General features: G+C 37.1%; 5 protein-coding genes and 5 long non-coding RNA genes across 14 annotated transcripts; 7 read left to right on the top strand and 3 right to left on the bottom strand.

Moving 5' to 3' along the window:
• Positions 1-16403: 16403 nt before the first annotated feature.
• Positions 16404-16982, top strand: LOC121052055. Its single transcript, XR_005807861.1, has 3 exons — positions 16404-16514; positions 16679-16744; positions 16879-16982. It is a non-coding gene; the product is annotated as an uncharacterized LOC121052055 (long non-coding RNA).
• A 218-nt stretch (positions 16983-17200) lies between these two features.
• Positions 17201-18690, top strand: LOC112191329. The gene is made up of 6 exons (XR_005807859.1): positions 17201-17312; positions 17650-17692; positions 17867-17920; positions 18168-18219; positions 18384-18420; positions 18576-18690. It is a non-coding gene; the product is annotated as an uncharacterized LOC112191329 (long non-coding RNA).
• A 641-nt stretch (positions 18691-19331) lies between these two features.
• LOC121052054 lies at positions 19332-20566 on the top strand. Its single transcript, XR_005807860.1, has 3 exons — positions 19332-19449; positions 20155-20302; positions 20451-20566. It is a non-coding gene; the product is annotated as an uncharacterized LOC121052054 (long non-coding RNA).
• A 12722-nt stretch (positions 20567-33288) lies between these two features.
• LOC112193567 (eukaryotic translation initiation factor NCBP) lies at positions 33289-35815 on the top strand. Its single transcript, XM_024333757.2, has 6 exons — positions 33289-33525; positions 33599-33694; positions 33772-33876; positions 33977-34054; positions 35255-35374; positions 35463-35815. Exons 1-6 carry the CDS (start codon positions 33364-33366, stop codon positions 35592-35594), a joined length of 693 nt encoding a protein of 230 aa, XP_024189525.1. The 5' UTR covers positions 33289-33363; the 3' UTR covers positions 35595-35815.
• Positions 35816-54496: 18681 nt separating this feature from the next.
• On the bottom strand, positions 54497-57547 carry LOC112193086 (superoxide dismutase [Cu-Zn] 2). Of its 2 annotated transcripts, XR_005807743.1 has the most exons (8): positions 57423-57547; positions 57240-57341; positions 57059-57154; positions 56949-56980; positions 56795-56870; positions 55593-55665; positions 54969-55022; positions 54497-54769 (listed from the first exon to the last, which is right to left on the bottom strand). XR_005807743.1 is itself a non-coding variant. In XM_024333115.2 (7 exons), exons 1-7 carry the CDS (start codon positions 57511-57513, stop codon positions 54741-54743), a joined length of 480 nt encoding a protein of 159 aa, XP_024188883.1. In that variant the 5' UTR covers positions 57514-57547; the 3' UTR covers positions 54497-54740. The 2 variants fall into 2 exon arrangements, 1 of the variants encoding a protein (XP_024188883.1); XM_024333115.2 differs by lacking the exon at positions 55593-55665.
• Positions 57548-57895: 348 nt separating this feature from the next.
• Positions 57896-61985, top strand: LOC112193085. Of its 2 annotated transcripts, XR_005807744.1 has the most exons (5): positions 57896-58406; positions 59066-59090; positions 59517-59577; positions 60453-60546; positions 61793-61985. It is a non-coding gene; the product is annotated as an uncharacterized LOC112193085 (long non-coding RNA). The 2 variants fall into 2 exon arrangements; XR_002933770.2 differs by having other exon boundaries at positions 58341-59090.
• Positions 61986-63685: 1700 nt separating this feature from the next.
• On the top strand, positions 63686-70128 carry LOC112194675 (ATPase family AAA domain-containing protein At1g05910). Its single transcript, XM_024334893.1, has 2 exons — positions 63686-63899; positions 67307-70128. The coding sequence occupies exons 1-2, from the start codon at positions 63686-63688 to the stop codon at positions 70126-70128; spliced, it is 3036 nt and encodes a 1011-aa protein (XP_024190661.1).
• Positions 70129-99568: 29440 nt separating this feature from the next.
• On the bottom strand, positions 99569-109570 carry LOC112192352 (importin-5). 2 transcript variants are annotated; one of them, XM_040516359.1, is made up of 20 exons: positions 108232-109570; positions 107745-107948; positions 106883-106987; positions 106010-106075; positions 105667-105831; positions 105376-105450; positions 105111-105262; positions 103862-103997; positions 103702-103771; positions 103478-103605; positions 103311-103367; positions 102697-102897; positions 102505-102597; positions 102226-102311; positions 102065-102131; positions 101917-101983; positions 101681-101817; positions 100454-100545; positions 100279-100345; positions 99569-100192 (listed from the first exon to the last, which is right to left on the bottom strand). In XM_040516359.1, exons 1-20 carry the CDS (start codon positions 109462-109464, stop codon positions 100028-100030), a joined length of 3366 nt encoding a protein of 1121 aa, XP_040372293.1. In that variant the 5' UTR covers positions 109465-109570; the 3' UTR covers positions 99569-100027. The 2 variants fall into 2 exon arrangements, with proteins under 2 accessions (XP_040372293.1, XP_024187802.1); XM_024332034.2 differs by having other exon boundaries at positions 102697-102882; positions 108232-109569.
• Positions 109571-126346: 16776 nt separating this feature from the next.
• On the bottom strand, positions 126347-127683 carry LOC121052028. Its single transcript, XR_005807802.1, has 3 exons — positions 127201-127683; positions 126515-126579; positions 126347-126420 (listed from the first exon to the last, which is right to left on the bottom strand). It is a non-coding gene; the product is annotated as an uncharacterized LOC121052028 (long non-coding RNA).
• A 9541-nt stretch (positions 127684-137224) lies between these two features.
• Positions 137225-140113, top strand: LOC112191527 (probable glycosyltransferase At5g03795). 2 transcript variants are annotated; one of them, XM_024330892.2, is made up of 4 exons: positions 137227-137569; positions 137742-138297; positions 139521-139689; positions 139775-139911. In XM_024330892.2, the coding sequence occupies exons 1-4, from the start codon at positions 137341-137343 to the stop codon at positions 139781-139783; spliced, it is 963 nt and encodes a 320-aa protein (XP_024186660.1). In that variant the 5' UTR covers positions 137227-137340; the 3' UTR covers positions 139784-139911. The 2 variants fall into 2 exon arrangements, with proteins under 2 accessions (XP_024186659.1, XP_024186660.1); XM_024330891.2 differs by having other exon boundaries at positions 137225-137569; positions 139521-140113.
• Positions 140114-144179: the final 4066 nt, after the last annotated feature.

Genomic DNA, 144179 nt, shown 5'->3' with positions numbered 1-144179 from the left:
CGCTTTACGACCACAGATAATTGTCGTTTAAAGTCAATTGGCACAACATTTAATTGTTGTTCTATGACAGATCTCAATGTTCCCAAAAATGCAAAACTCATCAGACAACACATGACTTTTATTTTTTTATGTCGTCTGAAAAATCAGACGACAGAACAGTTCTGTCGTCTGAAGGCCTTTTTGGCATAGTGGAGCTCTAATATGTCTGCCATATAGGTAATTCATGGGGTAACAGGAATTGGTTATTGATAACTCATGACATTACGCATTTTTAGGGAACAATGTGTGAGTTGCTTTCTATGGTACGTTTATGGTACAACTGATAGAATTCAAGGTGTGAGTTGTTTTCTATGTTTTATTGATAGAAATCAAGGTGTGAGTTGCTTTCTGTGGTACGCTTATGGTACATTTGATAGAATTCAAGGTGTGAGTTGTTTTCTATGTTTTACTGATAGAATTCAAGTGTGGGTTGTTTTCTATGGTACGATTTTGGTACAATTGATAGGAACCAAGGAGTGAGTTGTTTTCTATGTTTCGATTTGAAAGGAAATTAAAGTGTGAGTTATTCTCCTTTATTTCGTGTTTTAAGGAATCAAAGCGTGAGTTGTTTTCCTCATTTTGGCGTGAGTTGTGCATGTGTGTTTTGAGTTACTCATACGGGCTTGCAAAAGCTTACCGGGTTTGTTGTGTGGCAACCCGGTACACTATTCAAACGGTGTAGGGGTTAATCCTACAGGTTAGGATAATCGGGTTGAAGCTGAGGTAGCGCCTTTGCAGCTTTACGGTAGGAAGCCATTTTTATGACGTTACAGTTGATAAGGACTTCCGTTGTATAATTAACTCTGAGTAGCATTTATGTTTTATTTTGTTGTGACAATTTAATTCGTAAGCTTATATAATATATAACTCTATGGAGCAGGTCAATATTGACATAGTGGGTTCAGGGCATCAATATGTACTTGGGTTAAAAAAAGGAAAAAGTTTCTAGGTATTTTGTATTGATGGCTGAACGTTCACGCATATGTAATTATGGGATTATATATCGATTTTCATGTGTGTAAAATTAGGGGCGTGACAATCCAGAATTCATCTCTTTGAATGTTTCATCTTAAGTTGTCTTCTGAGAGTAAAATTATGTCTACCTAGGCAACAACTAACCGTCTTCCACCGTCGGCTGCACAAACTGTGCCTAACCCATAGTAGCCTTGAGATGACTAATGATGTCAATCGCCAACCACCCTACATCAGCAACGCCATTGTGCTTGGCTCCATCAATGCCGCCATCTCACATTCCTCAATATTCATACGAGAAAAGCACCAGATTGAGGTCAATCTAGGCGTCTATCTATATTGGCAACTAGGCCCTAGCTCGCCCACCACTCCACTTCCAACCCCTATTGAGATAGCAAAGCATGTTGAGGCAAAGCAGGTCCGTCTGACGATGATGTCATGATAACGTGCCACCGGATGTAGCATAAGAAAACTTAGAGTTTGACGGTTAAAAGAGTTTTGCTTTGGGTTACACACACACAAACACTCCTCTAACTACTTAATACACATCCCAACTATCTTTACATGATCAAATCAGATTTCATATGCTCATACAGACGTTAAAAGAATCTGCTATAAAATAGACCATTTCTTAGTTCAATGCTCATTTAGTGGTCTTAATTATCAATGATTAGTCAGTTTCTTAATTCAATAGATACATATGTGTAGAATGAGTTCTTTGATAGATAGTGACAGTTAACATATTAGGCAAAATGATCATGCTTTTTTAAAAAAAAATAAAAAATTAGTTTATCACCCTGTGGTTTACACTCAACATCATGTTAGTCCCTCCCCTTTTAATTTGATCAGCAACACCCCCCATGCTCTCAATTTCAATCAATCGTGCCCAAATTTTTCTGAGGCTCCCAAATCGGACGTTAAGTGATGACTTGGCAGCGACAAACTCAGCAAGTAGGCCAGAGAAAAGGTAAATTCAACATTTCACTTAATTTCCACATAGAAAAGAAAGGAAAAAAAAAAACCCAATTTTGGTACCCACCTCGCTGGTTAATGGGTTCTCTCCAAAACTAATGAAAACCACAATGGGAAGCAAGATGGGAAGTAACCAAGTTGCCGTCTCCTTCCTCACCAACCTTGCACGCGCCACTTTCAGTCTCGACCCCGGAGCCACCATCGTCAACTCCGCGCTCTAAGCATCAATGACGTCCACACGTATCGGCTCTAGCGCACAAGAGCTTGATTCGCCACCAAGTTTGAACTCCAAGCCGGAAGCCTCTCGAAAATCTCCATTGAAGTTGTGGGTTTATTGATTAGTTTCCTTATTTGAATGAGGTGGAAATCCAAGATGGGTTAGCAAAGATTGTGTCTCTAATTTCTCTATGGATCATTTGCTGACTCCGACTCCAATGAAGACGACGGCTCCGAGAAACTCAGGAAAGAGCGAAAAGTCTACTCACAAAGCCCGTCAGTTTCGTTCCTTTCAGAAACTCTCTTCATCTGCTCGTTTTCATTCTGTTCTAGTATTTTTCAATCCTCATTTTGATAATCTCAAAGTGCGATGGGCTCACCTACTTTCCAGCTAGCTTTAAATTTCGATGAGGCACTCTTGCTTTGGTATATTTGATTTTCACTTGGATCATGTTGTTTCTCGTTTTTCTCATTGCGGTAACTGCTTGATTTGGGTAATTGTTACTGGATTATTTTTGTTGGTCATGAATTGCTATTGAGTTCCAGGATTTCTCTCGATGTGTGTCGTTCAATCTAAAGGTAATTGAACACCTTTATGCTCTATGATGTTCATTTGGTCAAGAAAATTGATTTTTTTTCTTATTCATTCTATTTGAAATCTTTATTTTTCCAGCTTTCAAAGTTTATGGACTATGTCTATGACAGGCTTATCCTAAAGATTTGACAGAAAACTTTTGGATTTGGGTTATTTGAATTTTGTCAGATATAGCCATCTTCTACACCTAATATGGGTTCTTGACTGTGAGTGTTGGGCAATTTACTTGGAGCATATGCCTCTCACAGTACTTGAAATCTGGGTATGCTTCCTTTGAACACCTCTTTTTTTACCATCTGTTCTTCTGCATCTTCGTGGCTCTAAGTCTATCTTTCTGCCAAAGCCCATTTCATAGTTGATCTATGATTATAAGCTTTTTTGTTTGGTCTGAGATGACTAGCTTAAATTAATAGTTGTTAATTGTAATGTTTTATGGTTTGAATGGAAATTTCGGATGTTCTTAGTTTTGGGTGGAAATTAAGTGAAATGTCGAATTTTCCCCTTTGTCTGGGCCCACTCGCTGAGTTTGTCGCTTCCAGGTCAGCACTTAACTTCCAATTTGGATGCCTCAGAAAAATTTGGGCATGCCTGATTGAAATTTAGAGCATGGGCCTGTTGCTGATCAAATTGAAATGGGAGGGACTAACCTGACATGATGTTGAGTGTAAACCAAAGGGTAATAAACTAAATTTTTTTTTTTTTTTTCTCTATCGATATCACATGGTATTCCCAAAGGCTTTCTAAGCCCAAAAACTAATCCGTGCGAGAGGAATTATGTCAGAACTCTTCCTCCCCCAGGCACCAAGAATAGATTGAGATTTAACTCCAATCAGCGTCGATAGGATTCAAATGCGGGTGTGCGGGTACCTGACAAGACTCACCCCTAATTTCACCTTGAAATCCTGAGTGACACTGCAGGGCCCACCTTGAGATAATTCTACCAAAATTTGGCAGAACTTCCCCTAGAAATGAACTACCTAAACCTATAAAATAAACTCAGCACTCCTATTACTCAAATTCAACCACGCACCAACTCCTAGAGCCTACCTGCTTGCATAATAACAAACAATCCAACAAAATACATATGGTTCGCTGCCTTAAATCTGAATCATTAAATCTTAATACGAAACAAGTATTACTAATTAAAGTAATCTATTTTAAACAAGAAATAGATAATACAAAATAAGCATCTAACACTTAACCCATAACTCTCACCAAGTGGTTACCATCTGAGTTACCTCACTCGCAGCACTCATTAGACGGTCATTAGGATCATGTAACTAGCTGTACTCATCAGATGGCCACTAGGATCATGTCACCATTAGAACTCATCAGACGACCACTAGGATCATATCACCAATACCATTTATCAAATGATCACTAAGATCATGTCACCAGTAGTACTCACCCGGCGACTACTAAGATCAGTTTATCAGTATTACTCACAGGCAGCCACTAAAAGAAAGGTGCCAGAAGAACTGCTTACACTATACAACTACTCACTTTAACTGGAATGTCTGTAGTTTACTGCTGACCAGAATACTCTTCTCACTCTATCTGAAGTATCTGAATAACACATGATTAATCATCTCATGCCATCTGGAGGGTATTGCAAACCAGATGATGCATCGGAGGGTACTGTCGTCCTGAATATGACGGCTAGAGGGTACTGTCGACTAACCATCTCATTTCATCTAGAGGGTACTGTCGACCAGATGAAGCATCGAAGGGTGATGCGGTCTGGAATACGAGAAGGCGATGGTTAGAAGGTACTACCGACTAACCATCTCAGGTCATCTAAAGGGTACTACTGACCAGATGATGCATTGGAGGGTACTACCTACTGGATTATTAGCAGGCGATGGCTAGAAGGTACTGTTGTCATGCCAAATTTTCAATCACAATTAATAATACAATTAAATCAAACAAAAATACTCCGGGTGTGATGATTCGAACATCAACACTATATATCTATAAAATTTTTCCTTTAAACAAAGGCAACCAACGATGTCCCGAACCCACAATGTGAATACAGACTCGTTCTTTAGAGTCACATTTTACATTACACTAGGTTTACAAATTTAACTGAATAACAATTCAACAAGTAAACTCACCCACCACACTCACTATACAATGGAAGACTACCAAGTGTGAAACCGCATGATCAGATTCCCAACATTCAACAGTAATAACAAGGAGCTTGAACCACGTTCACCCTAACCTATAGAATAAACCCCTACACCATTGAATAGTGCATTGAGTTGCAACAACAAACCCGATAAGCTTTTGAAAGCTTGTATGAGTAAACTCAAAGCAACAAAACAGAAACGCATGCTTATGTCATCTCAACCTAAACAAGCGATAAACATATATCACAACTACAACCATCGGTTTCATGTCTTTTCATATCATGGTTACATAAGTCAACTCGTGACTAAAACCCACATGCTCTGATTGTCAACCCAACATTCAATTACACAAATTACAATCAAATGAAACTACATCGAGTAATATTTGAAAATCATTTTGACCCATAACGGCGAATTACAAAATCACACTTCATTTGTCTCAACAAATTTTTTTTGTCATCAACGTGACATCAAAGGTGAAACTCAATAAATCATTTTTCGAGACACTTCAGCTCATTTGAATCCTCAACAATAATTCCAAGAAGGGAGCAAGACAATCACAATTTAAAACAAGCTCATAGTAATCCCTGCGTATAATTTAGTTCAAGAGGTTACATTAAAAAAATTAATTCAAATAATAGTAATCCCTGCATGTAGCTGTAGACACGAGAAAATTAATAAAAATTAGAAAATTCCTGACACTACATGTGGACTCTATGTCGTCGAACTAGAGTAGTCCACGAAAGTGACGTACGTCAGAAAATGAAAACCTTTGGCGTAAGTACAAGAAAGAGAGCACTGATTATCGTTAATTGGTTCTGATTTAAATATTAAATTAGGCCAATTAAACGGGTTAATTAAATGTGATTATGGAGCAATTTAAATAAATTGCGACTAAGCCAATAAAGCTAAAATTAATTGGCTTTACTCCATAATCAATTATGATTAAATTACGTGGAAACGTTTGTTAATCCAAATAACGGTAAATTAAGGCCGAATGAATGCTCAGGAGTTACAAATAGGGTGAGTTGTTCACAAACCCTATAAATACCTCAGTTCAAGTTAGGAAAAGGGACTGTTGGACATTCCAGACAAAACGACTGATGTAGGACGAGATTTTAGCCAATTTCAACAAAAAATCTTTTAAAAAAAGAAGCGTCTTCACATTAAGAAGAATAATTTGAATATTGAAAATTGATATTCAAATAGGCTTCTTAATGATGGAATTAATCATAAATTACTCTTTTGGATATATTGGGATTCTGGAGCAAAATCTTGATTAGGATTCCAAGCGTAATATTCTTTAGTATCTAGGATTTTATTTCTGATTTTTATTTAATCAAGTTTAATTAGGTTTCCTAGTTTTAGTCTACAATAAATTGTTCTTTATGTTTTCTAATTGTATTAGGTTTATGCTATGTGCCCTATGTAAGATCAAATATGGACATAACACATATCATCATAAAGTAATTGATGATTAGCTTAATATCAATCCTAGTTTAACATGGATACAAACAGTAAATCAATACTAGTGACTTAATGAATAGTGTATCAATTCATTAAGGATAGTAATCTATTGCTTAGTCTACAAGGAAGGCTACAAGTTGTGATACATTAAGAATCTAACTAGGAAACCTAAACCGATATGGATAGCTTTAATGGGAAGCTTCTTGAGGTTTAAGTCACCTATATATACAGATGAATTGGTCCCTGATTACTACCGACGTTTTGCATATTGTTCTGTCCATTGAGAAGCAAGTTGGTAAGTAACAGAAGGCTATATTCAGTGTTCGTGTTTGCAGTTGCATAAGATGGAATCCATGCCAGTAATTGCTGAAGGTAAGCCTTAATCCCTTTTATGATTGTGTGCATATGTTGTGAGCATGTATATGGTTATTTTACAATTGGTATCAGAGCATAGGCTCACAAGTATCAAAATCGTTTTAGGGTTTTGCAAAACAAACAAAAAAAAAAAAAAACAAAAAAAAAAAGGGGTTTTTGCTTTACGGACCAAGTCACTGATCAGGTAACTGGTCATGTAACTGATCAAGGTAAGTTACTTAAGTCAATTGCTGCATCTGGTTAAATATCAAGTTCACGCTTCCGCTGTGATTTTTAGCAGCAAATTGGGGAAAAAGCAAAAACAGGTTTTTCTGTGAAATTGATTTCGATTCATAGCATGATAATTGTGTTTTTGATTGTGCTCAAGAACCTTAGTTGCATTCCCGGCGTGCGTTAGGTTAGAGTAGATGGTGACCGGATGAAATTTACAATTTCTTGATTGTTCCGTGGTTTCTTGGAATCAAATCAATTTTGGTTATGCTTGAATATGCATGTTGAATTGATTGATGATATGGTATTGTATCTGTGATTGTGTAAAATTGCATGAAGAACAAAACTCTCCCAGATTTTGTTTACACATTATTAAAATTGACAGATACGAGAGCTTAATTTTCTTACAAGGATGAATCTGGGTAGAATATAAAGTTAAAAGCTCATGGGTTTTGTGGTTTTCTGTTGGCATAAGTGATTATGATGCACAAAGCATTCTTCATTGATGTTGGCAGAAAACGATGATCAGGTAACTGACCAACTAGTCAGGTCACTGACCATGTAACTGGTCGGGTCACTGACCAAGTAACTGGTCAGGTCACTGACCATGTAACTGGTCAGGTCACTGACCATGTAACTGGCCAGGTCATTGACCATGTAACTGGCCAGGTCACTGACCAAGTAACTGGTCAGGTAACTAATCAAGTAACTGATCGAATAACAAAACTGAAATTGTGTTTTGTGTTTTAAAACTATGCTTCAGTTTTATCTTCCAAAGAAGTGGTCAAGTATGGTTTTAGAATACAAAACAGCAATATGCGTGCTTGATGAAAATAAATACGGATACTTAGAAATTTTTCTTCTGTCTAAAGATGTGGATAAATTTCTTTGGATAACTTGTTTTCATTGAACATGGTATATTGATAAAGAACTCCAGGATGTTATGCTTCTGCTCAAAAGTGTTGCTTAACATTATTTTTGGTTATGGACTGATATGAATGCAAGTATGGATTGTTTAGGTTTTCTGTATGTTCTTGTTTTGGTTGCTTAAAGCTAAATAAAACACAGAAAACTTAAAGTTATTTTCTTTACAAATTGAGAATTCACACGAATTTTTGTTTTGCTCCTTAGGTAACTCCTACATGAACTTGAACAGTGTCTTGATGTTAACTGGAACCAACTATAGAGCTTGGCTAGATTCTGTAGAAAACTATATGGGAATGCATGAGAACATAGACTATTGCTTCACTGAGGATAAACCTGAAGAGTTAACTGAAAAGAGCACTAAGAAGGAAACTGATCTTTACAAGAAGTGGCATAGATCCAATAGAATGGCTAAGAACCTCATTCGTACCTCTATGTCCAAGACTGTCAGAGGAAGTATAGAAGAACCTGAGCTAGCATCAGATTTTTTGGAACTCATAGGTGCTAAGTTTAAAGAAAGTGAAAAGGCAGAAGCTGCTAGGCTAACCAAGGAGTTTCATGATTTGAAGTACATGGGTTCAGGGGGAGTTAGAGAGCATATTATGAAGATGATCAATATAAATGGCAGACTCAGGGAGCTCTTGATGGGGGTTAGGGATGAGCAGGTAGTGCATTATGCACTACATTCCTTGCCTAACAGTTTTAGTCATCTTAGGACCAGTTACAACTCTCAAAAGGGAAACTGGACTCTAGATGAACTTATATCCATCTGTGTGGATGAAGAATCTAGGATCAAGGAAGAAAAGGAACCTGCTACAACCATTAACCTCATTGAGAAGCCTAAAAGGAAAAAGCCCCAAAATAAGCTCAAGCCTATCAAAGCCATAACTAAGAGTTCAACAGCTGCAGTGGCCAAGGAAAATAGGCCATTTAGGTTCAAGTGCTACTTTTGCAAAAGAGTAGGACACATGAAAAAGGACTGCACTGGCTATAAAAATTGGTTAGCCAAAAAGGGTAAGATTTTTTCTAATACAGTTTTTTCTTTAGAAATTAATCTTATAAATGTTGAACCACAGTCTTGGTGGATAGATTCAGGCTCACCTATTCATATTACTAATTCTTTGCAGGGATTCATAAGGAGGAGAATCCCAAAAAGTGATGAAGTGAACCTGTGTGTAGGCAATGGCATGAGAGTGGCAGTCAAGGCTATTGGAACCTTAAAGCTCGATTTAGGATTAGGAAAATTGTTAGTACAATGTTTTTTATGTACCTTCCATGAGAAGGAATTTGGTTTCAGTTTCTCTTTTAGTAAAATCTGGTTGTAGACTTGTTATTGATAGTAATGGAATTCTTATTTCTAAAAATTCTGTTCAAATTGGTTCTGGTGTTATCTCGAATGATTATTTACAGTTAAGTTGTTCAATGGCTCAACAAGAAATTTTACTTGTTGAAGATAACACAAACAGTACTAGCACTTTAACAGGTGTTAAAAGAACCAAACTAAATGAAAAGTCTGCATTTTTATGGCATAGAAGACTCGGCCATGTTTCAAAAGAGAGACTGAAAATTTTGGTGAAAAACAACATCCTAAATGAACTTGATTTTTCTGATCTAACAGACTGTGTTGAATGCTTTAAGGGAAAAATAACTAATACTAGAAAGAAGACTGCATATAGAAGCCAAAATTTATTAGAACTCATACACACTGATATATGTGGACCATTTAGGCATCAAACTATCTGTGGGAATGTGTATTTTATCACATTCATTGATGACTTTTCTAGATACAGTTATATTTATCTACTTTCAGAAAAGGCACAAGCATTGAAAGCCTTTCAAATCTTTAAGTCTGAGGTAGAAAATCAACTAGAAAAGAAAATCAAAACAGTAAGGTCAGATAGAGGGGGAGAGTTCTATGGAAAGTACACTGAATCCGGCCAACAAAAGGGTCCATTTGCCTTGTTTTTGCAAGACAATGGAATTAAAGCTCAATACACAACACCCTATAATCCACAACAGAATGGTGTTGCAGAGAGAAAGAATAGGACTCTTTTGAACATGGTTAGATGCATGATGTGTACAACTGGTTTGCCTAAATTTCTGTGGGGTGAGGCTTTAAAAACTGCAAATTATATTTGCAACAGAACACCTAGCAAAGCCATAGAAAATACTGCTTTTGAGCTTTGGTGTGGCAGGAAACCTAGTCTTCATCACTGTCATGTTTGGGGATGTCATGCAGAAGCTAGGATTTATAATCCAAGCTTGAATAAACTTGACCCCAAAACTGTTAGTTGCTATTTTGTAGGTTATCCAGATAAATCTAAAGGCTATAAGTTATATTCTGCTCATCATTCACCTAGAATTTTTGAAACACATCAAGTAAAGTTTCTAAGTGAAAAAGTTCACAATACAAACCTTGAGGATTTAACCTCAGTTTTTGAGGAAATTGTGTCAGATGAGAATTTAAGTGTAGCATTGCCTTTAGAACAAGATGTAACTGATCATGTCACTGGTCACGTAACTGACTATGTCACTGACCAAGTAACTGTCCCTGGTCGAGTAACTGGTCAAGTGACTGACCATGTCACTGACCAAGTAACTGTCCCTGGTCGAGTAACTGACCAAGTCACTGACCATGTAACTGTACCTGATCAAGTCACTGCCCATGTCACTGCCCATGTCACTGACCATGTAACTACCCAAGTAACTGTACCTGGTCAAGTCACTGCCCATGTCACTGACCAAGTAACTGACCACGTAACTGGTCAAGTAACTGAACCTCAAAATCCTCCAGTAGCTCAACCTAGAAGATCACAGAGAGCAAGAAAACCAACTTATGGGGGGGAAGAGAGTGACTACATTGTTTATCTACAAGAAGCAGAAATTGAAATGGACTGTGCAGAGGACAATGATCCAACTACATTTAATCAGGCCATTGAAAGTAGTGAATCTCATCAATGGCAGCTAGCAATGGAAGCAGAAATTAATTCCATGAGTCAAAATGCAGTTTGGGAATTAGTTGAACCTGACCCCAACCAGAAGCCTATAGGTTGTAAATGGGTTTTCAAAACCAAAAGAGATGCAAATGGCAATGTAGAGAGACATAAAGCAAGATTAGTTGCCAAGGGTTTTACACAGAAGGAGGGCATTGACTTTACTGAGACTTTTTCTCCAGTTTCTACAAAAGACTCGTTTAGGATAATCATGGCTTTAGTGGCTCATTTTGATATGGAGCTGCACCAGATGGATGTTAAAACAGCTTTCTTGAATGGCGAACTAGATGAAGTGATTTATATGAGGCAGCCAGAAGGGTTTGTACAAGCTGGAAGTGAAAACTTAGTGTGTAAGTTAAGAAAATCAATTTATGGCCTAAAACAAGCTTCTAGACAGTGGTACAAGAAATTTGATTCTGTGATTTCTACTTTTGGATTTACAGAAAATCTTGTTGATGAGTGTGTTTATTTGAAGACTGTTGGGAACAATTTTATTTTTCTGGTACTCTATGTGGATGATATACTTTTGGCTAGCAGTAACATTAAATTGCTTAAAGATACTAAGAGTTTTCTGTCAATGAATTTTGACATGAAAGACTTAGGAGAAGCATCCTATGTACTAGGTATTGAGATTAAAAGAGATAGGGCACAGAGACTACTTGGTTTGTCTCAACACAATTATATTACCAAAGTTTTAAAGAGGTTTGGTATGGAGAAGTGTGCAGCTGGAGAAGTTCCCATGTCCAAAGGAGATAAGTTAACCAAGAAGCAAAGTCCCAATAGTAATGTTGAAAAGGAAAATATGGAGTCAAAGCCTTATGCCAGACTTGTAGGAAGTCTCATGTATGCGCAAGTCTGCACTAGGCCAGACTTGTCTTTTGCAGTAGGGATTTTGTCAAGATTCCAATCTAATCCAGGCCATGAACATTGGGTAGCTGGGAAGAAAGTGTTGAGATACCTGCAGAGAACTAAAAGCCATATGCTAGTTTATAGGCAAGTGGAGGATCTGAAACTCATAGGATTCTCAGACTCGGATTTTGCAGGGAATTATCCAGACTCCAAGAAGTCGACTTGTGGATATGTGTTCATGCTTGCAGGAGGTGCTATTGCTTGGAAAACCATGAAACAAACACTTGTTTCAACTTCTACTATGCAAGCTGAATTTATTGCAGTATATGAAACTGTGTGTGAAGGACTTTGGATTAGGAATTTTCTCATGCAGACCAAAGTATTGAGTCACATTGTGGCTGGAACACTTGCGATTTATTGTGACAATGAGGCTGCAGTTTTCTTTAGCAAGAACAGTAAAAGGTCAAATAATTCCAAGCATATTGATCTAAAGTATTACAGTGTTAGAGAAAGAGTAAAGCATGGTGAAATAGCTGTTTTGAGTATTGACACAAATTCACAGCTAGCAGATCCTTTCACCAAGGCATTGTCAGTAGCAGCATTCCAGAAACATACAGCAAGCATTGGAATTTTAGCTAATTTAGATGCTTAGGTTCAGTAGAGAGTTAGTCCAATTGGAGCATTTAAAATTCTAAGGTTTTTTGAGTTCTTGTGTTTTAGTTGTAATCTTTTATTTTGTTTATCACAACTTGTTTGTAATGACAGATTTTATTATTAATAAATTTTGAGGTATTTTCAGATTTTGGTTATTACTGCAGTTTTTGTTGAATGTTCTGAAAATTATCGATTTTGTGTTTAAAGTTATACTTGCTATCAGATGGCTTAAATCATGTGAAGCATGATGTTAAGGTTCAAGCAATATCTTTAAGCCATCAGTGTTCAGTAAATTTGCTTGAGTTTTTGGTTTTAGAAACATAAAGTAGGACCTAATATATGTTTACTTGTTGATACACATTAACATATATTGTATCACTTCTGGTTTGACATATGTGGATTGCAGGAGCTTGTGTTTGTGGTTTTGAAACTCTGCATTTTTGTTAAAATGTATACTGTTTCTTGCTCTGCATAAGTAACTGTGATCTGACCATGTTGGAATGGATTTTCGATTTAAGTTTGTTATCTGGCGCGCACTTCAGTAAGTTAAGTAGGTTTTGATGTTCTCTTGTGCAAATCATCGAGCATGATATGTGTGAGTCCAAGGGGGAGATTGTAAGATCAAATATGGACATAACACATATCATCATAAAGTAATTGATGATTAGCTTAATATCAATCCTAGTTTAACATGGATACAAACAGTAAATCAATACTAGTGACTTAATGAATAGTGTATCAATTCATTAAGGATAGTAATCTATTGCTTAGTCTACAAGGAAGGCTACAAGTTGTGATACATTAAGAATCTAACTAGGAAACCTAAACCGATATGGATAGCTTTAATGGGAAGCTTCTTGAGGTTTAAGTCACCTATATATACAGATGAATTGGTCCCTGATTACTACCGACGTTTTGCATATTGTTCTGTCCATTGAGAAGCAAGTTGGTAAGTAACAGAAGGCTATATTCAGTGTTCGTGTTTGCAGTTGCATAAGATGGAATCCATGCCAGTAATTGCTGAAGGTAAGCCTTAATCCCTTTTATGATTGTGTGCATATGTTGTGAGCATGTATATGGTTATTTTACACCCTATATAAGGCACCTCTTAGATTGTAATTTGCATTCAAGTTATCAATACAAAAACCAAATATTAGAGAAGTTTCTCTATGTTTCTTACAGCTGTGCCCGTAATTGCTAGTGGATTCTAGCTCATCTCATATGGCTTTCGACGTTTGACGGAGCCTCTTGCTATCGTGTACACGCTTCCCGCATCAACGACAAGGAAAGCTCAGTAGTCTCTAAAATCCGTGAAGAATCATCAAGCTATCAAAAGAGCCGATTCATTCACCACCAAAATCAAGGAACACCAATCCATGTGGCAGCCCACGTGAACATCAACTGATTCAAGATCAAGTGGTCAACACCCTTGAATCAAGAACAAGTCTGGAGAAAGAATCAGAGGATCTACTTACAAAGATTGTAACCTGCATTTTTAATATTAATAAAAATTCATATTTTGTACACGCGTCTGTTTGTCATTGGTTTACAGATTTTTGTGTTTACAGTAGCTTAGTTCAGGAAATTATATAAAATCAGTCAATCATAATCAGAGATATAATCACCGACTCCATACTCTCGCATCTTGATAGGAGCATTTTAATGCAATGTTTTAATAGTTATTTCCTCATATTTTACTTAGTTATTTCTTTAAATAAATAAATTTTAATTTAGTTTTTATTTTCTAGGTACATTGGAATAAATGACAAGGAAATGAGCTGAAATGAAGAAATGGAGTTTTCCTGGTCCAACTAGGAATCCCAGTCAACGCAGGAATCCTGATGAGGCTAGGAAACCTGAAGGCACTAGGAAACCACATGGCTTGAAGATGACGTGGGAGATATTATGGGAGATTAAATCTGATTTTTACATGGGAAATGATGGAGATAATGTGAAAATCAAGGAGATTACTTTGAGAAAATCTTGGGAAAGTTTCGTGGGATTGTGCAACAAGAAAAGGCTCAAAACAAGTCCAGATTCGTTCCTTAATTCCCTCAAGATATGTTGGCTGAAATTAGAGAATAAAATCTGCAGTATTAATGTGAAAATCAAGAGAAAATCAAGGGGAGAATGTTAAGGATAAAGCCATGGAGAGATTTAAGGGAGAAAAGGTCCAAAATGAGTCCGGATACATTGTCTAGGTTCATGCCTAGATATTTGGCCGAAAATTAAGAGAAAAATCAGATAAAATCTTGGGAAATCAGTAATAATATATTTGGAAAGATTATGGAATTATTTTGGAGCTTTTTGATTGGTTGAGTGACATGGCAGAGCTGACGTGGCATTAATTAATTCGTTGGAGCTGTGTGGTGCAACCAGAAAATTCTTTGGAAATTAAACTCATGAAGCTTGCCTTCCCCTATATATATCCTCCTCTCTAGACATTTTAGACACCACAACACACCACCACCACAACCACCACACCACCAACAAAACCAAAGACACCACAACACACCTCTCTCCATTAGAAAATAAACATTAGAAAAATTCTCTCCATTCTCTAGTCTTCAGAAGCTCTGCGTCTCAACCAAGGAGGAGAAGAAGTCATGCAATACATCAAGATCCTATCCGCCATCCATCCTTGGGTCGTCCCTAGAAGGTTGCTTGCTTTCAAGAATCTTCAAGTTCTTCGTCTCAAGGCCATGTCATCCATCTTTCACGGTGTATTTCATACTTTCTTTTGTTTTCCTTTGTTTGATTTCGTAGAGCTATGAATTCTAGTTAACATGACGTTAAGGGCAAAGTTTAAAGCCCATTTATATGTTTTGAAATAAAGTTACGATTTCTTTATGTTGATTGATAAGTTGCTTATGTGAGATTGCTTGATTGATTTTGGATTACAGAAAACTTTTACATGTATGTGTTCTTTGGTGGCCAACTTAGGATATATGCATGTAATTGGAGCTAGATTTAAGTAGTAAAGGCTTTGGACAAAAGTCAAAATCAATTAAGGAGGATTGCAAATAGGTGAACTTATTCATAACTAGGTTGTGCACTTTGGTTGACATCCTTTCTTTGTTCTTCATGCATTGAATGTGTTCTTGATTAGCTAGCTTTCTAGATTATGATTGCATGTTCAATAGGATTGATTTAGGTGCTTTCACTTAGATTAATTATTCAAGGAAAGTAAAAAATGGGAAATTGTTTGCTTTCTAACGTTTCACATGGTCGACTTCTTTCTCATGACATAGAAAATCAACTATAGGAATTGTGATTGGATTTCATTCATATGATTGTGGTTTTGATCTTTGTTACTTGCGTTCCACCCGTGTATATATGTTTTTACATTTTATTTATTTAATTTATTTAATTTATTTAATTTATTTAATTTATTTAATTTTTGATTTAATAATCCTAAAACCCCCTTTTGTTTGTTTTATTTTTGTAAATAATACTTTATACTTATTTTAATTCTTTAGTTGTTTTTGCAATTACAGGTGTACCCTCAATCCCCGGTTAGAACGATCCCTATTTACCATATACTAACGATGACATTTTCAGGGTTAAATTATACGCTTCCTTTTTAGCGTTACCACATCTGTAGGTGGCTTTACTCTTCACAGGAACGAACTCAATCGTTGTTAACTTAATAAAAAACTTACCTCCTTCACGGAGCCACTACTAGAAAAACCACATATAAGGACACTCAATAAGAACACATTTTTATCAACGTGTCCTAATAAGCTTATGAGGACGACAAGAAAAAAACAGGAGCAAACTTCCGCTGCCCCGCCGAATTTTTTTGCCAAAAGTTAAATTTCCCACTTTTTTTTTTCCCACACCAATTCGCACTTTAGGTTGGCCGATAAAATTGGCCTCTATCATTTTAGTTGACCCCTCTCTCTCTCTCTCACCCCCCCCCCCCTCGCAGTCTGCATCTCTTCCTCGTCGAAGAAACCAAATTCACTCACCACGGATAGTTGTGGGTATTGGTTCATGATTTTTCGTCGGTTTCCTTTCACTAGGATGTACGAGCTCTCTCCGTTGCCTCTAACAAGGATCGATCTAAGAGCATTGACTGGCGGTGGCTTTGTTCTTTGTCTAGATCTGAATCAGATGGTATGCTGGAGGGTTCATTTAGAATCCTTAATTGTGTGCTTTTCTTGTGTCAATTTTTGAAAGTTGTGTATCTTGTTTATAAGACTTGATGAATTGATGATATTTGAGAGTAGAACAGTCGTTGACATGTTATTGATTTATTTATGCAATTTCAATCTTACAAGCTTTGAGGCTGCTGAGATTCATTTATGGTTCAAGCCCAGGCCATTGACAATGCATATGAAGGTAAGGTTAGTTTTCGCTCCATTTTTCATTGATTTCGCTGTTTAATAAACTGAAAATTCTGAAGCATAAGAAGTTCTCAAATACCATGCAGTTTCCTACCTAAATGATTTTTTCCTGTGGTTTTCTTTGAAATTTGCAGGTATTTGAGCAATTATGGTTCCAGGTAACCCCTCTGTTCTTCTCCATTTAACTAATTTGGTTTCCCAAATTGCACAGTTTTTTTCTTTTTCATGTCGACGGGCTAATGTATGTATAATCTCTTTTTTTAATACGTTGCCCATGGGCTATTGTAACTCCTTCATTGTAATACTTTGGTTCTGGTTTAGTGGTTGATGCTATTATAATTGTACTTTTTCTTTTTTCTGTGTGGTGATTAAGCATTTCTTCTTTCCTTTTTTTTTTTGGGGGGGGGGGGGGGGGGGAGGGGGTCCTGAACAGGGTAGTGGTAAACAATTCTGGTGAGGAAGAAAGCAAGGAAAAGACAATGGTTATCTAAAGCTTGACTTGTACGAGAATTATGTTATCTAAAGTTGGGTTACTGCATATTTACCTCACTAGCAATCTAATTTCATGGTATAATTTCTTCATTTTGTTTCTGTTTTTTCTAGCCTTTCTGTTTATACTTTTGACGTATGTCATTAGTTATAATATCAGTTGTTAGGGATTCTGCTTAGTGCTTATTTACTGGGGGTAGATGCCATGGATAATTGTTTATTTTTGGATTTCATAGTGGAATGGATGCTAAGGCCGGGTTACTACTTTTTCTTTTCATTTACAAATGCATTAGAGTTATCTGTTTTGTTCTTGTTTGTTATTGTCTTCGCTATTGTGATGTGAGATCAATATATTCTAAGCTGCAGCATAACATAATGTTTGCTATAGTCTCTACCTAATTTCATTTTTCCTGCAGCTTTGTTGTTGGTTGGGAATTGCGGGGATCAGCTGTGTATAAGGTAAGCTTATCTGTGGTGAATACTGTTTGAGTTTTTGATTCATGGTTTACTTGATTTAGTGTTGGATGTGTTGGATGAGGAATTTATATATGTTTGAGGTCCCGAATATATAAATTACTGATTATATCAAGTTATGAAATCAGTAATATCAACTAAATAGAAAACTATGCTCAGGATACTGCCGCGAATGCTGGTCTACCCGTTTGGAGATTCAAGTTTATACAAGCAGTATGTGAAATCTCCCTTTTGGCATTATGATTGTATGGCTATAGTAATATATTCTCTGATGGATAGTTTATATTTTCTTAAACCATTCAAAGCACAAGATATCACTTCTTTGAGAAAAAAGTTCATACTTTCTTTAAAAAGTGATATATTGTGCTTTGAACAGTTCAAGGCCTATTGGCAATGACGTAATTAGCATTTATTTGGGAACAACTAATTGCCTTTGTATTGTGTTCTGGAACTCAAGCAGGTATAGGCTCCGGCAGTTCTTGTAACTCTACTTGGTGCATTGAATATAATGGGTAAGTTTTAGATATGTTTGAGGTCATTTCTGTGCTAGTTTATGATGGAAGGTAGTTTGTTTAGTGACTTTTTAAAGTGTTTTGGCTCAGTATATCAGTTTGAGTTTCCTTGTTCATATTTATAAGTATTGTGAGCTATGGATGTGATTTGGTTTGCTGTGCAGGGATGACTATTCTTGTTATGGATAATCCTCTGGAAAGGTATAATTTTCTTGTGAGATAAGTTGTTATTTCAATTGTATGAGCATGTGTCACTTTCACGAAATTGGATATTATAGTTCAAATGAGAGAGAAATGATTTCTGACTTACATTTTTCATGGAATGTTTATAACCCATATTGTTGGGATTGCTATAGGTGCAGAACAAATTAGGGGGTTGGAAAAATAATTGAAAGAGTACCATCTGATGTTCCCAAGTTCATAAGGAGAGATATTTTCCACATTTGACTTACTTGAATCAAAGTTCATACTCTCTAGTGGCAATGTATGATCATCTTGTGGTCAGTTCAATATGCATTTTTCGTTTTTCATGTTACCATAATTTTGTATTGCTTTGGTACTATTGAGATATGTAATCTATGAGATTATAATGATAAGCTGTACCATGAGTTTAACATGTTGAAAACTAATCTCACTTCTTCAAACTATTTTCATGATCATTTCTCAACATAGTTTCCTTGGTCTGAAGTCTCAACATACCCTTCTTAACAATTCGATATTTAGTATATTAATATAGTAATGTACTAACATAGTTTCTAGTGTTTAGTTTTAGTTTTTATTTTATTTACCATTCCATTTGCGTTGTCCTGCTTCCTCACTTACAAGAGGGTTATCTTGTATATTTTTGGCAGTGTTTTGTATAGCTGCTTTGACTGTGAGACAAATTGTAGTTGTCAACTGTGATTAGAAGCTTGACTTTAGCTGCCAAATGATTGGCATATGACAAAGATATCATGTATTTCTTACCTTGCAGACTGATATAAATTTAGTGCTTTTAGATTAGCTTTGCAGAATGATATTAGTGTTTTTTTTTAGTAGGTTCAGAGTTAAATATATTTGTTAAATCTTTGTTTCTGAGATTGTCTTTCTGACTATGTATTATATGATTGCAGATATGATTACAAGGTGATGGGAGGTTCAAGTTCAATCTTCTTGCAAGGGAAGGAGAGGGCTGGAAATTCTGAGACATTGAGTCTAAAGCTAGGAAGTGACATTATTTTGACTGAAAGGGTTAGAAAGTTCTATCTCTCATATAAACATTGTTTTGTGAATTGAAGGCTTAAATTAGAAAGTTCTGTGCTCAATTTGTGGGTCAGTTTGGATTTGAAGTGATTTTAGGGTTTTCAATTGAGTAATTGGTGAGCAAACGATATGAGTTTGAGAATTTGACTTCATGAACTCTCATTTTTCTGAATTCAATTTTACTTGAAATTATAGAAACTGCAATCTGCTTCAGAAAAATTAGATAGGATTGGTTGAGTGGCACAATGAACATTTTATTGATAGACGATCTTGCTTTTATTTTGGTTATACCTAGTCTGGTTTATAATGAATTCTTGCATAATCTACACTAATATAGACTGCAAGAAAAGTTCAACTTAATTCAGGTTGAAACTTCACTTCATTTGGATTCTGACTCTTTTGTGGATGTATAAAATGAATAAGGAGAGAATATATGTAGCCTTTGCTGTAATTCACCACCTCTTTTGTGTTAGTATCAATGGATTTACTGCATAACGTGATGACTTTGGGGTTCTAGTTATTCATCTATATGCTGTAATTGTCATTCATACAGTTGTTAATGTCCTCATTGCATACTAATATGTTGTGTTCTTTTTATCTGGACTTGGGTTTATTTTGATGCTGATATTGATATTTATCAATTGTACTTGTACCTCTTCTATCTTAATTCGTTAAATTTATTGTTTTCTTAAGGTTCAATCCTGCGGTGGTATTTGGAGTGACAACAGCTCTTTGAAAATGGGAAGAAGACGCCCCTTCATACTTGCAGGATCTCTCATTATCTCTGTTGCCATAAGTCAATCATTGCAATTCTAGAGCTGCGTGCTAGGTGGGGGAACAGGTAAATATTCTTATTCACTTGTTCTTCTTAGTGTGTACTAGTGCATTGATTAAAGCATTATGGATTACTTATATGCCTCATGCTTGAATGATGTTATAAAAAAATTAGCAATGATGGAAAGTTGCTTGTTTCTTTTTCTTTTCTACAGGAACTCAGCTAGCTTTCATGAATTTTGTTTTTTGGGGAATTGCAGGTGATGTAAAAAACTAGTGTTAGTGTAGTCTATCTCAAATACTAAATATTTATTCATGGTTGATATCCAATCAAAAGATTAGTATTCATTAGTTATTTTTTCAAGTTCATTTTGTAGTCACTTCAAACTTATTTTGTATGTATATTAATGTATTTTGGTGAGTAATATAGTATTTTTGGTGGTTTTAAGATGCTTTGATATATTGTTTTTTTGGATACTTTTCATCTTTTAAGGACACGGTTTATGTGTCCTTATAAGCAAAGGATGACACTTCCATTTTGTTTTGAGGACACAAGAAATGTGTCCTAATAGGGAAAAGAGGACACATTTCTAAGATATGAGAAAACATTTTATGTATCCTCTAATGGATACAAGGACACTTATTTTGCATCTTTGAGGACATTGTTTAAGTGTCCTAGGAGGGAAATGAGGACACATTTATATTGATATGAGAACAAATTTTTTGTGTCCTCTAATAGATTCTAAGACGCTTATTTTTCACTTTTGAGGACACTGTTTATGTGTCCTAGAAGGGAAAAGAGAACACTATTTCGGTGTCCTTGTAAAAGATTTACAATGATTCCCGGATAGAGGACTCTTTAAAAAAAGAGTCCTTGTATGTATTTAAGGACACTGTTTCAATGTCCTTAAATAGTGTTTTTTTAGTAGTGAGCAATCATCACAGCATAGAGTAATCATCATAGCAACTCCCTCGATCGTTGTTAACTTAATAACAAATCAACCTCCTTTACAGATCTAGTGATCATCACACATATATTTTCACATCATTTACACAACAATCATCACAAAGATCATCACACTGATTTCACCAGTCATCACGCAGATATTCCCAATCATACTATCATATCTTAAATTACAAAATTAAGATGGTCATACTAGACCTATGGTATCTCAACAAATGAAATTCTACAATCACAACTCAATACACAATTTCACCATTCTTAAACAATAATGAACTCAATTTCAAAATATTGCTTCGCCTCTCACTTCTAGGGTCACTCTGGACCAAAACATTTAAAGAGGTCACTCAGGACATGAAAATGTTACACAATCTCAATACTTTTCAAAACAATAGAAATCATCATTTCCACAGTATCAATTTTCTAGAAAAGTCACATCTCAAAACTATAATATGAACACAATCACAAATATTTCTTGCATCACAATAATTCCACCAATACATATATATTTCACGTAACTATATATATATATATATATATATACGTAGTCATTTACTTAGAAATGTCACCAATACCAACTATAGTCATAGTTAAATAAATAACTCCAAGACGATAAGGTAACTTTGTTCGTAAATGAACATTGTGAGATTTATTCACATCTAAACCCACTGCGTCTTCATACACAAACCGAGATAAACATAATCAGCTCAAAACAACTCCGTCAAGAACCTAATCACATCAATGTCACAACTCAATACTGCGCAAGGTAACGAAGCGTCTAAGTTCTAGACACATGAGCTATAACCCGAAGACTATGTCAACAGGACCAAACTTCATCTGACCACCTAAAGGCTCCGGAACACTTCTGGGATCGATATGTCAAAATGACAAGTCGATCCAACAATCGGATCCTCACGGATCAAAAACCAAACAAATCGAAACTACAAAAAACCTTAACATGTCCAAACGATCTCCAAATGTTACAATCCAGATACCAAAATGCTCATAACGATGAGAGGATGATAATGGAGCAAGAGACTGCTCCAACCCCAGTTGGACACGACGCCACACGCCGCCACAAGCGGTTGCGCGTGAACCCCACGCATGCCATGTCAAACTCCAAACTAGGATGATCTAACTATCCAAAATGGAGAGGACACCATGAGGATCAACTTTCCGATTTAAGCATTCACGAGCTCGTATCAACGCGCTCTACTACTTTCATGAAAGAAGTTTTTGGAGAAACCCAATGAATAAAAAGTAAACTCTTGACCCCTCGAAAATAATATGTTTCGAGTCATTATTCATCTAAATGACTTTCCATCCACCCTAAAGCCAATGAAAAGCACCCAAAACTAACAATTGCACAAATCAACAACTTATTAATATCTGAAAATCATCTAAAATTAATAACAAAAATTTGAGGTTTTACAACTGCCAACCAGATGAAGCATCAAAGGGTACTGCCATCTAAATATATTCTAGAGGGTATTTCCGACCAGAATGTTGTCTAGAAGGTACTTTCAACCAAACTATTAACTTGAGGGTACTGCCAACTAGGTAAGGCATGCACGCACTTGATAATATAACTAACCTCCTTAAATTCATAACTTCAAACATCATTAACTCTCGTAAGATTTAACTCATCATCTTTCATAATATACCTTCTCAATTCATAATCTGTAGGTATAAGGTTTGTACTTAGTGTGTTTCATAACCCGTTTAACTCATCATTTTTTCCGAATAAATTCTCAAGCAACCCTTCTTGGGTATATATGTAGGTATAAGGTTTGTACTTAGTGTGTTGGCATTCCCATACAAAAGATTGAAGAAGCCTACAAAATGGTCTCGTAGAATATCAGGTAATTGCATCTCATGCATAATCACGGGATTGCAACACATGTTGCAATCCCCGAGTCAGTCCTAGTTGCAATCCCTGAGTCAGTCCTAGTCCCCTACGTTTTTGGGAGTCTGATTTTGGAAAGTATCTTTTTGTTTTTAGATGTTATATTATAAAGATATTTTCCAACTGATAAAATCGTGCTTTTGGAATCCTAGGTGATTTAGGATTTATTTATTTTAATTGGATATCTTTTATTAAAAGATTTTTCCTAGTAGAAGTCTTCTTAATTGTTGAGGATTTGTTTTCTCCTCAATATATTCAGAAAAGCAGCGTTGATTTTGGGGTGATTTTGATGCAAGAATTATTGTGTATCTTGCTTGCCTAGAAAGAGTTCCATAAGAGTCCATGAAACTTATAACATCTAAAAACACGGAACAAGTGTTTCATTGTTCATTGTTCATTCACCTACATGCATTGATTCTCTCAAGACCAGTAGAGAAGTTGTGGATGCAAGAAGAGTGATAATTGAAGATTATTCAAGTGAAGAAGGTGTTCAAGGTTGAAGACAAACATCTCATTAGTTATGTCTAGTGATTGTAGCCGAGGTAATGCTACTTGAGTTTGTAAAGAACATATCCTTTATCATAAGTTAATTGTTCTTATTTTGGGTTCTCAAGAGTAAGAGCTCCGCAGTGTTTTTAATCTTATATTTGAGGTTTTCACTGCGTAACCAAAAATCCTGTGTTATGTTTGAATTTTTTGTTTCTGCCCAGTAAGGAGTGAAACGTGCCTATCAATCCCTGTTTTCCAAAAAACACGTTATGTTCTTGTATTTTCAGTATAGTACTTAACTACTTAAGTCATACATTTCCCACTTAGATATCTAGTACACTACCCTAGGTCCATAAAGCTTGAAAATGAAGAAATTATGCAAACCAATTAACCATGCTTAGCTTTAAGTGATTGTAGTTCACAACCCTAACATGTACATGTGAAATACTATCATGCTTCAAACAACCAAGGTTAATCAAGCCTAATTGTTTCTCATGTCATGACAAATATTCATACCCAAATTGATTAAGTTTAAGCTTAAATATTCAACTCTTGAATTAGCATGTTAAGGTGCTAATGAAAAGTGCATCAAACATAATATTTACATCAATGTCATACAAGACTAGCTAGGGCTTTCAACCCTAGTCCCAACAAACTAACTACCCACTCATAATCAATTACATAAGCTTCAACATGTTTATGAACATCAAACTAAAGAGTAGGGATATAGAAGTGACTAGTGATGATCAAGTTGACGATGGTATAGATGACCTCATGGAGGCATGGACATGGTGGTGATGGTGATGATGATTCCTTGAGTGATACTAGACTCTTCTTCGCCTTGCTTAATGGTGGAGTATGAGATGTAGAAATGATTAAATGGTGAAGCTTTATGTTTATGAAATGGAATAAGTAGATGGAAAAGTTGATGAATTTAGTGGTGGCAGTGATGGTGGTGGTAATGGAGGTTATGGTTTAAAGGTGGTGGTGATGGAGGTTTGTGGAGGAGATGATAATGGATCGTGGGTGATGCCTTCTTCAAGGGGAGAAGGGGTGCTTAAATAGAGAAGAGAGAAGTGTAAAAAATGATATATGGAAAGCAAAGGAATTAGAAGCTAGGTTCTTGAATTGAGCAAAGAGGTGGAGTATGAGAGTCGTAATAAATCCCAAAACCAAGGGAAAAGAGTATGAGAGTGAAGGTGTAGGTTAGAGTAAGTAATGATGAGTGAAAGATGATGATTAAACGTAAAACATGGCAGATTTTTAAGTGATGATGATGGTGGAGTTTTGGTTAATAAAGAGAGTTGAGATGGTGTGGAAAAAAGGGAAAATGGATGAAGTTGATTTTGAACCAAAAGTTTTGGGATTTGGTTATGATAGAATGATGGTGAATGGATGTAAGTGGAATAAGTACAATGTTACTCCTCCTCCTTGCTTCTCCATGAGTATGGCCAACAAATACATGGCACCAAAGTGAATGGTGGTGCGGTGCCACTTGTGCCGCCAAAAGTAGTGTGTATGGAAATTTCGCCAGAAATTCATTTTTTTTTTTTCTCATGTCAAGATTAGGGATGGCAATGGGGAGGGTAGGGTAAGGGGATTAAATTACCGTCCCCATACCCAACTTCATTGCTCATCCCCTCACTTGCCCCAATCCCCGTTATAAGATACTGGGGATTCCCCGTCCCCATCCCCATTGGGGATTAGGTTCTTGTACCCGCCCCAATCCCCGTTAACAATATTACTAATTTATTATATAAAAATTCATACAAATAATTATGAATTATAAAATATGAAGTTAAAATCAAATATTAAAATAAAATAAATTTCTTATTTCAATCAAGGAAAATTGACATGTTGATAAAGATCTTTTATTAAAAGAATATTCCTTTTTTTAACATATTTATTAACAGAATTTAAATATTAAAAAAAGATGAAGTTTACATAAATATTTATTTATAAAAAATATCAAAAATATATTCAGATAATTCTTATTGGGTGGGTATGGGGATGAGGATCAAAATACCATCCCTGCCCGTACTCGATTTCAGAATTCGAATATTGGGGATCCCCATCCCCGTTAACCGATTTCACCCGAATTTCTCCCCATTAGGGTCGAATACCCGATGGGGATTTTTGCCATCCATAGTTAAGATTTTCTACAAAACAAGGAATTGGTTAGTCAACACTAAATTAGACTTTAGAACAAGTAATTTCCATGTTTTACGGCACAAATAAATATATGAATAATGATCCAACAATAGGCAATCTAGTGACCCACTAGATGCAACCACTATTTCAAATCGAATCCCTAACTCCATTAGTCAAATTCACCCATAAATTCAAATCAAATCCTTGACTTCACTAGTCAAATTCATCCAAATAGAATCCATGACTCCACCAGTTAAATTCGACCAATCCCAAACTGAATCATTAACTCCGATCTTATTCTTCCAACACAAAATTCAAGGGCTCTAAACCCTCACAAAGTTCCCAAACACAAATCCAAATTAAATGGATCATCTACCGATTTAAATCTCAAATGCCGAAACTGCATGTGGTTTGATTTTGCAAGGGTACGTAGGCAATCTAGAACCAAATTAATCTAGATGCAACTACATCCAAAACACTATTCCTATTCCAAAAGCAATTTCCTCCAATGAGTTATTCACTCATTGAAACTCTTCAACTACAAGTGGTTTGATCCCTCTCCAAAGGTATGTAGGCAACTCATTCAAATATCTAGGTGCAGCGGCAAAAACAAACAATCACACATCCCCTACATTGGTTTCTTTATAAATTGAATCAAAGAGTGATTCCATGTAATAAGGGATTGTAATTAAGAGACACATTCTGTCTTAAATAGGTCATTATGTCTTAAATAGGTCGAACCCAAAATAATTAAAACTCTATTCACTAAATGAATACGAATGAAATTATGTTGGGTGACATTTTCGCTCATTACGTGCAATGTTTTTACTCAACACAAAGAATCAAAAATTGTAAGACCCCGGAAATTTGTTATTAATTCTTAAATGTTTTCTGGGATTAATAAAGTGTTCGTTTGTACGAGTTCGTGGTTCGAGGATGGAGCGGAAGTGTTTCGGACAAATTTTTATTCGGAAAGTATGACTTTAGAGGGGGCCAAAGGTTGACTTTTTATACGTTGGGTTTCTCCGAAAACTTCCTTCACGAAAGTTGTAGAACGCGTCGGTACGAGTTCGTGGACATGCTGAACGCGGAAATCGGAGTTCATATGAAGAAGTTATGGTTATTGGAAAACGTTTCCATTTTGGTATATATGAGATTTTTCCGGAAAAATATCAGAAAAATCAGATTTTTCCCTTTTTGGAAAGTTTCTCTCTCTCCTCTCTCCTGAGTTTTCCCGAGCCGCCATCTTCACCGAGTTCGTTCTCCCTCCTCCGGCCACCAATCGACGAGATTCTTGTCCCTATCTCTTCGTCACACTCTCATCTACGACTCTGTGGAGTTTCACGACTTGGGTCGGCCTGTGCACGACGCAACAATTCTGGAAAGTTTGGCACCCGAGCTGCAAATCTCCTTGATCGGAGTCGGCTATTCCGGCCACCATAGCTGGTGGTTCTTGAGGGATTTTTTAGCCCAGAGGACGTAGATGCTTCTCCCAAGGTGGCTTGTATCGATTCAACTTGTGGAGATTGAATTTTGGAATTTGGGATTCTAGGGTTCATCGGTTTTCAAAACTTGCGAGGTAAATTCCAGCCAAATGGCTTTGATTTTGACTTTGTGCTAGTTATGAAAGTTGTAATTGGAGTTGAGATGAAGATCTTTTGTGTTGGAAGTTTTGTCAAATTTTGACTTTGGGTGGATGGCGGCGCCGCCACTGTGGTGGTGTTTTCCGGTGGCTTCCGGCCACCCCAGGGACAGTTTCTGTTCCTGATTTCGATCTACTCGTCGATACGAGCATTTTGATATATAGTTTATAATTTTTGGAAATCGTATGAGCAAGTTATGAATTTTCAAAGTTTAGGGTTTTCAGTTCGATCGATGTTCGATCCGTGAGGATTTGGCCATCCGATCGACTTGTAGTTTTGATTTATTGATCGTTGAAGTGTTCCGAAGACATTTGATGGTCTCGGATGAGGATCTGACTGTTGGATCGTCGTATAATTGTGTTTTGTGAATTGTGTGCTTTGTGTTGTATTGAGTGTGACCTTGATGTGATTAGGTGATTGACAAAATTGTGTGAGCGGAGTTTGGACGATTTGTGCTTGTCTTGGTTTGTGTGAAGACGTAGCAGGATTTGGAGGTGAGTAAATCTCACGTGGTTCATTTACAAACAGATGATTTATTACTTGGAATTACTTGTTTAATTGTTAAATCATTTTCGAAACAAATTATTTGTTTTAAAATATATAAACTTGATCGACAACGGTTCATGGGTAAGTTAAAACAATGTTTTGATATAAAATGATTTTCGAGAAGTATAATTTATAAAACTATAGTTGGTATTAGTCGCATCCCTGAGTGGATGACTATGTAAATATATATATATATATATATATATATATATATCTGGATGGTGTGGCATTGTGATATATAGACTTTTGATGATTTATATTGATAAAAGAGTGATTTGGAGTTGTGGTGTGACATTTGTGAGTCGTGTGGGATTTCTTTAAATGTCTTGTTCTGAGGGCCAAGTAGTCCGAAGTCCGAAGGTTACAGTGGTAAACCTGGGTGTAAAGATATCGTAAAGCTGAACCTCGGCCGAGGTGACAGGTTACGATTCAGTTAGAGCTCTAGTCTGCCTGCAGTTGTACTTCTTGGGGGATAACTTTGTGTTATGGCACTCAAGGGTACATGTTTTTAAAAGAGAGTTTCGAGTGTATGCTTTCTTTTGTTGTCCGAAGAGGGACTTGATGTTCATATTATGGTGTGAGTTGAGATAATCTGATTTATTGGGAGTTGATGGGTGATCTTCAACTTTAATTTGGAGTTGATGGGTGATCATCGATCTTAGTGTGAGTTGTTTGACTTCCTTATTGATTTTCCTTCTCATTCTATAGTTTGTTTTATTGTAATCTCTTGAACTAAGTTATATGCAGGGATTACTGCCTTTTGAATTGTTTGTTTTAATGTAATCCCCTGAACTAAACTATATGCAGGGATTATTATGAATTCTTTTTTTCATGTGATCTCCTTAACTAAGTTTCTATGCAGGGATTACTGATTTTGCTTAATTCTTATTGTGGGTACAGTTGTGGGTTGTGATCTGTAGTGATTGGAAAATGAGTTGGAATGACATGATTTTGGCAACCGCGTTATGTTGAGGGAAATGAGTATGAATTCCTGGTTGTGCCGTTGAGGCAAAGGAATGGTGATCTGATAGATTGTGGGGACGTAAAATGTTTAAACTATTGGGAGTTATTTGTATAATTGGAGATTGTGGGAAATAAGATAAAATGAATTGAGAGACAGAGCATGTGGGTTTTTAGTTGGGTTGAAATTATTGAGCATGTTATTGATTAATTTGAACTTGACGTTTTTGTTGTGATAATTGCATATTGTTTTTGTTAGGCTAAGATGGTGAAAGCATGTATTTTGTGGAATTAAATATTGTTGCTTTAATTCATCTCACGAGTTGAGAAATTATAAGCATGCGTGACGTGAGTCACTTTAATTGAGTTTACTCATACGGGCTTAAAAAGCTTACCGGGTTCGTTGTTTGCAATCCCGGTGCACTATTCTATGGTGTAGGGATTATTGTACAGGTGAAAATATCGAGTGATCGTTGTCAAAGCAGAGGTGTACGTTCGGTAGCGTGGGTGTAGAAGGGTGCTTATAATTGTAGTCTTCCGCTGTGTAGTGAGTTGTGGTGGGTGTGTTTACTTATTGAATTGTTAATCAGTTTAATTTGTAAACTATCTGTAATGTAATATGTGACTCTAAAGAACGAGTCGGTATTTACATTGTGAGCTCAGTTGTTTAGTTGCTTAATTTAAATGAAAATTTTTCTATGTGTTTTTCTTGTGCTTGTTAAGTTATCGCACTTCGGATTTGAATTTATTTATTCAAAATTAGGGGCGTGACAAAAATTATAATGGAATTCGAAATAAAAGTAGTTTACAAGACGAATCCAACTCTTATCTTCAACCATAGCTTAAAAATCTCAACCACATAACTAGACGATCAAAACCATATAATCGATTAACAAAATCAATACCTCAATTGCATGATTCCAACTCTTCTCTTACACGTGGTGCCTTCATAATTTCTAAATAAAAAACTTCAAAAATAAAAAGAAAGAAGATAGAAGAAAATGATCGAAACTAGGGAATTAAGAAAAGGGCGTTCTCCCTCTCTCTCTCTCTCTCTCTCTCTCTCTCTCTCTCTCTCTCTCTCTCTCTCTCTCTCTCTCTCTCTCTCTCTCTCTCTCTCTCTCTCTCTCTCTCTCTCTCTCTCTCTCTCTCTCTCTCCCTATCCCCAGTTTGCTTTTGTTAGAAAAGGGTAAAACGCATTTGTATTTGAATTTTGATTTAGTTGTAATTGAAAAAGGGTAAAACAGTAAAACAAAAAGAATAATAAAAAGGCTTGGGCTGTTATTTTTAAGGTTGGGCACGGGGCCTGAACTAGGACCAAAATTTTTAGGCCTGGGCCAAATATTGTGTTTAAACTTTTTGGACCAAATCAAGCCCTAACCTTTTTTTTGGGTTGGTTTTCAAGACTTTCGGGCCCATTTTGCCCTGTTTTAAGAAAAATAGAAGAAGAAGAAGAAAACCATTTCAACCCTCCAAATCCGAGCTTTCAAGATTTCAAGCTTTCAGCTCAAATCCAACTTCAAATTCACATGCGATATTATCTCTGCAAAACCTAGCAACACAAAATCAAAACCAATGGCTTTTTCCATGTAAACTTACAAAAAAAAACCAAAAACAAAAAACAAAAAGTCAAATGTGTTTGTGGACTCGAGAAAGAATACATACGAAGTAGATACACAAGAAATTATTGATTAAATTCTCTTAAAACCTCTATGATTCTTGGATGTTTCAGTAGTACTCATAATAGCCTCATGACCCTCATGAGCATTTCAACAAGATGATGAATTAACAAAAATAGGAGCAGCAAAAGCAATGTTGGATTCAATATGAGGAAGTATCTCCTCCTGAGCAAACTTGTGATAGTTCTTATTTAAGATGAAAGGGCTCTTCATAATAAAGCCCAAGAGCTTGGCTGGCTCCTTTCGGGGACCCTCTTATGTCAATACCAGGTCCAATTACCTATACTAGAGGTATCCTGATCATTGTTCTCAACAAAGTCTCCCTCCTCGATTGCAAGAGCATGGAGACCCTAGCAGAGCCAGACCTCTCTTCTTCCAGATCTTACGCCTTCTTTTAGTAGTTGGTGGTGGTAAAAAAGAGAGTGAAACATCAATAACTACAAAATGACACTATTATTTACCAATAGCAGACTCCAAAATCAATAGCCCATGCGACCAACAATTATAACGGGCTATTAGCCCATCATAAAGAAAGAACACTCAAATATTAAGAAAATTATGAAACATGCCAATGAGACTCATATAAGCCATTTCTCCCAAAATCAAAACGGTTCCAAAATCAAAACCATCCCAAAATCAAAATCCTCTCTAAATCGACATCTAGGGCCCCGACGAAGCAGCAGGCGAAGCAAGGGGTGAAGCTAGGGCACGATCCCGGCGGCGAGGCTCCTGCGAAGCTAGGGCTTGAAGGTCAGTAGAGAAATTTGTAGTTACTGAAGGTCAGTAGCTATAGTTTGATTTTTGTGCTATGCATTCAACACTGTCGAAATTTGATAATAGCTGAGAAATTTTGGTAGAGAAATTCTAAGAGTCAGTACCTTCAGCATTGTGTGTTGTTTATTTGTTTCACAATTTGGTGGAGCTGTACTAATCTTAGTTTGTTTGTTATTTCTGCAAGATTCAGCAACATTTCATTTGCAGGTTAGTTTCTAATTGCATATTAGCTATCTGTATTGTGATGTTTTAGATTGATTGGCGTTTCTCATTGATCAATACTTTTCGGTGAAGTGCTAGTTTCTTAGGACAGTAAAATAGTCTGGCAAATTTTCGTTGCATTAGTGTTCTTTATTAGTTTTCTATTGAGGGTCAGTAGCTTTAGTTTTGTGTTTATGTTATTTTCTTATGGGATTGGTGGTGTTGTGTAATGCAGAGGTGAAGTCAGTGGTCTGAACTTTGCATATTAGATTTGTGGACCCAACAAATTTGTGACTTTGTGAGCTGAAACTTGAAGCCATTCAGGGTTAGTTAGTATTTCCTTTGCTTTTTTTGGTTTACTAATGAAGTAAGCAATCTCTGGTTTTGATATGGGTAATTTCTGGGATTTGTTTGACGTTTTTGTTTTTAATCATAACTACAAAGGATTTTGCTATGTTGTTTTCTTCGAACTTGTTCCTTCTTTTTCGGCTTAATTTCTTGTTCTTGTCTGTCTATTAGACAAAAAATTTGTTCCTTTTTTTGGTTATGTGTTCTTGCAAGTTCATGGATTAGTTGCAAAATTTGCTGCTTGTATCTTCTACTTCCTTTTGTTTTTTTCTTTTCCAATTTTTATCTCGAAAAGAAATGGAAGAAACTATAGAGATTAATTAGGCTCCAAGTTTAGTGCCAGTTCTTGTCATTAATGAAATTCGGAATGCATTTGAGTGTTATGATTTTTGAAGAGAAAGGATTACAATTGTTTCAACATTCTGAAGATTATGAGGTGAATTTAGAATGCAAGCTTGACCAGTAAGCTATAATAGGGGTCAGTACTCATATTTACATTTATCATATACACAGATTAATCGCAATGGCAAAGAGGAAGACTGCTGCAATAGACAAAGAGAATGCACCGATTGAAGAACATGAGAAGAACCAGTGCAGAGATTTTTTCACCATGACGAGAACTGGTATTCGAAAGTGGGTGATAATTGAAGGCAAACAAAGACCATATTAGGTTGGATTGGATTAGGATTTGCATTTGCATTTGATCAATCTGAATCGTTTTGTTTTGTTAAGTGAGATTAATAGCGAAAGGTTGACCTTTTATGGATGTGGATTTGTGTTTATGAGTTGATAGGAATTTGACGAAAGTAAATTGACATAGATGCATGCTTTTTGAAGTCTTTTTATTGTTAATGTTAAATTTAATTACTAAGTTTCAAATCCAAAAAAAAGGTGCAAGGTCAAATAACTTTGGCTCTTCTATGTGTATACAAACAATCCAACATGTTAATAATTCAGAATTGCCTCTAAAAACTGGAAAGAACTGCAAGTCGTGTATATGTTAGAATGATACTGAAGCTCAGTACATTAAATCTGCAATCTCTCATAATGATACCGAAACCCAGTACATTAAGTTTGTAGAGGTTATTTTGATAATTTACTAGTTAACAAAATTAATTCAAAAAATGGCCTGGGCCTGGACCTTGCGCAAGGTTGAGCTACAATACCGCAAGAGATTTAGAAAAAAAAAAAAAAAGGTCTGATATTGGTAATAAATGAGCTGAGAATGTATCTATTGGTAATTTGCTTTTTTTTTTTTTTTTAAATGTTAATTAAGAGTCAGGCACATCGGGCTTTTTTATATTTCAAATCTTTGAACCGGATATGAGCTGATTCGAATCCGGGCCGGATCGTTTTGGTAAATTATTAGTTTTTTTTTTTGGGTTACAAAAGGAGCCCATTATCGTTTTATCACTGATTGAAGTATTGAAGGGTTGAAGCAGGACGAGGAATTAGGGCTCTGGTTTGAGGATGGATTTGATTGCTGCAGAGAAGAAGGAATCGGACAACAGCCACAGCGAGAATCATAATAGCTATGCAAGAGCACTTATAGATTCTACCGCTCCTACTACCGATAACACCAAGGAAGCCGACGACGAACGCGACCTCAGAGCTGGCCTCCATCCCCTCAAGGTTTGATCGATCCACCCCCTCAGATTTCGATCCCTCACTTGTCCCTAATATTCTTCCATTTTTTTTTTTTCAGAACAAATTCGTATTTTGGTACACTCGCCGAACACCAGGAATTCGAAGCCAGACGTCTTATGAAGACAACATAAAGAAAATTGTCGATTTCAGCACGGTAACATCTTCTTCTTCTTCTTTTTTTTTTTTTGAATCAGACAGTAATTGATTTGTTGCGTATTGTTATTATTACAGGTTGAAGGTTTTTGGGTGTGCTATTGCCACCTAGCCCGTCCTTCCTCACTGCCTAGCCCAACTGACTTGCATCTGTTCAAGGAGGGAATTCGCCCTCTTTGGGAGGTATACCCAACTCTCTCTCTCTTTCTCATTCTATTTTCTATTTTCTTTCTTCATACACAAGAAAGAGAGAGAGTGTGTGACAACTGTTTCTGGTTTTCAGGACTCTGCTAATTGCAATGGTGGGAAATGGATAATACGATTCAAAAAGGTTGTCTCAGGCCGCTTTTGGGAGGACCTCGTAAGCACTGTAACTCTTATTTGTTTTTCTTACTAATTATGCACTTTGCATGCTCATGCCACCCGAGTGTTTTGACAATCTTTGTTTTGAAGCAATTCTTTGTATCCTAAGCAAATGCTGAAACAGTAGCCGTTTGCAAATACATCTTATAAGTATTGAAATTTAGTGAAGATTACTGAATTATCTACTTAAGTATTCCAATTTAAATGAAAATTTAGGAAGTTCTATTCAACATTTGATGCATCAATTAAAATGTAAGCTTTCGACATCCATCATAATTGTATGACGTGTAGGATGAAAATAGAATGCCCAAGAAGCCTCTTGGTTTGCATATCATGTGTTCATTAAAGTTTGGTTCTTCGGCAACATGTCTGGAGAACTTCTTGGTTCGCTCGGTGTCAATGGATACTGATATTTGTTGATGATATCTCTCGGTAACATATTGCTGAGATGTCAATGATACCATGGAAGAGCATATGCCATCTCATAATGTAGTCAGCAAACTCAGAATTCAATGATTTGAAATTGCCTGCATAGAGGTGTGCTGACCGATATGCAGATATTATTGTTTGCTGGTCCACCACAAGGAAACCATATCTCTTGTTTGATGTACTTCCTCTTGGCCCTTGTATGTTGAATTTCACTACTTGACAAGAAAATGTTGTTGCAATTAATCCAAGTGGAGTTCACTGATACTCCACCTAATATTATTCTGACTCATATTTTAAGCTGGGAGTTTTGATTGAGCTTTGGAGCTCAATGTCAAGCTTTCAGAAGTGAAACTGAGTCAGTTCTCTGTCGACTTTGGTTTTGCTTTCCTCTGTATTGATCTTTTGGCTCAGTGTGGGCAAAAATTGATGGCCAAGTTGTAAAACTTTGTATGTAGTTTATGTGAACGATGAGGAAAGAAATTGTGTAAATAATTTGCTAGAAAGAACTTAAAATAGAGAGAAATGTGTACAGATATAAAGGATGGTGGAGGAATGGTAGAAGTAGTTTTGAATCTTTTGTCAACAAGCTTTTGAATTATGTTTTTCTTTTGCTTGTTTTAATTTTTTCCTTTTCAGATAATTTCTGTATGTAGATTCATTTGCTTTTTGATTATACTAGGCTATGTGTACTACCATGGCTGTATCCTAAAGTTGGAACTTGAAACTGAGAGTTCAGTACAGTGTTTCATACTACTGTATATGAATGCAGGTTCTTGCCTTGGTGGGTGACCAACTTGACTATGGAGAGAACATATGTGGTGCTGTACTAAGCATTAGATTCAATGAGGATATAGTGAGTATCTGGAATCGTAATGCTTCTGATCATCAGGTTGGTCATTTGAAATATAATTGCTACTTTCATGGCTAGTTACTGTCCTAGTATAATTGCTTTACATTGTTTCACATTGTTTAACCAGGCTGTAATGGCTTTAAGAGATGCAATTAAGCGGAACTTGAAGCTTCCACACAGCTATGTCATGGAATACAAGCCTCATGATGCTTCACTCCGTGACAATTCATCATATCGAAACACTTGGTTGAGGGGTTAGAAGCTTGCAAAATCTCTTTTGTTGCCACCTGGTAAGTAGCTGTTACAGAAAAAACAAGGAGTTATGACCAAAATCAGTCAAATGATAGAAAAGAGTTCTTGTGAGGTTGGTGGCAATCTGTTAAGTTGAACTGTAACAGACTTGTATTTGTACTAAAGTTACTTTGGATTATCAAACACATCTTATTTCATTTCTGATTATATGCTTCTCTTACTGGACAAGTCTTTCCAATTCTGTTCATGTATTGTTGAAGTTAGGTACTGGTACCAGCCTTTTCTGTTTAGCTCATAAAATGTGAGATCCCAGATTTTCCGTTTCCTATTTTAGAAAATGAAAAATAATTTTGATCTATATTAAAATTTGGATTAATTCCAGTTTACCTACCTGAACTTTCACCCATTCTTCATGTTAGTCCCTGAACTTCTAATTTCATCAAGACTATCCCTGAACTCCCAATTTCCATCAGCCGTGTCCAATTTTCAAAGCTCCATCCAATTTAAACGTTAAATCTGATGCCAGGGTCCACTGTAAGGGCTAGAATGGTCATTTCAAGACAAAAAAATATCAGAACAAAAAAATATATCATCTTCTTCCTTCAATCCCACTTCGACCTCTTCTCTCTCCTCTCTGACCCGATCTAACCTCGATTTCCATTTCACCTCCCTCCACCCCCTCACTGAAAGACTCTAAACCCAAAATGGCGATTCTGAAGGAAAAAGAAAAGAAAGTTGAATGGGTTCACGATTCTAACAATGAAGGCCTCGGTGAGAGAATGGATGGTGGGGATGGCGAGGCCGGCAATCTAGAAGGTTAGGATTCGGGAGGTGAGGAGATTGACGAAGGGGATGCGGGGGTTGGCGGAGGTCGATAGTGATCGGAGGGCAAGGATTGCTGACGCCCTGCCTTAGCCCTTGGAGTACACCGCCTGCAGCCACCACGCGAAGACATCACAGGTCCACCGTGGTACTCGGCGACCTTCGTCGATTTCCGGTCATCTCTTCAACACACCTTCATCAGCAACATTTTCAGATCAATTAGAACCTGAAAACCTAGAAGTTTGATCACGAACCGACACCGGAAAACCCAAGCATGCACTGTCGCCGGGCACTTTGGTATTCTTCAATCCCCGGTGAAAATCGAGCCACACCACAACCATATTTGGAGTAAGGATTGCACGAAGGACCAAAGCCCCAAAACCCCGACCATAGATCGGAACTCAGAGCTTTGCGCCGCTATCCCTGCAAAACGAGGCACACCTCCTTACTTCACCGCCATCACGCCAAAACCTCCGCTTGTCAACAACGATTTCAGACGTGCACGATTTGGTCAAGGATGCCCAACTCTCCTTGACGTCTCAGTCCAAAAAGGCAGAGTACTAGATCGATTTACTTTGGTCATTGCACCTTGATTCATCACTGTGATCAGAAGAACACTTACGCCGGGCTCGAGCACGAAATGGTTTCCAGAGTGGTGGAGAGCCTCGAGGTATACTAATTAAGCTACTCCGATATGGTATATTTCATACTGTGGATCAATCTGGTTTTACTTTTTACAATGGAGATTTTGGTTGTGGCTCAGATTCAATTCCAGCTTCATAAGGGATTGAATTTTCATCCGGGTTGTCTTCATTGTGATTGTTCTAGGAGTGGGTCGCTCTATTTTTATATCGTTTGGTTGCTTTGAATTGATTTTGCTAATGGAATTGTATAAAATCTGGGTTCTTGTTAGAATCTGGGATCATGTTGACATCTGAGTTCATGTTGGAATCTAAATTCATGTTGACGAAGTCAAAAGAAATTTATGTAGTCTTAGCAGCAAATTAAGTTCAAAGAACCCAACCGTGATTAACATGGCATGGGCATGAGAGGCAAAATAATCTAGAAATTGAAATCTTAAGCTTGTCTAGATCTGCCATGGTTTTCACCTTTGAGAAGATGTACAACAGTGTTAACCTTAAGGTTGTGCGGCTTAGGCATACCAAGAAAATTGAAGAGTTTTTTTTTTCGTTTTTTTCTTTGACAAGGGGTAGTATAGGAATTTAGCAATTCCATCTCTTGCCACGTCATCACTTAACGTTCAAATTGGACGGAGCTTTGAAAATTGGACACGGCTGATGGAAATTGGGAGTTCAGGGGTAGTCTTGATGAAATTGGAAGTTCAGGGACTAACTGTTACGTCCCGAACCTAGGAATTACGATTTACTTTCGTGTTGGACGGTAATTGTTAAATATTTTCAATTTTGAACCGTTATGGATATTTTAGTGGCCCTAAAAGTTGACTTTTTATTCGGGTCAAAATTTGAGAAAATGTTCTTCACGAAAGTTGTAGGGGACGTTAAACCGAGCGCGTGCATATGTGGTTCGTAAAAATCGGACTTCGTATGCAAGAGTTATGGCCGAAATAGTAAAATTACTGTTCACGGTAATTTTTGATTAAAATAGAAAGTTACCTAGGGTAGGTTTCCATTTCCGGAAACCCACCCTTCCCCTTTCTCTCTCCTCCCCCCCGAGCTCTCTCTTCCTCCGGTTCGGCGATTTTCCTTCCTCTTCCGATTGCCGGCGATTCCGGCCACCCCAAGGCGTGCCACCGGTCATCCCAAGATCGCCTCCTCCCTCTGAGCACCCCTGCATCCTTGGTTTTCCACGATTTGGCCGGAAAACCACGGATCGAAGCAAAACCTCCTCCGGCTGCAGTTTTGGACTTTTGCCGATTTCCGGCGATTCCGGCCACCTCCGGTCCCCATCTCTTCATCGAAGGTTTGGTTTTTGCCACTGATCATTTCCCCTATGGCCTTGTAACACGATTTGAAGTGTAGAGGCCGGATCGAATTAGGGTTCTTGATTTTTCTGGGTTTGTGTTCATTGATTGATTTCGACTGTTTCTAGTTGTTATTTAGAATTGTTGTAGTTATGAAGTGGAATCAGTGTGTTGAGTAGGTGTTGTACCTGGAATTTGGTGGCCGGAGGTGGAGGTTGGCCACCGGCACGTGAAACCCACGCACCGCCACTGTAGGTGGCGCGTGAGACAGGGTTTTGGCCGGGAATTTTGACTGTTGAACATGTATTGGGTCAATTTTACGCATAGTTAATTAATCGAAGCTTGGAAATGGATTTGGAGTTGAATTGAATATAAATTTTGATGGTTGATCAAGAAAATTGGTGAAATTGTAAATCGAATTACGAGGAATCCATCCATCGGATTTCCTCGGTTTGGCCTTTGAGCCTTTATATTAAGGAGATAATATTATTGAAGAAGATTGGGAGAAATTGGGCAATTAAAGTGATATTAGGGTTGATTTTAATTAATCCAATTTAGTTTTCCATCCCGAAATTAAAGTTACGAACGTTATATTGTACAGGACGTGAGGAGGATTTCCTCGAGGAGGGTTTGGATCGACGGCAAGCTTAGCCGTACTTTGTGAGTGGACGTTTGTTTTAAATAAGTGATGCATGCATTATTTATTAAAGCTTGATTTATTTTGTTAACGTATTTTTCCGAGCATATAAAGATAATTATGATTTATCTTATGGAATTACTTCTAAATATTATTTTCCATGAAGTGATTATGATTTATATCGGTTGAGAATTTGGTTATAAAGTATTTATGCTCGGATTCGAATTTTTATTTGAGACTTTATTTATAAATGGAGTTCGTTTGAAATAAATCTCTATGATTATTTATTGATTATGATTTTGGCATTGGGAATGCCTCATTGATGATTTATTTATTTCTTGAGCGTGTGGGACACGCTGTTAATTTATACGGCTTTTTACGAAAATCAGAGTACGGTTGGGAATCGTACCCGTATGTCCTTTATACGTGGGACTTGGGGAAGCTTTAAGGATTTAACGGTTTTTAAACCGCCATACCCAGGGTCGTTATATATATATTATATTACTGGCTAGCCTATTAGTACTCCTCCCTACTTACTATGTGTTCGTAGGCGAGTAGAGGAGAGCATGGGATGCTCTAGAGTGTGGGACACTCCGACCCGAGCCAATAAGGCTCCCTTCTTTCGTATGGTGAACGTCCTTCCCCATATTTTATTATGATTCGACTAGCGGGGCTAGTCTGGTTTATTTTATCCAGCGGGGCTGGAATGTTTTGCACGAGATGTGAACTTAAGGAAATACGTTTTATAAACGTTGCATGCATCGAGACTTTATATTGTAAACTTGTGGGAAAGTATAAATTTATCTTCATTTATACTTATTTATTTTGTCCACTCACTCTAACGTTTTTATGTACTTTCCCCCTGGGCCCTTTGGTTTAAATTGCCCAGATCACAGTGTTGCGGACCGGCATAGGAGCGGAGGCTAGTACCACATTTGTCATCCATTCTCAGTAGGTTATTGATTAACCTACTTATTGTTTTATATTCCGAGTCTGTTCCTTAGATTGCTCTGAATACTTGTTGAGAGTGGATTTATACATTTGTATAATTATGTGTGTAAGAGTGGTTTATTTTGGGAGATTGTTGAACGATTGAGTTGCTGGGTTGTATTTGTTTAAGATGTTAAGATTGTGGAGTTTGATGTTTATACTTGGAAAATTATGGAATGTTGCTAGGAAGCAGGGTGGCTTCAAGCATAGCATTTAGAGTATTTGAGGAGTGTTTTCAGCAGGTTTAGGGTTGCCTATTTTTAGGGGAGGTTCTGTCGAATTTTCTCGAAAAGTGGGTCCCGCAGGTCCACCTAGGAGTTAGGAGGGTAATTCCGGGGTGGGTCCTGACAGTTGGTATCAGAGCATTAGGTTTCCCGTTTCCTGTCATCTATACTACTTTATACAATTGAGGACATCTAGTATCTTCCGAGTGATGGCCCGACCGCGGCGGATCCCCATCGTATGCTCTTCGATACTAGTGTGTTCTTCAAGTGTATAAGGTAGTTATCCTAGTATCTTCGTTGTGAGTCATCTAATTCTCTCTTAATCTCAGGTGCTATGCCTCTTAGACGCCGGACTCGTGGGGAAACCCCTCCCATTCCAGGAGATGAGCATACTCCTGGAGGAATAGCGGAAGCGTTGGGACGTATTGTGCAGCAGTTGACTGCAGCGCTTCCAGGCTCCAGAACTGACTTTACCATGGAGCGAGCGAAGAGGCATGGAGCTTATAGCTTCTCTCATGCTCCTGAGGCTATGGATGCCCAGAATTGGTTGAACAAAATGGAGAGAGTCTTTACTCAAATCCATTGCCCAGAGGATCGAAAAGTGAGTTTAGCGGTGGATTTTCTGGATGGTGTGGCTTATGATTGGTGGTCTTATATGAGCAGGGATTTAGAGATCGATGGCCCAATCACTTGGGAACAGTTCAAAGAGCACTTTAGTGAGAGATATTTTGGCAACTCATCGGGCCAATATTGATTGCTTTCGTAAGATTGTGGTCTTTCAAAGTCCAGGGAAGCCAATGATTACCTTTCAGGGAGAACGTAATGTTCTAGCTTCCTGTATGATTTCCGCTTTGACCGCGGAGAGGTTGTTGAATAAGGGAAGTCAGGCTTATTTGGCACATGTGGTGGACACTAGCAGGGAAGAGTTGAGTATTAGAGAGATACCAGTGGTTAGGAAATTTGCAGATGTATTCCCTGACGAATTACCTGGTTTACCTCCTGCTAGGGAGATAGATTTCACTATTGATTTACTCCCTGGCACCACACCCATATCTTTGGCACCATACAGAATGGCCCCAGCTGAATTAAGAGAGTTGAAGATTCAGTTGCAAGAACTAGTGGATAAGGGGTTCATCCAATCTAGTGTGTCTCCTTGGGGTGCCCCGGTTTTATTTGTTAAGAAGAAGGATGGTTCTTTACGGTTGTGCATTGATTATCGAAAGTTGAATAGGGTTACTGTGAAGAATAAATACCCTTTGCCTCGTATTGACGACCTCTTTGATCAGTTGAGGGGAGCCAAGGTCTTTTCCAAAATCGATTTGAGGTCTGGTTACCATCAGTTGAGGATAAGGGAGTCTGATGTACCCAAGACTGCATTTCGATCACGTTATGGGCACTATGAATTCAGAGTGATGCCGTTTGGGTTGACTAATGCTCCTGCAGCTTTTATGGACCTCATGAATAGAGTGTTCTGTCCTTACCTTGATCGTTTTGTGATTGTGTTCATTGATGATATCTTGGTGTATTCAAAGGACAATAGTCAACATGCCAAACATCTAAGAATTGTATTGCGAACTTTGAGGGAGGCCCAGTTATATGCGAAATTCAATAAATGTGAATTTTGGCTGAATAGTATTGGATTCTTGGGTCATGTTGTATCTGCAGAAGGTATTAGTGTGGACCCTCAGAAGGTAGTAGCGGTGCTAAATTGGGAAAGACCTACCACAGTGACAGAGATACGTAGTTTCTTGGGATTGGCAGGTTATTACCGGAGATTCGTGCAAGATTTCTCAAAGATTGCAACTCCTCTTACTAGGTTGACTAGAAAGGGTGTGAAGTTTGTTTGGTCAGAAGAGTGTGAGCAAAGTTTTCAAGAACTCAAGGGGCGTTTAACTAGTGCTCCGGTCCTAGTTTTGCCAGATGATAGTGGGGAGTATGTGGTATATAGTGATGCCTCGAGGCAAGGCTTGGGTTGTGTTCTGATGCAACATGGAAATGTGATTGCCTACGCCTCTAGACAATTGAAGCCGCATGAGTTGAATTATCCGACACATGACCTTGAATTAGCTGCGGTAGTACTTGCACTTAAACTTTGGAGGCATTATTTATATGGAGCTCGGTGTCAAATCTTTACGGATCATAAGAGTCTCCAATATTTGCTCACACAAAAAGAGATTAATTTGAGGCAAAGAAGATGGTTGGAGTTGATTAAGGATTATGATTGCACGATTGAGTATCATCCAGGAAGGGCTAATGTAGTAGCTGACGCTCTTAGTAGGAAGACATATCCTTCCCTGTTGCCCTCCCCTTCCTTGTCGCATATGAGAACAGTTCGGGTTCCACTTCTTTATGAATTGCGAGCTACAGGAGTTAGTTTGGAAGGGACTGATGAATTTGCAGCCTTAATAGCCAGCTTCCATGTGAGGCCAATCCTTATTGATAAAGTACGAGAGGCACAGCTACATGATGAAGCTCTACAAGAAGTAAGAGAGGCAGTAGAGAATGGAGCTAGAGAAGACTTCATTGTTAGAGGGGATGGAGCTTTGATGTTTGGGAATAGAATTTGTGTACCCAAACAGGATGATCTTAAACAGGAGATACTAGAGGAGGCTCATAGTTCTCCTTATGCCATGCATCCTGGTGGAACCAAAATGTACCGAACTCTCAAGGAATACTACTGGTGGTCTAACATGAAGAGGGAAATTGCAGATTATGTACGAAGATGTCTAGTGTGTCAACAAGTGAAGGCAGAAAGACAAAAGCCCTCAGGTTTATTACAGCCCTTACCTATACCAGAGTGGAAGTGGGAACACATTACTATGGACTTTGTATCAGGACTACCACGTAGTCGGAATGGTCATGATAGCATTTGGGTAATTGTGGACCGACTTACTAAGTCCGCACATTTCCTACCTGTCAGCAAGACTTATAAAATGGATAAATATGCAGAGCTATACTTGAATGAGATAGTGAGACTTCATGGCACACCCGTTTCTATTACTTCCGATCGTGATCCTCGCTTCACTTCAAAGTTTTGGAGTGAGCTGATGGAGGCTTTGGGCACTCAGTCTCAATTTAGTACTGCATTTCATCCGCAAACAGATGGACAGACGGAAAGGACCATTCAAACACTGGAAGACATGTTGAGAGCTTGTGTTTTACAATTCAAAGGGAATTGGGACAATCATGTCGCATTGATAGAGTTTGCTTATAATAACAGTTATCACTCCAGTATTGGCATGGCTCCTTATGAAGCCCTTTATGGCAAACAGTGTCGTACCCCTTTATGTTGGAATGAAGCAGGAGAAAGGAAGCTCATTGGTCCAGAATTAGTACGAGTTACGACTGAAAAGGTCAACCTAATCAAGGAGAAACTTAAAACGGCTCAGAGTAGACAGAAGAGTTATGCTGATAACAGAAGAAAAGATTTGGAGTTTCAAGTGGGTGACTGGGTGTTCTTGAAGCTGTCTCCTTGGAAGGGCATTATAAGATTTGGGAAACGAGGGAAACTTAGCCCTCGATATATCGGACCATATGAGATCACGGAGCGGATTGGTGCTGTTGCTTATCGTTTGGCACTACCTCCGAGACTATCTAGAGTACATGATGTCTTCCATGTCTCTATGCTTCGCAAGTATATTGCTGATTCCTCTCATGTTCTTCAAGAACAACCTATCCGGTTGAGAGAAAATTTGACATATGAAGAACAACCGGTTCAAATACTTGATAGGAGGGAGCAGATACTCAGAAACAAAACAATACCCTTGGTCAAGGTGCTTTGGAGTAATCACATGGTGGAGGAAGCTACTTGGGAACCAGAGGAGCAAATGAGGAAGCAGTATCCTCACCTTTTTGGCTAGCAGGTATGTAATTTCGAGGTCGAAATTTATTTAAGGGGGGAAGATTGTTACGTCCCGAACCTAGGAATTACGATTTACTTTCGTGTTGGACGGTAATTGTTAAATATTTTCAATTTTGAACCGTTATGGATATTTTAGTGGCCCTAAAAGTTGACTTTTTATTCGGGTCAAAATTTGAGAAAATGTTCTTCACGAAAGTTGTAGGGGACGTTAAACCGAGCGCGTGCATATGTGGTTCGTAAAAATCGGACTTCGTATGCAAGAGTTATGGCCGAAATAGTAAAATTACTGTTCACGGTAATTTTTGATTAAAATAGAAAGTTACCTAGGGTAGGTTTCCATTTCCGGAAACCCACCCTTCCCCTTTCTCTCTCCTCCCCCCGAGCTCTCTCTTCCTCCGGTTCGGCGATTTTCCTTCCTCTTCCGATTGCCGGCGATTCCGGCCACCCCAAGGCGTGCCACCGGTCATCCCAAGATCGCCTCCTCCCTCTGAGCACCCCTGCATCCTTGGTTTTCCACGATTTGGCCGGAAAACCACGGATCGAAGCAAAACCTCCTCCGGCTGCAGTTTTGGACTTTTGCCGATTTCCGGCGATTCCGGCCACCTCCGGTCCCCATCTCTTCATCGAAGGTTTGGTTTTTGCCACTGATCATTTCCCCTATGGCCTTGTAACACGATTTGAAGTGTAGAGGCCGGATCGAATTAGGGTTCTTGATTTTTCTGGGTTTGTGTTCATTGATTGATTTCGACTGTTTCTAGTTGTTATTTAGAATTGTTGTAGTTATGAAGTGGAATCAGTGTGTTGAGTAGGTGTTGTACCTGGAATTTGGTGGCCGGAGGTGGAGGTTGGCCACCGGCACGTGAAACCCACGCACCGCCACTGTAGGTGGCGCGTGAGACAGGGTTTTGGCCGGGAATTTTGACTGTTGAACATGTATTGGGTCAATTTTACGCATAGTTAATTAATCGAAGCTTGGAAATGGATTTGGAGTTGAATTGAATATAAATTTTGATGGTTGATCAAGAAAATTGGTGAAATTGTAAATCGAATTACGAGGAATCCATCCATCGGATTTCCTCGGTTTGGCCTTTGAGCCTTTATATTAAGGAGATAATATTATTGAAGAAGATTGGGAGAAATTGGGCAATTAAAGTGATATTAGGGTTGATTTTAATTAATCCAATTTAGTTTTCCATCCCGAAATTAAAGTTACGAACGTTATATTGTACAGGACGTGAGGAGGATTTCCTCGAGGAGGGTTTGGATCGACGGCAAGCTTAGCCGTACTTTGTGAGTGGACGTTTGTTTTAAATAAGTGATGCATGCATTATTTATTAAAGCTTGATTTATTTTGTTAACGTATTTTTCCGAGCATATAAAGATAATTATGATTTATCTTATGGAATTACTTCTAAATATTATTTTCCATGAAGTGATTATGATTTATATCGGTTGAGAATTTGGTTATAAAGTATTTATGCTCGGATTCGAATTTTTATTTGAGACTTTATTTATAAATGGAGTTCGTTTGAAATAAATCTCTATGATTATTTATTGATTATGATTTTGGCATTGGGAATGCCTCATTGATGATTTATTTATTTCTTGAGCGTGTGGGACACGCTGTTAATTTATACGGCTTTTTACGAAAATCAGAGTACGGTTGGGAATCGTACCCGTATGTCCTTTATACGTGGGACTTGGGGAAGCTTTAAGGATTTAACGGTTTTTAAACCGCCATACCCAGGGTCGTTATATATATATTATATTACTGGCTAGCCTATTAGTACTCCTCCCTACTTACTATGTGTTCGTAGGCGAGTAGAGGAGAGCATGGGATGCTCTAGAGTGTGGGACACTCCGACCCGAGCCAATAAGGCTCCCTTCTTTCGTATGGTGAACGTCCTTCCCCATATTTTATTATGATTCGACTAGCGGGGCTAGTCTGGTTTATTTTATCCAGCGGGGCTGGAATGTTTTGCACGAGATGTGAACTTAAGGAAATACGTTTTATAAACGTTGCATGCATCGAGACTTTATATTGTAAACTTGTGGGAAAGTATAAATTTATCTTCATTTATACTTATTTATTTTGTCCACTCACTCTAACGTTTTTATGTACTTTCCCCCTGGGCCCTTTGGTTTAAATTGCCCAGATCACAGTGTTGCGGACCGGCATAGGAGCGGAGGCTAGTACCACATTTGTCATCCATTCTCAGTAGGTTATTGATTAACCTACTTATTGTTTTATATTCCGAGTCTGTTCCTTAGATTGCTCTGAATACTTGTTGAGAGTGGATTTATACATTTGTATAATTATGTGTGTAAGAGTGGTTTATTTTGGGAGATTGTTGAACGATTGAGTTGCTGGGTTGTATTTGTTTAAGATGTTAAGATTGTGGAGTTTGATGTTTATACTTGGAAAATTATGGAATGTTGCTAGGAAGCAGGGTGGCTTCAAGCATAGCATTTAGAGTATTTGAGGAGTGTTTTCAGCAGGTTTAGGGTTGCCCATTTTTAGGGGAGGTTCTGTCGAATTTTCTCGAAAAGTGGGTCCCGCAGGTCCACCTAGGAGTTAGGAGGGTAATTCCGGGGTGGGTCCTAACACTAACATGAAGAATGGGTGAAAGTTCAGGTAGGTAAACTGGAATTAATCCTTAAAATTTTCAATAATTCCTTTTTCGGGGAGTGAAATTTGCGCTCCAATTTTTACAAATCACACTCCCTTCTACTATTTTAATAGGGGTGCGGCTATGGCCACCCTGCTATTTTCTTAGTTCACCCTACAAAAATTTGAATTATTGAAAGATTATATTACCCAAGTGCAAAATGACTAATAAGTACATTAATTTTCTAAAATCTAAATATGTAAGAAAAAAATAAATATATAAGTAATTAATTAAATACAAAGACTACTTAATTTCTCACTGGATAACATAAACCTTTATATTCTCCACCCAAATTTGAATTTATTACTATTTTTTTGTTGCCTCCTCATCGTTAATTCGTTATTCAATTCACAAAACCATTACCTTTAACTTCATCAAAATCGTTGCAATATTTTTTGTGAATACTGAAAGTAAAAATTTAAAACACGATGTCAAAATCCTGCCAGATTTCGACAATTGCGTCGGCGATCAGGATGAGGAAGATGAACGTCTGTGTTGGATGAGGAGGCAGAGATCCGGTGCGGCATCGACGCCAGCGTGAACAAGGAAGAGAGAGAGAGGCAGTCGAATGAACGTCTGCATTGGATGAGGAGGCGGAGATCCGGTGAGGCATTGACGGAGAGAGAGAGTATGAGGGCAATATTGTCAAACATTGTTGGATTGGGTAAATGAGGTTAAAAAAACTCTTAGTGGAGTAAGTAGGCAATTTTTAGGCTAGAATTGGGTAAGTGGTCACGACCCCCTTTAATAATTTTGGTTTTCTGATGAATTTTTCTCTTCCAAAAATACCCTTGCTTAGTCTCTTTTCTCTTGGGCGAGGCTAGAATTGGGTAAGTGGTCACGACCCCCTTTAATAATTTTGGTTTTCTGATGAATTTTTCTCTTCCAAAAATACCCTTGCTTAGTCTCTTTTCTCTTGGGCGAGTCTTGGAGCGACAAAAAGCAAGCATTTTTGCATAGATTTCTGGGGAAGTTGGAAACTTTTGAGACGGGTCTTCATTTCTTGACCTGCAATTGGGTTTTGGGCGAAGGTTATTGTAGTTATGATTAGAACCTTAATAAGATGAAAAATGTTGGTTGCGCACGACGAGGCCAAAATTGGTTATGAACACAGATGTTCAAATCAATCAATTTCACAATATTGATTCACCTAATTCTTCTTCTGTCGCTTCTTCTAATGGTGGTCTTTGTTTGTGGCTTGGAAATATGGAAAATTTGGCTATTCAAGCTTCATGGGTGTTGGGTGCAAGATTGGACATTTAGACATGTTTCTCATGGGGAGTTACATATCAAGTTTTGAGATTTGCTTATAATGACAGGACCCGCCCCGAATTTCACCCTGAAATCTGAGGTGGCCCTGTGGGGCCCACCTTAGGAATAACTCTACCAAAAATTCAGCAGTGTCACCCCTAATGGACTACCCAAAACCTGTAGAATTACAATCACACTTCTAAAAAATCATCCATAATCTCTTGGAGCCACCCTGCTCCCCAAAACCCAACAACTCCACAATAAGTAACTGAAATCCGAAAATAACATATTCTTAATTACACCAAAGTAACTTCCAAACTTTAAGATACTTAACCCACAGATTATCAGAGCAATCTAAAAGAGGAAGAAGAAAATAAAAACACAGGTAGGTTCAATAGTTAACCTACAATGAAACAACAGTAGCAGATGCTATGCCCCGAATCCTACTATGCCGAACCAGCTACTCTGCAGACTGGGCATTTGAAACCGAAGGGCCCAGGGGAAAGTACATAAAAAAGTTAGCATGAGTGGACAAAAATAAGTAATTGCAAAATAAAAGGAGTTTATACTTTCCCACGTTTATTTCATTAAAAACCGATGCATGCAACAATTATAAAGTACTATTCTTTAAACTCGAAAACTCGTAAGAATGTACCAGCCCTGCTGGTGAAACAAAAATCAGACTAGCCCCGCTAGTCAAGTAGTAGTAAAGTATGGGGAAGAAGTCATCACCATACGCCTAAAAGGGAGCCTCCCAGGCTCGGGTCGGAGCGTCCCACATTCTTGAGCATCCCACACTCTTGAGCATCCCATGCTCTGCTCTACTCACCCACAAACACATAGTAAGCGGGGAGGAGTACTAATAGGCTAGCTAGCAATAAATATGACGACCTAGGTATGGTGGGTTAAAATAATATGAAAATCGAAAATCAGTAAGGCTTCCCCAATATCTCACAAGAAGAAAAATAATATTCCAATGACGTGGTCCTGCACGCCAAAATATTCTCAAAATAGAAATACAATATTTAATTCTGGAAATCACCTCGGAAAATAATTAGTCGAAGTTCAATATAAATCACAAATTCAAATTGAGCATAACAAACTTCAATTCGAATTTCCAATCGATATGGTAATGAATACTTAAATCCAAATAATATGCTCGATAATTTAAAACAATAATTTAAATCACTAATCCATTTCCCAAAACAAAATCAATAGATCAATATCAATTTCCCGAAAGTAAATTATAATAATATGATCTTAATTAAATAAATATTTATTTTGGGAAAAGCAATTGCATGCATCATTATTTAGAAACAAAAGTCCACTCACAGTATATGACTAACGTGGTATCCAAGTGTAAGGACCCTCGTCGAGTGATGAGTAAGTACCTCGTCCTGTACACAATCATTTGTACATAAATAATTACCGGACGGAAAACAATTTTACGATAATTAAAATTCGATCCCAAATCCCATAATCTCAACTCCTTCAATCCTCTTCAATATCCATCCAAACTTCACCAAAATTCACATATAAGTTCTACGACATTTATAGGATTTAACTAGCCAGAAATCGCAAGTAAAAAGCTGCCCTACATGCCGCCGCCGCCGCCCACAGTGGTGGTGCCGCGGCCACCGCCACAATCTCCAATGGCCACCAAATTTTGGCAGCAGTACCTACTCAACAAACCCAACAACTTTCTCAACTGTGACAAAGTCAGAAAATGAGTAGAAGTGCCTCAACAATTAAGGAGAAGTTTGAACCCGATTTGTGAATAGTGACTCCAAACTTCAAATCGTCGATTCTTCCTCCACGCTTCAAATCGCTGCAAAATACTTGGGGAGCATCATCTACGTCTCAAGGCGCTTCCAAAGGACTAAGGTTTGGAATCAATAGATCGCCAATTCTGTTTAAGTCTTTATTTTTCCAAGAGATGTAATAGGCAAACGCCATATATTTTTGTAGTAAATGCCAATGGTTTGGTCTTTCTTCAAAGTAGGCTCACCCAAAGTAAGTGTGATGTCTAGGAAGGTTCTGAGATTAGGAAGGTTCTGGCTCCACCGACATCTCTCTACTCACCTGGTCACATTTATTTTGGAATTACCGAAAGAAGTTAGACGACTACCATTGTTTTGCATTAGCTAGCATTTTGGATTAGATTTTCTTCGGTCAAAGAGATAATGATGTAACTCCGTTGGCTTATGAATAAAATTTTAAGTTATTTTCATTATGACTCCATTTTGATTCTAAGCATATTACTTTGTGACTACGATGGCTGGGCCATCATTATTTATTCAAGGACATGGAATAGCCCAAATTCTCCTTGCCAAAAGGCACCTTGATTACTGTCGCAAAAACTCTCTACGCTCCTAGGGCAAATCGCATCTATGAGTAGCCAACGAATTTCATGCGAAAACGCATGTAGAGAATGGAAATGGTTTGCAATACCTCTAATGATTGCGAACAAATGAGCATCTTAGAGAAGTTTATGTGTCTCTCTAGTTGACCCTATGTCACTATTCGAGCTATTAATCCAATAAAAGTTATGAGAGAAGATCTCTTGGATTTAGACACATATTGGCTTTGTCATGACAAGATAGATCATCCTAGCCATGATATGATGATCCGTCTACAAAAGACTTCACACGGACATCCATTCTCTCGAGCAAAATGAAGCATGAATCAAAGGTTGATTCTTGGACTAAGTGTGACCGCAGCTGCTGCCTCTAGCACCGCCTCCATCCACCACCAGCCTAGGGCTGGCACAGTCCCTATCCATGACACCATGGATGGCGTCCATCATGGTGATGGTGCCCCAGGTGATGTTGCAATCACCAACTTGCTTCAAATAGCGTTTCAGACGCTCAGGCCAACCAAAATTCTCATTGGTTGCTTCTAAAGCCTCTCGCTCGTTTTACAAAGGCCGTTCCTTAGTGAAATTAGGACTGAGACCGTCCTATGCAAAGAATATGAAAATACTCATTATGTTCTTACATAGAATCCGTGGGGATTCTATGGACTGATTCAACCAACTTGCGGACGTTTAAATATCTCATGATGTTGGTTAACACGCAAACACGCTGGTCACGTGTTGTGCCATTGTCCACTTGTAAATGTTGTTTATGCTACACTCCTAGCACCATACAGCAACGGGCTCACTCCCCAGATCATCTTATTCCGTCAATTGGACTTGACGATGCTAGAGAGTTTACATCGAAGACTTTCGATGGTTATTGCATTGGGATTGATTTTGGACATCATATTCCCATGTACACACCCAAATGGTCTCGCGGAAACGACTACGATGGTCGTAAGGTAATTGGTAATGCACGCCAACCTCCTTATATCCTCTTGGGGTGATGCAATATCGCATGCAGCTATGCTAATTCGTTTACTACCCACCACCACACAATCTACCTCTGCGTTACAGCTAGTGACTGGGTACAAGAATCGTACTTACGCATATTTGAGTGTGCCATTTACATGCTAACTGCGCCGCCACAGCGCTCTATGAAGGGTCCTTACAGAAGAATGGGCAACTACATTGGATTTGAGATTCCAACAATCGTCCGCCACTTAAATGCCCTTACTAGGCTATCTCCTTACCGCTAGATTTGCGGATGTCACTTTGATGAGACAGTCTTCCCGTCATTAGGAGGAGATAAGAACACAGATGTTTAGCAGGAACAATAGGAATTGTTGTGGTCTGTCCCTACTATGTCTCACTCGATCCCCGTTAAAGTGACTAGATCACACAAATATGCTGCAAACATGCCTGCAAGGAAGGACGTTCCTACAAGAGGACGTAGCACCTCCCTACACAGAGGTAGGCATGGCGCCAACGCTAGCGTTAGAGGCCATGGCCCCAGCTAGGATGCTTGGGAGGCCCATGAGTTCAAAGGATACTTTGGCACATTTCAATCATTTGATCATCAAGACTCAAAATCCGTCTCATGAGAATCTTCAAGATTATGGTTATCATTGGGGGACACCTCAACGTCAGAACCTGTTCCTAAGAATATAGAGCTCTATGAAAATTACACTAGTGTACATGAGACGTGGGATAGAAAATCCATCATAATTGATGATGTAATCACGCAGTTCGTTGCGCATGAGTTTGTTTGAGTCCGATGATATCGAACACACTCTGTTGATGAATGAATGCCAACGTAGAGAAATTTGGCCTAAATGGAAAGATGCGATCCAGGTTAAGATGGATTCTCTAATGAAGATGAAGGTTTTTTGAGCCAGTGATGCCAACACCTCCTAACATAAAACCTATTGTCTAATGGGTCTTTGTTAGAAAGCGTGATGAGAAAAAGAGATGACAATCTCGCCTTATGGAGCAAGGCTTCTCACAAAACACCCTAGAATCGACTACGATGAGACATATTCTCTCATAATGGATGTCATTGCACTCCACTACCCTATCAGTTTGGTAGTTTTTGAATAACTGATTATGCAGCTTACAAATGTGGTCACTACGCATCTCTATGGAGATCTAGATACGGAATGAACATGAAGGTTCATGGTGAGCTTCATTTACCAAAGTCAAGTGGCTCTAGACCACGGAGCGCGTTTACAAAGAGGTTGAAATGCTCCCTAAAGTGACTACTTGATTGGGAAGGGATATGCCCGCACGTTTCCATAACAAGTTTTGGATTCTATCGCGGTTCATGTTGGACATGATCTTTATTAGAAGCCCTTAAAGAGTTAAGGGAAACTGCTGAACACTTGAAATCCAAGTTTGAGATGAAGGATTTTGGGAGAACATGATTATGTCTCGGTTTGGAACTTAAGCATCGTGTTGCTAGATGCTTAGGCATTTTGACAAGGTCAAACCTTCAAGCACCCCCATGATCGTCCGTAGTTTTGATCCTGAAAAGGATCCTCTTCATCCAAAGGATGATGACGAAGATGTGCTAGAGGCAGAAGTGTCTTACTTAAGTACAATAGGCGCATTATTGTACTTAGCTCAATGCACAAGACCGAACATCTCATTTTCCATGAACTTGTTAGCTAGATATAGCTTTGCGCCAATGCGACGCCATTGGATTGGTGTAAAAGATATCTTTCAGTACTTAAGACGTACGATTGATATGGACTTGTTCTATCTCTACACAGAGAAGATGGATTCGGACCCATCACACACCAGGAACGCCGCCAACACTGGCATGCATCCACTATCCCCATCCCAAAACGACATGTGTTTTGGAAGGTTTTGCTAATGTTGGGTATCTCTCTGACCCACACAAAGGTCATTCCCAAACTCGTTAAGTGTTCACGATAGGTAAAGACCGTGATATCTTAGAGGTCTACAGAACAGACTCTAGTCGTGATATCTTCGAACAATGCAGAGATTATTGGTCTTCACGAAGTGATTCGTGAATGTATATAGATTGGATCCATAGTTACGCATGTTCGAACAATTGTGGTTTGAAGTCTACCACAGATGAGCCTACGAACATATAGGATAATGCTGCTTGTTTTGACGCAAGGCGACATCAAAAGTGACCACACCAAGTATAATCAGCAACAACAAACTCTCCTCAAGATCAAAGTGAACTAGGTTCGATCTGAGGACAATTTGGCAGACTTGCTCACTAAGTCATTGCCTAAATTCCACTTTTGAGAAACACGTTAGTAGCATCGTTTGCGGAAGTTATCCGAACTCCAATGACCGTAGTCGTCAGGGGGAGATGCAGACATCAGGGGGAGGTGTCTACATGTATGGTCTCGAAACGTGAAGGGTGTGTTGTGCTCTTTTTCCCCTTCGATCGAGGTTATTTTTGTCCCACTAGGTTTTTGTTACTTAGCAAGGTTTTTAATGAGGCAACGAGAGAAACACCACGTTTGGGCGACACAAGGGGGAGTGTTCAAGTAAATCCAGAATATGTATCTGGCCCAAACTCGAGGTTACTTGCTCTAGTTGAAATATGGTTTATATTAGAGATATTCTCGGAGAATCTTAGGTGATATCCAATCAATGTACGATTATGTTTCCATGTACAACTCTATCTCTATGCTTGTAATCCTCTATATAAAGAGTCCCCTATTATTAACAAAAACATGACTCAATTCTCTCCTAATTCAGTTTTCCTTAAACAATAAAAAAAATAAAAAAAAATAAATAAACTACAGCTCTGCTAGAAGCTTTCTGCTTTGCTGAAGCTCGAGGCTGTTTCTAAACTAGTTTCACAACTATAGCTCCACTCGAAACTTTCATGCAAGTCATCAACTGGTAAATTTAAGGGCAGATTGATAAATGAGGTCAAGGTTGAAGTTGGCGAAATTTTACTCATTCTGTGCTTCAAAGAGAATATTTTGAAGTCATTGATACCGCCATTACATAAACTGTTGACATGAGCTGTATTAAAATTTATTATGATTTATTTTGTGTATCAATTAGCATTAGTGCTAGAGTTGATTTAGAATAGGATTTATTACTTTTCCTTGTATGTACATGATTGTACTACTATATAAACCTCCTTGATGAATACAAGCAAGACATTATTCCATACAATTCAAGATAAACAAGATGTGGTAAACAAAAAGATTACCTTTCATAGTGTAATTTATCCTTGCAGCTGTCTATTTATTTTCTTTCTTTTTTCTTTTTTTAACCCCTTGTGGCATTATTGTACCAATACACATACTATTATTACACAAGATCAATTTACACAAATGAAAATACAAAAGAAGAGAAGCCACATTTATGAAGTCATCTACTATGTGCTTCCATTAACATCCCTCTTAAACAGACGACTGAAGGCCAATTATACCTGCTCAAGATCAATATGTATCAGGCCAAACATTAGGTGTATGAAAAGAGGGAAGGAAAAAAATAAAAATAAAACAAAACAAAACAAAAACAAAAACAAAAACAAAAAACTCGCCTAGCCCTGCTACAGGAAAATAAAAATAAAAAATAAAACAAATTTTGGCTGCAATAACCAAAGGGTACTATAGTGTAATATGTACCGCATCCAACTCTTGCTCCTGCATTCCCAGTAGATTTGCTGAGTTCATGTCCACCTATTGCATTGAAGATAAGATAGATATCAGAGAAGAACTTCAGAGTACTGACATTTCCAGTAGAAAACACATTTTTGAAATAATTGAATATGGAAGAGCAAGTCATCAACAGTTAAGGCAGAAGCTAGCCTCCCTTTGAATATTCAGTAACAAAGTGTTTGAAAAACCAAGTGAGAAGCACTGGATGTCACTGCAACCAGTAATTAAAATACTTTACAGTGGAAATTAAATGGATCATTATGCATCTTTCATACTATCATAGAATCACTCATACAGAAACACATGGGCATAAAGCATGTGAAACAGATATTAGCAATAAATGCGCACTCGCAGGTTTTACTAGGCAAAAGATATGATATTAAAAACAGTGAGAAGAACTACAAGACTGATAAAAGTGACAAACTCCTGTATTAGATATAGTGCCAAGACAAATTCAAGAGAAGTTGTTTCTCAAGTATGATATGAAGCAATGAGCTAAGAACTTTTTCTTTACTTGTTCAACTTTTTATCATTTTGAATCAATGAAGTGAATGACTGCTTTTCTTTGAGTACTGTGCGATTGACACAAACCTGGCCACAGTGAAAAAAAATTAGGGCATGAAGACCGACTGCGCTCAAGTCTTACTTGTGATGATATTGACATCTGAGTGGTAAGTGCAAGATGCATCACAAAGTACATTCAACAATTAGATACATCATGATTGAAACTTTTGAAACAGAAAACATTTCAAAAGTCAAACAACATCTGATTATTCAGCAATCAGTTGGTTCATACAATGATAAAATGGTCGGTATCAACTGATTATTCCTGATTCCGAGTTCTATAAAATGCAATCCTCCAGATTCTAATTTTGTTAGATTAAACTTTGACGGCTCTGTTCAACAGAATCATCTTGCTGAACTGGTTTTGTAATCAGGGATCAGCAAGGAAAATCAACTCAGGCCTTTGAAGCTTGGCTATTCTGATGTTTTGATCACTGAAGCACTAGCTCTCAGGGAGGAATTACAATAAGTGATTCAGCAAGGTTATCTATACATTCAAGTTGAGGGTGATTCTGAAGTTCTGATTGACAACATCATTTGGTACTCCCTGGAGAATCAAGTCCCTAGTCCAGGATAGCAATTTTCTAGCCCGTACATCATAATATTTCTTTCACTCATATGTATAGAGAGGCAAACTTCGTTGCAGATTGCTATATTAGTTCACTTCCTGGAAATCACCAGTTGGAACCAGTCTAATGCTTTTAACTTTTAACCTGTTTTTTTTTTTTTTGGCACAATTCTACTGCTTTTTACTAGACTAACTAGATGTGGGTTCAAGGGGATTTGCTTAGCAGCCTTATCATTGAAAAAAAAAAAAAAAACTGATACTTATTCCTCTGATTTGAACTCTAAGTTATTATCAAGCAAAAAGAGGAATGTCAAGAAATTTAAAATCAAGGGCCATATTTTTTTTTATATTTTTTTTTTGAAATAAACAGCCTTTAAATGGTTGAACTTCTGAAAATCAGAAGGTACCCTTTGTTCATATATCTGTAAGAATAAATAATCTTACATATGAAGAGAAAGTTAGTAAATTAAAAAAAGAAAAGATAAATATGCATTTGAACGTGTGGGAGAAGGTTCCCAACTGCAACTGCAGATGTAGAAATGTATGGGAAAAACAACCACAGAATAAAATAGAGAGATGCAGCTAAAAGGAAAAAGAAAAGCAACAAGGGCAAAAACTGGAAAGACAATAAAAAATTCAAGTATTGTATTATATATCATACCTTTGCCAAGATCATCAGGGTCAGCATGCACTACAACCGCCCTCCCAAGAATGGAATGAGGTCCGCTTAGTGGAATCTAAAATTTCTTAAAAATAATATCAGGAGTAAAGCTTAGTGATGAAAGAAAGGATTTGAATGGTCGAAATTGGGTTACCTGCCAGTCGTCAACAGAAACCTCAGCAACTCCTGCAGAGTGCAAAGCTTAGTCAACTCCTTGCTAGATAGTAGCTGCATAGTAATAGATAGAAAATGATTTTTGCATACCATCTGGGCCTGCAGTGACGTTACCCAAATCACCGGCGTGACGGTCCTTGTCTGAAGGAGCTCCATGGGCCTTGTTCAGTGGATTGAAGTGAGGTCCTAACAAAGCAGAATTCAAAATTGAATAAACGATCGAGTAAATAGAAAAAGAATTGAGAGAGAGAGAGAGAGAGATGGATGGAACCAGTGGAATTGCAGCCGTTGGAGGTATCACCAAGAGCGTGAATATGGAAGCCATGAAGGCCAGGAGAGAGGCCACTAATTTTTCCTCTAACATGGGTTGGCCCTGTTCATGTTCATGTTCATCTTTATTAGAAATTAACAAAAGTGTGAATTAATTGTTCAGGAACAGAGAGAGAGAGAGAACCTTGGGGGCCCTGCACGAATTGAAGAGCGCCTCTGAGCAGGGGGCACTTATCTCCCCCGCTGATGACAGCCACTGCTTTCACACTGCCCATTTCCTTCTCCCCATTCCATCCCCTTCACCCTCCCACTTTTATACCACCTACAAAAAATTCTTTGTTTTTTTTTTCTTTTTTCTTTAAGCGGAGGATAAAATAGTATTTCTGAAATTTACACAAATTTATAATCTTCTAATTCTCAGTTAACTGTTCATCGGCTTATGAACAGTATCGGCTCGAGCCGAGCTGACATTTTGAAATTATGGTTTTGCCCTCCATTCTTTGCTTAATTGCGGTTTGCTGTTTGGCCTGGGTATAAAAGACGCTGAGGTGATAGAAGCGATCCTTTTTCCCTTTCTTCGTTCTTGGCTGATCTCTGCGTTTCTGTTGTTGATAGAGTGAAAAGAGAGGGAGAGAATTGCAGTGGTGTTGTGATAGTGTTTGTTTTCCTTTTATGCTTTGTTTCAGTGGACGCGACCTTTTTTCTTTCTCTTCGTCTTTGCCTCAGCTCTGCGTTCTTGGGAGAGAGTTGCAGAGAATAGGTTCTGCATGTTGTGATCGTGTTTGTTTTCTTTCCATTTAGGGTTTGTTTGTTCCTTGCATGTGACTGATTTGGGTTTTCGGTGATGGAGGAGTTCATGTTAGTAACGAGAGGGAAGACGAAGATTGGAATTAGATCGAGGAAAGTAGGAGAGTACTTTCTTTGGCGATTTTGTTTTGTTGGCGATTTCGGGTTTGTTTGGTCGTATTAGGGCCTGTCGCTGTTAATTTGGATCAGAGGGTCGATTTTGAAGAGAGAGAGATAGAATGGTTGTCGTTCAGACCCAAAAAAAAAAAGAAAAAAAAAAGAACAAAGGTTTGTGGTGTTTGAAGAGAGAGAGAGAGAGAAGAGGATTTAGTTTCGACAGTACCGAATTTGTGGCTTTAGCGAGTTTGACAAGAGTTTGTGTGTAAGTTTTCTGCTTCTGCTGCTATTGCTTTTGTCAGTTTCTGTGTGATTCGGTTTTTGAGTGGGTCTTTTGTTGTTGGTGGTTTTGAATTGGTATGTGTTTCTGCGTTTTGGGGGTTTTGTTTGTCTGCGGGTCTGGGTTGTTGATTATTGATTGGAGAGGTTTCAAGTTATGATTTCACTATATGTTATATCGGTGGGGATGTTATTAGAATCTCTTAGATTGTTTTTTGTTCTGGAATTGAAGGCTTAATAATAGAATCTAACATGTAAATGCATATGCATGTAATTCTTTAAATTCCAAGTTCTGATATCCATATTGAGTTGATAAAACCGTTTCTATTATCTACATTAACCCAAAGCAGTCTCTTAACCCAAAACCCAATCCAATTTAAGATAAGAGGTTATTGAGTCGGCCTCTTGCTTCGTTTTGGTTTGTTTCTTATTTTCAGTCAGTTTTTTTTTTTTTCTTTTTTCCTATGTCATTGTACATTGTTTTTAACCAGCAAATTGATATATGTTTGTTGTCTTAGAAGTACGTCTCTTTCTGTTTTGAAATTGTGATTGTCCCAATATTTTGATAGCTTGGAGATTTATTTGTCTGGTATGAATGTGAAACAAGAATCATTGACAAAGTTCCAGTGGTGAACATGTGCTCAGAGAACATCCTCAGTTGAATCGATAGGTATGTTCTTGGACCAAGCATGATTGTTTGATAGGTATGTTTTTGTTTGATTAAAAAAAAAGATGATTATCTGTTGACATTTTAATTTTATAAACCTCCAGTCTGAGTTTTATGTTAAGAGAGGTTTGCATAATATGAGTTGATCAATGAATTTGATAAGATTTTTTTGATAATCATGGATTTGATCTAGATATGTACCTAATTGTTGTTAGGTTTCTTATGCGTCTAAAGCATACAGTGGCAATTTTTTAGTAGTGTGATCTGTGGTCAAGATGATCTGTGAGTTTTCCTTTTATGTTATGCTTTAGGTGAGATGGCTTATTATATCTTTGACATGCATCTAAGGAAGCAAAACATGAATTTGGGTATTTGGTTTTGATTGTAGTGGTTTGCTAGATAGCTTATTATATCTTTGATTTAATACAGAAAAGCAGCTTCCAAGAGCCGTACTTGAAATCAAGAGCCTGGATGTGTTCTGATCATCATTGTGAGTACCCTACTTTTGTCTACCTCCAAACTGTGCAAACTTTAATTATTATTCAATTTGCATGAATGAGTTCATAAACATTAGCTCTGTATCAAAATCAGGTAATGAATTTATGGTTTGTATCTGAGTAAAAGAAATTTGATTAGTAAGAGCTAACTGGGAGTGCCTGTTTTGAAGGATTAAAGTTAGAGATAAAAGCTAAAATGGATTTTGTGTTTATGCTTTTGTTTTGAGTTACCCTTTTAGGCTTTTGTTTTGATCTTTGAGTGAGATGTAAAATCAGACTGTGTGGAATTGATCATAGCTATAGCGTTTTCATAATTTGTTTATTCTTTACCTTTGATGTTTCAAAAATTTCTGGTTTTGCACATTTAAACCACTGGAATATTTGTATAAAAGAAGAAGTATCTGAGTAGGAACAAGTAAGAATATGCTTTTGTTAATTTTTTTTCTTTTCTTTTAGAGAATAGTCTGAAAAGATAATGAAGACATAATTTTAACTGTTATTCTTTTACTAGCCCGAATTTGTTTTATGGAATAAGATTTAATCGTATAAGACCGCAAATTGGTGTACTGTTATGTAATGATGGAATTAAGTTTGACTAAGTGACTAAAGTCGATGCTTATATTTGAAATAACAATGTATGCATCACACACTAGCACAAATATACTTGAACTTAACCAAAAGGCCAAGAACATAGATGTGTTTCCAGATACATGGGTGTTTTGTAACCAGATTAGTTTTGGGTAGTATGATGTATGTATTCTTTATGCTACTTCAGCAGATGTTACTTCATTTACAATGCTTTTCTGGTGTTCTTGATTGTTAGGTCTTTATTATACGTTTCTCAGTTTATGTCATTTATACTTAACAGAACAAGAAAGAAAGAAAGAGGGTGAGGGAGGTGGGGATTTTGAAGAAGGATCCCGAGATCCTGAAGGAGCAGATTGATAAGTTGAATAAGCAAAGTAAGTTTACCTAAAGCTTTTTGTTCAAAGTCATAAGTCTACTTTCATCAGTCTCAAACCAAGAGGTCTGTTAATAGAGTGGTCATAAATACTTATAGATCCAGTATTTTGGATATCTAAAAACTATAGAAAGACTGAAAGTGATGCTCATCTAAAAACTAAACTTGGTAAAACAGAGTGTAAGCTGTGTTTGTTGTATTCATCAGCTTATATTTTTACTTATATGAGTTACAGGTTTCTTTCAATATTTTTTAAAACATATATATACATGTTTTATTTGCTGCTACCTTTTTAGTCAGATTTGTGTCTTCTCTTTTGGTTTGTGTTACTGATTTTCTACTTTTGTCTTCAATTTTCCAATATGCAATTAGTTAGTTTCCCATTGTATACACACACACACATGGTTTTTAATATGTGATTTCATTTTCATGTTCGTAACCTCTTCTGTTTCGGATAATATTAGAATCTATCATTTAAAAGAAATGGATCAGACAAAATCAACTTCACCAACTCCAGATCATTTCAATAGCGTAGAGACAGATAGAGAAGAATACTAAATCCTAGGCCTACCAAAATAGGAACAAAACAGTAATTAAAAAAATAAGAACACTTGAAGAAAGCTAATCTTTATACACTTTTGATATGTTTACAGTATGCGTTAAACCCTGAAATAACTACTGCAAAGTTGGTTTAGCTCTAGAGTTCATGTGTCACTTTTAGCTGTAAACAAAACTCTTACCTTAATTACTTGCATAACTGGGTAGTACTATGGGATCATGCAAAAAAAAACAAAAATATCAATGGCCCTCCTTGCTTATATTCTTCCAGGTCCTATCCTTACTACTGGAATTGATGTATTGGCAATTGTTTTTTTCCTTTACAATCTTCTTATTGAGCTCTCCACTTCCCCTTTCTGAATTTGTCATAATGAAACATACTATTTTCATAATTGAATATTTCTAGATGGTACAACAATATGCAAATGTCATCCACTACAAACTCAATTTCTAGATTCAAAATATTTTGTACTCGCCAAAGTTCAATTAAATTTGGATTTGTTTAGGATTTGAATTTGTCCATGGATCAGTTTGATTTCTGAATAAATCTTGCAATTTTGTTTTGCTTTGTTGTGCATTTTCAGCTTTGTGATCAAATGATTTGCAGTGACACAGAAGTTGTAACATGGGAAAACAACAGAAAACACAACTTATTTGACATCAGTGCTAATCCTCTATTTTGATGACAGGGAAGGCAGCATTAAACCGGCAGCATCATCCATGGAGACCTTCAACAAAGAGAAAACAAACTAAAGTGTGATGACACTTTTTATGTACAAAGAACTGGAGGAAGCAACTTTTTGGACAACCTCCACAGCTGTTAACTACCAGGCTAACAACCTTTTGGCAACACATATGCTAACAGACATCATCATCTGTTTTTGACAAGTACATCAAGCAATAATTGTAATTAAGTTAGCCTACAACTGTACCTATTTTTTGCAAGCTGTTCGAACAGCAAATGTAAGTATCTTTTGAACATTACCATAATATCTACATTAGTGGTGGTGATACTAAAACATGATCTACATCTTCTGTTATAAAACATACTTCTTAGCTATATTCTGCATCCTTAAAACTGTCAGATTCTATTCCAAAACCCGCAGCAACGCGCGGGCACCTATTCTAGTAAGTAAATCTTTAGAGAGTGAAATTTGCCTTCTCCAAATTATAAGGGCAACTCCAACTTTGGGGTTCAAAATCAGAATTTGATCAACTATGAGACTTTTCATCTCCAACCTTGGTTTTTAGAGGGGGTTGGTCTCATAAAAATAGCACTTGGGCTCATTTGAAATCTCAAAATTGAGACTTTTCCAAGACCAAGACTGATGAACAGTGGTCTGGGACCACAAGCCCGGCTGACCTAGCCCAAGTGAGAGAGAGATGTGCTGGGGAATGAAGAGGAGAAGGACGCACGGAAATAAGAAGGGGGGAGGAAGAGCACGCGCGCAATTGCGCTGGAGAGAGAAAAGTGACCTGCATGCTTCCTGCTCCAGTGGGCCCCGCCATGTTGGGTTGTCTGCTGCCGACCGTTGGGACATGAAACGGTCAAAAACCGCACGGCTGAGATCGCTGCATTTAGAATATGGACGGTCCGATGTGCCTTTAATTTTTTAAATTTTTTTTTTACTCAAATTGATATATTTTAAATCTGATGGCTCAGATTTGAGGGAAAAAAAACTTATCAACGGCTCTTATTAAATGAAAGGTTATTGTGGCCTTTTTGTTCCAAATTTTTTTAAAAAAAATTATCAGAAAATTGTGGAAAAATATATACCTGTTGGAACAGTAAATAGAACAACAAAAAAAAATTTAAAAGTTTTTTTTAATTCATTAAATAATAAGAATAATTTTTAAATATTATGATAAAATGTTAAATTATGTTTTTTTTACCTTATTTAATTAAATTAAGATATTTTTAATATAATATTCATCAAAATTATACTCATATTATATGTTAGTCAAAAATAGTGAAAATAGCACCCACATATAGCACCTCATGGTTGGAGATGAGAATTAAGTCCTATATGAATAGTGCAACAAGGGGGTGCTAAAATGAGAATAGCACCCCCAAATGGTGCCAATGGTTGGAGTTGCCCTAAACCACACTCCCTCTTTGTTTTTTAATATTTTCTTCATCTTTGTGGTATGTGAGTTTCCAATTTTCCATTAGTACCCTTTTAAGTTATTTCTAAAAAGTTATTTCTCCTTCAACTGGTCTTCGTCCCCAGAAAGCTAGAAAATCCAATTTTGAGTGAGATCCAATCTCGTGTCATTTACAACGACAACTCCAAGTACGATCTCAAAGCCATTTTTAGTATTGCAACCCACCCAAAATCCCAATTGCAAACCAAGATTGAAACTAATAGCAAACGATTGAAAATCTCAGTTGGTTCAACATCATCTTCTTCCTCATCGTTGTGGTTGATTCACAAGATACAAGCGTCAGATTGGTACAAGGGTCTAATTCCGGCTCCCATCTTCCACTTCCACTCTAATTCCTACGACAATTCCATCGGTTCGCTTAACCACTTGGACCACATTCCTCACCTCTACATCTCCACAGCGGCGGCGGCGACCACATGGACTACATGGACGGCGGTCCAGACGGCATGAATCCGTACCCGCAGCAGGGGTATATGCTCATGAACAACATAAGGAACATAGCAACGTCGTCTGTGGTGTACCAGCAGAAATCCATGAGCCCCGAGAACGTGTACCTTATGGGTGAATCCTCTAATTCATCAAATTGTCCTCACCCTTTAGACGGCGGCGCTAATCCTTTCCCTATTCCAGGTATTCCAATTACGGCGGTGGAACTTGTTGGAATTTAATTAGAATATTTCAAAATACCAGCTATATTCGAAACCTCCATTAGTTTAATTGCATATGGTAATAGTAATTAACTCTCTTTGATTGTGATTGACACAAAGATTTCATCAGTTTACTCATATACCATTATTTGGTCAAAATCTGCAATTATGGTGGTTCATTCCTTATTTGCTTTATTCCGTTTTGATTTACTCATCAATGTCAAGATATATATTGTCTTTCTGTTACATAAGTTACAGAGTATAAATGTCATTCCTAATTAGACGTTTTGACTCTTCCTAATCAGTGTCATAATATTCCTTTCGGTTACATGAGTTACATAACTTAATTGCTATTATTAAATTGTCATTGCATTGATCATTCCTGCCATATATATAATCCCTAGCTTTCCAGATAAAAAAAACAACAGAAATTCAACCTCCTTTGTTTCCTTTCCGAGCTCAAAGTATTCATGTGTTTCCTTTAATTTATCTATTCTACCAAAAGAAAGTTTCAAGTTGTTCGATACGATCCGAGTATTGTGAGTGTACACCTACAAGGATCGAGGTTGTTGTACCCTAGAGGGTAGGGCGCCACAAACCTGCTACACCGAGACATTGTCTCCGAGGGGCGAAATCTACTCTTAAGGGCAGTGTTTACACGCCTCAACCTTAAACTCTTTTTGAAGTGTAATCATTTGGTGGTGGCTCGCAAATCTAAAAGATAAGTGTTGATCTTCTATTTTCAGCTTATTATGACATTAATTTGATTATATTTATTTACTAATAAAACATTATATTTGTGGAATTTTGTAGGAAACGAAATCTGGTGACAGAAGTAGCATCCATCGACCAAATTTTCCAACAGAACTAGCAGTAAGTATTATGGTAATTCCTTACATGTGCATCCTTATGGGTGTCCTCGCCACGATCTTCTCAATCAAAGTCGCTGCCTCCACCATCTTCGTCGCCGAGAGCTTTCACTTGGGACTTCATAAACTCGTTTGAAAGCATAGGGGAAGTTCTCGTGAGGGGAGAGAGTGAAAGTTTCTTAAGGGTAGAAGGGGAAAGACATGTAAAGAAAATTATAAAAATATAAAATATGGAAAGTGGGAGTGTGGTTTACAATTTGGCAAGTGCAAATTTCACTCCCTAAATCTTTTCGGGTAGTTCTAGTTGGACCTCTAAATTTAATTTTTGAACCTCTCTTAAGTATTAAACCTTTAATTTACTTTTTTGAATATTCAAAAACTAAGTATAGCTCCTTAATTATATCAAAACACCCTTGAATAATTAAATCTGTATATTTAATAATTTGTTTATATATATATATATATATATATATATATTTTTTAACAAGTCATTCCAAGGATTTTCATTAATAGAGGATCAGGCCAAAATGACCATTACATATAATTCCGCTACCATTTATAGATAGACAAAAAGTTGTGCTGATACCACGATGATACATAGAATAGGTCCATTCATTAGACGTATCTTGCTCACTCAATAAAGTGAGCCTATAAGCGCTCATTAAGGAAGTAACTAGGCAAAGTACTACACTCATTAGCGCTCATTAAGGAAGTAACTAACTAACAAGCATAGTTCCCTACACAAGTAAGGAATTTATTACAAATAAAAAGAAAGATTATCATTTTCGTCACCCATCTGTAAGTCTGTAACTCAATCGACTCTATGGTCACTATATTTTTAATAATTTCACTTTAGGCACTCAGCTTAAACATTGTCTATCACTTTGGTCACTACCGTCAACTTCACTGTTAAATTCTTGTAATTAACTCATATTTCAGGGCATTTTGGTCAAATTGAGTACCGAATTCCTCTTCTTCTTTTTTTCAAGATATTTTGGCAAAAAGAAAAGTTCTAAACTTTCTCAGAGATTATTTTACTCTTCTAGAAAAGACACTAAGCTTGATCTTTCTCGCTTCTCCAATAAATAAATATAGCCAAATTTAGTGGTGTATTTTTCTTTTTTAAATTGTTCCCAATTTTAATGTTTTTTAGTAATTGGACCAAAATGTCCTTAGTTTTAACGGGTGTAATGGAGAATTTAGCGGCAGTCATTAAAGTGAAACATTATATAGATTCAGCAAGCAATACAAAAATGAAACACCCCTATGAGGTCGACAGAAAGAATCGTTCCTCAGAGCACTTTAAGACTATGTTGTGAATAAATCTAAGCTTGAGTAACTAAAGTGATATTTTAAAAAATAGAGTAACCAAAGTGTCAATTAAGTCATAGTTGAATGGCCAAATTGATAATTTTTTTCGAAATAAAAAACAAAACTAAATTAAGTGGGCCACAACCCAAAGGCTCATAAGAGTTGCCCTAGCCCAAGGCCCAAAACAACAGCCTAGCACCGATGCAAGCATGGCTTCACTGTGCAGATCCATCCGAAGCACCACGACCCCCGCTGCCACTGCAAGGAACACTACCAGCACCCCTCGATGTCGCCATCTGAGCCGTAGACACACTCGTGCAAGAGACCCGAACCAAGTCCCCAAACACACCACATCCTAACAGACTTTCGATGCTGAAGTCGCCTCCACCTTCGCCTGGAAAAAAAAAATAGATTGGAGATCCAGATCCATCCCATGCTACCCTCTTCACCGTCCCTCGACTTTGTGCCAGGACCTCACCACAGTGCTGCCAGGAGATCTAAAACCAATGCCAAATCATTGCTGTCAACCTTAAGCCAAAGCCAAGCCAAACCAGCTGGGGCAAAGCCTTAGAAGGCAAAACTACCCGTTCGGTAGTAGCACCAACAAATGTGAGACCAAGGCCAGCAGGGGTGTTGGACCAACACCCGACCAACGCCTTGATTACGCCTGAAGTTGTACGTCGCTCGCTTAGGTCTAGGGAAAAAAGTTATTGAGAAAACTTTGTTATTTTTTTTTATCTCTATCAATTCAATCACGAAGAATTTTGTATGGGAGCTGTCTACATTTTTTGTGTACTTTCCTCCAATAACAGAACCAAAAGTTGATTATGAAGGGGCTGAAAAAGTAGACAATTATAAAGATTTTTTTGTTAATCCAAATTATTTTTATATTTTTTTAATATAGATGTTGTAAGAAAGACTTTGATTCTCAAATAAATAATATATAATATATTGATTAAATCTAATTAAAAAGAGTTGACTTTGGGTCTAATTAGTAATAACTACACCAAAGTATTCAATAAATTTAGTTTAAGAAAATTCTAAATCAGATTGTTTTAAATTTATTTTGATATTAAATGAGGTGACTGTAGATAGAAATTATTTATTACTTAATTATTTTAGGTAACTTAAATTAATTGGAAAAGGCACTTGTCTTTTTTTTAATTTATTTTTTATATCTTATGTGTTTATTTGTCTTTTCAAAGAATAGGGCAAAACCCTCGGTTATATGGTCGGCGGCTCAGCAAGTTGTATTACAAGACGAGTAGCATGATGAGTGACAAAGGGAGAAGAAAGAAGAGAGGTGGTGCCTCCAGAATTGGTGAGATGATGCGCCATGGCACCACTACTCCGATTGCCTCCCTCAATACAGATTATGTATCAGACAGTTCCAATGACATGATGAAACCCTCTATCAAGAATCCGGGTGCATATCAAGATGCAGCAGCATCACCTTACAAGCATGATCGACGTGAAGGATTGCGACCTCGTCGCTCAAACACAATTTCAACTCAAGATATAATTTTTGGGTATGACAATGATGATCCTGGTAGTTCGGTTGACCAGGATATTGAATACAATGATGATGGTCAGAAAGATGATGGTGATATTGGTGAGGGCCAAGATGGAAGAAGACGGTATCATTTTCGAAATCGAAATCGTTCACAAGTCCAAGTCGACAGGTTCTCTGTTGATCAAGGAATGGGGCCAAAGGTCGGTAAGGATGTAAGAGAGTGTGGATCCCCAGTTCACAAGCGTCATCGAATTACAAGGACTGATGATTCTGCGCTCGACCAAGCTCAAACTGCTGGGCCAAGCTCAGAGGGAGGGACAGACATACAACCTCTGCAGCTGGTTGATCGTAGTGTCAGTTTTGAGGATATAGGGGGGCTTTCTCAATATATTGATGCTCTGAAGGAAATGGTTTTCTTTCCTTTACTCTATCCAGATCTCTTTGCGAGTAATCATATCACCCCACCAAGGGGTGTCTTGTTATGTGGTCCTCCTGGTACTGGGAAGACATTAATTGCCAGAGCCTTAGCCTCTGCTGCATCCAAGGCTGGCCAGAAAGTTAGTTTTTACATGAGGAAGGGTGCAGATGTGCTAAGCAAGTGGGTTGGCGAGGCTGAAAGACAATTGAAACTTCTTTTTGAGGAAGCACAGAGAAATCAACCTTCAATCATATTCTTTGATGAAATAGATGGCCTGGCTCCTGTAAGATCCAGCAGGCAAGAGCAAACTCATAATTCTATTGTGTCTACATTGCTTGCTCTCATGGATGGTCTTGATTCCCGTGGAAAAGTGGTTTTGCTCGGAGCAACCAACCGAGTTGATGCAATTGATGGAGCTTTGCGGCGCCCCGGTAGATTTGATCGTGAATTCAACTTTCCTTTGCCTGGCTGTGAGGCCCGTGCTGAAATTTTAGACATTCACAGTCGGAAATGGAAGCATCCTCCTTCGAATGAGTTAAAATTGGAGCTTGCAGCTAGCTGTGTTGGATACTGTGGTGCTGATTTAAAGGCTCTTTGCACTGAAGCTGTCATTCGTGCTTTCCGTGACAAATATCCTCAGGTCTACACAAGTGATGATAAATTTGTAATTGATGTTGATTCAGTAAGGGTTGAAAAGTATCACTTTGTTGAAGCCATGTCAACAATCACCCCAGCTGCTCACAGAGGTGCTGCTGTGCACTCTAGGCCATTGTCTTTAGTAGTTGCACCATGCCTGCAGAGGCATCTACAAAAAGCCATGAGCTATATATCCGATATTTTTCCTCCGATTGCAGTGTCATCAGAATTGACCAAGCTTTCCGGCCTGTCTGCTTGTGGCTCTGCCATTCCTCCTGTTTACAGGCCTCGGTTTCTTCTATGTGGTGGTGAAGGTTCTGGCCTGGATCATCTAGGGCCTGCTATTTTACATGAACTCAACCAGTTTCCTGTTCATTGTCTAGGACTTGCATCTCTTCTATCTGACCCTAGTGCAAAGACACCAGAGGAAGCGCTGGTACATATTTTTGGTGAAGCAAGGAGAACGACGCCATCCATTCTCTACTTGCCACAGTTCAATCTGTGGTGGGGCAGGGCACATGAGCAGCTCGGCGCGGTTTTTCTGACTTTGCTACAAGAAGTTCCATCTGATTTACCTATATTACTACTTGCAACGTCATCTGAAGTTGATGCCATCACCTCTTCAATATTCTCCGAACGTTCTGTCTATCAGGTGACCGGTACGCCATCTAATGAAGACAGATGTTTGTTTTTTGACCGTCTGATCGAAGCTGCCTTGTCAGTCTTGTTGGAGGGCAGGAATAAAAGGTCTCAGGCTGAACTTCCGAAGGCTCCAAAAGTGGCAAGCGGTCCAAAGGTGTCAGAGTCAAACGCCAAGGTAGAATCTGAGCAGCGTGCTCTTTGCCTATTGCAGATGTGCCTCAGAGATGTTTGCAATCGAATTCTATCCGATGAGAGGTTTAGTGCTTTTCACCATCCCATCTTGGATGAGGATGCTCCAAACTATCACTCAATTATCCAAAATCCTATGGATGTTGCGACCCTGCTGCAGCGTGTTGACTCTGGGCTGTATGTTACATGTGAAGCATTCATGCAAGATGTTGATCTTATAGTTTCCAATGCAAAGGCTTATAATGGAGATGATTACAATGGGGCTAGGATTGTTAGTAGAGCTTATGAGCTTGGATACGTGGTACAGGGAATGCTGCAGTCACAGATGGGCCCTGGACTGATTGCATATTGTCACGAGATTGCTGCTCAAGGTGGCCCAGAAGATGTAACTGTTGTCACAAAGGCGAGTGCTCGACTTCGTAAGGTAAATCTGGATCCTAGCTACGAGGCACAAAAGAGGCTTTTTGTGCAGCGGACCGAAACTTGTGACATTCCACAGCTGGAGAGGCTTTACGCAAGAATTGTGAAGGACATTTTCAACATCGGGGACAGAGACAAAAGCAATATATTGCCACCTATGAATTTAATTTTCAAGTACTTGTCTAAATTTGCAGAGGATGAAGCAAACTTCTGATTTTCTAAAAACAAACAAAATTTTATTATTTAGTCGGATGTAAAGTAAGGATCTTCGCTTTATGCAAAATCCCAAAGTTTATCAAAAAACAAAAATAAAAAATCCCTTCACTACAAACAAGGAGGTGACATCAATACTCATTTTTTGGCAAACCTCACTCTCCCGTCTATGCACATTTTCATGGAGGAGGTGTTGTTTGCTAAAAAAAAGGGTCCCAATATCAATCTCTAATTCTCTATAAAGAATTATCTTTACTAGCTTGTTCATTTTCCTCCTTCAGAAGTTTCCCTTCTTCTGCATCTAAGTTCTCTGCCTTGGCCCTTTCTGCTCACTCTTGTTTTCTGGATGAGCTTGCTGTTACCACCTGTTTGATTTCATCCACGATGCAATCTAACTTGGTTTTCATCAAAAAGTGGCCTAGAACTCTGAAGAAGTAAGTGCTACATTAAGATAGATCCTACTATAACAAATAACAGAGGCACGCAGTACTGTAGCTCAACTCTAGATAAATTGAAAAATGAAAACAAGACTAAATGAAATTGCGGTTAGATGATTAGAAATACAGAAAGAAGAAATTAAATTATCTTGAAGTTTAACCAAAAAATGAAAACATAGTACAAGACAGAATTTGAACTGATGAGCAGAACATGTTGACAACTTGACATAGGATTGATAAACATAGGACAAGCATAAAAATTAGGAATGGAAAGTACTCAAAGTAGGACTTGGGGTTTTAATGCAGTAAGATAGAGAACCAACAAGAAGCATTCAAATGAATTTCATTTGCTTAAAAACAGATGAGAATGCTTAAGAGTTCAATTACACATGGAACGCATTAAATAGATCCTACAAACCTACACACATTCGTTCTATGCATCTAAAATGCTGGCACAAATTTTTACCTCAGGTTCCTGCCCACCACATACAGTTCAAGGCAATTCAAACAAGATCACTCGTATTGGAAATATACAAACAAACAGCAAAAGACATTCAAGGTAGGGTGAACAGACCATACTTGTCAACCTGCTTCATATAAATACCATACAAAGTTGACAGTACTGACGTCCATAATGCTAAAACCAGAAGTCCAAAATATCATTAGTTCATTAAAGAAAAAATACTTAAAAGTTAAAACCATAAACTTAAAACACCCAAACTTGAAGATAGCATCAAACCAAACTCAGAGTTGTTACAGACCCAAATAAAGCAGTTTCATCAAACCACAGTTCAAGAGATTAAGTTACAGACCATGAAACCAATCAAAGTATCAAAACACAGTTCAAATTTAAAGGAAAGTTCAACAAAACAGAAAAATTCAGATCTGCAGATCACTCCAGCAGCAAAACAGCAGCTTCCATCAGTCCTTCACTCTTCATTATCTGATACTTGGGTTACGACAAATTCTACCAACAAATAAATACCATAGTCACAACCAGATTAACACAGAAAATAACAAATACTTGTCAATAACACAGAAAACTGCAATTAACTTGCATAACGTAACATAAAACCACAGATTAGAATGGATTTAAATAGCATATGGAAATGTAGATAAGCATCTAGCTACAAGCATGATCTATGGTACCCAGATAAAGTGATCAACAGGACAAATGCAAGTCTCAATAACAAATAGCTAAACCAATCTAATATGATTAACGCTGAATAAAAAAAAAAATCCAAAAGCTAGTCCAATGTTTGAATCAAACATCACATTCAAATATCAGTTTAAGAAAAAGAAACGAGAACAAAAAATCAGATAGAATTACTATTCCAAGTCAGCAACTCACCCTGTGATAAATCTATGCTAATCCTTCTGAGCACAAGTTCTTTGCTTTGTTTAATAATTGCAATGCATAAATCAATCGTGAGGCGCATGTAGCAAAGAACACATAATTAATTAAATAACCAGACTTCCACTCAAGATCATTCGTCCCGCAGCATTATCATTACCCAACCTAATTTCATCCTCAAAGAAAAAAGAAATCCACATTAACCAACATCCTAACTTGTGACAAACAACCATTTGCATAATTTCAAGACAACAAACTATTTGTTAAACCTTATTGACTTATCCGTTATACCTGGTCCGATGACTTCATCGTCTCCAATATCAACTTGGCCTGATCTCTCAGAAGCTCATTCTCCTTTCTGTTACGGTCATTCTCCTTTCTCATAAGCTCAGTCCTTTCAAGAAAAAGCAATACTCTAGCAAAATGCAGCTTGTTCCACTTATCCTTCAGTTCAGCAAGCTTTGATCCATCAATCAACTCCAGACTCTGCTTCATAATAGTCTCCAGCAACCCCAGTGTAAGTACAAGATTTTGTACATGTTATTTGTTGGCATTCCCATACAAAGCTAGTGAAGTATATCATGACAATTCATCACTGAAGAAGCTGGAAAAGGGCCTAATACTGATCTCAAATACGTTACAGGTAAATGCATCTCATGAGTCAGCATATGCATTGGGATTGCAATCTGTGTTGCAATCCTTGAGTCAGTCCTAGGTTTTAGGAAGTTTGTTTTTGGAAAGTATCTTTCTATTCTTAAATTTTATTATGCAAAGATTTTTTTCACCAGTTAAAATCGTCCCATTGAAGACCTAATTGATTTAGGTCTGTTTATTTTAATTGGCAATCTTTTGTTAAAAAGATCTTTCCTAATAGGAATCAATTAGGGTTAGACGCATTGATTGTACACGATTCTTTCTCCATATAATTATGAAAATATGGTCTAGGTTTAGAGAGCTTTTAATTTGCATATCATATCAATTTGCATGTGATTGATGCATATATTGTGGGTCTAAACTCTCCAATTCAAATAGTGTTTAAGGAAAGGAGTTTAGGAAATCTTATCTGCATTTAGAATTGTTTTGAATACATATAAGATAAAAGATTGTGATTGCATATTGTTTTGAAAAACCTTTCCATGTTTATCTCAATCGATGTTTAATGTGATTGGATTGAGGGGGAGTCTTTATCTTCTATAAAAGGTTTTGAAACTGCATTATGAGATGTAGAGTTTTTGATTGAGAATTTTAATTGTGCTGCATAGTCTGCACTAACTGTTTTACAAAACTCTCATTGTTTGTTTGATTGATTGATCATACTGCTTGTTCACTGCATTCATCACTTGCATATGTGATTGAGATCAGTGAGGCTTCAAGGCAAGATTGAATCTGAAGGCGTGTCCAGATTTCTTCATCTATACAGATTGCTTCATAGTTGTTTAGAATAGGTCTTTTACAGTTGTGAGCAAGTTAGCATTGTTGCTAGTCAATGTGGTTGTGTTGAATACCACTACTTGTGATCTGTAACGATTTGATTCATATTGGATTTGATTCTCGTGTTGGCTACGTTAAAAGCCACGCAGTGAAGTTTCCTCAGTGGAGAGGTTTACACTGCGTCAGCAAGTCTTGTGTTCTTTTATTTGTGTTGTTGCTTGTTTGAATAACTGTCATTACTCAAACTCTATCAATTTTGTTCCATCCGGTAATTACAATTGGCATCAGAGCGGGTTCTAAAGCTTTTTAGTAGATCTGAGGACATGATGGAACATGAATGTGACAGAGCTGCTAGTTCGATAAATTGTCCCCCATATTTTGAGGGTGAAGATTACTCGCAATGGAAGATCATGATGAGGTTCAAGCCTAAGAAAAAGGTACAAAATTTTGCTATCTCTTCTGTTAAAATGAAAGATGTGGATGATAGTGATTCTGTGGATTTAGCTTTACTAACCAAAGAGTTTAAAAAATTTCTGAAAAATAAAAACTCTTATGGTAGTACTTCAAAAAGTATATCTGAATCAAAAAGGGGGCAATTATCTGAAAAACGAATTGACAAAAACCCAAAAGTCAATAATTTTGATAAAGAGAAAAGCGTTGTTGAAAAACCTATACGTTATGAATGTGGTGGTATTGGTCATATCTCTTCTGATTGTGGAAACAGAAAATATAGCTCACGAAATAACAAGGCTCTTAAGTCAACTTGGAGCGACAGTGAGGAAAATTCTCAAACTGAGAATGAAGAAGAGAATATTGCTTTCATCTCCTCACCTTATCATGAGGCATCTGACGATTCCAACAGTAAAGGTAAGATTTTTGATATATCAGATGATGTGACTAATGATAAGTGCAGGGAACTGTATAAAGCTTCAAGAGTGATGTTCAAAAGAAATCTTAAACTTGAGAACGAGATTGAGCAAATCAGAAAAGCAAAGATCAAGGCCGAGTTAAATCTTGAATCATGCAAAGAAAAATGGGAAGGTGAACGCTTTGCTTACACTGACAAAATTGATATTTTGCAGGATAAGATGAATTCCCAAAATTGGGAGGTGGAGCGTATTGAGTTGATTGACAGGATTAAAACCCTTCAGGTTGAAGTTAAAGCCCAATCAAATCTGAATATCTCACTAACCTCTAAAATTGAGAGTTTGCAGGTCAAGCTTGAAGAGTCTCAAGAAAAGTTCAACAAATTCTCAATAGGGTCAGATTTGGTTTCCAAAATGATTGGAATTGGAAAACCACACACCAACAAGAAAAGGTTGCGGCATAAAGGTGCAAAAATCAATCGTTCTAACTTTGTGAAAGGTGTGAGCTCAAGTGTGCACTCAAGCTCATCAAATGACCAAGAAACTCATCCCCCAACTCTTCCTCAAAAGCCTAAATTTGATTCAGCACCTCCACCTCATCAAAGGAGAACTCAGGTAAGTTCTGACAGTCACATATCTGTGCGTCAGCCTAGGTATATTCATAACTCAAAAAGTTTCACTCCCACTTGTCATTTCTGCGGAAAATTGGGACACATACGTCCTAGATGTAATATGCTCCGCAGGGTCACTCAAAATCAGAGGAAAGCATCAAAAATAGGCTCAACTGCATCGCTGCAAGCAGAGCTGAAAGAGCATCTGAAGTTGATTAGCAGGATTGCAATCCCCAAAGAGCAGAATTTGAAGCAGAAGCAAATCTGGATTAAAAAGGGTTCAAATAATTATTTTTCTGCTCATATGAATAATCTTGATAATATGCTTGAGCTTGCTTTCGTTCCTACGTACTGAACACAAATTGTCTAATTCGTTTACTAGGCCTTTAGACAGAACTCAATTTGAATCACTTAGAAGCACCGTTGGTGGATGCTCTAAGTATTGATACTCTCACTTCGCTTGATCCATTTTGCATGCATTCATGTTGTATGTCTTCATGGTAGTATAGGTGCATTATTATTTCCGTTTCTGCATTGTTAGGATCAGTTTCTGGAAATTCAAGATTGTGATTTGTATCCCTAAGTGTCTGACAGATTAATTTGAACTTAGATTGACGAGGGCTCTACTCCTTTTCTTAAATCTGTGTGCAATGAGCTGCTTAGCATGTTTTGAATTTGTTCCTGCATCACTCTGTAATTGTGAGCTTGAACAACATATTCTCTATCACCTTGAATCCTCACATGCACACATACTCTAAGTGGTGGTAAGTCATATTTGTTGGTTGGCCTGTTCTCAATACTCTTGTACGGAATATTTCCTCATTTTTGCTGCTCCTTGAAAAAAAAAAAAAAAAAAAAAAAGAATGTTTTTTGGAGCATGGCCAGGCTATTGCCAAAGTAAACAGCCCTCGGTCGTGACGAACGATATGAGGATTGGGAAGAAACGGGAATGGTTTGGTCACCCCGGTGGATTATGAGACTATTGACTCGAGTAGATGTGCTCTTTGGGATGTCCTTGTTACATCTAGTACCCTAAAGTCATCTGACTTGGGAGCTGCTAGCTTAATACTCGTTACATGGGTCGTAGTCTTCTTGAGCAAAAATGTTACTTTGTGTGAAAGGCCAAAAGAAAAATTCAAAATCATGCCCTCACGGTGTTATAAGGGGAATATAGTTTACGTGCTTAAATTTGTTTCGTATGTGAGGCTTGGTTTTCAGGTTTCCACAAATATTACACACCCCATCTTGAGATATGTTCACTCTTCACAACAAGAGGTATAGAATACTCGATCACCCTCTATCTTACCTTGTGATTGTCGGAATCAATTCACTCGTGTGAACTTATTTTGTTGCACTCTTGTTCATGATTAAGTGGTATTGCTCTTGTTGGAAAAGCTATGTGAATTAAATCTGTTCTTAGCATTTGGATACAACCCACTCATTGTGTGTTTGCATTTCATCCTTGCATCTCTCATCACATGATCACACTTAGGGGGAGTATTGATACTTGGGCTATCTTTCTCTGATTGATTCTTCTTGGGCTGGTGTCTATTGCGAAACATCTACTGGTGATCCTCCTTCTACATAGCTTCCGCTACATAAGTTGCATTTGTCATAAAAATGTCAATGTTGCATCGCTTTTTTGTGTGTTCCGTAATGATATCATATTTCTGATATACATATACCAGAGATGGGTCTATCCCGTGGACAAAAACCGTGTAAATGATTTTGGTTTCAGTGGTGAAGCCGATCAGGTCACCGATCAGGTCATTGAATAGGTCACTGATTACTGAACATGAGAAGTTCAATGAATTTGGAAATGAAAGTGCGCTTGTATGACATGAAACCAAGCACTAATTGGGAGGCAATCCAATGAATGGATGAGGAGATGGCAACGGCATAGGAAACTTTTATGTTAAAAGGGTGTTATAGTTTACCTGAATCTTCTTTTCAATTTCTTTGCTTCTTTTCTGGTTCCTTTTTATGTTTTTAGTGTGTGTGCAGGTCATATAGTTGAGGAAAGATAGAAGAAGATCACTGTTGACCGAAACAGTTTTTCTGGCTCGCGGATCGGTTCATTTTGAACGGCTAGGGTTCACAGCTCACTTGGAATCAGAAGACGTGCCATACATGGATCAAAAGCCCCAGGAGTCTATTTTCCAATGGAGTTGACAGATAGAAATTCTGAGTTCTAATGAGTCTGCAGTCTCCAGTTGAGTACAGAAAGGTCAGGGCAGAAAACCAGAAAACTGGGCAGCTGAGCCACATAAAGCGCAAAACAGGGGATAATTCCCTGGGTCCAAATGAGACAAGCCTTATATGTAATTGAAGCCCCAGATGTCTACTTCATTCATACCAAAGGGTTTCTGAATGTGACCCCTGTAGCTTCCGGTATTCAGGTTTGAATGGACAAAGGACATTCTGTCAGCATTCTGACAGTTTTCTGTATTTTTTTGCTAACTTTGCAGGTCTCTAGTTTTCACATCCCTTGGACTTAGAATTCGCGCCACATATGTACGGAAAGCCTTGAATATGAACTTTCATCTCCAAGTAGGATCTTTGGATTCCGATTCTGAATGGATGAGCTATAAGCCTCGGAAGTAGGACTGCTGCAAGGTTTTAGCTGAAATCAGTTTGTGACAAGTGATGTTTCCTATTGTCTTTGAGCATTATTGGAGTACCTTTGGAGCATGTTTGGCATGGAGCTTATGTTAGGAAGTCAAGGCTTAATTAGCCTTGAGGTTTGTGTCTTTTGTTCGTCTCCAAAGGTTGTGTGCATTGGGAGGTCTACAAGAGGGAGCATTCTCTACTTTTCTTAACTATACTTGTTTTTGTTGTTTTCTTTTCTCTCTCTTTCTATACTTAAATCTTTTCATTACATGTGATTATTTGTCAAACATTGAGGACAATATTTGGTTTAAGTGTGGGGGGAAGAAAATTGAAACCTTTTTGCTATTTTTAGGTTGTTAGTTTTGCGTTTTTGATATATATATAAAAATTTAAAAAAAAAAAAATTTTTAAAAAAAATAACAAAAAAAAAAAAAAAAAAACGATATTCAGTTTTTGTGTGCTTCATAACCTAGTTCGTTATCTTCCTCTATCTACTTGACAATGAATTCATGGATGGTTCTTGCAAGCTCTTGAGTTGGCTGCTGCATTAAATTTTGGAAAATTGGGAAGGCCATGCACATAGAGATTGATAGAAGTGGGAAGATACCAATGTTGAGGTTCTGAGTCCCATGCAGGGAATAAGACAAAGGAATATGATGATATCGGAATGAAATATTTGAAGTATGTGCTTTTGTTCCTTGTTGCATGCTCCTCTATTTATTCACTCAAGTACGAGCAGCACAAGAGCTGGTATTCTTGGGTTCATTCACAAGCTGTGTCTACATGTTCGGTTTTATTATGTTGTGCTCTCACTTGTTCATTAACTACAAGCTGAAGGTTGCCTTTGTCATTCCTAGACAAAAAGGGGGAGAATATTGGTGAATTTGATCAACTTGTGCTTTGATTGTTTAAATCTTTTGATATTGATCTTGAAATTGCGTTGACATTCCTATGCCTTATCTTTAACTTGCTTTTTACAAGGTGTGTGTGATAAGTGTTACAGGAATTGCAGGCTTCTTCCCAAGTGAGGATCCTCAAGTACTTGTTGAGGGGGAGTTTGTATTAATTAGATGTGTTTTGTATAGGAATGCCAAAGGGGAGATTGTAAGTACAAGATTTTGTACATGTTATTTGTTGGCATTCCCATACAAAGCTAGTGAAGTATATCATGACAATTCATCACTGAAGAAGCTGGAAAAGGGCCTAATACTGATCTCAAATACGTTACAGGTAAATGCATCTCATGAGTCAGCATATGCATTGGGATTGCAATCTGTGTTGCAATCCTTGAGTCAGTCCTAGGTTTTAGGAAGTTTGTTTTTGGAAAGTATCTTTCTATTCTTAAATTTTATTATGCAAAGATTTTTTTCACCAGTTAAAATCGTCCCATTGAAGACCTAATTGATTTAGGTCTGTTTATTTTAATTGGCAATCTTTTGTTAAAAAGATCTTTCCTAATAGGAATCAATTAGGGTTAGACGCATTGATTGTACACGATTCTTTCTCCATATAATTATGAAAATATGGTCTAGGTTTAGAGAGCTTTTAATTTGCATATCATATCAATTTGCATGTGATTGATGCATATATTGTGGGTCTAAACTCTCCAATTCAAATAGTGTTTAAGGAAAGGAGTTTAGGAAATCTTATCTGCATTTAGAATTGTTTTGAATACATATAAGATAAAAGATTGTGATTGCATATTGTTTTGAAAAACCTTTCCATGTTTATCTCAATCGATGTTTAATGTGATTGGATTGAGGGGGAGTCTTTATCTTCTATAAAAGGTTTTGAAACTGCATTATGAGATGTAGAGTTTTTGATTGAGAATTTTAATTGTGCTGCATAGTCTGCACTAACTGTTTTACAAAACTCTCATTGTTTGTTTGATTGATTGATCATACTGCTTGTTCACTGCATTCATCACTTGCATATGTGATTGAGATCAGTGAGGCTTCAAGGCAAGATTGAATCTGAAGGCGTGTCCAGATTTCTTCATCTATACAGATTGCTTCATAGTTGTTTAGAATAGGTCTTTTACAGTTGTGAGCAAGTTAGCATTGTTGCTAGTCAATGTGGTTGTGTTGAATACCACTACTTGTGATCTGTAACGATTTGATTCATATTGGATTTGATTCTCGTGTTGGCTACGTTAAAAGCCACGCAGTGAAGTTTCCTCAGTGGAGAGGTTTACACTGCGTCAGCAAGTCTTGTGTTCTTTTATTTGTGTTGTTGCTTGTTTGAATAACTGTCATTACTCAAACTCTATCAATTTTGTTCCATCCGGTAATTACACCCAGCTCTTTGAAACACTTACCAAACCCAATAGCCACACTCTAACATACACTCTGATGCACATGCCTCCTCGGGCGATGCCAGCATTTGGGGTGTCGAATAAGCCACAGTCTTGTTGTTACCCACCCTTCTTCGCCTTCCCATTAGACTTCGGCTGTTAAATGTTGACCACCTCCACAGACATTGTCTGACAACTGGAAAGCCCTCAACTCATAAGCCTTAGTGGGATACTTGTCCTTCTTCAGATTGTTTCTCAAACTTGTTCCTTCTTTTTTGAATCTTATCTTTCAACTGGTTCTTCGTAACATCCATTTCTTTGAAGATGTCATCAGTATCCTGCAAGGCATGGATAAGTACATGCACTACTGAGAAAGGGCTGGACCCTTATGCAGATATGGATGCATTTCATGACTTGTGCTTATCCTTGTCTCTCGCAGGATATTGATAACATCTTCAAGAAATGGCTCAAAAGTGGATGTTACCAAGAACCAATTAAGAGATAAGATCCGAAAAATGAGGAACAAATTTCAGAGCAATCTCAAGAAGGACAAGTATCCCACTAAGGCTCATGACTCTGCTTTCCAGTTCTCAAAGAAATCTTCATAACTTCAAAGCCTTTCGATCAGCGATTTGGCTTTCTCCGATTCCTCTTCTACACCATCGTTCTCTTGATCATCCCCCAATTTCTTAGCCTTCTTCTTTGGGTCCTTAATCAACTCGCCATCGGAACGGGACCTCTTCGAACCGGATTGAGGCGAAGGCGGATTGAGGCTGCGTCGGACAAGGGGAATAAGTGGCTAGAGACGTAAGAACATTTCTACATTACAATAGGTCTATAGTGTCCTGTTATTTGTTACTGCCCAAAGTGGTTACATGAAGCCCTTCTTGCAAATGATTTTGCTAGAGTTCTGGTTTTCTTTTTTTCTTGCAAATGATTTTTGCTAAAGTTCAGTTTTTGATTCGTAAAGCATGTAGGTTTTGCGCTTTATTGTACATGCCAAGTTTCTAAAGTTTGTGCTTTGCCCAAGCAAATCAGTTATCAGTGCTCCTTCTATAGATTTGAGCTGCCTGGAAGTACATTGATCATTTTGATAAGGGTAAAAATCACAAATAATACCTGAATTATATCTCAATTTTATAGATAGTACCTGAACTTCAATTTTGATCACAACTAATACCCGAACTTTTCGATTTCAGTTTAAATGATACCTAGAGTCACATTCGGTCACTATTCCGACTAAAAGCGACATGTGAGGCGATCATAATGATGATCTTTGGTGATTTTAAGGGTTGCAATCATAGCGATGATCTTTTTGGTAATAGGCTTTCCTTGAACTTTTTTTTTTTTTAAATCTTTTTTTGGATTTGATTTTTTTGGCCGGAATAGTGACCGAAAGTGGCTCTAGGTACCATTTAAAATGAAATCGAAAAGTTCGGGTACTGGCTGTGATCAAAATTGAAGTTCAGGTACCATCGATAAAATAGAGGATAAGTTCAAGTACCATTTGTGATAATAACCCTTTTGATAACATAATCATTATTTCTTTTATACAATTGTACGATGTACTTGAGACCTTGCGCACATGTGAAAACATTACACCTTGACCGGAGTGTAGAAAAACTTATTGTAAACAAATAAAAAATTAGGCTCGAAAAATGAGAAAGCAGTCAAAAGCGCCAAAAAGAGGGATCAAAATGCTGAAACAACACAAACAACCTTAAGAAAAATGTGTTAAAACATAATCTCATTGCTGTTTGGCTCGAGTGCAAACCACTGAGGACTCATCTCCAGATAAATAATAAAAGCATGTAAAATTTATATCATCGTACGTTGTCATTACAGTGTTAGAATCAACATGGACTTGTCACACATTAACATATAGTAAATTGATAATTAGCTTAATGTCAAAACTAGTTCAACATGGACACAAACTATAAATCAATACTAGTAGCTTAATGAAGCAGTGTATCAATTCATTAAGGATAGTAATCCATTGCTTAGTCTACAAGAAAGGCTACAAGATGCGATACATTAAGAATCTAACTAGGAAACCTAATCCGATAAGGAATGCTTTAATTGGAAGCTTGTCACGCCCCGAATTTTGAAATAAGGATTCAAATCCGGAACATGACTAATAACAATACAAATAACGTTCTGAATTTTTTTCTCAGAAACAACCACACCTTACACCTCTTAATATTACATAAACCAAATCCTCAAGTTACTTATTACAGCACGCTCTCACCAAATCAAATTATAAAGCTAAAATGAGTATAATTCTCCTCACAAAACAAATGCTGTAAATCCAATACTAATACTATAAACCGCACGATCACTGCCCTGATTCTCCTGACCTGTGAGATTACCCGCTACACAATTGAATAGTATACCGGGAATTGCAACAACACAAAACCCGGTAAGCTTTTGACAGCCCGTATGAGTAAACAAGAAAGAATTGTTGATTGATTAAATTACAATTATTATAACTCAAGTAAACAATCAACACACTCACAAGGTAACTCCAAAAATCACAGAAACGTAAAAATAGGTATTTTTCGATACTCTCTTTTAAAACTCAACATTGACAGACAGACTAAAACTCTGACTGATCACAACCAACAAATATTGCAACATTAATATGTGAAATAACATTAAAGCAATACATGCTTGATTCTCTTTTTAGTAACACCATCACATATTAAAAATATATCATAGATAGATATTTGATCAAAATAATATAAGAACACTTCTCTTTTTAGTGAATTTTCGGATTAACTGGTAACAAATCACAAATCCACGTGTTAGGGTCCGACGTACTATACCCAAAACACGGGAAAACCAAGTTGACTGGTAACAATTCATAAATCCACATACTAGGGTCCGACGTACTATACCCAAAGCATGGGACAACTAGGTTGACTGGTATCAATTCATAAATCCACGTACTAGGGTCCGACGTACTATACCCAAAGTACGGGTAAGCCGCAGCATACCAAGAACAAAACCAAAGTATGTATACTCAAAGTAAGCACCCTTCCTAAGAGTATAATAGTGCACTATCTGAAGGGACTAGAGCCCACAGCTTAACTTCCACATAACACCAAAACACATTTACCAGTAATTCACTTAAGCACGGGGTAGTAGATAACACTCGGCTTCACAATTGTACTTCTCAGACATAATCAAACTCACAACATACAATCTTTATGAATTATAGATCGTAATATATGTATATGTACACACACATATAGATACATATACTTAGGAATAATCTCATATGAAAACATGTGTAACATAATTGTATATCACAAATAAGTAAATTCACTAGCAAACAACATAATTAAAAAGAAGCTTATACATAATTGAAATCAAGTAAAATAGGTAATAATAAAGCACAAGCATTAAATAAGTAACTATAAACAATTTAACAAAATTATATTATAGTTAGTATTTCAATCCTTATGTCCAAATCCATTGAAGTTCATCAACCATGTTCATGGTTCTCCGATTAGAGTCACCAAATTTCAATATGTGTTATGTTGTCCATCACAAGTCCGAATTAGTTAAATGAGTACACCGTTTCAAAGGGTTTTTCACAAGGAATGCAATGGAATAAGTCATGTAGTCCAAATCAGAGTGATATAGTCCAGAAATGGTGAAGAACCATAACAGTGCAGAAACCGATATTTTTGATACTGTCCTTTGATGTCTAAGTAATTACGTACTGTGTATTTTACCAGTACTTCTCAAACTCTCCAGATCAGAAGTAGAGGTCCTAAGCTTCAAATTGATATAAAGTTTGTAGAAAATGGATAAGAAATGAGGGAGATATGAATTTTTGAAGTTGTGATGGCTGTATGAGATTTCCAGCGAGTTTAAAAATTGAAAACTTTGATTAGCCATAACTTCTTCATTTCTTAACCTTTTTTAGTGATTCAAAAGCCTAAATTGAAGAACTTTTGATGAGGAATTTAATACTGTAAATATTTTTGACAAAATAGATTTTTTTATATACGAAAATACTGGTTTGCAGTAAAGCAGATCCTTTTCCATCTTATCATTGATTATGTAGTTTGATAAATCTTAAAGACAAAAGAACATAAAAATGTATTCATGTACTTACTTAAGGAACTCAGAAGGTCTTGTGATCAAACTTTGGACTTCTTTCACAAAAAAGAAACTTCTTAAGGGAAAAAGGGTGAAGGATTTGTGTGAGGAACTTCTAGTTGAGTTTTCTCTTCAACTAAGGGAGTTTTTGATCAATTTTGCATTTGATCTTCAAGCTTGTAGGAAGTATGATCAGATCATATGCTTAAATAGGCTAGAATTAAGCATAAAATAAGTAAGTGACTAATTATTATAAGGTGAGTGACTAATCACTATTTAGGTTAAATGATTAAAAGGATAAGATAAAATAAAAAATAATAATAAAAGAAAGAAAGCATAAATCCACTTGCTAAATATATATATATATATATATATATATATGTATGTATGTATGTATGTATGTACACACACACACACACATCCATATGCACATTTACCCAATTAATAAGTAAAGAACTTTAGTGCTTTCTTAAGGTAAAAAAAATGGCAATAATTAGTAAATGACATGCATCATAAAAATAACATAGATGAGAGTCTTGAGCTCAATAACAAAGATTTTTCGAATATAGTTAATAATATAGTGTTCTATAGTTGGCACTAATTTTCGGGTTATTACAGTCTACCAACCTTAAAAGAAAATTCGTCCTCGAATTTTACATAGGTTTCTCAAAGAAAAGAAATCACCAAAAGTATTTGTATATTTTCATTCTCCTCGATGAAAAGTGAACTCCACCTGGTGAGCAAAACTCCCCCTTAAACCAATATACTAACACACCGAGGGTATTTCATATCTCCTAATACGACCTAACGTTCTAGATGACTTCTAACACTCTTACATACCAATGACTTGATCAATACTGAAGAGCACACGATGGGGATCCGCTGCAGACGGGCCATCACTCGGAAAGTATTGACAAATCATTGAATATGCACCTTACGCTCTGATACCAATCTGTCACGCCCCCAAATCCAAGGCCAATATTATACTGAAATATGGCTCGTGAATTTGTGACGTGAGTCAAAACAAATAAAATTTTCTTCTTGAATAAATCAACAGGAAGTAAAAGAAATTATATACGTGTTTGAATAGTACTTTTATTAGAAAACAAATATCGGTAATATATTTACATAACCAAAGTTAAGCAAAATTCGAATCAGTACAGGTATTTACTAGAAATAGTAGTAGAAAAATATTATTTTATCTAGTAGGTTCATCCCGTTTCCCCAAGCACCTACTCAATACCTGAAAACAAGAAGGTGTAGCATCATGAGCAACACAAGCCCAGTAAGTACACAACTTACATTCTTATATTAATGTGTCTTATAAGAAATCAAAACTGAACAACCAATTAAAATGTTCCAAGAACCATTTATATGTTCATACAAATTCTTAAATATGTAGATATATACACACAATACATACACACACACACATATATACAAATATATTCATTCGTGTGAATGGTTTGGTAATAAATCACATAGTCACATCTTCTTATCAAACCAACAAATATTGTAGTATTAATATGTGAAATAACATTAAAGCAATACATGTTTGATTCTCTTTTTACTCACACCATCACATATTAAAAATATATCATAGATAGATATTTGATCAAAATAATATAAGTACACTTCTCTTTTTAGTGAATTTTCGGATTAACTGGTAACAAATCACAAATCCACGTGTTAGGGTCCGACGTACTATACCCAAAACACGGGAAAACCAGGTTGACTGGTAACAAATCACAAATCCACGTGTTAGGATCCGACGTACTATACCAAAAACACGGGAAAACCAGGTTGACTGGTAACAATTCATAAATCCACGTACTAGGGTCCGACGTATTATACCCAAAGTACAGGTAAGCCGCAGCATACCAAGGACACTACCAAAGTATGTATACTCAAAGTAAGCACCCTTCCTAAGAGTATAATAGTGCACTATCTGAAAGGACTAGAGCCCACAGCTTAACTTCCACATAACACCAAAACACATTTACCAGTAATTCACTTAAGCACGGGGTAGTAGATAACACCCGGCTTCACAATTGTACTTCTCAGACATAATCAAATTCACAACATACAATCTTTATGAATTATAGATCGTAATATATGTATATATACACACACATATAGATACATATACTTAGGAATAATCTCATATGAAAACATGTATAACATAATTGTATATCACAAATAAGTAAATTCACTAGCAAACAACATAATTAAAAAGAAGCTTATACATAATTGAAATCAAGTAAAATAGGTAATAATAAAGCACAAACATTAAATAAGTAACTATAAACAATTTAACAAAATTATATTATAGTTAGTATTTCAGTCCTTATGTCCAAATCCATTGAAGTTCATCAACCATGTTCATGGTTCTCCGATTAGAGTCACCAAACTTCAATATGTGTTATGTTGTCCATCACAAGTCCGAATTAGTTAAATGAGTACACCGTTTCAAAGGGTTTTTCACAAAGAATGCAATGGAATAAGTCATGTAGTCCAAATCAGAGTGATATAGTCCAGAAATGGTGAAGAACCATAACAGTGCAGAAACCGATATTTTTGATACTGTCCTTTGATGTCTAAGTAATTACGTACTGTGTATTTTACCATTACTTCTCAAACTCTCCAGATCAGAAGTAGAGGTCCTAAGCTTCAAATTGATATAAAGTTTGTAGAAAATGGATAAGAAATGAGGGAGATATGAATTTTTGAAGTTGTGATGGCTGTATGAGATTTCCAGCGAGTTTAAAAGTTGAAAACTTTGATTAGCCATAACTTCTTCATTTCTTAACCTTTTTTTAGTGATTCAAAAGCCTAAATTGAAGAACTTTTGATGAGGAAATTAATACTGTAAATATTTTTGACAAAACATTTTTGTTTTATACGAAAATACTGGTTTGTAGCAAAGCAGATCCTTTTCCATCTTATCATTGATTATGTAGTTTGATAAATCTTAAAGACAAAAGAACATAAAAATGTATTCATGTACTTACTTAAGGAACTCAGAAGGTCTTGTGATCAAACTTTGGACTTCTTTCACAAAAAGGAAACTTCTTAAGGGAAAAAGGGTGAAAGATTTGTGTGAAGAACTTCTAGTTGAGTTTTCTCTTCAACTAAGGGAGTTTTTGATCAATTTTGCATTTGATCTTCAAGTTTGTAGGAAGTATGATCAGATCATATGCTTAAATAGGCTAGAATTAAGCATAAAATAAGTAAGTGACTAATTATTATAAGGTGAGTGACTAATTACTATTTAATTCGGAACATGACTAATAACAATACAAATAACGTATTACCTATAAAAGAAATTAGGTAATAACACATATTACCTATTTTGGGTATCAGAGCGTAAGGTGCATATTCAATAATTTGTCAATACCTTCCAAGTGATGGCCCGTCTGCAGCGGATCCCCATCGTGTGCTCTTCAGTATTGATCAAGTTATTGGTATGTAAGAGTGTTAGAAGTCATCTAGGACGTTAGGTCGTATTAGGAGTTATGAAATACCCTCGGTGTGTTAGTATATTGGTTTAAGGGGAAGTTTTGCTCATCAGGTGGAGTTCACTTTTCATCGAGGATAATGAAAATATACAAATACTTTTGGTGATTTCTTTTCTTGGAGAAACCTATGTAAAATTCGAGGACGAATTTTCTTTTAAGGTTGGTAGACTGTAATAACCCGAAAATTAGTGCCAACTATAGAACACTATATTATTAACTATATTCGAAAAATCTTTGTTATTGAGCTCAAGACTCTCATCTATGTTATTTTTATGATGCATGTCATTTTAGTACTAATTATTGCCATTTTTTTTACCTTAAGAAAGCACTAAAGTTCTTTACTTATTAATTGGGTAAATGTGCATATGGATGTGTGTGTGTGTGTACATACATACATACACACACACACACACACACAGATATATATATATATATATATATATATATATTTAGCAAGTGGATTTATGCTTTCTTTCTTTTATTATTATTTTTTTATTTTTTCTTATCCTTTTAATCATTTAACCTAAATAGTGATTAGTCACTCACCTTATAATAATTAGTCACTGACTTATTTTATGCTTAATTCTAGCCTATTTAAGCATATGATCTGATCATACTTCCTACAAGCTTGAAGATCAAATGAAAATTGATCAAAAACTCCCTTAGTTGAAGAGAAAACTCAACTAGAAGTTCTTCACACAAATCCTTCATCCTATTTCTCTTAAGAAGTTTCCTTTTTGTGAAAGAAGTCCAAAGTTTGATCACAAGACCTTCTGATTTCCTTAAGTAAGTACATGAATACATTTCTACGTTCTTTTATCTTTAAGATTTATCAAACTACATAATCAATGATAAGATGGAAAAGGATCTGCTTTACTGCAAACCAGTATTTTCGTATATAATAAAATCTGTTTTGTCAAAAATATTTACTATATTAAATTCCTCATCAAAAGTTCTTCAATTTAGGCTTTTGAATCACTAAAAAAGGTTAAGAAATGAAGAAGTTATGGCTAATCAAAGTTTTCAACTTTTAAACTCGCTGGAAATCTCATACAGCCATCACAACTTCAAAAATTCATATCTCCCTCATTTCTTATCCATTTTCTACAAAATTTATATCAATTTGAAGCTTAGGACCTCTACTTGTGATCTGGAAAGTTTGAGAAATAATGGTAATTTTACACTGTACGTAAAGACTTAGATATCAAAGGTCAGTATCAAAAATATCAGTTTCTGCACTGTTATGGTTCTTCACCATTTCTGGACTAGGTCACTTCGAACTAGATTACATGACTTATTCCATTGGATTCCTTGTGAAAAACCCTTTGAAATGGTGTACTCAATTGACTAATTCGGACTTGTGATGGACAACATAACACATCTTGAAGTTTGATGACTCTAATCGGAGAAACATGAACATGGTTGATGAACTTCAATGGATTTGGACATAAGGACTGAAATACTAACTATAATATAATTTTGTTAAATTGTTTATAGTTACTTATTTAATGCTTGTGCTATATTATTACCTATTTTACTTGATTTCAATTATGTATAAGCTTCTTTTTAATGTTTATACTAACTATAATTTAATTTTGTTAAATTGTTTATAGTTATTTAATGTTTGTGCTTTATTATTACCTATTTTACTTGATTTCAATTATGTATAAGCTTCTTTTTAATTATGTTGTTTGCTAGTGAATTTACTTATTTGTGATATACAATTATGTTATACATGTTTTCATATGAGATTATTCCTAAGTATATGTATCTATATGTGTGTGTATATATACATATATTACGATCTATAATTCATAAAGATTGTATGTTGTGAATTTGATTATGTCTGAGAAGTACAATTGTGAAGCCGGGTGTTATCTACTACCCCGTGCTTAAGTGAATTACTGGTAAATGTGTTTTGGTGTTATGTGGAAGTTAAGCTGTGGGCTCTAGTCCCTTCAGATAGTGCACTATTATACTCTTAGGAAGGGTGCTTACTTTGAGTATACATACTTTGGTAGTGTCCTTGGTATGCTGCGGCTTACTCGTACTTTGGGTATAGTACGTCGGACCCTAGTACGTGGATTTATGAATTGTTACCAGTCAACCTGGTTTTCCCGTACTTTGGGTATAGTACGTCGGACCCTAGTATGTGGATTTATGAATTGTTACCAGTCAACCTGGTTTTCCCGTGTTTGGGGTATAGTACGTCGGACCCTAACACGTGGATTTGTGATTTGTTACCAGTCAACCTGGTTTTCCCGTGTTTTGGGTATAGTATGTCGGACCCTAACACGTGGATTTGTGATTTGTTACCAGTTAATCTGAAAATTCACTAAGAAGAGAAGTGTACTTATATTATTTTGATCAAATATCTATCTATGATATATTTTTAATATGTGATGGTGTGAGTAAAAAGAGAATCAAGCATGTATTGCTTTAATGTTATTTCACATATTAATACTACAATATTTGTTGGTTTGATAAGAAGATTGCCATTTTTTTAGTACTAATTATTGCCATTTTTTTTACCTTAAGAAAGCACTAAAGTTTACTATACCCAAAACACGGGAAAACCAGGTTGACTGGTAACAATTCATAAATCCACATACTAGGGTCCGACGTACTATACCCAAAGTACGGGAAAACCAGGTTGACTGGTATCAATTCATAAATCCACGTACTAGGGTCCGGCGTATTATACCCAAAGTACGGGTAAGCCGCAACATACCAAGGACACAACCAAAGTATGTATACTCAAAGTAAGCACCATTCCTAAGAGTATAATAGTGCACTATCTGAAGGGACTAGAGCCCACAGCTTAACTTCCACATAACACCAAAACACATTTACCAGTAATTCACTTAAGCACGGGGTAGTAGATAACACCCGGCTTCACAATTGTACTTCTCAGACATAATCAAATTCACAACATACAATCTTTATGAATTATAGATCGTAATATATGTATATGTACACACACATATAGATACATACACTTAGGAATAATCTCATATGAAAACATGTGTAACATAATTGTATATCACAAATAAGTAAATTCACTAGCAAACAACATAATTAAAAAGAAGCTTATACATAATTTAAATCAAGTAAAATAGGTAATAATAAAGCACAAGCATTAAATAAGTAACTATAAACAATTTAACAAAATTATATTATAGTTAGTATTTCAGTCCTTATGTCCAAATCCATTGAAGTTCATCAACCATGTTCATGGTTCTCCGATTAGAGTCACCAAACTTCAATATGTGTTATGTTGTCCATCACAAGTCCGAATTAGTTAAATGAGTACACCGTTTCAAAGGGTTTTTCACAAAGAATGCAATGGAATAAGTCATGTAGTCCAAATCAGAGTGATATAGTCCAGAAATGGTGAAGAACCATAACAGTGCAGAAACCGATATTTTTGATACTGTCCTTTGATGTCTAAGTAATTACGTACTGTGTATTTTACCATTACTTCTCAAACTCTCCAGATCAGAAGTAGAGGTCCTAAGCTTCAAATTGATATAAAGTTTGTAGAAAATGGATAAGAAATGAGGGAGATATGAATTTTTGAAGTTGTGATGGCTGTATGAGATTTCCAGCGAGTTTAAAAGTTGAAAACTTTGATTAGCCATAACTTCTTCATTTCTTAACCTTTTTTTAGTGATTCAAAAGCCTAAATTGAAGAACTTTTGATGAGGAAATTAATACTGTAAATATTTTTGACAAAACATTTTTGTTATATACGAAAATACTGGTTTGTAGCAAAGCAGATCCTTTTCCATCTTATCATTGATTATGTAGTTTGATAAATCTTAAAGACAAAAGAACATAAAAATGTATTCATGTACTTACTTAAGGAACTCAGAAGGTCTTGTGATCAAACTTTGGACTTCTTTCACAAAAAGGAAACTTCTTAAGAGAAAAAGGGTGAAAGATTTGTGTGAAGAACTTCTAGTTGAGTTTTCTCTTCAACTAAGGGAGTTTTTGATCAATTTTGCATTTGATCTTCAAGCTTGTAGGAAGTATGATCAGATCATATGCTTAAATAGGCTAGAATTAAGCATAAAATAAGTAAGTGACTAATTATTATAAGGTGAGTGACTAATTACTATTTAGGTTAAATAATTAAAAGGATAAGATAAAATTAAAAAAATAATAAAAGAAAGAAAGAATAAATCAGATCATAAATCCACTTGCTAAATATATATATATATATATATGTGTGTGTGTGTGTGTGTGTGTGTATATATATATATATATATGTATGTATGTATGTACACACACACACACATCCATATGCACATTTACCCAATTAATAAGTAAAGAACTTTAGTGCTTTCTTAAGGTAAAAAAAAAGGGCAATAATTAGTACTAAAATGACATGCATCATAAAAATAACATAGATGAGAGTCTTGAGCTCAATAACAAAGATTTTTCGAATATAGTTAATAATATAGTGTTATATAGTTGGCACTAATTTTCGGGTTATTACAAAGCTCCTTGAGGGTTATGTCACCTATATATATATATATATATATATATATATATATATATATATATGGATGAATTGGTCCCTGTTACCACCGACGTTATTTGCATAAGTTCTGTCCATTGAGAAGCAAGTTGGTAAGTAACAGGAGGCCATATTCAGTGATTAGAGTTTGCAGCTGCATAAGATGGAATCCTTGCCTGTTATTACTGAAGGTAAGTTTTAGTTCTTTTGTGATTGTTGTCAAGTTGATGTGCATATGTTGTGAGCATATATATGGTTTTTACAATTGGTATTAGAGCATAGGCTCACAAATATCAAAATCATTTTAGGGTTTTGCAAAACAAACACAAACAAAAAAGGAGGGTTTTTTGCTTTACGGGTCAAGTAACTGATCAGGTAACTGACCAAGTACCTGGTCAGGTAACTGATCAGGTACCTGACCAAGTAAGTAACTGACCAGGTAACTGACCAAGTAACTGGTCAGGTACCTGATCAAAGTAAGTTACTTAATCTCTTGAACCAGTCGCAGCAAACATAAGAGCCAGGCCCAAAACTCGACCCGAAGCCTTAAGAACAAAGGACCGTTGTTCTACAACGGTCAGTTTCTATCAAGAAGAGGGTATGAGACTGGATTCGGAAGTGTTTGAGGTGTTTTCATCTCAGAAGGGATTCAAACCCCAATTGCTGTGAATCAAGATACCAAGAGAATTGTTTTGCTACATCTGGATAACAAATTCACGCTTCCGCTGAGATTTTTTGCAGCAAATTGGGGAAAAAGCAAAAACAGGTTTTTCTGTGAAAATTGTTTTCGATTCATAGCATAATTATTAAGTTTTTTGATTGTGTTCAAGAACCCTAGTAGCATTCCCGGCGTGCGTTAGGCTAGAGTAGATGGTGACCGGATGAAATTTACAATTTCTTGATTATTCTATGGTTTCTTGGAATCGAAACAATTGTTTGTACTTGAATATGCATGATGAATTGATTGCTTATATGGTACTGTATCTGTGATTGTGTGACAATGTATGAAGAATAAGAATCTCCCAAAAGCTTTACACATTGTAGAAATTGACAGATGCAAGAGCTTAATTTTCTTATAAAGACAATCATCTGGGTAGAATATACAGTTAAAAGCTCATGAGTTTTATAGTTTTCTGTTGGCATAAGTGATTATGATGCACAAAGCATTCTTCATTGATGTTGGCAGAGAACACTGATCAGGTACCTGACCAAGTAACTGACCAGGTAACTGGTCAAATAACTGACCAAGTAACTGATCAAGTAACTGTACCTGATCGAGTAACAAAACTGAAATTGTGTTTTGTGTTTTAAAACTATGCTTCAGTTTTATCTTCCAAAGAAGTGGTCAAGTATGGTTTTAGAATACAAAACAGCAGTATGCATGCTTGATGAAAATAAATACGGATACTTAGAAATTTTTCTTCTGTCTAAAGATGTGGATAAATTTTTTTGGATAACTTGTTTTCATTGAACGTGGTATATTGATAAAGAACTCCAGGATGTTATGCTTCTGCTCAAAAGTGTTGCTTAACATTGTTTTTGTTATGGACTGACATGAACGCAAGTATGGATTGTTTAGGTTTTCTGTATGTTCTTGTTTTGGTTGCTTAAAGCTAAACAAAACACAGAAAACTTAAAGTTATTTTCTTTACAAATTGAGAACTCACATGAATTTTTGTTTTGCTCCTTAGGTAACTCTTACATGAAATTGAACAGTGTCTTGATGTTAACTGGAACCAACTATAGAGCTTGGCTAGATTCTGTAGAGAACTATATGGGAATGCATGAGAATATAGACTATTGCTTTACTGAGGAAAAACCTGAAAAGTTGAATGAAAAGAGCACCAAGAAAGAAACTGACCTTTACAAGAAGTGGCACAGATCCAATAGAATGGCTAAGAACCTCATTCGTACCTCCATGTCTAAAACTGTCAGGAGAAGTATAGAGGAGCCTGAGCTAGCATCAGATTTTTTGGAACTCATAGGTGCTAAGTTTAAAGAAAGTGAAAAAGCAGAAGCAGCTGGGCTAACCAAGGAGTTTCATGATTTGAAGTACATGGGTCCAGGGGGAGTTAGAGAGAATATTATGAAGATGATCAATATAAATGGCAGACTCAGGGAACTCTTGATGGGGGTTAGGGATGAGCAGGTAGTGCATTATGCACTACATTCCTTGCCTAACAGTTTTAGTCATCTTAGGACCAGTTACAACTCTCAAAAGGGAAACTGGACTCTAGATGAACTTATATCCATCTGTGTGGATGAGGAATCTAGGATCAAGGAAGAAAAGGAACCTGCTACAACCATTAACCTCATTGAGAAGCCTAAAAGGAAAAAACCCCAGAATAAGCTCAAGCCTACCAAAGCCATAACTAAGAGTTCAACAACTGCAGTGGCCAAGGAAAACAGGCCATTCAGGTTCAAGTGCTACTTTTGCAAAAGAGTAGGACACATGAAAAAGGACTGCACTGGCTATAAGAACTGGTTAGCCAAAAAGGGTAAGATTTTTTCTAATACAGTTTTTTCCTTAGAAATTAATCTTATAAATTTTGAACCACAGTCTTGGTAGATAGATTCAGGCTCACCTATTCATATTACTAATTCCTTGCAGGGATCATAAGGAAGAGAGAATCCCAAAAAGTGATGAAGTGAACCTGTGTGTGGGCAATGGCATGAGAGTGGCAGTCAAGGCTATTGAAACCTTAAAGCTCGATTTAGGATTAGGAAAATTGTTAGTTCTGGACAATGTTTTTTATGTACCTTCCATGAGAAGGAATTTGGTTTCAGTTTCTCTTTTAGTAGAATCTGGTTGTAGACTTGTTATGGATAGTAATGAAATTCTTATTTCTGAAAATTCTGTTCAAATTGGTTCTGGTGTTATCTCGAATGATTATTTACAGTTAAATTGTTCAATGGCTCAACAAGAAATTTTACTTGTTGAAAATAACACAAACAGTACTAGCACTTTAACAGGTGTTAAAAGAACCAAACTAAATGAAAAGTCTGCATTTTTATGGCATAGAAGACTCGGCCATGTTTCAAAAGAGAGACTGAAAATTTTGGTGAAAAATAACATCCTAAATGAACTTGATTTTTCTGATCTAACAGACTGTGTGGAATGCTTTAAGGGAAAAATAACTAATACTAGAAAGAAGACTGCATATAGAAGCCAAAATTTATTAGAACTCATACACACTGATATATGTGGACCATTTAGGCATCAAACTATCTGTGGGAATGTGTATTTTATCACATTCATTGATGACTTTTCTAAATACAGTTATATTTATCTACTTTCAGAAAAGGTACAAGCATTGAAAGCCTTTCAAATCTTTAAATCTGAGGTAGAAAATCAACTAGAAAAGAAAATCAAAACAGTGAGGTCAAATAGAGGTGGTGAGTTCTATGGCAAGTACACTGAATCCGGCCAACAAAAGGGTCCATTTGCCTTGTTTTTGCAAGACAATGGAATTAAAGCTCAATATACAACACCCTATAACCCACAACAGAATGGTGTTACAGAAAGAAAGAATAGGACTCTTTTGAACATGGTTAGATGTATGATGTGTACAACTGGTTTGCCTAAATTTCTGTGGGGTGAGGCTTTAAAAACTGCAAATTATATTTGCAACAGGACACCTAGCAAAGCTATAGAAAAGACTGCTTTTGAGCTTTGGTGTGGCAGGAAACCCAGTCTTCATCACTGCCATGTTTGGGGATGTCAAGCAGAACCTAGGATTTATAATCCAAGCTTGGATAAACTTGACCCCAAAACTGTTAGTTGCTATTTTATAGGTTATCCAAATAAATCTAAAGGCTATAAATTATATTCTGCTCATCATTCACCTAGAATTTTTGAAACACATCAAGTAAAGTTTCTAAGTGAAAAAGTTCAAAAGGATGAAAAATCACAATTTTATTTCAAAACATATAAATGGGCTTTAAACTTTGCCTTTAACGTCATGTTAACTAGAATTCATAACTCTACGAATCAAACAAAGGAAATAAAAGAAAAAGGATGAAATACACCGTGGAAGATGAATGACAAAGCCTTGAGACGAGAACTCGAAGATCCTTGAAAGCAAGCAATCTTCTAGGAACGACCAAGGGTGGATGGTGGCTAGGATCTTGATGTATTGCATGACTTCTTCTCCTCCTTGGTTGAGACGCAGAGCTTCTGAAGACTAGATAATGGAGAGAATTTTTCTAATGTTTATTTTCTAATGGAGAGAGGTGTTGTGTGTGGTGTTTTCTGAATGAAGAGGTGTGTTGTGTTGTGGTGGTGTGATGCTCCTATTTATAGGAGGATGACAACTTAGTCTCCAAGTCTTCAAGATTGATCCACACAGCATTAGTCAATTATATAATGTCACGTCAGCTCTGCCATGTCACTCAACCAATGAGAATCCTCCAATTTAACACCTTGATTTAGAGAGATTATTTTTGAATTAATTACATGATTATTTTCTGATTTATCTCCTTAATTTTGGCCAAGAATGAATGTGGACATCAAGGAATGTGTCTGGACCTATTTTCAACCTTTCTGCTTGTTGCAATCCCTTGAAATTCTCCTTCCATATCTGTCAAAATCTCCCTTTGGCCATAATCATGCATTTAGGATTTAATTGAGATGTCATTATCCATATATTCTTGAAATTCTGTCAAAATCAGTTTGTGTCTAATAATGACCCAAAATCTGATTTTTAAACATATTTTCTTGCCAAAAATGACTCCCAATCCATATCACCTTTGTAGAGGACATCTTGACCTTGTTCTTGGGCTCTCCTAGTCCACCCAGGTATCCTATTGTCATCAAGATTCCTCATTTTTTGCCATTTCTCTTCCATTTATTCCAATGTACCTTGAAAATAAAAACTAAATTAAAATTTATTTATTTAAGGAATATCTAAGTAAAATATGAGGAAATAACTATTAAAACATCGCATTAAAATGCTCCTATCACCGATCGGTATCGGTATAGTTCGGTCGGTATCGGTTTCGGTTTCTCGGTCTTAGATTCCCAGCCCTAGTGGATTGTGTATATGCAAAGGAATAATAGCTATGCAATTGTCTTGATGTTTGTCTTTAAATGCTACAACAGTCTTCTGATGGTATTATAAACATTAATCCAATGATTTTGAAATTAGGGCAAGGGAGGAGTTGAATGTCAGAACAGGGCAAGATGATCATTGCTCGCGTAATTATTCTATCTGACTGTAGATTGGGTTTGTTATCAAGATCGGAGTTTCAATGTGATTCCAAGCGTCTAGATCCGGAATTTCCCTCACCAACACACTCCAATCTATGATATTCAATGACTTGTTAAGAGGCTTGGGTTTGTGTATTAGGATGAACAGAATATAGTAATTGGTGATGGTGGCAATGGGATTGGTGGTTGGGCGTGGAGAGAGAGCTCGGTGGATGAAAAGAAAAAGAAGATAGGCAGAAAGAAAAGAAAAAATGGAAGTGAAAGAATTAAAAAGAGAAAAGGAATGAAGAAAGAACACAGGGCTATAATGGATATTTCACCAATAACTTGGCATGCAGAGAGCTAAGTTGGCGTGGAAGGTATTGCCACATCAGCTAGTTAAAGGCACATTTTAACGAAGGGCTAACGAGGTGGACCTATTGGAGGAAAATTGAGAGAATAGAGAGTTTTTGGATGAAATTGAAATGTCAGGGACTGAAATGATGTTGGAGGCAAAATACATAGACTAAACAGATTTTATCCCAATTTTTTTTATATTGTGCCCAATCCTGAAATTCTTTCTATACATATAAACAACAATCAGAAAAATAAACTGGGAGTGCGAGATTCTATTCTCTATAGACTAGGTTAGTTGTATGTCCTAAAGGACGGCTCTTTCTGTTAGCCCCTCAAGGGTGTGTCGTTTCTGGTATTGCTTGCTGAATATTATAAAGAGAAAATTTCACAAATTGTCACTCAACTATGACTCATTCGACACTTTGGTCACTGAAGTTTCAAATATATCACTTGGGTCACTCAACTATTACATTGTTAATTTTTTTTATTAAAAAAAATTTATTTGCCAGAATATTAATGATATTTTCATCCAACCAATTATGAAAAATTAATAAATATGTATTAAAATGATTGGAAGAAGTGATTAAAGTGAGAAAAAATACTCCTTGGGTGACTAAAGTGATTGACAGTGTAATAGTTGAGTGACCATAGTGATATATTTGAAACTTGAGTGACCAAAGTGTCGAATGAGTAATAATTGAGTAACCATTTGTCGAATTCTCCCTATTATAAAATTGGATGACCTATTTCGATTAAAAAAAACAAACAAAAAAAATCTATACAGTTCTAATCATTAGCTAATACGTCAGAACAAAGGGAACTGATATGTTGAAATTCATTTTTTTCTCAATCCAATCTTGGAAAACGGCGACAGGGGAACCCAGCAATATCGTGTGCTGATCAAATTCTTGCAGGATGATAGTTCTGATTTCCAAGGACCAAAAAATCGAAAAAATCACCAAAATATCTGCGAAATTTTCATTTTTTTTAGGGTCCGAAATATCGGCCACCCAATTAAATTTCGGCGAGATTCTCGAAATATCGCGATATTTCCCTAAATCATCGATATTAACAACAATATCGCAAAATTTCAGACAGCATGGAGCCCACGTGAACGAAATTTCAGATAACTTGGGACCCACACACCCACTAAGATTTTGGGATTGTACATAAAAATACAACTCTCGCATGCAATCACCAAGATTCGAACCTTGGTTGCTAAAGAAGAATCAAAGCAGCTCAACCAATGCCGCTGCAATGCCATTCGATTATTTAGTGCGACACACACACACGATACCTAAACTAATATATATACATATTTGTTGTTTTGAATCAAACCCGAGGGCATACGCCAATATATACATATTTTTTAATTCTAAATCTGAAAATTAAGAGAAATATCTAGTCAATAGCCAATTTACAATAATTTTTTTTTCCAACAATTCTCAATCTAAAATAATCTTTATTACTTTAAAAACAAGAATATTTTCATCACACAATTCATTTTCGGCAGCTTCATGCTTCACACTAGATATATTTCTTATACTCTTATTTCAGTAATACAAAGTTAGGTATACTATTATTTAATATTACTGAGTAGTTGGTTTCTATACTCTATTTTGTTGATTTGAATTAATCATATCTACTTTTCCATCTAGTATAAAAAACTATTGAGAAATTAAGTTAAATTTTATGAAATGTCAGACGATTCAGCACATACTAATTTATCTTAAATTACTATAAATCAATATATTACAATGTTCATTCAACATTTTCTTTTAAAATATAGTAGATAATTGATTCAAAAACATTTCCAAAAGTCTTATTTAAAATTTCCGGATTTTTATCTAAATTTCCATTATTTTTCTCAAATATTTATCAATATCGATATTTCCGTCGAAATTTCCATTTTTTAGACAGTCAATATATCTTCAATATTCGATATTTTAGTCATTGCTGATTTCTGATTTTTGTTCTAGTTGAACCAAAGCAACAAGCTCAAGCTGGTACTGATCCACTGCAGTACAATACAGTCTCCACCACTTACAATCTTCCATCTTTGGGGTTTATACTAAACACAAGTAATCAAGCTGCTTTGAAGAACTCAGCCGAACTGTAGAGTTTGATACAAGTAATCAAACTACTTTAAATTACAAACTACATCGAAATGCATTTCATTGAGGAAATAATAAATCACAAAAGTTGATACAAAATGTCTTACTGGCACATCTTGATCTTTTGCATAGTATAGTAAAACAGTTTTCAATTTATGTAGCTTAGAGTGTAATTGGACCATGCATAAGCAACTCTATAATATATACACTGTATTGCAAAATTTTGACTATCCGCAACCTTTTTTTCATAATCCATTGACAACTAGACAATGCAACCAGGCATTTGTGCCAAACCACACGCCAAATAAATTATCAAAAACCAAAACAGAATCGAAGAATGCACTATTGAACCACAGACTAGACTGCAATAAGCCAACTTATGCAGATGCACTTTCTCGAGGAACGAATCAGGCATCCACCAATGCAAGAAAATATAATGATCAGAAGCAGCAATTTCCATAAACAAAAAACAATGCCATCAGAAACGAATTATGATGAGAGTATAAATTGCAATGCAAGCTGTTGCTGGGGTTGCAAGGATGACCAGGTTGACGCAAGGGTAGAGGGCGGTAAAGTTTGTTGGAGCTGCCTTAATAAATTAATCATTCGACTAGTTGTTTGCTCTGTGGCCAAGTCTTTACCCGCACATATAACCTACACCAAATTATCCTAAATGGGTGAGACGCAATATTTCGGAGGAATCACGTTAAATAATTGTGCAGCAATTTCATACACAATACCTCGGCAAAAACCGCAACTATTTTCGGAAGATACTGATTATTGGGGCCCAAAAGCTCTCTATCCGACCTGTACTCAATGTGATAGCTCTTGATTATATAACCCCTTTTGAAAAACTAAATAAGGAAAAACACCGAGTTAAAAGCCATGCAAACATTCAAGATTGAACTTTTTTACCTTTCAACCATTGAACATAGCTGGTCATGGACAACCTTGGCCTCAATCAAATCACCTTTTATAGGCAGACAACCTAACCAGGCAGGGACAAGCTGCCAAATAAAATCAGATATAAGAAACAACAAAAGGTGCAAACAGCACTACAAGCAAGCAAATAACGATAACAGGTGAGAACAGTATAATTATTATATAACATGATAGCACATGATCAGTACTTCTGGTACATTAGTTATTTTCAACAGCTTCATCACAGAATGAAATGCTCCAGAATAACAATTAAATGACTCGGTTAACTTTTAAGACACCAATCAATCAGAACATCGGGTAAAGTTGAACTAGCCAGAAAAATGCCAGCGGAGAGCCGACGGCGCACTAGAAAACCACCTTGGAGCTCATGAAAAGTGCCTCAAAGCTAGTGGATTGTGGTTGGTTATGGCTTTACGCTACTACCAGAAAGGAGAAGAGGGACTGAGGTCTTGTTTTGGTTTTTTAAATCCCAAAAGGGGGGACACCTCCAAGGAAAATAACCCAAAAGATGCGCCACTTTGTCAGAAAGGCTTCTGCTTTTGAGGACTATCAGTTTCCACAGGATCCTCATGCCAACCCTTCATCATACCTTGAGAATAGGTCCAAAATTAAATTGAATAGATGTATCTAGGGAAAATTCACTTTGAAGAAACAAGGGTGCGCTCATGATAAAGAAATTTGGAGTTCACACCCAAAACCAATTGACACCAATTGACAATGGATGGAGTGGCCCAAACCCTTATAAACTCATAGGCAAGGTCCCATTTTTCCCATATGGGATCTATAATCTCAACACGCCCCCGCACGTGTGGCGAATTTTCAAGCCATACACGTGGACAACATATATTGGGTGACGTGGAGCCCGTGTGGCTGTTAAGCATTCACACATGGGATAACCCGCTCTGATACCATGATAAAGTAATCTGGGGTTCACATCCAAAACCAATTTGCACCAATTGGCAATGGATGGAGTGGCCCAAACCCTTATAAACTCTAGGCAAGGTCCCATTTTTCCCATGTGGGATCTATAATCTCAACAGCTCATGACCGCATATACACTCATAAGAGAAGTCAAAACCCAAAAGAGATCGGAGGGTGTAAATATGAAGACAATCATAGAAAAAAAGAGAAATGAAAATACCCAATTATGCAGCAGAGATTTAAAAAAAAGTAAAGACGAGGCAATAGAATATCTTTCACCTGTGGTGCATCTATACTATCACGGTGGAACTGGCATATTTTCCCAAGAGCTGAAACAGCGTTGTCATATGCCATCATATTGTCAGAGTGTTGTGAATTGGGGTTCCTGATCACCATATCCAACCTAGAAAGAGCTTCTGCAGGGAGACAAAAATGAAATGTGAATTCCATCTACAAACATAGAAGCAATCAACTTCAAGTAAGAAAAGAAACCAAGCAAGAGGAAAGCAACCTACCACCAACAAGAGGTTTGAACACAGATCCACCATACTCCGCACAAAGACCAACCCCATAAACAGCAGCCTGAAATGGTTAATTGTTAGTATGTTAATTGTCATAGTGAGAAGTAGGCATGCACTAAGTGCAGTTAAAAGGAACCCAAACCTGACGAACATCTGAACTTTCATCATTGCAGGCTTCCAGTAGGAAAGGAACGTAAGTATCATAATATCTGTTTCACCGAAAAGCATATGATTTCATAAGAAAAATCATACATCACTATTCCAATAAGTGCGGAAAATAAGATAACAAAAGGAAATGCTTACTTAAGAGCAGCTTCACGGCAATGCTCTGCAATATCATCAAATATGCAAATGGCAATTCTCCTCTCTTCTGCAGTTTTATCCTTACCCTGATTGGTCAATAACCTTAATCAGAAAACATGTTTCAAGAGTTTCTTAATTTCAAAGCATACATTAAAAAATGAAAGGTAACAGTGCTAAGCGCAGGAGGTTACTTGATTACAATTTATATCAAAGATTATTGCTTCATTTCATCATAGATATCCAAGTATTTCCTTGAACAACGGGTCAGGAAAAACTTACCAACATAGGTGTTATGTAAGAGGAAAGCTCGTCAAAGAAAGGCAAGAAAGATGCCTTGAATGTCTTAATCAAAGTTCCCAAGCAATCACCAACCTGAATGAAGGAAAAAAACGGAAGACTCAATGAAAATCTATTCTTCAAATAAAAACCACTTTACAATTCCATAAAATATTCCAAAATCTGAAAACATACCAGGTCAAAAAGCTCTTCTTCTTGTTCATTTTCCTCCTTCAGAAGTTCCCCTTCTTCTGCATCAAAGTCCTCTGCCTTGGCCCTTTCTGCTCGCTCTTGTTTTCTGGATGAGCTTGCTGTAACCACCTGTTTGATCTCATCCACGATGCATCTAACTTGGTTTTCATCAAGAAGTGGCCCAGAACTCTGAAGAAGTAAGTGCTACATTAAAATAGATCCTTCTATAACAAATAACAGAGGCACGCAGTACCGTAGCTCAACTCCAGATAAATTAAAAAATGAAAACAAGACTAAATGAAATTGCGGTTAGATGATTGGAAATAAAGAAAGAGGAAATTAAATTATCCTAAATTCTAGCCAAAAAATGAAAACATAGTACAAGACAGAATTTGAACTGATAAGCAGAATATGTTGACATACTTCTTGTTTTTATGAGTAAATTGATAAACATAGGACAAGCATAAAAACTAGGAATGGAAAGTAGGACTTGGGGATTTAATGCAGTAAGATAGAGAACCACAAGAAGCATTCATTGAATTTCATTTGCTTAAAAGCAGATGAGAAAGCTTAAGAGTTCAATTACACATGGAACACATTAAATAGATCCTACAAACCTGCACACATTCGTTCAATGCATCTAGAATGCTGGCACAAATTTCTACCTCAGGTTCCTGCACACCACATACAGTTCAAGGCAATTCAAAACAGAAGATCGCTCGTATTGGAAATATACAAACAAACAGCAAAAGACATTCAAGAAATGAACCAAGGGGACCAAGACCTTGTGTAATGCTTCAACCAGTGCTGGTATTATGTAATCAGATAACTGCTTTACGTAGGACTCATTATGACCTTGAGATTGTCCCTTCTCTACTGCTAATTTGGCTGAGCGTAGGAGCTCCGGCATCGCTAAGGATTGTAGATAGTTGAAGTGTCAGTTCCAGTAGACTCCAAACGAAGCTTATGCAAATTAAAACTAGTAATAAGAACAGCTCTGGCTAATACCTGAAACAGCTGCCTTTCTAACTTCTTCATGGAAATAAAATTTGAGAAGAGGAACCAATGTTGGAGCAACCTACATGAACTTACACACAATCAGTATAAACTTACAGAACTTGATGAAAATATGGAAAACAAAAACGTGAAAGAGATGTCCATCGTCAACCTGATCAATCCATGGGAAAAATCCTTCCTTTAACTCATCAGCATAGCAACATAGCATGTTACAGGCTGTAGCTTTTTCCTCCAGAACACTAGTCTTAATCCCTATCCTTTTATCCCCAACAGTAATCATTTCAATGCTGCAGTAAGAACACAAAACATGTCCACAAATGAAGGCACATAATTTTTTTTTTCCTTTGAAAAAAAAAAAGAAAAAAAGAAGAAGGCATATCTTTTACTTGACTATTATTCAGGCAGAGGTATAAAATCTAAAAACTGCTGGTCCTTTTTTTTTTTTTTTGAAATAAAGAACAGTAAACAAGAATGAACGATACATCACAACTCTACCTCAAAAAGAAAATATGATATTTCCAAAGGTAGGTTCAAAGGCATCATATTTTTTTAGAAGTTTGTGGCCTTTAGATTTTATAACATTGAATGGTAAGGATTAAATGTTATACAACTTTTTTTTGTTGAGAAAATATATAACTATGTTTGCTTAAAAGTTAAAGACTGAAAATTAAAAATAATAAGAAAACCACTTTCTCTCTCCTAAAAAGAACAAGCATTTTAAAGTTTATCTACTCCTCTTCTTTGTTCTTGGCTCTCTTCATCTCTAGCACAAAAGCAGACTGGTTATGAAGATTGCCTCCACCTCTTCTTTATTTCCCCTCTTAAAATAGAAAAATTATGTACATGAATATCATTTGCACCAAGGTCACAACCCGAATTCCCAAGATATGAAGGTTTTGGTAAAAAAAAATAAAAAATTATAAAATGTAGAAGATAAAATATAAACAAAACTCAAACACCCATATAATGGTTTTGGATTTACATTGTCAATGGCTTATTGGTGAAAGTGCTCTTCTTCAATGGAGCATGAAACACGAAATTAGCAAATTGTTAACCAGAAACCCATATTTGTTAGTAACAAATCTCATACCCTGTCACTTTCTCTTATGCAATTTTGCTATATTTTTCTGATGTTCAAGAAGAAGAGGAGCTATCAACAGTAGGAGGTTTAGAGAAAGGAGAGAGAAAACTGTTATTTAAAATTTGTAATTTTGTTTAATGAATATTTAAAAAAATAATATTAGTTTTGTATCTTTTAATCTCCGCCATCAAATGTTATCAAATCTAAGGCCCACAAACTTCTGTCAAAAATTGTGTAAAAAATATGATGCCATTGAACCTGACCCTATTTCCAATACAGAATGCATATGCATGAGTTGAAAGAAGAAACTTTAACCAACCTATCATCATCTTCATCAATTTCTGCATCTGAATCTGCAGAAGTAATTGTTACATCAGGCTTAAGCTGAGCAGACTGAAGCAAAGAAGGCATGACAACATTCATGTACGGGAGAAAATCCTGCCCAAGGCATTTGCAAAGTCTAGCCCATGCCTGCAACATAATTAAGCACTTCTTAATACCAAACAACCAGAATGAAACTTTATTAAATATATGCAGAAGTTTTTAATAAATTGCATGTTATTTTTTAAAGTGCAAGAACGTACTTGTAACATATAACTTGTTGTGGGGTCATCGGCCTCCATTTCAGATCCTTGCAATGACATCAAGACTTCCATAACCTTGCAAAACAATAGCGTCACTATTAATGGATCTCACGAGATCAATAACCTGGAATAGACAAGAATGGTAAAACAATTTGAAAGTTGAAAACAGAGAAGTCATAAATGCTTTAAGCCTCGAACAGAACAAAAGCCAAAAATTTCTACTGCAGTCAGCACCCAGAATAATAACAAAACGAGGTAAAATCAGAATCTGTAAATTTTATTTATAATCACCTGCTTTGCGTCATCCCTGAACTTATCCTTCCCGACAGCCATTCCAACCAAACTAATACACTCCATTGATTTTGCACGTAGCATACGATTAGCTTTGTCATTTGCATTAACCAAAATAGCTTTCAAGTAAGGCATTACAGCATCATAATACTTCTGGAATTGCTCCTGTTAATAAAATACAAGCATGAAACATCAAAATCCAATAAATACATTCTAAAATAAACTGAAAAAATAAAAAATTACTTTGAGGTATATAAAAGTAGCCCCTGCTCCGCATATCCTAACTCTAACCCCTAACAAACGTTATTATGAACATGAACTATAAGTTTTAAAATATAAATACCTGTGACGAATCAGCAACTGATGCTAAAGCTGTTAAAGCCCCCTCCTGGACCATCTGCTTTCCATTCTGGGAGGCGAAATTCAAAACATATAAATCCATAAAGAAGTATATGGCCTTTGTACTAACTACTAAGAAAAGAAATCTCAGAGTCTCACACTAGAAGAACTTTAAACATTCATCACTGGCATAAGGGAAGGACTCTTTCAATTTCAACTCAGGATGCGAAGGGCTAGGTGTAGCTGAGAATTGGAATTTTTAAGAAAAAGAAAGTAGCATGCACTTTTTCTAACAAGATAAGTTCTCATTATTTCCCATTTCAATTTTCTCTGTCTCAAGACAGTATTTCCCCCAATAGATAGTTCAATTCTGTCATTATGACTATGCAAAAGCCAAAAGCAAACTGATAAATCCTTTTTCCCTTGCACCTCTAATAACTACCAGTAAGAGTAGCATTCTCCTATCTTACATTTTTTTTCCCTTGCACATTACCCTCCATCCTTTCCTATGCTCTTTTCAACATATCAGGTTCTCATTTTGTATTCCCTCCGCAACTACCTACACTCATGAGCAACCATTTATTGGCTAAGCTCATGTTGTAGTCAGCTTATAAAAATTCTATCTTCTGTAAAAGGGCCATGCATCCAAATATTAATTAAACTAATTATCCAATACAAGAAATATCTTCTGCATAGCTACTTCTACAAAAATGAAGTGGTTTCACCAATCAAATTCTTGAATGATAAACCTTTATCTTGAAGCCTTGAGAAATTTTGAACTGCTAAACTTATATTTACACATACGCCACCAAAAAAAAAAACAAACAAACAAATGCCTCTGTATGAAAATGCCTTCTTGTGTAGGACAATTATTTACCTGTAGAAGTACAAGAAGCTTGCTAACAATTCCATCCAGGTATGGTACCAAAATATCTGGGGTGCAGTTTTCACTGAAATTGAGTACTGCTGAAGCAGCATGGGCCTGTAACATACAGAAGGATGAAACAATAAACCATATCAATGAGTTCATTGGAAACTTCTAGAAGATAAAATTATATGTAAATGATCTGCATGCAAGAATTTTGAATGTCATGCATGTCTGGCCAGTGGCCAATGTCAGAACTGATATGGGGAAAGGATAAAATGTCTTGTATATAAATACAGGGTTTGCACAGGTTTCATTACATAAAAGATTTTATCTCTAATATGCACAATAAGAAGACAAATCAACAAGTTTTCTGGAATCTGTATCATTTTCTAATTCAGGCTCACTAAAAGTTTAATCTGAAGTCGAAATATCTTCCAGTTCCAAAATTAATACATACCAGGGCAGGGGACGGGGGTGAGACAGTGTTGTGTTGGATAGGCATTATATTATTTTTATTAGCATAAATGGTTCATATTTAAACCCTCATAAATATCCAAATTTCTAATTGCTAACATTCACACCTTCACAAGTTAAAGTAGTCGGAAACACAAAAGTGGGTTTAATTTTATGAATATCATATTCAGGTACACCCAATCATTTTATACAACCACATTATGTAAACAATTCCATGACATTACAGGGCAAGATTTATCATACTGTATGCAAGTATTTCTGCAGATGGATGTCAATGATATTTGAATGATTAATTGTTGTGAAAATGAAAGCCAAATATTACCAGCTTTATTCCTAAAGAGGAGGTGTTGAGTTAATGAACATATACCTATATTGAGTATAAAGCAGAGTTGCAAACCTGTACTCGTGGATTTTGGAAGTCATCCATTGCTCCAGCTAATGCAGGCAGCACTCGCTGGTGATACTTTTCTTGTAAGTTTGGGCCTAAATCCGTTGACAATTGCCCAACTGCATTAATTGCTGCCCACCTCACACGTGGGTGAGGATCTTGGAACGAATTCAATACCATTGATACCACCTGTTCGAGGTTTTGTACCATTACCTGCATCAATGAAGATATGTTAGAGAAGCAACTAGGAAGGGTATACAGCCTAGCGGATGGATAACTAATGTGAGAGGTAATGTTGTCATAAGACTCTATGAAAAGCAAAAACATCTATGATGATGACAAACCATTCTGATAAAAACAACAATACCAAGTAAGTCGATGGCTCAAACTAAGTATCATTGTCCAGAAAGATGAGTTTGACAATGTGGTATAGACAGTAACAAATTAAACAATAGGTGTCTTAATAAAGCACAAGCATTGGCAAGTGAAGTTATACCTTAGAGCACCCCTCGGCAATCTGGGCAAGGGCAATGTGCACGGCGTGGTGCTTTTGCCATTCAGGAGCAACCAAGTAAGACGGAAAAAGCTCGGAAGCAACAGGGACAATGGTATTGCCGCCCAATGAAATTGAAAGTCTGTCCAAACACTCCTGTCCAAAGCCGTAATTGCTAGTCTCACCAGCATCCTCATTCTCAGTATCTGCAGTGTGCCAGACGGGGTCGTCCTCAAGGTCCAACAACATGTTCATAAGTATGGCAAACAACCTATGAATAAACTGAGGCAACTTCCTCATCATCCCGGGGGCTCTCTCCCTGGCCTCAGCCAGAGTGATGACAAACTCAATGGCCAAATGCCTTGTACCTTCCTCAAGGGACGCAGCCTCCGCAATTTGAAGCATAGAGCCAACCACATCCACCAATTGCCTCCGCAGGAACCTCGGCTCGGTCCCGGCCAACTCGATCAGCAACTCCAGCGCCTCCTGCGCCGTGGCCTCCTGACCGCCGTTCAAGGCCTCCGTCAAAGTCTGCATCATCAAGGGCAACAGGTCCTGGAACCTGTCCCTGTCGGAGGCGCTGGTCAGGCACTGGATGAAATTGACAGAGGCGCCGAGTGCTGCAATTCTGACGTCGGCGCTCTTGCCGGCGGCGTTGGAAAGGCACTGGTAGAAGACTGAGTGGAGCGTAGTCAACTGCGGGACTAGGGTTTCGCCGATGTAATGCGCCAACTGCGCAAAAATCAAAAGCGCAGACTCCTGGAGCTTGGAATTATCGGAGGTGACGCAGTGGAACATGAACGGCAATAGCTCCGGCCATTGGTTATCGGGTAAAATGGCAGAAGCGAGCTCCGAAACGGTGTCGCAGAGCTTCTTGGCCATGGATTTGGTGGATTCTGATTGGAGGCAAGTGAGGAGCGTGGACTTGAGGGTCGACTGAGTGGAGGGGCTGAGGCGGGGCCACAGGAACGAGTCGTCGCGAGTAAGCTGCCGCCGGAGGAGGATGACGGACATGGTGCGGGCCTCGGGTCGGGTCGACGCCTGTAACACATGGACCAGCTTCAGTAAGAGGGCGTCCGCGTGGGCCTGCTTGCAGAGGTTGAAGAGGGCCTCGGCCTGCGACCGTTGCTCGTTGCTGGAGGACATGAGATGAGAGATTAGGGTTTCGAACTGACTCGGGTCCGGGCCAAGAATTATGGCCAGCTGCTGCTGCTGCTGACTTGGATCGGCGGCCATCGGAGCGACTTTAATTTGCTCGGAGGGAAAGGGAAGGAGGCAAGAGTTTAGGGAAGAGGGGGGAGAGAGAGGGTTTTGCTTTTTAAATACGACACACTTCTGGTCTCTCTCTCTCTCACCCTTCTTTTTTCTTTTTTCTTTTTTCTTTTTTCTTTTTTCTTTTTTCTTTTTCTTCGTTCTTGTTTATTTCCCCCTTCAAATTATCGCCACCTTCCAAATTCAAAACAGCAAGTCCATCGACAACCATATTAGATTTTGTCTTGGACACGTTTTGCTTGACATCCAAATTCCTTAAATAAGAGTTTTACATCAAATTCACCGCAAGAGAAAAATCGGATTCTACGTTAACATGATTAAAATTAAATCAGGAGACCATCTCTAAACCCAAATACAACACCTAGATATATGCTATTAAAATTTTTCAAAATAATAAATCCATCAACAACCATATTATATTTTGTTTTAGACGCATTTTGTTCAACTCGTAGGTTTACTTTTAGACCCCGTATAAGCCACCAAAATATTTGTCTTACAAGGTCAGTCTCAGACCAAAACACGTGCTTTTATGCCCCTCACATTTTTCCCTTAATCTGATTTTGCCCTTCCATCCTCTCAACGGAGAACGTGACTAATTTCGATCTAAATTCATCATCTCTGTTCCCAATTGAATTTCAAAGTTAGGAGAAATGATGGCCTTGTTCTCTGCATTTTCCTCTTTTCAATTTTGCCTTAGCTGAGCTTCGGTTTTCTTCTTCGATGAGTTTGCATATTGTTGTTCATCTCTAAGATTGTTCATTCCTCTGAATTTGAGGCTTGCAATTACTGATTGAGGGTTTCAAAGTTGCTTATATCTCTTATCTCCATCTTCGATTTGCGATTTTGCTTCTACAATTATTATCAAACTTTTGTGATTGTTAATCTGAGTGATCAATGTTTCAAAACTGAATAGCATGTTTTTCAAAATTACAATTCAATTCAAATTTAAGTTCTACATTTCTTTGTAATTTCATTTTGGTTATGTTGCTTTGTTGGATATTCCTATTCCAATTTTGATAATCGAAATAGTGGATTGTGTTTTGTGGACAATCGACATATTGTTGGAAAAGCTACTAATATACTTGTGAATTGTTACAAACACATTTAGGAAAGATATTGTCAAACAAAACCTAATGTACGTGGATTGTTTGTGGGCTACGTACTTCATGTAGTTTTCCTTTTGCGCTTCCATATAAACCAAAGCTAGAAGTTGATTATGTAGTTGATAGAGTGGTAAGTCTGTGGTGCAACACACACCGCTGCCTTTTTAGTTTTCATTTAGGAGGGATGAAATTGCCACCTCACCCGCCCCCTTTTTTTTTTAAACTACACCTTTATCCATGAATAATTTTTCAACTTTCATGGACGGGTGTGTGGTTTGTAAAAAAGCATCTTCATTGAAATGCTAATTTTTGTCAACCTGCGAAATTATTTTTTACTAAAGCAATAGGTGTTACTCCCTGTATTAGATTTATCTGTTTACTGGTCATTTAGACGATAAGCAATTAAAATCTTCACTTGTTACCTTCATTTTGAACTTTTAGGAGCTCCAAGTTTGACTTTTTCTTTAGTCCACTTTTTAAAAAACTTCCTTTATGAAAGATGTAGAGCATGTTAAACTAAGTTTGTAGACATGTTGTAGAATGCAACAAATGGAGTTCGCATGAAAGAGTTATGATCAAAAAGCTGAAAGTTACAAGTTTAGGAAACCAACTATAAATAGCAATTTTTCACCTTCCACTTCAGGAAAGTTCCCATTTTCGTCGAAACCCTAAAACCCAAATTCTCTCAAGACTAATCCAAATACCGACCTAACCCAAAACTAAGATCCGACACTATCTTCTTCTTTTGGTGACCCCATACCGTTGGACCGATCGTGTTCGACGCACCTCTTTACGTCGACCAAACCCATACCCTTCACTTGCCTCAATTTGTGTTGTGGAAAGATAATCGAAAGGAATTGTAGCTGCAATACAGTTTTGGACGACCGACAGAAAGTTGCAGCTCCGGCCACCAATTGGAACAAAACGTAACCTATGAAATTTGAGCTCATTCTGATATGATTTTGAGCTTTCAATGAACTTTTGTTTTTAGGGTTTTGGATTTTATTATTGTCAATTTATTTTCAATTCTCAAAAACAATTATTCATAATATCAATTTACTTAAGACAGTGTGTAGATCAAGCGAGGAGGAATTCGTTGGACGGTTGTCATAGCCATAATTCAGTGAGTGGACATTTGTTTATTAAATTAAATATGCATGCTGTATTATATTTTTGAATATTAAATTCTCGTATTGATTTAAATTGATAATAGTTGAGATTTGTTTTACGATTTACTTATGATTTATTGACATTGAGTTCATATTGAGTTATGGAGTATTCTCAGAGTTTTTGCTGATACTTGAATTATTAGATTATTGAGAATTTCTTTTCAAAAAGTGGAGATTTAGATATATGAGTTTGGATAATTTATCAAGATTTCATGAATTTTGTTTGCGGTGATCATTGATGATTTATGAAGTTATTAATGAGTTTCCTTTCTGAAAGCTTTTATTAATTACATAGTTATTTTGAATTACGAGCTACTAAGAGCATCTCCAACAGCTTCCCTATAATTTCTCTATTATAGGGAAGCAAAAATTAAAAGCTCCAAAAAGATTTCTGCTTTAACTCCAACAGATTCTCTATTTTAGAGATTCCATAATTATTCCCTAAATCCTTTCCTAAAATTTTACAGATTGCTGTAAATATAGGGAATTTTGTTTTCTCTCTCATCACTATATCTATTTTAGGGATAATTATAGAGAATCTGTTGGAGCAAAATAGCCAAATTTTTCCCTAAAATGGAGAAAAATTAAGATATATGGAAACTGTTGGAGTTGCTCTAAGAGTTTCTTTCGTAAAGATGATGATGACTTAAAAATTATGAGGAATTAATGAGTTCATAGTTATGTAATTGAAGAGGTAAATTATGAAAGATGATGATGTTAGCACATGCATGCATTACTTGGTCGGCACTACCCTCTAGACGATATATTGGTCAACAATACCCTCAAGAATATATATCCAGTTGGCAGTACCCTTTGATGCGTCATCTGGTCGTCAGTACCCTCCAAATGGCATGAGATGGTCAGTCGGCAGTTGCACTTCCGCATATACTATCAGAGACAATTGGATTTCGTTTCCTTGATAGCGTTGACCACGGTTGACCTGCATTGACTATTTCATCCTTCTGTCATAATACTCCAATTTCCTTCATTTTTGCACAATTTTACCTCGTTTCTGCAATTTTTCTTATTTACTACAAAATAAATAAAAATTGATTAATCACATATTGATTAACTTGAGTATTAGCTTATTTTTAGTGTTTAAGATACAACTGCGTGCATAGAAATGTGTGTAATCAGTAGTACCCTCAAGCCATCGCCTCTTCGTATTTCAATCGACAGTATCCTCTGATGCGTCACATGGTCGACAGTACTCTCTAGATGGCATAAGATGACTAGTCGGCGGTACCCTCTAGTCATCGCACATTTTATCATGTGAGAATTTGGAATGATTTTGAGTTATCAAGTATTTTTTGAGTTCATTCATAGTACGTTTTGAGAAATCTTTATTAGAGGATTTGAAATGGACTTTGAGTTGATAACAACAGTATCTTTTGAGATTTTAGTTCCAAAGAATGATTAAAAGTATTTTCACAAAACTTACTGCATGACTGCATCTTTGGTTTTTATTGATAGTGAAATTTGGGAAAGAATTAAATTTTATTTTATTTCGATAAAATTATTTATTTTTCGTCCACTCACTCTAATAATTTTCCTAAATGTTTTTCCCGTGGGTTTTTCAGTTTTTCGTTGCTCAGATTGTAAATTAGTTGAGGTCGAGCGTGCGTAGGAGTCAAGGCATAGTGTCCACCACTTTCGACTTGGTTGTAGATTAAATGGTTAACATACTCGTACTTTATTTAGTTCATTATCTAGATTGCTCTGATGACCAGCTTTCAGTTGTATTTGTATAAAGATTGAAATTTGAGATTGTGTTTAAGTTTTCTGGTATTTAACTTGGTGGAAATTGAACCTTGGAGGAGAGCATGTAGGGTTATTGGAGTCAAGTTTTGGTTGGCAATTGTAGAAGTGTTAAATTGTTCAAGGTTTCGGTAGTCCACTTTTAGGGTAAATTCTGCTAAATTTTTGGGAAAATTTCCTCTAAAGTGGACCTTGCATGACCACTTCGGATTTCATAGTGAAATCCGGGGCAAGTCTTGTCAATAGATATGGCAATAGCTTTCTATAACTATTCTAGTAGCCTTTGATAACTTTGGTAGTAGCTTTCTGTACCTGTGTCAATACGCAATAGTTTTTCAAGTTGTTCCCAGTGTTTTTAACTTTTGATTTTTATTTCTGATTATCTAGCTAGTCGTTAGCCAAATAGCTACCCTCAAGTATAAGGGGTATAAATAATAGTATAAAGATTTAAGAAATGTTCTCTAACCCACGAGGATTTGATTCCTTTCACTAGCTAGGGTGTTAACCTAAGGAGAGCTAGAATATGCAAATGTACAATCACAAACCTAAATTCACAAGGAAATCTAGGCTCATGGTGAGTATGTCCATTGTGATGGTAGTGAAATTGTTTGTTGGATAGTGTGATGCCCCGAAAATTCATATTTATTTTTCGAGAATTTTCCAGAATTTAAATTGTGGGTATCGGACGGTTTCATGGCTCGTGGATGGAGCGAAAGTGTTTCGGGCGAATAATTATTCAAGAAGCGTCGTTTTAGGGGGGGCGCAAGGTTGACTTTTTATTCTTTGGGATTCTCCAGAAACTTCCTTCACGAAAGTTGTAAAGCGCGTCGATACGAGTTCGTGGATATGTGGAACGTAGAAATCGGAGTTTGTATGAGGAGGTTATGACCATTGGAAGAAGTTTTCATTTTGGTATAAATAGAAGTTTCCCGAGTGGGAAACTTACTATTTTCATTTGGTTTCCTTTTCCGGAAACTCTCTTTCTCTCTCTTCTCTCTCTCGACTCCTTCAGTGTCGAAATATTTCGACTGACCCGACCCGGATTTTTCGGCGGTTTCCGGCGGTCTCCGGCAGTGAAAGTTTCCAGATTAGATCACCTCCTTCGTCTGGTCGTCCCTGTGGTGTCCTCTAGTGGCGATTCGCGGCGGTGATGGCGCTAGAAGGCTGCGGAGTCTGGTGTATTCGGACCTGGTCGAAAAACGCAGCTCCGGCGACTTCGTGGCTTCATGCTTCCTTGGTTGAGTTCAGAGAAGGCTCCCTGATCGATCTGTGATGGTTGTTTGGATCAATTTACGTGGAACTTGGTTCAACTCGGGTTGAACAGTAATCCACGGCTTGCGAGGTAGTTTTCGACCATTTATGCTTATTTTCTGACTTTGAGCTAGTTATGAAAGTTCACAAGCATGCTTAGATGAACAACTTTGATGTTGGGAGTTTTGTGAAATATTGAGTTTTGGCCGGCGGCGTTCTGGTGGTTTTCTGGCCATGTAGGGAACTATTTTTTGATAGGAGCATTTTAAGGCGACGTTTTAACTGCTATTTCCCTACATTTCCTGTGTTATTTCCTTGAAAAATCCCTGTCTGGGAAAGTTTCCATTCTTTGATTAGGAAAGTTCCTTATTGTAGAAAGTTTCAATTTTTGTAATTTCTAATTCTCATTTCTGGCAAGTTTCCATTTTTAATTTAGGAAAGTTTCCATTTTTCAATTTTAGAAAGTTTCTATTTTTTGAATTAGGAAAGTTTCTATTTTTCATAATAATTTCTATTTTCAGGACCTCGGAGCTAAAAAGTGGAAATGAACTCACGGATGGAAAGAGGAGCTTGTGAACGTTAAGGGGAGCTACAAAGGGCCACACAATTGGGCAGAAATGAAGAAATAAGCTTTCCTGTTCCAACTAGGAAACCCTGCGAAAAGGAGGAGAGCTTACCAAGCAAGTTTCCAACACAACCATGAAAAAGAAATGGAAAAATGAAGTGTCATGACGTTGGAGATGACAAGGCTTAAAGTTGAAGCAACAAGGCCCAAGAACTCTATGAATTTGACTTGGATTTTTGGCAAAATGGATCAAGGCCCATAAAAACCCATGAAATTAGGGTTTGTGACGCATGGATGAAACCCTAGGGATGTTTTGCCGTGAAAATCAAAGGGAAGAGAAAAGTTGGCATGAAAATCAAGAAGAAAATAAAAGATTACGCCAAGAGATTTTCTAGGGTGGAGTTTAAGGAAAGAAAAAGTGTGGACATCAAGAAAAGGCTCATATTGTGTCTAGGTTCATTCCTATATTCCCTAAAGGTATTTTGGCCGAAATAAGAGAAGAAAATCATAATATATCCATGTAATTTCGGGAAGAATATATTAGGGAATCATCTTGGAGTTTTGTGATTGGTTGGATGACACACTAGGGCTTACTTGGCAATTTTTCATTGGTGGAAGCTATGTGGAATTATTAAATTAATTCCTTGGCAAAATAAACAGAAAAATCACGGCTTGGAGACCAAGTTTGGCCGTCCCCTATATATACTATTCATCCCTAGACGTCTCACACATCCCCTAATTCAGAAATTACTTCATACGCGAAAGCTCTCTCCATTCTCTAGTTTATCTTCTGCGTTTTCAAGCAAGGGAGGAAGAAGCAAGAAGAAGCCGTGAGCACCTCTCCCATTCCACCTTGAAGCCGTGAAGTTTGAAGCTTGCTTTCGAGTTTCATTAGTTCATCATTCGAGTTCTTCTTCACCATCTCCATTCACAGTGTAATTCAACATTCTTTCTTGTAATCACTTTTGATTCCCCTTGTTTGATTTCGTTAGAATTTGTTCTAGTTAACATTGATGTTTGAACAAAGTTTAAATCTAAAATTTTATGATTGAATAAGTATTTTGATTCTTATGTTGTGATTCCAACGTTGCTTTTGTGTGATTGTTCAATTGGATTTGCTTAATTGATATCTCTTGTATGTTTATTCTAATTGGTTCGAAACTTTTAGGGTTTATGTATGAGTGGTGCTAGATTTAAGAACATAATTCAACTTATTGTTTTGTGAACTTGAATCGAAAGTAGTAAAGGTTTTAGACAAAAATCGAATTCAATTGAAAAGGATTGCAATTAGGTGGACTTTTTCATACTAAGTTGCGCACTTGAGTTGATAGCCTTTCTTTATGTTTCATGCGTTAATCATGTTATGATTGTCTAGCTTTCTAGAGCTTGAATGCATGTTTGATAGGATTAGTCTTTGTGCTTTCACTTAGATTAATTAGCATTGAAAAGTAAAATATGGGAAATCGTTTGCTTTCTAACGTTTCACATGATCAACTCCTTTCTCATGACTTGGAAGAACAATGTAGGGTTGAGTCGAATTCAATTATAAACTTTTTTTTATCTTTGTTTCTTATGTTTCATTCTTGTATTTGTGTTTTTATTTATACTTAGTTTTTATTCTTTCTTTTAATTTTCGAAAACGAAAACCTAAAACCCCCTAATTTCGTAAATGATGTTTATATGTGTAAATATTATACTTTGTTTTTATTTTAATTGTTTAATTGTCTTACAATGACAGGTGTACCATCAATCCCCGGAATAGAACGATCCCTACTTGCTTATACTACTAATGATATTTATAGGGTTAAATTATATGCTTGCTCAAAGCGTATCAATTTTGGTATTATATATGTTTTACTCGTTGATACGAGCGTTTCGATATACAACATGCAAATTTTGGAGTTCGTATGGATTTGTTATGATTTTTACGGTTTCATACCGGTCGATTTATTCGATCCGTGAGGATTCGAGCTTCCGATCGACTTGTGGTTTTGGCATATCGATCGTAGAAGTATTCAGGAGACATTGGGTGGTCTCGGATGTAGTTTCGCCTCGATTGGCGTCACTTTGGGGATTTTATTTCAAAAGAGGGGTTTCGGACTTAAATCGTTTGTGGATTGTTGCTAAGTTGAAACCGTATGTGATTAGGTACTTGACGAGGTATCTTTGGATGATTGTTTTGTGGTGTGGCTGCCTTGTTCTGTATTGAAGACGCAGCGGGAGTTTTGAGGTGAGTAATCTCACAAGGTTCATTAATGAACGGAATACATTTATTGTTTTAAGAGTTATTTAGTTAACTGCAAACTATTGTTGATATTAGTGGCATTCCTGAGTGAATGACCACGTGTGTGTGTATATTTACATGAAATATGTATATTCTTGTGGGTAGAGGGGTGATTTATGCAATAGGGATTGATGGGTTTCATTCTATGCTTGAGGCTTGACTTTTCGGGAGACAATGTGTTAGGAATTGGGAATTCCTATTGTTTGGGAAGTGTCAAGATTTGTGTGGGTTGTTTAATGTTTTGATCTGACAACCTAGGGAGGTCTGAGGATTCGGTGATAGGAGCATTTTAATGCGACGTTTTAATTGTTATTTCCTCATATTTACTTAGTTATTTCCTTAAATAAATCCTTTTGGTTTAGGAAAGTTTCTATTTCCTATTTTTAGAAAGTTTCCATTTTAGTTTAGGAAAGTTTCCATTTCTTATTTTTAGTAATAGTTTATATTTTTAGGTCCTTGAAATAAATGAGCTGAAATGAGCTCAAAAGTGGAAAGAGGAGCTAGAAAACGTTGAAGGGAGCTAAGACAAGGCACAAGGGCTGCATAAATGAGCTGAAATGAAGAAATGAAGTTTTCCTAGTCCAGCCAGAAAACCCTGTTCAGAAAAGGAAACTTTGTCAAAGCAAGACTCCTAAGCCAACCAGGAAGTATGGTTGAAATCATGAAGAAAAATGATATTGAGAGAAGATTCCTGGAGGCACTAGGAGACCTTATGGATTGGAGATGACACATGGAAGCCCAAGAATCTTCAAGATTAATGTGGATTTTGGCAAAATGGTGAAAAGCCCAAGTGATTTTGGGTTGTTGGACATAATGGAGGTATTTTTCGGAATTAAATCTGATTTTGCCATGGGAAATCATGAAGATAATGTGAAAATCAAGAGAAAATTAAGGGGATGATGTTAAGGATAAAGCCATGGAAAGATTTAAAGGAGAAAATGTCCAAAACAAGTCCAGATTCATTCCTATTTTCACTCAAGATTATTTTGGCTGAAAATTAAGAGAAAAATCAGATAAAATCTTGGGAAATCAGTAATAATATATTTGGAAAGATTATGGAATTATTTTGGAGCTTTTTGATTGGTTGAGTGACATGGCAGAGCTGACGTGGAGCTACGTGATTGGTCGTAGCTGTGTGGTGCAACCAGAAAATTCTTTGAAAATTAAATTCATGAAGCCTTGCCTTCCCCTATATATAGCTTCCTCTCTAGACGTTTTAGACACCATCATCACACCAACAGACCACAACACAACACAACACACCACCACAACACCATCACACCACCACATCACTACACCAACTACCACACCTCTCTCCCTCAGTAAATAAACATTAGAAAAATTCTCTCCATTCTCTAGTCTTCAGAAGCTCTGCGTCTCAGCCAAAGAGGAGAAGAAGTGATGCAATACATCAAGATCCTATCTGCCATCCACCCTTGTGTTGTCCCTAGAAGATTGCTTACTTTCAAGGATTTTCAAGTTCTTCGTCTCAAGGCTTCGTCATCCATCTTTCACAGTGTATTTCATACTTTCTTTTGTTTTCCTTTGTAGAGTTATGAATTCTAGTTAACATGATGTTAAGGGCAAAGTTTAAAGCCCGTTTATATGTTTTTAAATAAAATTGTGATTTTTATATGTTGATTTATATGTTGCTTATGTGAGATTGCTTGATTGATTTTGGATTACAGAAAAAAAATTTATGTATGTGTTCTTTGGTGGCCAACTTAGGATATATGCATGTAATTGGAGCTAGATTTAAGTAGTAAAGGCTTTGGACAAAAGTCGAAATCAATTAAGGAGGATTGCAAATAGGTGAACTTATTCATAACTAGACTGTGCACTTTGGTTGACATCCTTTCTTTGTTCTTCATGCGTTGAATGTGTTCTTGATTATCTAGCTTTCTAGACTATGATTGCATGTTCAATAGGTTTAATTTAGGTGCTTTCACTTAGATCAATTATTCAAGGAAACTAAAAAATGGGAAATCGTTTGCTTTCTAACGTTTCACATGGTCAACTTCTTTCTCATGACATAGAAGATCAACTATAGGAATTGTGATTGGATTTCATTCATATGATTGTGGATTTGATCTTTGTTCCTTGCGTTCCACCATTGTATATATGTTTTTACATTTTCTTTATTTTATTTATTTAAATTTTGATTTAATAATCCTAAAACCCCCTTGTGTTTGTGTTATTTTTGTAAATAATACTTTATACTTATTTTAATTCTTTATTTGTTGTATAATGACAGGTGTACCCTCAATCCCCGGAATAGAACGATCCCTATTTACTATATACTAACGATGACATTTTCAGGGTTAAATTATGCGCTTGCTTTTAGCGTATCATTCGGGGTTGCTAGGAGTGATCCATGTGGTGATCTGTGTGATGATCTATGCAGTGATCCGTGTGGTGATTTGTGTGATGATCTATGTAGTGATTCGTGTGGTGATATGTGTGATGATCTGTGATGACCTGTGTGGTGATCTGTCTGACGATCGGGACTTCACGCCTTTGGCCGGGTGAGTGGATACGATCAGTTAGAGTTCTAGTCCGTTGTTGGTACATCATGGGGGATAGCGGGGAGCTATCTGATGCTCATGAGTACGTGTTTTTAAAAGAGAGTTTCGGGGATTCTTTCTTTTAAATGTCCTAGGAGGACTTGTGAATCATATTCTATTTGTTAGGTTAACGATAGATATGATTGAGGTGTGTGTTGATGTGTTGTGTGTCTAGGTTGGACTGATTTGTTGTTGGTACAGCATGGGGGGTAGCGGGGAGCTATCTGATGCTCATGAGTACGTGTTTTTAAAAAGGAGTTTCGGGGATGCTTTCTTTTAAATGTCTGGGGAGGACTTGTGGATCATATTTAAATCGTCAGAGTTTCAATTAATATGATTTTTGTCACGGAGTGATTGTGTTGTGTTCTTTTGGGAAAAGAATGTGTTGTGTTGGGAAAACAAGGTGTGTGGTTCTTTTTCACGAGTTGATGGGTTTTCTCGTTGGATGAGTTGTGAGTGTATATTTTGAGTTACTCATACGAGCTTGCGAAAGCTTACCGAGTTTGTTGTGTGGCAACCCGGTACACCATTCAAACGGTGTAGGGGTTATTTCTGCAGGTCAGGATAATCGTGGCTGATGCTGAGGTAGCGTGCTTGCAACTTAACGGTGGGAAGCCATTTATGTGACTTTACCGTTATTAAGACTTCCGCTTGTGGTGAGCTCTGAGGAGTATTTACGTTTTATTTTGTTGTGGCAATTTAATTCGTAAGCTGTTGTATTACATAACTCTGTGGAGGGTGAGTATATGTTATTATTGTGGGTTCAGGGCATCAATGTGTACTTGGGTTAAAAAGGAAAAGTTTCCAGGTATTTTGTATTGATGGCTGAACGATCGCACATATATAAGTATGGGATTATATATTGATTTTTAATGTTGTTAAAAATCAGGGGCGTGACAGTTTGGTATTAGAGCTTCTGATCACAGATGGTGATCGATATTGACCCGGCCAAGGTTCAATAAGGAGTGATAAACCAAATTAAAATAAATGCTCAAATGTAAACTAAATTACTAAATTTAGAGGGGACTGCCGACTAGACTTACCTGGAGGGGACTACCGACCAGGTAATGCATGCATGCACGGACTTATTTACCTCCTCAATAAACTGGAATCAAACTCTCTCAAATAATTGCTTTAAGAAAGAAACCCGATATTAATTAAATAAATCATCCATAAATCGTCGAAAGCATAAATCAAGAAATCTCGATAAATCACTCAATATCCCAATAATCCTTGAAATTTCTTAATTCTCATAATATTTTCTCAATCAATCACTTTCCGAAAACCACTTCTCATAGCTCAAAAATCAATAAATGCTTCCAAAAAAGAAAACTCAATATTAATTCCATAAATCCTCAATAATCACCAGAAGCATATTTCATAAATCCTGATATATCAAATACTCAAAAATTATCAGTATGCCACTAAATATAATTTAGAAAGTTCTGATAAATCAACAATTAAAGGGAATCAATATATCGTAAAATCACATATTAAATCTCAACCGGAACATAATAAAATAAATCAAATACTGGATGCATAATTATTTAAAATCAAATGTCCACTCACAGTACTATTTAGGCGACCACGCAACCAGTTTCCTTCATCGAGTAGTAGCTCGGTACGTCGCCCTGTACACAATTATAATTCATAAATAACAATCCGGAAATTAAATACGATTCCCATATCATATCCTCATAAATCAACATTTTCATTTCTTTCCCGATTTAATCAAAACTTCACCATTAACACCAATTCATTAATTTAAAGGTTATAGGGCAGAACCGAGAGAAACTCGATGGTCGGATTCTCGTAACTCAATAACCAAACTATCAAACTTCAGAAAATCAAAATCAATATCAAACCTCTCCGAGTTCCACCAATAATCATATCTACATGTTCTTTAACTCACAATTGAATTATCTAGCCAAAAACAGAATTTCAAAACTGGCCCTACACGCCACCAACAGTGGCTGTGCGTGGGCCCCACGCCCCGCCATCCAACACCTAGTCCAGTCACCAAATTTCATCCACAGTATCGTCTCATCATCCTCAACATCTTTTATAACTACAACATTGATCAATTTCAAGTGTAGAGGGCCGATTTTACCTCAATTCCGAAACCCCCAAAATTGGCTCAAATATTCGATTCTCCTTCCTCCAACTGAATTGAAGCAAAAAAATTAGTGGCTTATGATCGTGGAGGGAGGAGCTAAAAAGCCCAGATGGTGGCGCTGCCTATAATGGCCAGAAAATCATGAATCGGTTGGAAAAATTGAAATTGAGCTCACTGGAGATTGAGCTAGCTGCGCCGTCTACCACCATTAACGTCGTATGCCACTGCCACAAGGAGGAAGAGGAAGATGAGGCGGTCCAGGAATGGTCGGTTTCACGGCTAGGGGTGGCCGGAAACTTCACCGGTGAAGCTGGCAAGCTTGCTGCCATTTTCCCTCTCTCTCCTCAGCTTCCCAAAAGGGAAAGCCCGAAAATAATGACTTCTTGGGAAACACCCCAATATACCACAAAATCTCCTAAATTTACAAAATTGCCAATGTGTTTCAAACCCTATAACTTGTTCGTTACAACTCTGATTTTAACGTGCCACATGTCAACGAACTCGGTTTAACGTCCTCTAAGACTTTCATGAAGAATGTTTTCTCAAAAACTTATCCAAACAAAAAGTCATCTTGTAGGGACCCTAAAAGATTGAAATAGAGTCAAAAGTAAATGTGAATGTCGTTTGCCGATCGAAAGACTAGTAAACGGGTAAATTTAGGTTCGGGACGTTACATGGTCACTCCAGATGTTGTTCTCAGCAAGTGTTCCGAACTCTGGAATAACCTTAACAAAGTCATCAATATGACCAAGTTGGCAAACAATTGGTTTTATTTTGAGTTCAACAACGAATAGGATGTCCTCTTCATCCCTGCAATAGGCCTTGGTACATTAGGAGTAGGCTTTTCAGGATCCAAAGATGGACCCTAGAGTTTGATGCCACAACCACTGTTATTGACCGCTTAATGTTCTGGGTCAGACTACCCAATCTGCCTCTACCTCATTGGAACGAGTCCTCCCTCAGGCACCTAGGACAGTATCTTGGTAGTTATGTTATGGCTTATGAGCTCACCCTATCAGGCAAGAAAACGATGTTTGCAAGGATCAAGATTGAGCTGGATTTGCGCTACCCTCTGAAAAGAATGGTCTTGGTCAATAATCCATATGGTAAGTCTCCAACATTTGTTTTGGTCTCTTATGAAGTAATTTTCGAGGTGTGTTTTAGATGTGGCCTCTACCGCCAAAAGAATCACATCTGTTCTCGAAGAAATATTAAGGACAGTTTTTTCATGGTTGAAAGAATGGAGAATGAGCAGGTGGTTTATCCAGCAGACATGGCTAATAATGAGTTCATTAAGCCTCTACTTTCAAATGATATCTCTATCATCTTCCAACAACCAATGTTTAATTATTATGATGCGGGAAATTATGGAACCAATACGGGAACCTTTTCTGCAAATGCTGGAGATTAGGATCCGGATCAAGACTATGGTTCTTGGAAGATCGTTTCTCTGAGGGGAAAGGGGAAAGGTCAGTTTTTCCCAAAGAATGGTGGCTTACAACAAGGTCCCAACACTGCCAAGCCTAAAGGATCAAATGTCGTTCTCTCGGGTGTCTCCTTTAAGGTTGTTGCTGCTTGTACTTCGGCTGCTGCGGCTACTATACCCGTTCTTGCGGCAGCCAAACAGAAGGATGTTGTTGTTCTCTCCTCAGACTCCTCTCAAGAGGTGGATCAGTACCTCGATGCATTCGAAGTCCCTAAATTTAGGGATATTGATGCTCTGCTGAAAGATGAGGCTAATTTCCCTGTTCCTGGCTCTAGTGGTGCCTGTCATGTGGCCCTGAGCTCCAAAAAATGAACTAGGCAGATGTTAGAACTTATGGAAACTAGTGAGAGACAAGATTTAGGATCAACCTCCAACCACTCTGTTAAGCCATGCGATGCCTAATTTGGAATAGCCAAGGTAGTTCCTGGCTAGGGTGTCTAGCTCAGCTTCAATATTATGTGATTGGACTGCAGCTAGATGTTTTGTTTGTCCTGGATACCAGGACACCTGACATTAGTCAGGTTAATAAAATTTCTTCTCGTTTTGCTTTCTATTTTGATAAGTGTGATTATGTGCTCTCTGATGGACAATCTGGTGGACTCCTTTTACTTTGGAACTCTTCTACTTTTAACTTTTCTGTTATTCATTACCATGAGAGACTTATTCATTGCAGTATTATAGGCTCTGTAAAAAATTTGACTTGGTTTGTTACTTTTCTTTATGCGTTTCCTCAAAAACAATTGCAAAATCAACTTTGGAATGATATTGGTTCTCTGCAACCCACTAATGGAGATCCTTGGATTTTAATGGGTGATTTTAACAACATTCTTTCTGCCTCTGAGAAGTGCGGAGGTTTACCTCCGTATAATATTTACATGCAAAATTTCATTAAATTCCTGAATAGCTTAAATATGATTTCTTTATGAGCTAAGGGTATTCCCTTCACTTGGTCAAATAAACACTAAGATCATACAGTTATTTATGAAAGACTTGACAGGGTTACTGCTAACCCAAGTTGGGTTCAAAATTTCCAAAACTTTTCTCTCCAGAATCTACCAATTGTGGGATCAGATCATGGTCCCATATTGCTTAGTACTTACTCAAAACAACAACTGAAAGCTTGCTCTTTTAAACTTGAAGCGGTTTGGTTTGATCATCCTGATTTTGTCAACATTGTTAAACAATCTTGGAATGTTGATTATGATAATGACCCATTTAAAAATTTCTTAACTATCACAGGTGCTTTTACCCACAAATTGGCCTTTTGGAGCAAGGAGCAATATGGAAAGCTTTTCAGGAACCTCAATATTTTACAGCGTGATCTTATTTTTTACCAGAACTAGTTAATGATGTTTCCTACCTCCAATTTTCTACAAAACAAGGTTCTGAATCTTACTCACTCTTTCTTACATTTGGAGAAAGCAGAAGAACTTTATTGGGCACAAAGGGCAAAAGCCAGTTGGTTATCCCTGGGTAAAAATACCAGATTTTTTCAGACTCAAGCAAGTCTAAGGAAAAGCATAAACAAAATCCTTAAGATTAAAAACAATCTGGGATACTAGCTTGATAGTCATGATGATATTAGTAATGTTTTTGTTCAGGAATTCCGGGACAGATTTAAAGCTTCTAGCTGTTTTAATGTGCAGACAGCCTTTAATTTTACTGAGGTTATTGAACCTGTTATTGGAAACTCGGATAATGACTCACTTATGAAACCAGTTACCTTGGAAGAGACCCAGTGACAGAACCCGACCCAAGTTTCACCCCGAAACCCGGATACGAGCCTGTGGGGCCCACTCTAAGTGAAATCCTACCAAAAAATCGGCAGAACCTCTCCTAAAATGGACTACCCAAAAATTTACAAAACCTGGACATGATTAAAATTAAACTCCTACTCAGATACACATTCTAATATTTACATTTCAAGTGTATATGTTACATCCAGAAAGTACGAATTCCATCACAACTTCAACACGATAACAAATTCTCAGGCAATAGCATTCTCCAAATTTAAAAGGGTTATCAGAGCAATTCTACATAACTAAGCCGATATCATACAAGGTAGGTTAAGTAATAACCTACGAACAAAATGAAAGTGCTGATTCCTATGCCTCGAGTTCCCGGACGCGATCTCAGCAAATTTGAAATCTGGGCATTTAAAACCAAATGGCCCAGGGGGAAAACATTTAAAATCCGTTAGAGTGAGTGGACAAAACTAAAACAAGTTATGAAACAATTAATTGAATGCTTCCCCATTTTCTTGTTAACAAAATCCGGCATGCAGTGAGATTTACAAAACGTTTCCAACTCAATCCTTTTTGAATTATCATTTTAAGAAAACTCGTTCGATGACTAGAGAGGACTGCTGTCTAGTCATCTCATGCCATCTGGAGGGGACTGCCACCCAGATGTCGCATCGGAGGGGACTGCCGACCGGAATGTAGGAGGCAATGGTTAGAGGGGACTGCCGACTAACTACAGGTAATTAGAGGGGACTGCCGACTAACTATCTCATCTGGAGGGGACTGCCGACCAGATGACTCACCGGAGGGGACTACCGACTAGGTAATGTACGCATGCGCCCAAAATAGCCTCCTTGCCAACTCGTTTCTGTAAACACATTTCTTTCCACGAAAATCTGGTTATTTCAACAATAATCAAGTTATAATTTAATGCCATGCTGCATGCATCATTTAAATAAAATAAAGGTCCACTCACCGGTGAATCTCGCAGCTAATCCTGCTGCCTGCCCGTGTCCTCCTCGCTTGAGGGTTCAGTACGTCCTGTAATAATTAGCAGGATATAATTAACCTTAATAAGGAATTAATCTAAGAAACAAAGCTTAATCCTTTGAAAATTATTACTCATTACACAGAATTCTTCTAACGACCAAATTCTCCAATTTAGGATTCAATTCTCGAATTTCAGAATTTTCTTAATGATTTCCACGTCCTCAGTGAAACTTTAACCTTCACAAGGATCGATTCGATAACATAGCCAATTTAATTTCAATTCCTTAACCATAATTAACCACCAAATTATAAAATAATTCCCTTTCCGAAACTTCCAAATTCTTTCTTAATTTTTCCTTTTCAATTTACAACCCCATCTCCAATTCCTCAACCAACAATTAGTCAACAAGGTTATAAATACATTTTCTTCCAAATTTCCAATTTCTCCTTAATATCCTATAACCCATTTTACTTCTCCAACCTCCCAATGATCTCAACCCAAAATTATAATCTTAACACCCTTAAAACCACATCCAACATCAATATGCAAAAACAGTGACAAACAAGGGTTCCCAATAATAGGCATAATTTAACAACTAAAATAAAGCATTTCTAATGAACTGATGCAGCCTCTACACGCCACCAACAGTGCGGTGCGGGGCATTCACGCACCTCCACTCCAACACCCAAAACCGGCCACCAAATCTCACCTACACAATCTCCACAACAAGCCCAACAATTTAAATACCTGCAACAACAACCAATTCTAAGCAGAAATAGCTAGAATTTCACTCCAAAATCAAGAAATCGGATGATTACTGTTCATCACCACTGTTCATCATCAATCCCACTTCCTTAGGCCACAACAAGCTGCAACAAGGTTGGAAACATGCTTAGCACTTCACCAGCAACCAAAACCCCAAAGGAATCCGGCCGGAAATCGGAGATCGAATCAAATCTCCGATTTCCCATTTTTGGGAATTTCTCTTCAAATCTCCAAAATCAAAGCTACCCAAGGTGAAAAACTTACATGAATAGGGAAAGGAGGAGGAGAGGATCATGCCATGGTGAACAACGTCCCCTGGGTTGGCCGGATGGCGACGAATTTTGTCGGAGAAGGCTCGGCGGCGAAAGAAAACGAAAGAGGGAGGGAGAGCTGGGGCTTGTCCCGATTTTTCCTTGATTTGTCACTTTCTCTCTCTTCCCAAAATGGAAACCCTCCATTTAAATGTCAACCATGAATAGTAAATTTTCATTTGGTCATAACTTTCCCGTAGAAACTCCGATTTAAACAAACTACGTGCCCACGAACTCGATTTTACGTATACTATGACACTCTGAAGGAAATTTCCTAACTTAACCGACAAAAGAAAAAGTCAACTCCTCGGTCAATAACGGTAAAATGTAACTAGTAAAAATTTTAGGGTACGGGGCATTACACCCAGTCTGCTATTTCGGCTATTGGGGGTCTTAAGGCGTCGGGTCCTGATGGAATTCATGCACTCTTTTACCAGAAACACTAGAGTCTGGTTCAGGACAAAATCAGTAAGATGGTTATTGATGTCTTTTAAAATAATACTTCCTTACAGCCTATTAATCATACTAATATTGCTTTGATTCCTAAAGTTGATGTTCTTGAGATTGTCAATCATTATAGACCAATAAGCTTGTGCAATGTTTCTTACAAGATCATTTCTAAGATTCTGATCACTAGACTAAAGCCCTTACTAGAGAATTGCATATGTAAAAAACCAGGGAGCCTTTGCACCTGGTAAGAATATTACTGATAACATCTTGATTTCTCATGAATTGTTCTCCTTTTTCAATAAGAAAAAGCTAATTCTGGGGCCATGGCTTTAAATCTGGATCTAGAAAAGGCTTATGATTACTTAGACCGAAATTATATACGCATTTGCCTTCATAGATTTGTGTTTTGCTCACAGTGGATAGATCGTGTTATGAATTGTATTACTTCCACTACCTTTTCCATCTTGATTAATGTTAAGCAAGAGGGTCACTTTGCCCCTTCTAGAGGAATTAGGCAGGGTGATCCTCTTTCCCCCTATATTTTTATTCTTTGTATGGAACCTTTCATTTGAAATCTAACTGCTGCCACCAGCAAGTCAAAGAATCATATAGGCATTCTTTCTTCTCCCAACGGTTTTAGAATTTCAAATTTGCTATTTGCTGATAATTGTCTGATTTTTGCTAGGACCTCCAACAAAATGGCTAGTTATTTAGCAAGTTTCCTGCCAACTTTTGCCCGGGCTTCATATCAGAAAATTAATTATGATAAGTCCTTTATATTTTACTCTATTGGAATCACTAATAGAACTAAAAATGATATTACAAATAGACTACAAAAGTGCAAATACAACATAGATCAACTATAGGTAAGTACTTGGGCATACATTACATTGTTTTTTGGAAAGATCCGTTGAATGCTAAGGAGCTGTTAATAAAGATTTCTAGTAAGCTTAATAGCTGGAAGAAGGGTGCTGTTTCTAGAGCTGGTAAGTTGACTCTAATCAATTCTAACGTTTCCGGAATACATAACCATGTTCTTTCTTGTTTCAAATATCCTAGTAAGGTCACCAAAATTATATATTCTGAAACTCGAAAAGTTCTTCTGGGGAATGATACTTGCTCCCCCCCCCCCCCCCCAGTAGCTTGGAGGCATGTCTGTAAGCCAAAAAGCCTTGGAAGGCTTGGTATTCGACCAGCAGCTTATTTTAATAAGGATGCCCTTGCAAAACTAGGATGGAAAATAATTTCTGATAATAATAACTGGTGGGTTGATATTGTTCGTAGGAAATATCTCCGAAAGCACTCCTTTTTTAACCAAAAGCCTAGAGCTAATCACTCTATGGCCTGGAGAGGAATTCTAGATAGCAGAGATATTCTAAATGAGGGTATGTGGTGGATTATAGGTAATGGAACGACTGTGAAATTTTAGACTTTCAATTGGGCCTATCAATTCCCTTTGTTTAATCATCTTACAGACTCTATTGATCTGAATGAGAATGTTAGTGATTATATTATGAATGGTTGCGGGAATATTACAAAACTAAATCATGTTTTACCTCCAAAGGTGGTTAATCATATCTCTGGTATACCGTTACCAACTTCCTTTATTTCGGATGAATTTGTTTGGGGCCCTTTCCGTAATGGTAAATTTACAATAAAATCTGCTACTTGGATGTAATGTGATTGGACTTCTCCTGTGGAGAGAGGTAAAATTCTAAATAATATCTGAAAATTATGTATCCCACCTAAGGCTAAAAAAATTTCCTGGCTTCTGACCAGGAAGAGACTGAAAACAAGATCTAGAATTGCTCGTTTTAATCCCGATTTTATTGCATCTTGCCCTTTTTGCTGCACTTGGGTTGAGGATATAAACCACCTTTTTCTCTCTTGCCCCTTTGCAACAAAAGTTTGGCAGGCTGCTGGGTTGAATATTTAAGATATTACCTGCTTTGATGACTGGTTCCTTTCTTGGTTTAAGTCTGGTTTTTGTAAGAAAACTACCGAGAATAGGATTTTAATTTGTTGGAAAATCTGGGAGGCAAAAAATAATTTGATTTTCAGACAAAAAACAACCCCCCCTTCTGTTGTTGTTTTTTTGTCTACCATTACAGGAAACGATTATAGATTGTTGAACCGGCGTCCTAGCCAACAATAGAGTTCTTATCCATCCAACATTAGATGGGTGCCCTTCTTCAAGATTAACTTTGATGGCTCGATTATCAAAAATTCTACTGCTGCAGCCAGGTTCATCATTAGAGACCATGAATGAGCTCCAATTTTTGCCTGCTCAAGGAATTTGGGAACTGCCTCTGTCCCTATTGCTGAAGGAAATGCTCTCCGAGATGGCCTCTATCATGCCTATCTCCTCGACTGTAAGAAGATTATGGTAGAAGGAGATTCTAAGCTCCTCATTGATGCTGTTAATAAACATAATTTGCTGTCTTGGCACCTCAGAACTTTGGTAAGAGACATCCTCAACCTGGCAGCCACCTTTGATCACATCCGTTTCGATCATATTCCCTGTGAGGCTAACTTTGTAGCTGATGCAATTGCAAACCAAGGTCATCGTTAGAAGAACCCAATTACTTGGAAAGAGAAGCTTCCTTTATCTGCCCTCTCAGCGTTCAATTTCGACAAGTTTAGTACGTCTTGGTTGTAGTAGGGGTTTCTCGTTGTAATTTCCTTTTTCCTCCTCACAAAAAAAAAAAAAAATCTAAGTACGACACTTTTTTTTATTGAAAGGTAATTTTATTGACTATAAAGGATTACATCCAAATGGGGACTTATGCTCAACGGAGCACCCCAAGCAAAATAACTAGTTTTCAGCAATTAAGTCATAAAGCCATAAAAGGCCCCTGCTCCTTATAGTACCAAGCTTGTGGCAGAGTCAGCGTGGATATGGCCAAGTGATGGGCTATGGCATTAAAGTGCTTCTTCACATGCTTCCAAGACACCAATTCAAACTCATGCATCATCAATCTCACTGCATCTAATACTCCTCCAATCTCGCTAAGGTCCCAACCAACAACCTTTAGTCCATTAAGCACATTAAGGGCATCTCCTTTTATTACAACACTCTGAACCCCTAACTCCTTGTAGTAGTTAAGCCCATGCCACAACTCAAGAGCTTCAGTTGTTGCCGGAGTGAGAAGGAAAGGTTATGGCATCGATAAAGCCCCCAAAAGACTCCTATCTGACCGCAACACCACAGCTCCCAAACCGACAATTCCAGTATCTTTATTCACAGCACCATCAAAAAACATAGCTGGATTAGAATTATTACTAACCTCGATAGCCAACTCACCCACTCGTGTCGCACTTGTAACAGCAACAGAGTTGCTACCCATTAACTTGGATAACTCTTCATGCCACTCCAGACACCGTTGAACAAGGATCAGTGGGTCCATTTAAGGTTTTCCATGCAGTACATCGTTCCTACCCTTCCAAATCCACCAAGAAAGTAGCCCAAACAGTTCCACCTCTTTGTTTGTACCTATTGCAGCCACTCTATGAACCAGATCAATAAACGAGCGTTCTCGCCAACAGTTCACAATGCCTCCCAACCAAGTAATTTTCCAAACGTTCCGAGCAGAGCCGTCTCAAAAGTTTTCGAGGCTCTGTGCAAAATTAAAAAGTGAGGCCCTCTTTTTGCGGTCGAATATGCCATTGAAAATTTTTGTTATATAGAAAATATTATACAAAATTATTTTTTAGATTAAAAAAATCTTTTATCTTATATTACATTTTCACTTCTTGAAAAGAAAAATTCATACTAAAACTTGTTACAAAAATTTCATTAAAAGAAGCAACATTACAATTGAATTATCAAAGATAAATACAGTATGGGCCCTGCAGTATACCAGGAAAGTATGGCAAGGGAAGGGGGAGAAGGAAAGGAAAAAAAAATTGAAGCAAGAGACATGCAATGGGGGGGGGGGGGGGATTGAACTCCTAAAGAGGAGGAAAAACAAAGGTTCAGTGCCACCTGAACAACAACTAGATTATGCGTTGAGGCCCTTCTCTATATATGTTAAAGCTTCTTAGAACTTGAAGTAGGGCCCCAAAATTTGGAGGCCCTGTTCTGTCGCTCATGTTGCACTTGCTCTAAGCCGGCTCTGGTTCCGAGCCTTCTGACACTCCCACAAGTTATGCAAAACCGATTCCTGTGCCACACCACACCTCCCACAGACATCAGATGAGCACACTTTGCGTTTAAACAAACGCTCAGCACATGGTAAGAATGCATGCAAGCTCTCCAAAGAAACAACTTGACTTTGTTTGGGACCGAAAGACCCCAGCTAATACTCCATATATTTTTGGAGTTTGAAACAGCATTCTCACCACTACAAGCAGTATGTACCCCCACCCGCTTTAATTCCATCCCTAACCAATAGCCTGACTTCACAGTATAATAACCATCCTTTGTTTAGTGCCATATAGCCACATTTCCCCCACTTCTTTCACAAAGAGGAATAGATAAAATTTTCTCCACATCCACTACAAGAAAGTTGCTACGTATAAAATCTACATTCCACATACCTGGCTGCACCATCAGCTGATTCACCGTCGTATTACTCTCCAAAAATCTGGGCGTAACCACCCGAAAAGACCAAGGTGTAGGTAGCCATTTGTCTTCCCATATCCAGATTGCTGCTTTAGTCCCTACTCTCCACCGAATACTAGCACACATCAGCTCCTTTCCCTATACCAAACTCCTCCAGATGAAGGACGGTTTTGTACCAACCGACGCAGCTGCCCAATCACCCCCATTTACATATTTTGCCTGTAGTAGATGGTTGACCAAAGATCCTGGATGTAGAACAATCCTCCAAATGGTCTTTGCGAGTAACACTTGATTAAAGCACACAATGTCTCTGAACCCCAGGCCTCATTCCGTCTTATTCTTGCAAAGCATATCCCATTTACACCAGTGGATACCCCTCTTCTTCCCACCTCATTCCCACCAATATTTAGCTACCTTTGACTTATAAGTACGACAAATACCTTTGGAAAGCCTGAAGACCGACATGGTGTAGGATGGTATAGCCTGGGCAACTGCTTTCACTAACACCATTTTGCTAGCCTTAGACAATACCTTTGATTGCCATCCCTGCAAGTGATGATCAAGACAGTCATGAATCTTTTTGAACATTTCCTTCCTATTCCTCCCCGCAATTGTGGGTAGCCCCAAGTACTTTTCATGAAAAGGAACTACTGGGACCCCTACGAAATCAGCAAGAGAACTTTCTTGTGCTTGCACCAATCCTGGACCAAAAGAAATGGCCGATTTCTGAAAATTAATTTTCTGTCTTGCAGCACTCTCATACAATAATAGACATTGCTTCAGATGGGTCACTTCCTGCATCTCCACTCTCTCAAATAGTAGACTATCATCCGCAAACAAAAGATGAGAGATAGTTGGAGCCCCTTCACTCACTCTAGCCCCATGAATGAAACCATCCCTATCCGCCCTCTGAAACAAACCTGTGAGACCCTCCGAACAAAGGAGGAAGAGGTATGGTGATAATGGATCACCTTGCCTCAAGCCCCTAGATGGCTGAAACTTTCCCATCACATTCCCATTCCATAAGATACTGAAAGAGACAGATTCCACACATCGCATAACAAGCGAGACCCACTTTTCACAGAATCCCAGCCTTGACATAATGTTTCGAAGAAAAATCCACTCAACTCTGTCATAAGCCTTACTTATATCCAATTTGAGTACACAAAACGGATCCTCACCTGTCTACTTATTCCGAATGGAATGTATCACCTCAAATGCCGTAATCACATTGTCATGTATACATCGTCCCAGAACAAAAGCGCTTTGAAAGCTAGAAATTACCTCAGGAAGCAGCCCTTTCATACAGTTTACCATTGCCTTTGAAATCAGCTTGTAGAGAACATTACATAAACTGATCGGTCGGTAGTCTGTGACATTCTGTGGTTTTTCCACCTTTGGCATAAGCGCCAAAAGAGTATGGTTTAAATCCCCCAAACTAGCACCATCATTCAGAACCTGTAAACAGAACTTACTGACCTCCTCTCCCACCACTTCCCAATACGTCTGGTAGAATCTAGTAGAAAATCCATCTTCCCCTGGTGACTTATCTGGCCCCATCTGCTTCAGAGCTTCTTCGATATCTAATCTGGTGAAAGGCTTCTCCAATTTACCATTCATTTCCTCCGTAACTTTCTGAGGAATAGCATCTAAAACTAACTCCATATGACGACACCCCTCAGAAGTGAATAAACTAGAGAAACGATCTCTGAAAGCCTTCTGAATCTCCTCCTCATTCTCTTTCCAGACACCCTCCCTACTATTAATTCCCAAAACCCGGTTTCTTCTACCTCTCCCCTTTGCATAACCATGGAAAAATTTAGTATTGTGATCCCCTTCTTGCAGCCATGAAACTCTGGAATGCTGCTTCCAAATTGATTCCTCAATTTCCAAAGCGGTATTCAATTTAGTGACTATCTCCCTTCTCCTTCTCTGTACTTCCACATCCAGACTATCAAAAGGCCATACCTCAAGTTCTTTATTTAAGTAACGAATTTTCTTTGGAATGTGTCCGAACCTATTCACATTCCAACACTGAAGGCCCTTAGCTACCCCCACCAATTGAGTTCTCACATCCAGACCCCTGCCACCTCCTTGCCAATTATCCAACACTACCTGCTTGCTGTCTTCCTCCTTGGCCCAGAAAGCTTCGAATTGAAAGCGTCTAGTCCCAACTCGTTTTCCTGGTCCTCCCCTGTTGAGTCCATCCAACAATAAGACCAAAGGAAGATGCTGTCAAAAGAAAAAAAAAACACTTTAATTAAAGAATGGCAAATGGTAATACTATGTCAAACCTTTATTTACAAATTAATATTCATGATTAAACAATGAGAGTTTCTATTTATACCTTTAAAATTGGCATTTAGACCTCCTCACTTAATAGACATCAACTTTACTTTTACAAATAATCAATATGTTATCGACACCTCCCTAATTTTCCCACAATACCCCTCTTCCAATAAAATCGAGAGATGGTACAAAATTTATGTATTGATGAATAGGTCATCGAGTTTATACCAACTGTATACTTCAATGTGATTCATGTGAGGAGGGATCTCCTTGAGGGAGATTCAAGTGAGGAGATCTCTTCGAGGAATGATGCTAGTGAAGAGGGATCTTCTTAAAGGTGATTCAAGTGAGGAGAAATCTTCTCTAAGATTCAAGTGAGGAGAAATCTCCTCGAAGAAGAATCCTAGAGAGGAGGAATCTCCTTAGGGGGTGATTCAAGTGAGAAGGATCTCCTCAAGAGAGATTCAAGTGAGGATAAATCTCCTCGATGGTGATTCAAGTGAGAAGACATTTCCTCGAGGGTGATTCAACCATTCAGGTGGGTTGAGCATTGTGTGAAAAACGACACACCAAGGGCATGATCATTTCGTAGTAAGTTGGGAACAATATTCCTTCACTGAGAAGCAAATCTTAAATAAAATCCCAATAAAAGCCCTATCCTGGGCTACATAAATTAATCAAGCATCAAACTTCAAAATCCAGAAGAAAATTTATAGAGGTAAGAAGAGACTTTTTTTGTCCCTCTCTTGTGTCGCTATTGGCAATATGACATAAGATGATAAAGTCAATTATCACTTAAAAAAGTGAAATCTACTACCTCATTGTACAATCCAGACTCCATGTTTTATTTTTTGGTAACTTAAATTTTATATTTTTATGAGAATTTTGACCAAAAAAAAAAAGGGAGAATGTGGATTTCACTATAAAAAAAAAGTCAAATGACAATTTTAGAGATATGAATAGAAGTTGTTTGGCTATGATCTAGTTTGACTAGCAAACAGTCTCTTTTGCTAATGATGCGCTGACAGCGCTGTGAGTTGTCCGGGATGTCCCTGACCTGACTTCTTTTTCAAGCTTGTGGACAAGGAGAGCACCAACCTCATCACAAGGTTCTTCTCTATGCCTTATTGATAAGGACTTCTTGTGTGATCTTCAACATCACAATATCGATACTCAACATTGTAGGTTGAGCAGAGCAATCACTGGGAATGAGGAGAAAGCATGGTTTTGCTAAAACGTCTGTGAGGGTGCTTTTAGAATTAAGCATTGACTAAGCCAAAATCAACCCAATAATTGATTAATGAGAGGATTTTGTGTGTGATTCAGATAATGAACAGAGCCTAACAACGTGTGTAGTAGCTAGAAATATATTGCGGTGAGAGAATTGGAGGATTTTTGGACATGGGGATTCTAGAAAAGTGGATTTGAAGAAGGTTTGGGGAGAAAATGGCTAAGAGCTGGGTTCATGCTTGATTGCTTTAGGAGTTTCTAAGTTTTCTGGATTTTACTCGATTGTGCTCGATGCCAAATTCCAATCCCAAATTTCCGTTTATAGAGGTTTCATTGGGAACACATGATTTCTGGATAAAACATTTATTCTTCAACTTAGACACAATTTCTGCCCTAAAATCGGGGAAAGATGTGCTTACTTGAGAGACAAGGATTTGGGAGAAAGCAAAAGTTGCTACAACGGTGGACAATCGCTGTAACAGAGGCAACTGCAGTGACAAAAAACTTGGAACGAGGTAAACGAGGAAAATTGAGAATTGTGCGCTCATGGTTTAAGGAAGAAGAAGAATGTTCTTTAACTAGTCACAAGGTTTGCCTTTCACTACCTAGCAGAAAGAATCGATCGCGCTTCAGGATTTTTAGTTCAGTCTATGTTTATACAATTGTTGCAGGGAAGAAGGCAAGATTGAATGAAGAGGAAGAAAGTCGGGCTTTTTGTCTTGGGTTTTCTATTTGTTTGGGCTTTGAGTTTTAAGGAAAAAGGTTAGCCCAAATCTCATATTCACCATTTCGCTATCGATATAAGTCATCGGGCTTGGATTTCCGGCCCAAGACCGAGATCACCAACGACTCTAAGTCAATAGACGAACATTATGTATTTCTGTAACCTTCTATACCACACCCACTTCTGTAAGCCCCAATAGCGTAGTTGTGGCTTGGATCCAAATGCGTGGCATGACACTTAATAAGGCCGAATGGAAAGTGAACGACCACTTGATTTACAGTAGATTTAATAATTGGCCGATCTAAAAGAAAGTCAAGAATCAGACAAAAAAAAAAAAGTGATTAAAAGGAATCTGCTGCGATGCCGAAGATTCCAAACTCCAAAGTCGCTGAGAGTCAAGAGGTAAAAACATATTTCTTGTTGCGCTTCCCCACATGGTATTTGTGCTGCTGCCTGGCTTTGGCTTCGGCACCCATCCATGGCTTCACTGGTGATTTACTATTTGTCTCAGCAGCGTCTTCCCAGAAGCTTTTTGTTGATACCGACCAGCTTGGCCCTCGTAACCTCTCTTCTCATCCTCTTTTACATTTCCACAACCTCTAATCTCTTCCCTCATCATCCTCCCCAACCCAATCTATCTTCCTTTGCACATCATCTCATCCCATCTCAAAGTCAACGCTCACTACCACCTAAGTCGGCCCCAAATGGTATGTCTCTTTCTTTAATGCTCAAATGTTTACATCTTATTCTTGATCTATAACATGTAAATCCCTCAACATTGTATGCATATAAGTAATTAAGCACAAGTTTTGGCATTGGCCTGGGTGGGTGAGTAAGAGGTTTCACCAAGTTAGCCGTGCTGCTTTTTTTATGGTTCAGGAAACAACGAGGTGTTCCATGATACGCATATCTTTCTTCAAGACTATAAAGAAATGAAAAGGAGCTTTAAGATATATGTTTATCCTCACAGGAAAGATGATCCCTTTGCAAATGCACTTTTGCCTGTGGATTTCGAACCTGCGGGTAATTATGCCAGTGAAAGTTACTTCAAGAAGGTCCTGATGAAGAGTCATTTCATCACAAAAGATCCAACCAAGGCACATCTTTTCTTTTTACCTTTCTCTATTGCAAGGTTGCGGCACGACCCCAGAGTTGGTGTGGCAGGTATCCAAGATTTTATTAGAGATTACATTTTCAATATTAGTCACAAGTACGAATATTGGAACCGGACTGGTGGAGCAGATCATTTTTATGTTGCTTGTCATTCCATTGGACGCTCAGCTATGGAAAAAGCAACCCAAGTCAAATTTAATGCTATTCAAGTTGTGTGCTCTTCTAGTTACTTCCTATCTGGGTACATTACTCACAAGGATGCATGTCTGCCTCAAATATGGCCCAGAAAAGAAGAGCCCCCTAATCTTCTATCATCAAATAGGTGAATGTACTTCCTTCATTTGCTATTTCTATTTTTTTGTACTAGACATATGCTCAAATTGGAATTGTTTTTTCCTCTTTTAGAGGCTCATCATCAGTAGCAATAGGTTATGAGCAACTAAATTCAAATTATATGAACATGATTACTTGTTTCTGAATACAATGCTTTTCAGTTGACATTCTGTATACTATCAGTAAACAAAATCAGAAAAAAAAAAAAAAAAAAAAGAAGACTTTTGTCCTTGCTTGCTGTTGCATCTCCTTGATCATCTGCAGATGTCCAACAGTAGATGCACTCTTAACTTTATTTATTTGTTTCCTGGATTTCTATTTACATCTTTTACTCATTTACGCTGTTTCCCTTTCAAATGCTGTTTATATTTCATTAAAGATTGTGAACTGATGTAATGTTGTTGCTACGCTAATCTAAATCAAACCAATGTTAGTCAATTCCCATTTTGCCAAGTAAAACAATATGAACAAAATTGATACTAACCATCAACCAAAAGGTTGAATCTATATGTTCCATTAGGTCCACTCTCCTCATTGCGCCTATATGATACAATTCCTCACCTTTTAGGTGAATGATGCTGATATGGTGGTATAGGGTATATCGAGTCGCTGTGATTGTCCTTCCAGACTCAGCTTCACTTACTCACCTAGGTGCACTGTTTACTAGTGATATACCTTTATAGAAGAAAGGTGTTTTATATTTATATGGAGGAAATCACCATTTCAGATCGATTTCCAATAGATAGAACCTTTTAAGGCTAGGTTTGTAAATTGACAATGTCAATATTCTTTTCTTCTTCACTGGAATGGAGCAGATTTGAGGATAGCCTCGAAGGTGTTACATAATGTAGCATTCATAAGACACACACTTCTTAGCTTTTCTCATAGTAAATAAGTGATGGTGAGCTAAGTGAACTGAGTCCTAGTATCTACAAGTTTTATGGTAATCTCATCAATTAAGTTTTCATTTGTACTTGATCATTGAAGTTCTCTAGAACAGAATATAAGAATCAGCGTCTCATCTCATTTCATGTTTTCTCAAAAAGGAAGTAGTTGCAAGAAGTGAATCTAGCATTTATTGAAAAATACACTTGTATAAATAAGTAATGTTTTTTTTTTTTTTTTTTTTTTTTCTGGTTCATGTTTATGTTTTGATTATATATTGTGGTGATCTCTAAATGAACTAGAACTCAGTTTTTCCCTTTGACACAGAACAAAACTTGCATTCTTTGCCGGAGGAATTAACTCCCCAGTACGGGAAAGGCTTCTTCAAGTTTGGAGAAATGACCCTGAGATTTTTGTGCACTTTGGTCGGCTTAAAACATCTTATGCTGATGCAATGCTTGGTAGCATGTTCTGTCTCCACGTTAAAGGATTTGAAGTAAATACAGCTCGTATTGCAGATTCATTGTATTATGGCTGTGTCCCAGTGATAATTGCCAACTACTATGATTTACCATTTGCAGACATACTAAACTGGAAGAGCTTCTCAGTCGTTGTTGCCACTCTAGATATCCCGTTGCTTAAGAAGATCCTTAAAGGAATCAGCTCCAACGAATACATGAGGTTGAAAAGCAATGTGTTGAAGGTGCGCAAACAGTTCCAATGGCACCTTTTACCTACTGATTATGATGCTTTTAACATGGTTATGTACGAGTTGTGGCTCCGTCGGAGTTTGTCAACAGTTTCCTTGAGCACTTTTGAACATTCCAAATCAACAAATGATTTTACATGACTTTGTCCATTTCATCCGGATTCTGTATCTATCACTATATGATTCATCTAGTTAGTTCTTTTATTGTAAAGGTAGCTTGCATATTTTTTATCTTGACAATTTGCTGCTTTGTAATCCACAATAGAATAAAACTAAAGAAATGATTTGTCATTTATCTCTCTACCTGAGAGCTTTCCTTCCAACTGAACACGAGCAAGAGGTCATTTATCTCTATTTCATTTTTGCCTGATAAGTGATATGATATCAATTCAAGAGTTATGAGATGAAAGATCTATTTGGTGAAATTGCATGGTAGATCCTAGTGAATACAGGCTTACCTTTGGATTTACCGAAGCCTCAGAGGCATCAGTAGCAGGCTATCAAACCGAAGCCCTTGAGTTAAGTTTTTTGAATTTTTTACAAAGTGAGCCAGTTCCCTTGACGAGTTCACTACTGGTTAAAACAAAATATTAATACCTACATCTGTCATTGCCCCCTTTCTAGAAAGGAAACGGAATCATTGTGAGATGTAATCAATATAGACAAGTATATTTAAAAACACACAAATACAAGTGACGGCTGAGATACAAGAACATTAACATGCTTGATCTTCTTCTTTCAGCAATCTGATGAATGCAATTCAGTATGGGGCAGAGAACTTAAATGCTTGTAAGTGATTACTAGAGCAGGGGTCCAGGTCTATAAATATGCATTGAGAATTAGGTGTCTCCCATAAAAGTTCCCTAATTTCATTACATTTAGGCCAAATTTTTCTTGTTCCATATGCAAATAACATTTTAATCAGTACGATCCCGATCACCTGGTCAGTTTGACCAGGGATCATTTGCTCACTTACCGTCCGATTGAAATCGGACGGTTGAAAGATATCTGAATTTTGGGGGAAGAGATCTGTCGACGGTAAGTGAGCAAATGATCCCTGGTCAGTTGCTGACCAGGTGATCGGGACTGTTAATCAGTAATGATCAACTGACCAGGTGATCGAGACTGTTAATCAGTAATGATCAAGAGGAAAAAAAATCATGGAATCACTGAATACTAGGAATGTCTATTTGCTTGTTTTGCAAGAAAAGTTACTTAGTTGTCATAATTCCTAATGAATATTGATAAGTCCACATCAACTTACACTGTTATCAAGACTCTTAAGCTAAGGTCTGCCAAGAATCGAAAATCCTTTTTATTTGGATATTTGATTACATGTATTTTTATGCACGTAATTGCATCATAAACCTTGAGATTTAGGCTAATTCTCAAACTTATCAATATGTAATAGATCCATTTTTGTTTTAATTGTAGAAAATCAATAGAGTTGTGGAAACGAGACAAATCAATGCAAAAATAGAGCAAACGAGGATTTTATACTACAGAAAAGAAGGTCAACACTACGTCAACCATGAGTCGGCGCAGAAGTGATTTGGGAAATAGAAATAAATAAATAAAAACCAAAAAAATGCATCATCATGACATCAGCATTCAATTATCATCAACATTTAATTATACTCAACATTTAATTAAGCATAATTAAATGATGATGTCGTGATCTTCAAGTGGGGAGGTGATCACTGTCCCATTTTCCTGTGTCAATTTTTTCATAGCCCTCAAAAGTTGACACGTGTCTTCTTACAAATGCTTAACATCATCAAGTTGTTTAAACTGATGATTTTTTTTATTAAGAAAACTTATTATCAGAGAAAGGAAAAGAAAAAAAAAAAACAAACAAAATATTGTGTTACTCTGCCTTCCATAACGCATATCAGTAGGGGCTTGTTACATTTGCCTCCACTTCATCTTTTGAAACACCAGTATGTGGAATTCCAGATTACCATCCATGATTTAATATCTTCCCTTGTAAATTTTGGGGCTAAATACTGTTTAGTTCATGAACTTTTGCTGAAAAAAAACACTTCAGTCACTCGCTTTTTAATTTGACATGTTTACTCCTTGTTCTTTCAATTTTACACCCAATAAGCCAATTCCGTTAGACTCCGTTAAATTGTACCGTTAACTCCATATTTTAAGGATAAAATTACTATTATAACCCTGACTTTCTCTTTCTTTAATTTTTTAATTGTTTTTATTCTTCTCTCTTTTTTTTTTCTTGTGATTTGCACCAATAAAATTACTAATTTTTTTAATTATTTTTATTCTTCTCTTTTATTTTTGCTTTCTTTATTTATTTATTTTTTTTATCTTTTATTTTTTTCTTTTGATTCGCACCAATAAATTACTAATTTTTTTAATTGTTTTTATTCTTCTCTTTAGTTTTTTTAGTTGTTTTTATTCTTCTCTTTTATTTTTTCTTCTCTTTTAAGGATAAAAATTACTATTACATTCCACCCCTTGTTTCTTCTGTTATGACTAATTTTATTGGGTGTTTGGGTGAGCCGGAGAAGAAAAAAATAATCATAACTAATAGGTCCATTCTTGTAGTACCCCGGAAATTCGTCATTTATTTTCCGAGGATTTTCCGGAATCTAAATTGTGGTTATAGGACCGTTTCGTGGCTCGTGGACTGAGCGGAAGTGTTTCGGACAAATTAATTATTTGAAAAGTATGGTTTTAAGGGGGCGCAAAGGTTGACTTTTTATAAGTTGGGATTCTCCAAAAACGTCATTCACGAAAGTTGTAGAGCGTGTCGATACGAGTTCGTGGACATGCGGAACGTGTCAATCGGAGTTCGTATGAGAAAGTTATGGTCTGCGGAAGTTTTGGGAAAGTTCTATGAATAGGAGTTTCCACTTTTGGAAATTTACTATTTCCATTTACTTTCACCATTTCAGGAAAATCACCAGAAACGCTCCGTTCTCTCTCCTCACCAGCATCTAACCCGGATTTTCCGGCGATCTCCGGCGACCTCTAGCCTTGAAACCTGCACAGAATGATTCGCCTCTCTCGTGCGGTCGTCTCTGTGGCAGCCTCTTGCGGCGATTCGTGGTGGAGGAAGTGCAGCAAGGCGATGCAGTTTGAGGATTTCGGACCCGGTCGGAAATCCTTGTTCCGACGTCGGCGAGGCTTCAAGTCTTCTTGGTTGAGCTCAGAGCAGCCTCCTTGATCGATCCTTGGTGGTTGTTTGGATCGATTCAAGTGAAACTTGATTCAACTCAGATTGAACAGTAATCCACGGCTTGTGAGGTAGTTTTTGATCCCTTATGCTTGTTTTCTGACTTCGAGCTAGTTATGAAAATTCACAAGCATGCTTAGATGAAGCTTTTGGATGTTGGGAGTTTTGTGAAATAATGAGTTTTTGGCCGGCGGTGGTGCACCATCGCCTGTGGAGGCGTTCCGGTGGTGTTCCAGCCATGTAAGGGACTGTTTCTGGTATTATATATGTTCTACTCGTGGATACGAGCGTTTCGATATATAATATGCAAATTTTGGAGTTCGAATGGATTTGTTATGATTTTTACCGTTTCATATCGGTGAATTTATTTGATCTGTGAGGGTTCAAGCTTCCGATCGACTTGTGGTTTGGACACCTCGATCGTGGAAGTACTCTGGAGACTTAGAGAGGTCTCGGATGAGGTTTTGTTTCGATTGACGTCACTCATGGGGAATTGGGTTCAAAACGGGGGTTTAGAACTTTAATCACTTCGTGATTCGTGCACAGAATCAATACCTTATGTGTTCAGGTGCTTGTTGAACGGATTGCTGCGATTGTGCTTGTTTTGGTTCTCGTGTGAAGATGCAGCGGGATTCAAAGGTGAGTAATCTCACAAGGTTCATTAATGAACGGATTACCTTTATCGTTTGGTGAGTAAATTTCACGATATTTGTTATGAGCAGGATCGATATTTGTTATGAGCGAGATTACCCTATTGACTTGGAGTTATTAGGTTAATTACGACTATAGTTGGTATTAGTAGTATTACTAAGTGAATGACTACGTATATATATAAATTTACGTGAAATATATATGTATTGATGAATCTTTGTGATGATTGTCATGTAAATCTCGTGTAGGAATATTTGTGTAATGAATCGATGACATCAGTATGATGAATCTTTGTGATGATTGTCATGTAAAGTTTGTGTAGGAATATTTGTGTAATGAATCGATGACATTAGTATGATGAATCTTTGTGATGATTGTCATGTAAAGCTTGTGTAGAAATATCTGTGTAGCTTGTTGAAAATACTAG

This window comes from Rosa chinensis, chromosome 3 (assembly GCF_002994745.2).
Source record: "Rosa chinensis cultivar Old Blush chromosome 3, RchiOBHm-V2, whole genome shotgun sequence".
NCBI classification, from domain to species: Eukaryota; Viridiplantae; Streptophyta; class Magnoliopsida; order Rosales; family Rosaceae; genus Rosa; species Rosa chinensis.
This window is presented reverse-complemented; position numbering and strand designations above follow the sequence as displayed.

What these genes read in the sequence shown, in the direction of transcription:
- LOC112193567 (XM_024333757.2), top strand. Translation starts at nt 33,364, where the DNA reads ATGGATTTGATTGCTGCAGAGAAGAAGGAATCGGACAACAGCCACAGC. An exon ending in AAATTGTCGATTTCAGCACG is followed by an intron (nt 33,695 to 33,771) that starts GTAACATCTTCT and finishes TTATTATTACAG; the next exon opens with GTTGAAGGTTTTTGGGTGTG. An exon ending in GTAATGCTTCTGATCATCAG is followed by an intron (nt 35,375 to 35,462) that starts GTTGGTCATTTG and finishes TTGTTTAACCAG; the next exon opens with GCTGTAATGGCTTTAAGAGA.
- LOC112192352 (XM_040516359.1), bottom strand. Translation starts at nt 109,464, where the DNA reads ATGGCCGCCGATCCAAGTCAGCAGCAGCAGCAGCTGGCCATAATTCTT. An exon ending in CAACAAGTTATATGTTACAA is followed by an intron (nt 105,263 to 105,375) that starts GTACGTTCTTGC and finishes ATTATGTTGCAG; the next exon opens with GCATGGGCTAGACTTTGCAA. An exon ending in CTATGTTCAATGGTTGAAAG is followed by an intron (nt 100,346 to 100,453) that starts GTAAAAAAGTTC and finishes CATTGAGTACAG; the next exon opens with GTCGGATAGAGAGCTTTTGG.
- LOC112193086 (XM_024333115.2), bottom strand. Translation starts at nt 57,513, where the DNA reads ATGGGCAGTGTGAAAGCAGTGGCTGTCATCAGCGGGGGAGATAAGTGC. An exon ending in ATTCGTGCAGGGCCCCCAAG is followed by an intron (nt 57,342 to 57,422) that starts GTTCTCTCTCTC and finishes GAACATGAACAG; the next exon opens with GGCCAACCCATGTTAGAGGA. An exon ending in CGTCACTGCAGGCCCAGATG is followed by an intron (nt 56,981 to 57,058) that starts GTATGCAAAAAT and finishes TGCACTCTGCAG; the next exon opens with GAGTTGCTGAGGTTTCTGTT.
- LOC112194675 (XM_024334893.1), top strand. Translation starts at nt 63,686, where the DNA reads ATGGACTACATGGACGGCGGTCCAGACGGCATGAATCCGTACCCGCAG. An exon ending in TAATCCTTTCCCTATTCCAG is followed by an intron (nt 63,900 to 67,306) that starts GTATTCCAATTA and finishes TTCAAAGAATAG; the next exon opens with GGCAAAACCCTCGGTTATAT.
- LOC112191527 (XM_024330891.2), top strand. Translation starts at nt 137,341, where the DNA reads ATGGCTTCACTGGTGATTTACTATTTGTCTCAGCAGCGTCTTCCCAGA. An exon ending in ACCTAAGTCGGCCCCAAATG is followed by an intron (nt 137,570 to 137,741) that starts GTATGTCTCTTT and finishes TTTATGGTTCAG; the next exon opens with GAAACAACGAGGTGTTCCAT. An exon ending in AATCTTCTATCATCAAATAG is followed by an intron (nt 138,298 to 139,520) that starts GTGAATGTACTT and finishes CCTTTGACACAG; the next exon opens with AACAAAACTTGCATTCTTTG.